The following is a 144,179-nucleotide window of genomic DNA, read 5'->3' on the forward strand; positions in this document are numbered from 1 at the left end:
TATTTGTTGTTTCCCTTTTTATAGTTACCTCCTTGAAGTATGTATACTCCATTTGTCGTCTATCCTTCCCTCCTATCACCATGTGTTACTTTGTATCGTGGAATGTACGAGGTCTCGGTCACCCTGTCAAGCATCAAAAGGTATTGTCTCACTTGTCTAAACTTAATTCGCATGTTGTTTTTCTCCAGGAAATACATTGTTCTGATGTTGAATCTCTTAAGTTGAATCGGCAATGGGTGGGGCAAGTAGTATTCTTTCCTGCTGTTAGTAAAAAAGGGGGGTTGCTATTTTATTTCATAAAGCGTTAAATGTTCAAATTATTTCATCCCAGAATGGTGATGAAGGGCGCTGGGCATTGGCTAAGGTTGTTATCCAAAATAAAACATTGGTTTTACTAAACATTTACGGCCCCGTTCGTCCAGATCCCAAATTTTGGAAAGATATTAAAGTTCTGATATCGTCCATTGATTGTCCAGACTTTGTTATTGCAGGTGATTTTAACCAATGGTTAGACCCTTTTTCAGATAGATTATCCTCCAGTAAGTTTCAACCTGATAAATCTAATAAGAGTTTTCAATCTGCCATTGCCTCTCATCCTTTATTCGATTCATGGAAAATGTGCAATCCTGACTTGCTTGATTATACTTTTTTTTCTAATGTACACCATACCCGCTCAAGAATTGATTACATTATGGTCAGTAAATCTCTACTTCCCTCTATTCAGAATTCTGTGATTGGTTCCATATTCATATCTGACCACGCTCCTGTTTATACTTCCCTAGACCTCTCCCTTATCTCTTCTAAATTTAGTCTTTGGAAATTTAATTCATTTCTCTTATCTGATACTGTTTTTATGAAAGAAATCGAGGGTTTTTTTACAGAATTTTTTAACATTAATGACCCTTCGGACACCTCTGTCCCTAATAATTGGGATGCATTTAAGGCCGCACTCAGGGCCTTTACTATTTCTTATGTCTCTAGGAAAAAGAAACTAAATAGGAGGAAATATGAGGACCAACTTCAGAAAATTAAAAGGATTGAACATTTTTACTTTTCCTCCAAATCCCCCTCTGCACTTCAGGACTTAATCCAAGCTAAAACGGACCTAAATAAAATTATCACCAATGAAGCTTGTAACACCCTTATTAAAATCAAATCCAAATTTCATGGTGGTCAAAATAAAGCGGGAAACATGTTGGCAAATTATTTAAAAATCAAGTCAGAACGTAAAACTATAGGCCCTATCTTCAATGATTCTATCAATAAACTTGTCTCGTTGGATGAAGATATTGCTGAAGTGTTTCATAATTTTTACCAATGCTTGTACACTGACGATACTCACCCCTCTGAGATAAACTTAACCTCCTTTTTTGCCGCCCTCCCCCTCCTCCTTCCCTTACAGATGAATTTGCGCTATTGGAGAAGGATATTTCTCTCCAGGAAATTACTCGGGCCATTAATTCCCTTAAAAAAACAAAAGCGCCAGGCCCTGATGGACTGCCTGATGAGTTTTATTCTGCTTTTCATGCCTTTTTTGCTCCAAAACTCCTACAATTGTTTAATTCCTTTATTGCAGATGCTAAGGCTTCTGGGTCCTTTCTAGATGCGCTAATTATAATAATCCCTAAACCTGAAAAGGTCATTCACAATGTAAAAATTTCCTCCCGATTTCATTAATTAATTCTGACTGCAAAATTTTTGCTAAAATTCTGGCTTTACGTCTTAACTCCGTTATTCCCCGTCTAGTTAAAACAGACGAAGTGGGGTTTGTGAAGGTTAGGCTTGCTGCTGACAATGCTCGCATGTTTTCCAATGTTATTGCTCATAGTAAAAATATTAAGGTTCCAATGGCAGCTTTGTCCTTAGAGGCGGAAAAAGCGTTTGACCGCATTAATTGGCAGTTCATGTTCCGCACCCTCCAATGGTTTGGTTTTGGTCCCTCTTTCATTTCTCTGGTCAAACTCCTTTATTCCTCTCCCCGGGCCAGCATTTTTGTTAATAGTCAGTTTTCTAAGCTCTTCTCTCTATTTAGGGGTACACGGCAAGGTTGTCCTCTTTCTCCTTTATTATTTATTTTATGTCTTGAACCTTTTTTAGAACGCATTCGTTCTAATCCCAAGATTGTTGGCTTCAAGCTCCCCTCTACTGAGATTAAATTGTCTGCGTATGCGGATGATGTACTGGTTTATATGGCTGACCCTACTTCTTCCCTTCCACACTTTTTGGATGAGGTGCGGATGTATGCTTCTATATCGGGACATAAGCTCAATTTATCCAAAACAGAAGTTCTGCCCCTAAATGCGGTCTGTTATCACTATATGTTTAGTGATAAGGAATTTGCATGGTGTCCCTCCAAAATTAAATGCCTTGGTATTTGGTTCTCAACATCCTTAGTTAATACACTTAAACTTACTTTTGATTCCCTCTTAAAGAAACTCCAACCCCTCCTTCAGATTCGGTCCCCCTTATTCCTTTCCTGGTGGGGTAGATTGGATACGATTAAAATGATGATTACTCCCCATGGGCCAGATGTAGGTAGCCAAATACCGGTCGGTAACGGCCGAAAATACCGATTTTCGGCCGTTACCGACCGGCATTGAGTATTCGGTATGTAGGTGATAGGAAAGAGGGTGAATCGGTAAATTTACCGAATCGGTAAAATTACCGATCGGTAAAATACCGATTATGAAAAAGTACCGATCGGTAATATTACCGATCGGTAAATTTACCGATCGGTCTAGTTACCGATCGGTAAACTTACCGATCGGTAAAGTTACCGATCGGTATAGTTACCGATCGGTAAATTTAACGAATCGGTAAATTAGAATAGGTAAAATTTAACTTTGAGATGTAGGGAGGCTCTGAAATACCGATTTTGCCTCAAAATCGGTATTTAAGAGTCGGTATTTACCATGGATTCAAATCAGGTGGTAACCAGGTGCAGCCTATAAAAAAGGACCCAAAATGCAATTCAGTTTGCACAATGGCAGCATTTTACGTAATAGCAAGACGGCTACGGCTACGGGAGGAAGGAGAGAGGGAATGGCTGAGACAGGAGCAGGTCTACAGGCAGAGGGTGACCCTGTTCATGCTCACAGAGGAGGAGATACTTCAAAGGTACAGGTTGGCTCCAGACACCATCATGGAGCTCATCAGGAACCTCAAACCACTGTTGGAGCACCCCACCCCAAGGGCACATGCAATCCCAACACATGTACAGGTGCTGTGCAGCCTCCACCTGCTGGCGTCAGGGAGCTACCAGAGCGTGGTTGCTGTGGCGGGAGGGGTGACCCAGAGTAGCCTCTCAAGGTTTTTTCACAGATTCCTTGACGCCATGTTGCATAGGATGGATCATTACATTTCTTTTCCATCCACCCATGCTGAACTTGTGCAAACACAATCTGAGTTTTACCAGATGGCAAGATTTCCCCATATCATCGGATGCATTGATGGCACGCACATCCCCATTTGTCCCCCTGCTGCCACAGAATACATGTACCGCAATAGGAAGTCAAGCCACACCATCAACGTCTAGGTGATTTGCAACGCAAAGTATGTCATCACAGACCTTGTCGCAAAATTCCCTGGAAGTACCCATGACTCCTATATATTTCAGAACAGCGGCATCTATGCACGTCTGTCAGCAGGGGAATTTGGCGAAGGATACCTCCTAGGTAAGACAGAGTCTGCGACCCCTTCCACACCTATTGCAGTGAGAATTACAAGTATGCATGTGAGTAATGTATTCCCATTTCCCTTTTAGGAGACAGTGCATATGCCCTACGTTCATTTATCCTGACTCCCTACCTCAACCCCTCCACACCCAGCCAAAGGAGGTATAACCGGGCCCACAAAAGTACACGCAATGTGGTAGAACGGACCTTTGGCATATGGAAAAGCCGATTTAGATGCCTTCACAAAAGTGGAGGCGCAAGGCAGTATACCCCCACCACCTGCTGCAAGATCATAGCTGCCTGTGCCATGTTGCACAACTTGGCTGTGAGGAAGGGCACAGAGGTTGAATTGTCTGACTATGAGGATCATGATGACGACAATGCAGTGCCTGAGAGACAACTTGCTGGAGTCACAACACCAAGTGATGGGAGATACAGGCGTGAGGAAATAACAAGCAACTATTTCTGAGTAAGTAATGAGACACAGACAGGTTGTGTATGGAACTAAAGTATTTATATGTTTCCACAAACTTAAAGCACTCAAGTGCAACTAATGAAGTAAAACAAATGTGGGGACAACATGTCCTGGCAAAGTCACTTTCGCGCCCGCTTCCCAGAGCCACTGGGATTTTCCTCACTACCTTCCTCCTGGCCTGCAGGCTCAGCTGGGCGCCTGCGGCTCCTACGAGGTGGCAAGACAGCACTTCCCAAGCTGCTGCGGCTACTGGTGTCCTCTCCTTCAGGCACATCCAGGGCAGGATTTTGAGCTGTTTGTGAGATCATCATTGCCTCTAGGGCACTGGTTATTCTGGCCATGCCCCTGGTGACCTCGGCCGTGTTCTGGGTCGGTCAGGCTTTCCTGCATATTATTGCCTCTGCGGCATAGCTGGGCTGTGGCAGTGGCGAGGCGATTAATGGCCCTATTGGTTGCTCGGGCGTCCCTGCGCCTTGTGTGCTCTATGTTGTTCATTTCAGTGCACAGCTGCGTGATTGCAGAAGTAATTCCTGCAGCTAGGTTATCATTGGATTTGACAATGTCCCTGTTGGTCTTTGCGATGTCAATAAGGCTCTTACCCATTTCTCCTATTGTTTGATGTAGGGCACGGATTTGGCGGTGGCAGGCCTGTAGCGATTTGCCCTGCATGCGCTGGATGCGCACCATGCTTCCCTCCAGCCCACGGAAGACAGTGCCATCTCCAGAGCCACCTGCAGTGCTGGGCATGCGGCGACGTCTGCGCATGGTGTCAGGATCTGTGTTGGGCTGCAGTGCAGCTTGAGCCCTAGGTGCAGTGTCCTCATCCTCAGCTTCTGTTGTGTCCATAATTGTCAGTGGGGCCACGAGTCGCCTCCTGGCTGGTGGGGTTTTAGGTGCAGCCTGTAGCATTGATGGTGATGTTTCAGGAGAGAATTGCAATGCTGGGGATTGGGAAAGGTGTGGGGAGTGTGGACACTCGAGGGTCAGGACTGTCTCCTCTTCCTGTGTGATGGCAGTTGTATCCTCCTCATCCTGCGATGCATGGACATGGCTTGGCCCTGCCTCCTCACTCTCCTCCCTCGCTGCTGCTGTCCCTGTTGTCGGTGTGCCTTGACTGGCTGATGGTGCCCCTAGGTGTAAATAAGCGTATGTCAAATGAGTGCTACTGTGTCACAGTGACTTAAAATAAATCTTTACACATTTAACTTTCATTAATCTGCATTACTTTCACTGCCTTGCTGATGTCTGTTAAGTTATACATGGTCTAATATTTGCTGACTACATTTCCCATAATGCATTGCTCCTGTACAGTGCTAGCAGTACTGGACTGGGGTTGGCCTGTGCACAAAGGGTTAAGGGATGCTGCTCGGTATGGGGTGTTGTGCTGCGCATGCTTCTTACCTTTTGCTTTGGCTCTGGCAGAGCTGTCCACTTCTCCCAGTCCCACCACACTCTCAGGCTCGATGGTAGACGCCACCAACTCCTCCAGGTCAGTCAGGGGGGGTGCTGGATTCCTGCCTCCCCCTGTGAGTCCAGCCTGTTTGTGCAGCTCAGCCATCTTTTTCTTAGTGTGGCTCCTGAGGTCATAGAACCTTTTCTTCAGTTCTTCCATGCTCCTGGTGGTGACTCCAACAGCATTCACCCTTTCTACAATGTGCAGCCAGAGCTTTCGTTTTGCTGACTCTGCTAGTGTAAGGGACAGCTTTCCAAAAAGTTGGGTGTGCACTCTCACCACCTCCTCAATTAGTACCTGCAACTCCATGTTGCTAAACTTTATTTTTCTTTTTCTCTCAGCCTTCTGGCTCTCTGTGCTGCTTGCCATTCTTTCTGTGTTTCACTCCAAAAACTCTCTCCCTGCTGCTCTGTCTGTTTGCTCAGCTCTGCCTGCCTCCAGAACTTTCTAATGAGTTGCAGTTGGCTGGGCAGGCACTTCCTGGTAGGAAGGGGGAGGGTGGTTGCACCTGATTGGCTGTTGTGTTAAGTTTCACTTTTGATTTCTGCACGTTTTTGTAAATACCGATCGGTATTTACCGATCGGTATGTACCGATCGGTATTTACCGATCGGTATTTCCAATGCATTCCTATGGGCCAAAAGGCCCATAGGAATGCATTGGTAATGCTGATCGGTAAATACCGATCAGTAAATACTGATAGGTAAATACCGATCGGTATTTTCCGATCGTCCGATACCGACTTTTACCGATTCGGTAAAATATACCGATTTTTTACCTACATATCATTTACCGATTTTTAAATACCGAATCGGTAAAATTCGGTATTTAAGAATCGGTAAAATCACATTACCTACATCTGGCCCCATGTCCTCTATACTGTCTCTATGCTCCATTTCAAAATCCCCAATTCATATTTTTCCCGCATCAACTCTATTTGTACAACATTTTTGTGGAATGACAAACACCCTCGTATAGCTATACATAAACTGACCTGTCCTAAAAATGAGGGTGGTGTTCGTTTCTCCAACTTTAAATCTTATCACTCCGCCTTCTTGATTAAACAGTCCTTTTCTTTAGCCTATGATTTCCTAGATAATCCTGTGCCTAAATGGTTTCTCCTAGAACGCTCTCTCTTAAAAGGTTTTTCATTCCAACATATTGTATTCATGACAAACTGCTCTTTTTTGACTAAATTCCCTATTTTAAAATACACACAGACACTGCTTCATAATGTATTCTCTTCTAACCTCTCTCCTCTCCAATGTTTCTTATCCTCCGTTGTGTGGTATAACAAATTCCTTAAATACAAAGGCAAATCGTTTTACTTCAAATATTGGAAAGAGAAGGATATTTTGTTTGTTCATCAGTTTTTTTAAATTAACTCTTTTATCCCTTTCCATGTGCTGCAAAATGTATATCACCTGCCTTCATCGTCTCTTAATGAATATACTATTATAACGTCTGCCATTCAATCACACTTATCCTCTTTCGTTGCCTGATGCCTCTCCCGTTTACACTGCTACCACTCAACTTTACCCGTTATTCTCAACTCAACAGCCTAAGGCTGCTCTTGTTTATACAATTTTGTTGTCAAATGTTACGGATCGCCTTAAATCAAATACAGAGACTGCTTGGGAAAATGATCTTGCTATCCCTCTTCCTGTCTCGTTGTGGTATCGTTTATGGTCCAAAATGTTTAAAGTATTACTTTGGATTCGTATTACTCAATCTTTGTTTTTCATTTATCATAGAGTTGTTATTACTCCTGTTAGTATTCATAAGTTTTCCCCAACTGCCTCTCCGCTATGTTGGTCATGCTCTAAAGAACTAGGTACTCTAAAACATCAGTTATATGAGTGCTCTTCTGTTTTGTCTTTTTGGAATGATGTTTGGAATATTTGCATGCCAATGTTTCACTTTTCCACCGCATTATCACTATTGAATGTTTTTCTAGGTTCATTATCAACTGATATTGATATTGTATCTTCTTCTGCCAGACTGTTGGACCTGTTTATTGCTCTTGCATTTAAAGTTATTTTATCGTGTTGGAAGGATAACTCTAAACTTTCTGTACATACTTGGTGGAATTTCATTTGTGATGAACATAGGATCGCTATTGCTTCCTCCTCTTCTATTCCCCTAAAAAATAAATCTGATCTCCTTTGGCTCCCCTTTACTATGTATATTTCTTCCAACTCCCCTAGTTGACTGCTTTAAATTTATTCTCACATGTATACCCGTATTGCTTCTCACTCTTCCCTTTATTCCTTCTTTCCTTCTTTCCTCTGCTCTTCTTTCTTCTCTTTTCCTCCTGTTTCTCTTCCCTCCTCTCTTTCTCCTTTTCTATACTTATTTCTCTATTATTACATATGTTTTCGGCTCCATGTTCTTTTATGATGTCTACCATTAGCTATGACATATGTATGGTTTTCTCTGTAAAAAGCATCAATAAAAATTTCTTAAACAAAAAAAAAAATGTGTGAGGAATGAGGCGAAAGCTACTTTAGCTTGTCTTTGACTTTGCTTGGTGACTTACTCCAGTAATCATGCAGAGCAAAGACTCTGTGGTTACTGTAGTATATGCTGCCAGTATTGTGTAAGTGAAAGCATGACTTGTCGCACTTTTTTCAGTGGGGAATGATGACAAACTGTACAACCATGTCCATCTCATGCTGCCATCATCTAAAAGACAAGGTAAATAATACCTGGGAAATGATTTAGGCAGTTGTACAAAAGTACTTTTTCCACAGCACCTTTATGTTACATTCCAACTTTAATTATCATTATGTAGTTAAAGAAAGATTCGCATTCAATTTCTACACCAATTGAAAATCACATTTTGAACTGTAGAGAACCCTTCATATTCAACCAACAGTATAAGCAGACAAGAGTGTTTTTAAAAAGGATCTGGTCACAATATTATGGTTTTACATTTCTAAAAAAGGAATCAGTATGAAGCAAAACACATTGAAAACAGTAATTAAGCTGGCGACGCTAACATCTGTTAAATGAATACAACAATGTTTAGGATGTACAACGTTTTATTGCCACTTCATAAAATGCTTTTGCACTGATTCAGAAAGGTCAACCTTTTCAATGGGGCTAAGAACAGAAAGCGTCCTTTAACTTTTTTGGACCGTATTTACATCACCACTTGTTCCATGACTTGTGAATCGGCAGATACCCTTCATAGCAGTGTGATGCACCAGCAGTCACTATTTGGGCAGAGCAGTACTGACTCAAAGAGATTATGAGACAGAGACAGAACATCCAAGAACCCTTTTCACTTCTGAAAAAAACTGTACCTTCTATAATTGTGGGCTGCTAGTGATTACGAAGGCAGTCACACAATGTCAGCACTGTTTAGAAGGGAAATAACGTGAGATCACTATCTGGATGGACCATAACATTTGCTGTATTTAAAATCAATAGCAGATGCTCTCTCAAGACACGGAGAGCACGATGAAATTGATGACTGTTCCTAATATCTTATTGGTCGCATCACAATAATGTGGCATAATCAAAGCATTGTTAAGGCAGGTAAAAGCCAGAGAATAAAAGATCAATGGACAACAGTGGTTACCAAAAAATTAATCTTAGTTTCTGTGGAGACATTGTGAACCAGAGTCCCTAAGTGTCATTTAATTTCCCAAATTGTTCTCCAGGGTCCTGACCTACAAATTATTATTGAGTGTCTGAGTTGGAACAAGTGGAGGATTGGCATTGTCTACTATGCTCCTCTTGACGATTACATCTTAACCTTAAATCCTGGCTATTTTTTCTTGTTTTCATAGAGTACAAGGTATACATCGGCTATTATGGTTGTACAGTATCCAATTAATCATTTGGGATACAACCATTCCTGAATCAGGGATTATCAGCAACATGGTGTGGTCTGCAACCAATGTTGTGCATAACAACCTCAAAAAATCCGATAATAAAGAGACCAAGATGAGGGATACTGGTTACGGGCAATGAGGAACTTGAGGGAAGGGAGGGAGGGAGAGGTAAAAGGGGAGAAGAGTTGGTATACTGTACTATAATAAACAATCAAAAACCATAAGTAAAAGTTCTTCAAGTAATACGCACACGTAGTAGGTTCTCAGTAGAGGTTTATTGAAAGGACCTCATCCATCAGCAGCTGATCAGCAACTGCCAGATGAGACACTTAACCAAATACATTCCAAGTTCTATGTTCTATAGAACTTTCATCGCATAGATGTAATGAAGGAAGACACCACAATAAAGTCCCTATGAGAATGACATCAATGATCAATAGACATTCACTCTGCAGGTTTCAGAACAAAAAAAAAATCAATGTGCAACCCGATTTACCTTCCTGCCAAGATAGAGCTTTCCCTAAGACTCCTTTCCCATGCCTTAAGGAATACTCCCCATACATTAGTATATGCAGTTAAATGGTTATTAAGAATGTGCGTAAGCATTTCATGGATAAAAAGCCTATAGTGCTCTATCAGCCATTGTGCATATGGAGTTCTTGGGTCTCCTCCAGTGTCATAATATACACATGTTTGCTGTAGCCAGGGCAGTGGCTACTCATCATTGGTTGCGTGAGGTGCTATTTGGAATTGAAACAACATAATGGAGGATGGCCAAATGGGGTCAGGGGGTTATATAAGTAATGAATGAATACAAGTCTATAGGATATGGTGGCAGGCAGGCCTGATGAATTCAATACTGGGGTGAGAGAGGCAGCAGTAGCGCAAAAACTGAAGATAAGAGAGTGCAGAGAGTGATGACTACAGGGATAAACGTGTGTCTGTCTCATCGTAACCAAAAGTGGAGAATAAGTATACAGATATTATGAAGAATGTTGGGTAAAAAGAAATTATATACACAATGAGTAAAAGTCTAAAGGATATGGTGGCGGGTGGGCCTGATATCATCAAGTACCAGGGGGGGAGAGATAGTGGGCTGATGCCATCTCTCAGTTGTATCACAAGGGGAAGAGTCAGTGGTCATCAACGGGAGTCGCGCCCACAAGGGGTCACAGGATGACAGCTGGTGAGCTGGCGCTGGCTGGGGTGGCGAGAATGTAGAGCATAAATGTTGACATATGCAAACGTCATCAGAAGCAACCCAGGAGGAGGGAGAGCAGAAGAGAGAGATATGAAGTAGGAAAAGACATGAACAGAACATCAGCGAACCGCGGAAGGGCGTAAGAGGGCCCAAAGTGCTAGCTATGGTAGGCTAGCCTAGAGTTAGGGTTGGTCCATCGGTGTTTTGTTGCGACGTGTAAGGATATTTATCTAAGAAAATAATGAAACTCATGGTCAGTGTTATGTCCCCGCTTCACCACATCTAGTCTGCATATCCACTTGGCCTCTGTCCTCCTGAGTGTCAGTTCCCTGTTTCCATCCCGGTTGCTAGGTGGAATGTGATCAATACCAAAGAAACTGAATTTGATGGGCCCCGTATGTGTTGAGCGGTAGAGGTAGTGATGAAGATTTGTTGTGTTTTTGTATTGTTGTGTTTTTCCACTGCTTTAAAAAGTTGAAGAGTTAAAGCAGCTGTCCTGTATCAACTTAGAGGTAAAGGGTTGTCTGTCACTGAAATTTTAAAGGGATGTTGCTTTTGGCTGGAAACGTATAAGCATTTTTTTGACACATACATTTAATTATATAGTATAACTGACAGAAAAAAAGTATTATATCTTTAGCAAAATAGTAAGACAATCAAAACATAACAGTATCCAACACAACAAAGCAAGAAAAAGAGAATACAACACAACAACCACAGTACAGAATAATAACAATACAAAGCAATAATTAGCGGAAAAGCATGGCATCACAAAAAACACCACAAATCTAAATGAATTACCTCAAATTTGCACATCTATTTTTTTCACATAGTATCACTTTGATACATCTATTTTTATAATACAGTGTTAAAAGACTTTTCAACTAGAGATACCTTACCAACAAAAACATGAAATTGCACCAGTCAAAAAGGTTTTGCCATCTGGCCCAAGATGTGTGTCAGAGTAAGAGTGATACCTTAAATAGTAAGAAAGGGGTCTTTATCGTTAGAAGATATCAAACCCTTTCAATAGCAGCTTGCTGTAGTGTTGCAAAATTCTTATGTGACAGACTCACCACACATTTTAGTCAATTGCGTTTAAGAAGAGAAGTGTAGCATAAAACTAGACAGGGACGTTTCTTTGCAGGGGTTCATTTGGGGATAGATGTTAAACATGCCTCACTGAATTGGTGATTCAAAGCTTGATTCACAAAGGTAAACTGGTAGTAAAATACTTTTGTGAATAGCAAACAATCGTTAACTTACACAAAATAGTAAATTTATCTTTGTGAATCTGGCCCATAGTAAGTACACAGAGTGCAATATGCAATTTGTTAACATTGTTAAATGTGTGGCAGGGGCTTGACTCACAAGAGGCAAAATCTAAAGTGGATCGTGATGCCCCCGTACCACAACAATGGCAATACAAACAAACAGTTATTGACCATTCTCCCTTGTCCCCTTGTTTGGTAAAATCCGGAAGTCACTGATAAATGGTGAATTAATTAAACATCCGGAAAAAAATAAAGTGCTAGATCCCTCTCAGTCGGGGTTTCGAGCTTGTCATAGTACCGACACAGCTCTACTAGAAGTGGTGGATAGCATTAGAATCTCTCAGGACAATCGAAGATCGGCCATTTTGATCCTTTTAGATCTGTTGGCCGCCTTTGAAACCATCTCCCATTCCATCCTTTTGGACCACCTGAGAGAGGCGGGTGTCGGAGGCCCCGCACTGGCTTGGTTCAGGTGTTAACTGAGTGACGGAACTTCTAGAGTTCAAATCAGTGCTTTGACTTCCAAGAATCAATCAATCAACAGGGGCTTCCCCCAAAGGATGTATTTTGAACCCTATGCTCCTTAATGTATATGTTCCCCCCTGGCTAAATTTATCAAGGATCACAGCTTCAACACACTGTTGTACGCCGATGATACGCAGTTGTTAATTACTCTTGGACCCGATGTTGCCAATGCTAAACATAGATTTGAGCAATGCATGCTGGATATAAACAACTGGATGTTAACCAACAACCTCCAGCTAAAGGCATATAAAACAGAAGTTGTTCTCTTTGGCAATGCACAGATGTTGTGGACAAATGATTGGTGGCCTCCTACCTTAGGTACCTGTCCCCTTCTGAAAGTAACAGCCCGTATCCATGGCGTAATGATCGACAATCAACTTTCCATGTGTGGCCATGTCAATCAAGTAACACGTACCTGTTACGGCTAATGCATGCCCTCCATAAAATGTTTAAATGGGTGCCACTGCCTTCCCGTCTGCCATTGATTCAGGGTCTAATTATCAGTCACCTGGACTATGGGAACGCTCTATCGGCATCCTTAAATGAAGAACTCCTAAATAAGCTCCAGGTTCTGCAGAATACAGCAGCTAGATTGGTTTTGAACCTTCCCGCTCGATCTCCTTCTGCACCTAGCCTAAGGATATTCCATTGGCTGCCAATCAAGAAGCGGATAAACTTCAAAATCTGCGGTCTTGTTCATAAAACTCTAAATGGACAGGGTCCCCATTACTTCGTAAATAAATTGAAAAAGTATCAGCCAACAAGGTCTCTCGGCTCTGCTAATAAACATCTATTAACAATCCCGAAGGTTTGCACAATTAAGTATGTCAGCAGATCATTCTCAAAACTAGCCTCCACTCTCTGCAACTCTCTGCTATTGCACCTGCGAATCGAGATAGAGCATAAGAAGTTTCTTAAGTCCCTTAGGACCTGTCTATTTTAAATTTTCCTCCTTTCTAGCCATCCTTCTTGTCTGTTCCTGAGTCTCAGCAAAGCGCTATGAGACCCTAGGGTGATATATGCTTTCAACAAGAACCAGTACACAGACATAGATATAAATAGCTATTATATTCTGCTCCTTGGCAATTATGATTTACATCATGGCATTTATTTTCTGTACTTTTTTTAAGGAAAAGGATTGCACCAATGTCAGGTTGCAAGGGGTTACAGTTGCATTCTAAGATAAAATCACAATGAAGAGTTCCTATGACTTTTAATAAAGTTTTTCCCATGTGTAAAGTAATATGTGTGGCAGTAAAACATGCGTGTATTTCCAAAGCCAATTTACTTAACGGTGGTAATAAACATTAATTTTCCCTTTGCCCGACAGTAATAATCGTGTGAGTATGTGTTAATCAACTCGCTCTAAATAACGCGTGTTACTGGGCCACATTTATTTTCACTGCCATGGTAGAAATTATATTATTAACTCGAGGAATGACATTTGTTATATATAAAAAAAAAATCTCTTTGTACACTATAAAAATATTTAGGGAAACTTAGGGGCATATTATCAAGAAACAGCGTTAATATTATCGCCGGTTTAGCGGCAGAAAACTGCAGATAAAGCAGTGATAATGGGCTTGATAATACGCCCTTGTGAATTCCCATAGAAGCCCATTGTTATATCCTACATAATTATTTAACATGTATTCCAGCCTTGCTGCCACACCAGAGTGTGTCTTGGTAATAGAATGTTGGTCTGCCTGTGATGCGTGGAATGCCTGGGTGACTGAGTGGGGTGAATGTGGCAGTTGGGAGATGGGCTGAGCAGCTAGGGAGGCTGCTCCTGGTGGGGCTGGTACCACACTAGGCTGTCTGGAGTCATCTAATATGTAACCTGATCTGAAGACTCAATAAACAAGTCTTGAACATACTATCTGGCTCCTGGTATCTTTCCACAAAGGACACTACATTATTTTGGCGACGAGGACAATCTTGAACCCCACAGGCTCTTGGTACAGCTAAGCAACAAAGAAACAAAGAAACTAAGGAAGTAACAGAGCAACCAAGAGATCCTACTAGCATCTTCAAGGAAAAAGATGGTATTTCCAGGCAAGCCAGCGCCAGCCCCACCAGTGTCCTTCCTTTGGACGGCCCCAACGAGCAGTGTCACCACCAACTGACACTTCAGCCTGGGAATACATCTGCAACTGTGAGCTGGTGGTGTAGCGCAACTAAAACCGATTTTGGGTGATCCAGCCACAGCGGTGAACAGTGAGTTGGGGGAGTAGTTGAACTACAACCTCAACTGGAGTTCCAGCCACTTGGTAAAGTACAAGAATGACTGTGAGTTGGATGGGTCGCGTCGCTACAACCAGGTGTTGGTGGACCAGCTACATCACATTAATGTGTGAAGAGTGCCTTTTAAATAAAGTGACTGTAATAAGCTCAAGGCATTTTGATGATGTAGGAACTTACAATGTACAGTGGCTACACATAGGAGGAATACTCTTGTGGTTTGTAATTGGCAAAACCAGCAAATTAAAGTGCCTATTAAACCACAGGTTTTCACTTTGTTTTACGGGGTCTTCTGTAACTACAGGAAAAGGCATTGTCTCTAAATTTAGCAGTCACCACCGTCTGCATTAACTGTCTGCGCTTATGGAAAACGTCTATTGATGAAGTCTGACCTTTTAGACTGTGTTTGTTTTGTTTTTGAAGTTTAAGGAGCGAGTTGTGTGTGACCTACGACATGTGATAGACATTGTGGAGAGAAATCGATGCTCGGGGAGCGATGGCACCGTTAATTTATTTCATCAGTCTTCTGGTGTTCGTTTTGCATTTCTACTTTTTAGAGTCCAGTATGGAGCAGAGTTGCTGTCTACATTCCTTCTTCTTGCCAACCACGGTGTTCGTGTCACGTTTCAATAAAGTTTACTGCAAAATGAATTGTGAGTTGAGAACTACGCAGTGTCTTCGTGACTTTTCCATCTTCTGCAATCATTTTTTTTGGTAATGCTATATCCTACATAATTATTTAACATGTATTCCAGCCTTGCTGCCACTAGTTGCTCAGCCAGAGTGTGTCTTGGTAATAGAATGTTGGTGTGCCTGTGATGCGTGGAATGCCTGAGTGACTGAGTTGGGTGAATGTGGCAGTGGCAGTTAGGAGATGGGCTGAGCAGCTAGGGAGGCTGCTCCTGGTGGGGCTGGTACCACACTAGGCTTGCTGGAGTCATCTTATATGTAACCTGATCTGAAGACTCAATAAACAAGTCTTGAACATACTACCTGGCTCCTGGTATCTTTCCACAAAGGACACTACACCCATGTTCTGGTGTGAACATGGGCTTCTACGGGAATTCTCTACGGTGTATTATCAAGCCCATTATCGCGGCTTTAACGGCAGTTTTCTGCTGCTAAAGCGGCGATAATGTAAACACCGTGCTTGATAATATGCCCCTTAGGTTTTTGCCTCCTTTACGATCAACTGCACGCGCTTCGCCTGTTTCTGATATAAGGCTGACACGTGCATTTCTGACACAGAAACTTTCACTGGTAAATATGGCAACAAATGTTGCAAAAATAGGGTTTCGCAACTTTTTTTGAACTCTCAAAATGAAGTATTAGCTAAGGAACACAGCAGTAGTTAAAACGAATCAGCAGATGTCAAATTATATGGTTTATATTTCTGAAAATCATTTCGATCTTTGTCATATTTGTATCCTGCAAATCAAAACTTCTAAATAGAGAAGCAAATGAGGCAAATGAAATTACACAATAATTAGGTTGCACACCAGCCACCAAAACACATAAAATAACCAGAAAAAAAACACAACTCTAGGAATACAAAGATTGCTTCAAAGTTCTCTTTATTAAAAACGGTGTAACAAATAATAACATTCAAAAACATGTCAATTGCGTCTTGATTAAAACTGTTTTAAATGTACTAATTGAATTTCATAAGAGTTACTTTGAATGCTTTATCTATGCACTTCTCCTGGTATTGTACAGGCGTCCGTCTTCAAGACGATGGCCATACTATCAGCATATTTATTTCACCAGTTGCAACAGCAGATTTCTATTAAAAAGCATGCACATTATAGCATCGGAAAAAAAACCTCTTTCAGAACCCGTGCCCTAAAAATCAATAAACTGACCTGTTGTAAAGTTGAGCAGTTTCATTATGCAGTAATGAACCAGAGTGCAAATGCTGGCAACCGCTGTTGCTTCGGGATTTAGCAGCTACTCAAATGCTAGGACATAAATTAAGCACATTATTCCACAGAAATTGGCAGTCATGGTTTATTTTCTTTTTTTGTATTTTTCTTTAAGACCATTTTAGATTTGATCCCTTGCACAGGACAGATTCAATTTTCTTCAGTGGTGGGCAAATAAATGTTCTTCACAGGCTGTAGACACATTTTCTTAAAATGATGAACCTCTGTGTTTTTTTTCTAAATTTGAAGCTGTAATCGTATGAGGTCGGCTAAGGTCGCTTTAATGATGCCCTAGCAGACTGTATGCCAGCAGAATAAACCTGTTGTGATTATTAGTCTAGAGACAATGTAAAATCATATCTGATTCTCCTCTTATCATGAGTACTTTCCGAAGTTTCCCAACTGAAAAACCTTTGCTACATATGCATCCTCTACACCATACTCTTGGCTCATATTTTATGCTTCCAAAACGTGAGAAAATGTGGTGCTCTCTTACTCTCTACCTGCTACCACTCCTTCCAAAAGCTAGCCTATTTTAATAGTTTTTCCCATAGGATACATTAAATACAACCCCTTTATTCCAATATATAATTGATATGTATATATCTGTAGGAAAGTGTCCTTTTTGTATGGTCACCCCCTCACATTCTTTTCCAAAGCTGATGGTTATGACTCTGAAAGTGCACTGGAGCCTGCGGCCTAGGCCTCGGTGCCACTGCTCTCTCTCCCTAAACCTGATATGTCTGAATTGGTAACCCCAATTGACAAGGACTTTAAACCCCTTATAAGTTCCTAGTATATGGTATCAGTGGTAAACAGAGCATGGGTTTTAAAGGGATCACTAGGGTCTGAAGCACTGTTTTTCCACCCTGCGTGAACCAAGTTAACTACTGAGAGCAGACCTGTAATTGCAGACTGCAAGAGCAGTGCAAACTGCTCAAACGCCACTTTTATCTCACAATGTGTGGCAAAGTCCAGGCACTATTTTTAACAAATGCCAGTCACCCCTAGGGACGGCCTTATAAGCATGGAGGCAGGGTGCATTATAATAAACGTGTGGACATTTGAGTTCAAGCTTAAATGTCCCTATAGTGGATTTTACCATTAGGGGAAATTATTATTGATAGACAGTCCATGGGCTGGCCCCCAAGCAAACCTAAGGATGGCAACTCTACTTTGGTACTGCCTAAATATGTTGTGTTTGGTATGAAACAACATTGCCCATTCACCGTGACTTGATGTGGCATGCGCCCAGGTGGCTACCATAGAGAAAAGGCCTTGACAGAAAGGAGATCACACCTCCCTCTTTCACAGGATGGCTAATGAAGTGTCACATGAAGGTGGTGAGCTTTAAAGGCTACACAGCCTGGATATGCATCCATGCTACCTTCCAAAGGAGGAAACAGCCCCCCCAAGCCCCAGGCACATTTGCGCCTGGGCAGGCAGGAAAATTATGTATTTAGGAGTTGTACACCCTGGTCTGTACAGCTGATGAAGGCTTCTGCCATTTTTAAACATGGTAGAATAGAGGGTTCTGGGCAGAAAATGTGACCCACACCCCCGGATGTGGTCACTTCAGGGGCAGATTAGCCGCTGGGAATAACAGCCCATTGGCCACTTGCACCCTCATCCCTAAAGCCCCTAAATCTAGGAATAAGGGCCACACCTGACACCAAAACATGCATTCTAATCTTACTTGCAAGAAGGACAAAAGAAGAGACCCGTGTCTGTAACAACAGTGACAACAGGAGCTGCACAAACCAAAGGTGTGATACGTTGCACTTGTGACAACCTTCATGGAACTGCATAACCAAAGCATGTCCTGGACCAAAGCTCGGTTCCTGAAGACAGATGGGCCCATTTGAGAGCTAAAGGAATCACCAGAACCCCCTGGACTAGTGGCCCCAGTCCCCTGCAATCACAGGTACAACAAATGTACAAGAACCAAAGAATCGTGTCCACCCTCCGAGAGATCATCCTGAAGTCGATGGTCCAGTGCACTGTGGGCAATGTAGTCCTGACCTCCACGAAGGTTTCAGACACCTATTGTGTTCCTCCAGACCTCAGAACATTTACATATGTGCTTATCACTGCTGAGACTTGCTGGTCACCAGTCCGGCAATCACCCCGTTTGCTCGATGCTGCACCTCAAGGGATCTGCACAAAATCTTCATCCAACATCAGCAGTTACTTTGTTGCTGACTTTTTGCACACTGTTCCCCACCAGCACTATGTAGGTGGTGAAACCAGCCCTACTGAAGCTCCTGCTTCAGCACCAAGTACAGTCAGGACAACTCTGCACCCAGGCTTTTTAAGCCAGGTAAAAACAAACAGACTATTGTGACTTGGTCTTCAGACTCGTATCACCTCTACCCTACTTAGACTCCATGCAGCTCGACCTGCAAGTGACTGTTTGTCACTAGCGCTTTTTATCCTAGACAGACTAGATAATGTTTTGCAGTACTGTTTTGCACTGATTTAATTTTGCTTCTAAAATGCATAACTCTGGTTATGCTTATCTGATGAACTTTGTTTTGGTGTCTAAGTTTATAAAAAATCTGCTTTAGTTTTATAAATTGGTGTCAGATTTCTTTCGAGTCGTGTCAATTACTTATCATCCATGTTGGCACTCTGAAATGCTTAACAAATGTTCGTCTAATAAATCCTGACTGCTCTTTACCACTCTACTAGAACTGAGCTAAGCATTTATTATTGTGGTTCCAAGGACAATCTTTGGGATATTGTTAGAGTATTACATGGGGAGGCCCAACCAGCATCAACACAGAATACTCTACTATCTACTAGTGACATGATTCCATAAAGCATTTGTGACAATTGAAAGGTTTGTTATGTCAGACATACATGCATCTGTTTCTGGAAGATGGATGGTGTACGGCGAAGTGTACTGCTTATGTAGTTATAGATAGGACCTAGTTACCATAGGAAAATGGCAACATTCTATTCCCAATAACTTTGGAGCCGATTGACGAATCTTTGCGAAAGTTTCAAAACAAATTCTTTATTGAGATCATCTCCTATGTTGAAAGTTTGGGGGTGATTCGTCAAGGGGGGCCAAGAAAAAAGGGGGTCCCAAAATGTGTTTTTTCAATGTTAATTTCCATAGGAAACTTTAGACAAGGCTATAGGTCGAACGGGTGAACGGAATTATCCCAAAGTAGGCAGGGAGAAGGGTCTTGTCTAGAAAGCACACTTGAGTTTAATTGGTGTAAATCCATTCAGTAGCTTTTGAGAAATATCAAAATTTACAGATATAGATATTTGGGAATTCTGCCATCTGATTGGTCGAAGCGTTACGAACACAAGCTTGCTGTGAGTGCTGCGAGCGGTTGCAACTAGGAAGTGTTGGATGCCATTTTTTGATTCCATTGTAGCGAGTAGGGGGAAAAAAGTTTTAAAGAGGAGGGTAGGAGTACTGTAACCTTTGTGGGGTGTTTAGGGTGAGCTACAGAGGGGGTGCGAAGCGAAGTATTCCCCCTACCGGTGTAAAAGTGCTGGGCTACGGAAATTAAGTGAGGTATTGCCTAGTGTGTGATGTTGCTAAGGTGAGCTGGTGCGAAACTCGGGGATTAAAGCGTTAGCCCAAACTGTGTGTCTTATGCTGTGAAGTCATGTGCCCTGGCCGCCGCAGTACAGTTGTGGAAGTGGTGTTTGCATGTGTTTATATCTATTAGTATGAACTACTGACCCGAACTGGTGTGAAAGTCCTGTGGTATGTAAAATATTTGAGGTATTGACTAGAGTCTCATGGAACTAGGAAGTGTTGGCCGCCATTTTGTTATTTTGTTGAAGCAAGTACGAGAAAAAACAGGCGAAAAATGTAGGAAATAGGAGGGTAGGGGCACTGTAACCTCTGTGGGGTGTTTAGGGTGTGGTATACAGGGGGTGCGAAGCGAACTACTCATATCTACTGGGCTGAAAGTGCTGGGCTACGGAAATTAAGTGAGGTATTGGGTTGAATGTGATGCTGCTAAGGTGAGCTGGTGCAGGATTCGGGGATTAAAGCGCGAGCTTAAATTGTGTGTCTTTTGGTATGGTAAGTCATGTGCCGTGGCCACTGCACTACACCTGTGGAGGTAGTGTAAGCATGTGTTTATACCTACTAGGATGAACTACTGACCCATACTGGTCTGAAAGTCTTGTGGTACGGAAAATATGTGAGGTATTGTCTAGAGTCTCTTGGTGGTAAGCTGAGCTGCTGCCGGACTCGGGATGAACGGTACAAAAGGGGGTGGTGATGGACGGAGCATCTGAGCCAATCAAACACTCACACCCAGTCAAAAGATCTGGGTTTGATCCATCACCGTTCTTTAGCCCACTCTGCCACCCCAGTTCAGACATGGCTATATGCAAATCAGTCTGACCCTGTGCCTCATGGGAACAGTCCAGCCGAACTGCCAAGCCATGCCTTCCCTGGACCGGAAACAAGCTTCCGAGGACCGGTTTCTGGCATTACAGCCGTCTTCAGCCCGGCTTGCTTGAATCCAGTGGCAAAGTGAGCAAGGGACTCACATCTGAGCATACCCTGCCACACTTATGGCGGCCAAAAGCGGTACAAAAGGGGGTGGTGATGGACGGAGCATCTGAGCCAATCAAACACTCACACCCAGTCAAAAGATCTGGGTTTGATCCATCACCGTTCTTTAGCCCACTCTGCCACCCCAGTTCAGACATGGCTATATGCAAATCAGTCTGACCCTGTGCCTCATGGGAACAGTCCAGCCGAACTGCCAAGCCATGCCTTCCCTGGACCGGAAACAAGCTTCCGAGGACCGGTTTCTGGCATTACAGCCGTCTTCAGCCCGGCTTGCTTGAATCCAGTGGCAAAGTGAGCAAGGGACTCACATCTGAGCATACCCTGCCACACTTATGGCGGCCAAAAGCGGTACAAAAGGGGGTGGTGATGGACGGAGCATCTGAGCCAATCAAACACTCACACCCAGTCAAAAGATCTGGGTTTGATCCATCACCGTTCTTTAGCCCACTCTGCCACCCCAGTTCAGACATGGCTATATGCAAATCAGTCTGACCCTGTGCCTCATGGGAACAGTCCAGCCCGAACTGCCAAGCCATGCCTTCCCTGGACCGGAAACAAGCTTCCGAGGACCGGTTTCTGGCATTACAGCCGTCTTCAGCCCGGCTTGCTTGAATCCAGTGGAAAAGTGAGCAAGGGACTCACGTCTGAGCATACCCTGCCACACTTATGGCGGCCAAAAGCGGTACAAAAGGGGGTGGTAATGGACGGAGCATCTGAGCCAATCAAACACTCACACCCAGTCAAAGGATCTGGGTTTGATCCATCACCGTTCTTTAGCCCACTCTGCCACCCCAGTTCAGACATGGCTATATGCAAATCAGTCTGACCCTGTGCCTCATGGGAACAGTCCCGCCCTAACTGCCAACAAAAATCTATCCGTTCAGGACAGGAATATTTTGAAATCTTTGCAAGACAACCCAGCTATTATGATCCAGAAAGCAGATAAAGGTGGAGCTATTGTTGTGATGAACAAAAAATTCTACATTGACAAAGTAGAAGAACATGTTGCAGACAGATTAACGTATTTACCACTGGATAAAGATCCCATTAATGACCTCAAAACAACTTTGAATATCATTCTGGAAAAGTCATTGGAATTAGGACATATCACTTCAACAACGAAACAATTTCTAACAGCAGATCATCCGAGAAGACCACGATTGTATATGCTTCCAAAAATACATAAGCGTCTCAACAATCCTCCCATGAGACCAATAGTAACGGGGTGCGGTACCATCTTTGAACCACTCGGAATCTACATTGACAAATTTCTACAACCTTTCGTCCAAAAATGGCCCTCATATGTCAAAGATACCACGGACTTTCTTCTAAAAATACAAACAGTAAAAACAGACAACCAAATGCTACTATGTACCATCGATGTAAAATCATTGTATACATCCATCCCCCATCAGGGCGGACTAGAAGCTGTAGAATGGGCCTTGTTGAGTCAACCTTCAATCAGAGCTGATAAAGTGTTCATCCTGGAAATTCTTCATTATTGTCTGTATCACAGTTATTTCCAATGGGAAGAACGATTCTTTCTACAACAACAAGGAACCTCCATGGGATTTGCCGGGGCTCCGGCATATGCCAACACATTTATGGCTAAATTTGAGGCAGACCATATATACACTGATGAGGACTGGAAAAAGCATGCAGTATTGTACTGTAGATTTATAGATGACATTTTTGTCATCTGGAACGCTGAGAAAGCTTTATTGGAAAATAAATTGACCCAACTAAATCAATTCAATGAACACATACAGTTCACGTCAAACATCAGTGAACAGAGAATTTCCTTTCTAGATGTGGCAATTAGTCTGGAGAATTCAGAAATACACACAGAAGTGTTCCGTAAAGAGACTGATGTAAATAATGCACTGTTGTATCAAAGTTTCCACCCGCAGAATCTGAAAAACAACTTACCCCTCTCTCAAATTATGAGGATTAAAAGGATTTGTTCCAAAGATTTAGACTTGGAGAAACATTTAGATATACAACAGAACAAATATGAACAGAGAGGTTATCCGAAAGAAATCCTGGATAAAACAAGAGAACGAGTGAAAACGTATGACAGAACTAATTTGTTACACCAAAAAATGAAACAGAAATTGGAAAGACATGTATTTGTTTCGAAATTTTCCACTAGTTCCCAAAAGATAAAGAACATAGTGAATAGACATTGGGCACTTCTACAAAATGAAGCTGATTTTAACGGAATATTCGAACAAAAGCCAATGTTTGCCTATACAAGGTCTAAAAATCTCAAAGAACTTTTGGCACCTAAATTCAAACAGAAACAAAACTCTTCTTTCAAAGGAATGAAGAGATGTGGTAATTGTGTTCATTGTAATAATGTTATTACAGGCACATCTATACATCATCCACAAACAGGCAAAACTATACCATTATTTTTCAATGCTGATTGTAACTCCAATGTTCTGATCTACTACATAAAGTGCCCATGCGGGAAACTCTATGTGGGTAAAACGGAGCGTAAAATCAAAGTCAGGATTTCGGAACATAAAAGCACAATTAGAAATCAATCTATGAAGAGCCCACTAGCAGCACACTGGCAGGAGGCTAAACACAGCATAGCCCAACTGCAGTTTTCAGTCTTAGAAAAAGTTAAGAAGTTTGAGGGCACAGATCTCACCAGATCTCTGCTACAGAGAGAAATTTTTTGGATTAAAAGGTTGGGGACCCAAGATCCCAAAGGGTTAAATGAAAAAAATGATTTTTCATGTTTTCTGTAAATTCATGTAATTTAATGCGCCATGTATTTTTGAATGTACTGATGGTTGATCGAAAATAATGTATATACAGTCTTCCCCTAGCATTTTCTCACTGCATGTGTCACATTTTAAGTTCACCACATTTTATTTTATTTTATTCCATCATTTTCCATGCGCCGTGCACTCACGAGTGCTTTTAAGTTTAATGCACCTTAGAGGTAGAAGCGGATTGGTTGAAACAGTAACACGTGGTTACTGGTGAGGAGATAGACCAGGAAGTGAAGCTGCGTTCAGTGCGAGCGGGCCGTTCTAGTTGTTTTCGTGACGTCCGAGGTAGTTTAGCGTTTTGATTGGGAGTTACGTAGTTGACGTGAAGATTAGTACGTCAGTCATTTGCGGTGCACCTAAACGCTTGGCAACCGCCACGAGTAATGTTACAGAGGAACAGCGTTATCATCCAGGTACGTAGTTTGCTGAAGCGGTCTTTGAGGGTTCCTTTTAAAGAATAGCTTAAGATTGTCCAGGAATCCTGATCATGGTCTTTTTTTGTTGTAGAATTAGTTGCGGATACATGCCTGCACGAGGGTGAGTTAAGTTGCCACGCTGACGTGGTCTTTGTTATTAGTGTGTAGCTTTCGATATAGGGATTGAGAGTTCATGGTATATTTCCCTATTGCACAGGTTTTTCGTCCAGCATTAAGAAGTAGAGGGTAAGCCTTACTTTTATCACCCACACGGTGAGATGGTGGTGGTGCACTAAGCAAGAATTTTTATTTTAATTTTCATTTAGTTGTGGTCCCAAAATGTAACGCTGTTTTCATATTTGTTCAGATTTCAGGCCCCGGAGGAAGAGCCTCACAGGGCTCGAAATGCATCGGGCATCTCAAATGTATAATGAAATGATGATATGTTGTGTTGTGTACGCTGTATACTTCTAAGTTCAAAGAGAACAGAAATGTAAAAAATTATGAATGTTTTGTTCAATGTACTGAATTGACAAGTTATGTTGACACAATTGAAATTTCACCTTGATATGGTTTAAACTTTGAAAAATAAACTCAATAGAGATTCGCAACAGTGCACAGTGGTCGGGTGTAATTCACTCGAGATAGGTTACCAGTTCCAACCACATTTCACTGTTACATTTTGAGAATAATCCTGCTATATTCCCAAAAACAATATGACGTTGCAAATCTTTTAAGGTTGTGGTCCCAAGGGCTGAAAGGATGGCTCTACATTTATTTGGTTCACTATCTTTTTTTTTCCGACACATCCTCATTCAAATAAGGGCCCACCGTTTCTGTTTTTATTATAGAATATAAACTAAGTGAGCTATAAATATGGGAGTTTAAAGATTCATTAGAGTTCCCTATTACTAATGTTGCCGATTGATTGCAAACCACGCTGTTACTCTCTATTAATAGGTCTCCTTTTGTAGTATCCTCCTGGTCCAGTCATTCATTATCATCTAGCCCTGAAAGAGCATTAAATCTATTGTAAGTGGGTATGGGCTGCAATGGCCATTGAACAGTAGAGGTATTTCCCCATTTCATAGGGGGGTAGTTATTTCTTCATATTTGTCAGGAACTAGATCTTGGTACGTAGACTGTACAGTTTCTGACTTGGTGTAAATCAGTTAAGTAGTTTTGAAAAAATTAAGGTTTAAAAATGTATATATGGACGGTTTGGTTTGAAGAACTTTAGCAAATTGCCCCAGGTGATGGGTTCCCTGGGGCCGAAATCTGACTGCGGAGGGGGTCAAGTGCCCCCTTCCCCTTCTAAATGGAGTGGAGGTAGTCCTTCTAAATGGTGTGGAAATAGGGGACCCAGGGCAGAAATCAGCCCGGGGAGGGGTGTTGCATTCCTTCCTCCCTCTGAAAAGTGTGCTGTATGCCCCTGTCCCCATAAGATTGACAGTGGGCCATGGGGGGTGGGGTCCCAGGGCCTTGCAAGGCTTGAGATGGGGGCCACATGCCCTCACCTCTTTCTTCTGATAAGTGGCTCTGGGATGGGGTGTTCAAGGCTAAGCCCTATTCAACCCTCCTCTGTGCATGGTCAAAGGCCATGTGAAGCATGGGATTGGCTTAAGCGGGGGTGCTGGCTGCAGGGTCCAGCTGCAGGCCAGACACTGCAACCAATCCTGCCACACAAGACCAAAATGAGGCGTGGAGCATAATGAATACAAGTCAACTGTCACTTGCACATAGAGTTACTCTGGAACGCAAACATTTATTTTGTGTACAATACCTCTACACAGCTATGATGCATTACGAGGACATGCGTTTTGTAAACACACTCATTCGCTAGATACTGGCTGTACAAAATTAGGTTGAGAAGTACTATGACGGTTACCCAACACCGTGTGAAATATAAAACAAACTAACATACTCATTGGATGGTGTCATCAGTGATCTCATGGATGATGTAATTTGAGATGTAATCAGTGATGTCATAGAACATGTCATGAGTGACGTCATGTGAGGTCATAAGCACTGCAGGGCACTGCATGATAGGTGTGCAAGTTATAGTTTGCTCTGCTAACTATAACGGGTACATTTCTGTGCTTTATTTAGTTCAAAATGTTAATGTTATCACTGAAAACGTTAACTCTTATTTATTTCAGTTAATAAAATATGTACATGCAGACACACACTCACACCCCTATGCAACCTTTCATGCAGCCACTCAAAGACCCACACAACTTCTCACATACCCATTGTCCAACTTAAAAAAAAATCATATTATTTCAATTCATTTTGGCATTTCTAAACTCAATAAATGGTTAGCAGACAGATAAACACCATTAAACAAGGAATAATTTCATGTTTAGAAGAGGAACATCAAACTTCAGGGTGCAAAATCATTCTAGTCAGTGCTTTTCACTGTGTGCTTATAGTGGACATGCATATTTTATAAATTGCTGCTGTTCAATAGTATTTCTAGCCCTGGTGGGCATACTATTTTGACTCATTATACGGCACAGCGGTAGACTCACATTTGTTGCATTGCACTCATAGTGCCACTGACTTTGGTTGTAACACATTACATTTCCAATTACATTGCCAAGGCAATATTACATAGGAGTGCTGATCCTTATTTCATTATTTTTCTTCCTAAACTTAACATTTGAAAAACACATTTGTGCACAAACTAAGCCAAATTAAACAATCTCAGAAACTTAAAAACATCATGGCATGTAATTACGCTATTAATGAAAGTAAGTGGGCTAAAGCATTACTGGGTAGATGCATCAAAGTTTTTTTTTGCGATTCCTTATTTGCGAAAAATAAGGAATCGCAAATACAGAATCGCAAAAGTCAATGCATCAATTTATTCGCAATTTTTTAGCGATTTGGTAATATTCGCAAATTTTACCGAATCGCAGTGAAATTGCGAATTCTTAATTGCGAATTTGCATTTTGCGATATCGCAATTAGCGTTTTTACACACATGATGAATTTCATTACATCAACTGCCTGAAAGCCAGTACAGCAATTAGGCACAGCTGCTCCCTTTTTTTTAAGGTGAAGTTTGGCAGTTTGCTCTGTGTGCTTTCCCAGGAGGTTGCTGCTGCTGCTGTGTGCCTGAGAAACCTTTTGAAAAATGGAAAATGAGAATCCTGTTGAAGAGGGGCCAGCCAGGAAAAGGAAAATTAAGTTTTCTGATCAAGAGTTGGAAATTTTAATTCAGGAGGTGACTGCAAGACAGGAACAGCTTTTTGGTAAGCTGTCTCTCAAGGTTCCTGAAGCTGTAAAAAGAAACCTATGGATTGCCATACAAGCAAAGGTTAACGCTATAGGAGTGGCACATCGTGACATAAATAATTTACAAAAAAGATGGTATGACCTGCGCAGTCGTGCAAAAGAGAAGCTAGCAAACAGGATTAAATCTTCTAAGAAAACTGGAGGTGGAACACCCAGGGATGGTAAACATCGTTTACCACGAAGTTTTTACAACGCGGTACCTTTAGCATGCATCCCTTACAACGCAAGTTGTTACCACGACTTGCGCTGGAGGGCGCTAAAGGATTAAAAATAGTAAATTTACTATCCCAACACCTTCCCTAGGGTCCACGGGGACTGGTGTTAGAATAGTAAATTATACTATTCGAAATCCGCGCCCCCAACACAAGTCGTGGTAACGACTTGCGTTGTAAGGGATGCGTGGTAAAGGGATGCGTTGTGACGGTACGCGTTGTACCGTCATACATCCCCCAGGGATCGACCCAACACCCCCCTGGAAGACATGGTGGAAGGCACACTGTTGACTGAGGCTGTTATTGGTGTCATAGACATTGATACTTCTGAGGTTCCAAGTCCATCTGAAGGTAAGAGAACTGTACATGCCGTTGATTGTCTGAATGGACATCAAAAATTGAATGAGTCTTGAGAAAGTAGTTGGAATACAAGGTTTTCATTTATCTTGTGTTTGATATCTTACCTGTGTGTCACCCACAACAGTTAATAAATGTTTGGGAACTTTAAACCGTGCATTATGGGAGTTGTAGTTTTTTAAAGTCCATCATGTACACAAACCTTCAAATTGCAATTTATTACTATAAAGAACTTTTAAGGATGAGACTGGGATCATGTAAATGTGTAGAAAACAACCTTTTATTAATTACGTTTAGGAAAGTGCAAACTTTTAATAACTACATGTTTGCATTTCTTCAATCATAGAGGCACTGCAGGAAATAATTGAGCAGGATTTGAGGGATTTCATTAACCAAGAAGTTAAAGAAAATGAAGAGGGAAATGCCCCTAGCACATCAGCATCAATTTAACAAACAGGGGAAAGACAGAGAGTGCGACAACTGCTCCAAACTGATTCAGAAACAGAGCAGAATGACAATGTTGTTGAAAGGCAACCTCAAAGCACTACCACAGTCACAAATAGCAGGATGAGTAGGCGAAGGAGACTTCAGCAGTTTTCTTTGTGCAGAGGTAATGTGACTGAAAGTGGAGATTTTGGAGAGGGTCCCATCACTGGCAATCTTGTTGAAGACAAAATACTCAAGATACAGCGCCTGAAAGGGAAAGATATTAGAGTAATTAAAGGGAAACTTGGACATATCAGCAAGCAAATGGGTTCCTTCACAAGTAGTATGAATAAAATGATAAATGTAATGAAGACAGGGCATGAAACATCTTCATTGACGCTTGACCGCATTACCAACTGGTTGGAGACCATGTGCACATTGATGCAAAAACATCAAAATATAAGTGGCAAAAGGCAGGTACGACTTCTGAACAACATGCAGGCTCATAACAGGCAAATGGCTCGCCTTTCCAATTGTACAAGTGCCCTCTGCAAGCAGACCCTTTCAACCCAGGTACTCTTGATGAAAACATTTGAACATATTCAAAAGGGAATGGGGACTAATTATGATCCCTCTGGAAATTCACATTCTAATGATTCCCAAGAAAAACACCTACCAATGGGGGAGAGTGGTGCCAGCAGTGCTGTGAGTGGCACAATGGAGCTTTGCTTAAGTGGCACACAGCGCAGTAATAGAAAGCAGATTGATGCAAGTAATATGGAGATGCACAGTGAAAACAATGCAGGAAAGGCATTAGGAGTGCGTGGCCGTAAGAAATGACATGTCTGTGATGCCTCTTGATTTGTATTAATAATGTCAAAGTTACCTATGGGGCAATGTTTATCAGTTCAACATTTCTAATTTAAAGTTCAGTTTCAAGTTTGCAAAACAATCAAAGTCAATGAATGTAATGCATTTATACAGAGTATGTTTCCTACCTCATTCAGAAGTAATGCTGTGTGATCTCTGCCCTTCTCCTTCTCACCTCTGCTGCCTCTGGTCCATGTGCTCTTGCTTGTGGTTGAGGAGGCTGATTGTCTTGTTGAGGTAAAACATCTTCTTCTTCAAGTTCTATGCCTCTCTCTGTTGCTAGATTGTGTAGCATTGCACATGCTGCCACTATTTTGCAGCAAATGTCTGGTCGATATTGTAATGCTCCCCCAGTCTTATGAAGTATTCGAAAGCGTGATTTCATCACCCCAAAGGTCCTTTCTATCACATTCCTGGTAGTTATGTGAGCCTGGTTGTAATGCTGCTCTTTCCTGGAAGTTGGATTTAGGTATGGAGTTAAAATATAAGACCTTACTGCATAGGCACTATCTCCTGTAACACAATAAAATGCACAGATAAAAAGTGTGGAGTTAAAAGTAAAATCTCTATCAATTTTGAAAAAAATATTTACCAAGCAGATATCCATCACCAAACTGACCAGCAAGCAGTCTAGCATGAATGGCACTGTGTCTAAAAATGTAGGAGTCATGGGCACTTCCAGGGTAACTAGCAACTATGTCTGTGATGATGGTTTTGGATTTACAAATTGCTTGGATGTTAAGGGAATGGAAGCATGTTCTGTTGCGAAAGATATACTCATTTTCAGAGGGTGGGCAAATGGGAACATGTGTGCCATCTACACAGCCAATCACATGTGGAAATTGAGCCATGTTGTAGAAATCTAGTTTGGTTTTCATCAACTCCTGTTGAGTGTTTGGAAATTTAATATGATACCTTATTCTTTGTAACATGGCATTTAGAAAGGCATTAAAAAATCTTGAAAGTGAACTCTGGGAGACACCACCAGCAATGGCTATTACTCCCTGAAATGACCCAGAAGCAAGGAGGTGCAGTGAACACAATACCTGCACATGGGTTGGTATTGCTTGTGTCCTGTGTGTTTGCCCTTGCAAAATTGGGTCCAATTCCTGAATTAAGTCTAAAATTAAGTTAGCATTCAACCTATACTTAGCAAAGATCTCTGCCTCAGTCTGCCCTAGTAAGGTAATACGCACTCTGAAGATTCTCTCTTGTATGAGCCTTCTCCTCCATCCTGCAGCTACTCTCAACCTCTGCCTGCGAGCCAAAAAGAAAAGTGCAGCCATCCTGAAATGCAAAATCAAGGTCTATGAGGTCCTTATATGCAGCACTGATGATTGTCAGCTGTAGTGAAAAAAAATTTGTTAAATTAGCACCAGGTTCAACTTCTTCTAATTTTAAGAATTCTAATTTGCGATTTCTTAAAAAATCGCAAATTGCGACTTTTCATGCATTGCATTTTTTCGCAATTTAATTGCGAATCGCAAATTTAGCGATTTTTTTCCGAATTCGCAAAATATATTGCGTTTCCTTAAAAAGCGAAAATACCTTTAAATTTGATGCATCCAAAACCATGAATTGCATTCGCAAACGGCCGATTTTTGGTATTCGCACCATTTGCGAATGCAATTCTGTTTGATGCATCTAGGCATACATTTCTCGGATTGTTTACGAGATCTCTGGAAGGCCTCATGATCATAAAACAGCTTTATATAGCTTGTTGGCAGAAGTGTTAAAAGGGTCTAATTGGCAGAAGATAGAACACTGCTGTCTGGGAGGGTGCATGGAGGGAGTACTCTGCAAAGTTCCCATAAGGCAGTGCCTTAACCTTACCTAGGTGCAGGATTCACCAAAGAAACTTAAGAAAAATATGTACGGCACCCATTTGGCATCCTTACATCTCTGCTCAACTTACCACAATGGAAACATCTGCAAGGCAACCTTTAGTTGCCGTTTGTGTGGGGCAGCAAAAGAGGATTTGATTCACCTGCTGTGCTTATGTAGAGAACACAGGTTACTGCTACAGCCCTGTTTTTGTAATGCCAAAGTTTAAGAACTTGTAGGCAAGCAGTGAAAGCATACTTTTTTGGGTGAAGATGTTCTGTTATCCTGCTGCCTTGCAAGGTTCCTGAGCATTGCTGAAAAGAAACCTAACACCAGTAACAGTAGATTGACAATCAATAAATAATCATATATATTTCTCTTGGCCCAAATATTGAAACCACAGTAGGCTAAAACAACTTAATATACATCACCTACTGGTTGTCACTAGTAGGTTGATACATAGATTTTTTTTTTTTTTACTTTCCTATAACTTTGACACCATTTGACACAATTTCCCCAAAAAGTGTCAAGTTGGGTTGTGTTGTGCATGGAAAGTTTCAGGGTGCTCAGTTAAGCAGGGGCTAAGAAAAGGGGGGGGTTTAGAAAAAGTTTGCTTACTATTTTAATTCTCATAAAGTTTTTAGACATGCCTGCAGCGCGAACTCCTGAACAGAATTACACCAAATTTGATAGAATGGTAAATTTTGTTCCAAAGATCATGCTTTTTGTTGTTTGGTATGAATCCGTTCTGTAGTTTTTTGAGATATTAAAAGAAAATCAAATTTGCACATATGGGTGGAGCCTTAGCACAGATCTCATGGTGGGAGCTGGTTGACTGCCAACACTTCAACCACAAAGGATTGGCAGCCATCCCGGGACTGACATACCTGATAGCACCCCATTGAAATGCATTGTAGTGAATGACAGGCTAAGTGATAACAGATTTAGTTACAATATAAATCATTTGTTGATGGTACCATACTTATTTAAGGGATTGTGCTGTGTTCTAAGGTGATTTTACCCTGTGAAATAGTGTTATGCTGGGAGCTCTTGAATCATGTTTGAGAGAAAACTCTTTTCTCTTGATTTTCCCATAGAGGTTATGGAAAGTGCTCCGGAAGCTAAAGTGAGATCATATTTTCTGTAAATTCACAATATCTTTCTCATCCATATGAAAAGGAAGTCTGACATTCTCAGTAAATCATGTAATTCCAACATCAGCAGCCTGTCAGTTGATTCTCTTGTGTTCTACTGCAGTCTCCCAGCGTGTTTTAAAGAACAACTTGAGTGCTAACAGTGTTACTTATAAAAAAAGTATGGCACACCTGAAGCCATGTTGATTGAATCAAACTGATAAAAATGAAAAAGTTTAATTTAGAAAGGAACAAAATGAGGCTATTCAGTTTGTATAGAAATTATGGTTTGTGCTGTAGGAAGAAAAATTAGGTTCTCAAATACCTTCCTTTTCTATTTCATTCTGACATGCAGACTGAAAACATCCACTTTCAACAACATCAACATACTGCCAGTTAACTCTCTGGCGATCAGCAGCTTTACTAAGTGCTCTAATGAGCAACTAGTTTTCGAAATTTATGCCAAATGTGTGCCACATCTGAACATCATCTTGATGGAATCATAGTGGCAAACTGAAAGCATTTTTTCTGAGGATACTTCAGTAAATGAGGAATTTAGGGAGCTTCATAACAAATAACTCTCCGAAGATGGCCACCAGTGAAAAAAGAGTCCACTTATAGAACAAATATGACCCAAATGTAGTCCAAGTATAGCTCAATGGCAGAAAGGTGCGAAACTTAGTTTTCTTGTTTTTTGCAGTTTTATATAGAGCCACTTGACCTGAAGAGTCCTTTACATAAACATTAGTTACATTACGTAAGGACAAATTCATTTTGGCTTTAGGCATGGGAATAGTAAGTGATTTACTCAGAATCACAGGATGTTGAACAGATGCCAAAACTCAAACAAGGTGCCCCAGTTGTGCTGGTACTTCGTGAGGCTGGCATCCCGCACATGAGTGACTTGTTCCCTGAGGGCACATACATCACAGGGGAGTATTTATCTTATATACGCAACCCTACACTTCTATTCCAGTTCACTTGCTATCGGTTGAGACGGGCGATTAAAGAACACTACACTAGTTTCCCGGAAGAACGAGAGGCACTGTCGGCCTTACAGCTGATAATCACAGCCTCAACGAGGAAAAAGCTTGTCACCAAACTGTATAAAGCCGTACAGAAAGACACACCGCATAGCACTGATACCAGTCTGGTTCGGTGGAACAGTGAGTTAGACCCCCACCTCACAGAGCAGGACTGGACACAAATATGCTCCGTAACAGGGCGCTTAACTTCCAATAGTAACCTTTGCATAATACACCTTAAATTTCTACATCAAACATACCACACACCCCGCAAGCTGTGGAGGATACGTCTCAGGGCCACTGGTGGGTGTAAACGATTTGGCGTTGAAAAGGCTGGATTTATACATCTAGCGTGGCACTGCAGGCCGGTCCTCAACTACTGGGAAAAGGTGCTATCTCTTCTCACGGACATGACAGGTTTAACCTTACAGAATACCCCTTCGCTGTGCCTCCTGGGACACGCTCCTCAGCTTAAAGGTATGGTGGGGACATTTGTGCAGCTGGCCTTGCTCTTGGCGAAGAGAGGCACACTATTCACATGGGATAGTCGAAAGTGTCCCAAAGTGGACAGCTGGTTGAAAGACATGGTGTACTGCAGGGACCAATTGGAGACATATGCTGAGGAACTCCCGACTTCATCCCGGCCTAAGGACATTTGGGCCCTTCTGCGGGAGTATTTACTAACTTGCAGTGAAGTAGACTCTGAAGGTGAATAGTAGATACGGACTGTGAGGGTGGGGGTGTTTATGATGCCAGGATGCTGTTATTATGTCATAGTCTGTTTGCGCTTGGAGGTATTACAAACTGTGGCATATTAATTCACTTCATATTATGTATGGTGCGCTAATTCACACATGAATCAATGTGACCTCTGGCTTTGTTATGTTGAAGTTCATTGAATGATACTCTATTGTCATATGTAGAAATGATACAAATATGCTATGATTATGTTGTATGCTCAATGAAAAGTTGACAAATAAAAAAAAAAAGGTTTCCCAGTTGCAAAGTCTGCAGCTCTGGCCAACACACCGCATCCTTTCCCTAAAGGGTAACATATAATCAAGTGATCAACTGTATGAAGAAATCATAAAGATAGAAAATTATTTAAAAGTACTTTGTCGCTAATTGAGAACTCAAAAAATATGCCCTCATTTCAGTTTTTTAGAGGACTAACCATAATTTCTATGGGAATAAGATCCTCTCATGGAGGATGGTGCAGAGGCAACAGGTTGACCATGCTGGCCAGGCAGGAGGTGAGAAAAAGGACAAGGGGCCCTACTCACTAAGGATCCAGGGTAGGTAAATTATTGACAGAAACAGTGGTTCCCATGGAATAATAAAGCCATATATTAATAATATGATGCACAATCACAATGAAAGGGTTAGGCTGATGTTAGAGGAAGAAGTAAAAACCACATAAACTAATGGTGCAATTTGATCCAATCGTTTTTTATATTTGTTCACAAATAAAATTATTTACAGTAAGAAAGAAATAGTGCGTAGTGTCCCTAGTGAAAAACAGGAACCTAAAAAATCAGTGACATAGTTGTGACATTTTTTACTAGGTTTACAAAGTGTTTATAAAAGTCAACCTTTAGGAAATCTATACACAGTGTACATCAACTATATACAATGATATGTGCTGTGAATGGTTCTCTTTCTTGTTTTGTCGATAGCGTTTCGCCCCTTTGTGAAGTCTAGGGTCTCATCAGGACCTGGAAATGTAGGGACATCTGATGGGTAGACTGCGCAGCTGTGTGAAGAGTGTGGGCCTACAGTGGGTGACAGTAAATATGAAAAGATACTCACAAGGGACCCAGCCAGGTACCCATGTGAGGGTGAAGGCTGGCAATCAATGGGTAGCACAAGGCTGATTAATGAAGCAGTGACACGTGTGTGGGCTGGTGTGGTAGGGTACTCTGATTCTAGATGATGTGAACAGGCTTCGCTGCCGCATTGACCTGTGGATCACGAGTGTTCACACAATGTGAGCAGGATGAGGTCCGAAATCGTATTGCGGTATTAAGCGCAAGTTTGCAGTCACAGCATTAGTCTATGTACATGGATAATCAATCAATCCTTGATAAACGTAGAGGGGCATATTATCAAGAACGGCATTAAAATGATCGTGGGTTTAGCGGCAGAAAACTGCCGCTAAAGCAGCGATAATGGGATTGATAATATGCTCTGGAGAATTACAATAGAACCCCATGTCCACACCAGAACATGGACTTTTATTGGAATTCTCAAGGGCATATTATCAAGCCCATTATCGCCGCTTTAGTGGCAGTTTTCTGCTGCTAAAGCAGTGATCATTTTTAACGCTGTTCTTGATAATATGCCCCATATTCGTGTCAGTTCGAACTGGGCGTGAGGATCCACTGTGCGGGAAGCACAACAGCGTGTGTCCAACAGCACAACAGACCATGGAGGGCAGGGAAAAGGGGGCAGGGGAAAAAAGCCAATCATGTAGTACAGACAAAAGAGGCTGTGGCAATATAAGGGCCATTGAGGGCAGATGTAAGAGTCTGTGACCATACATGCCAAAAGAACCGATTCAGGCAGGAGATTCCCAATGTTTTTCAGTCCATAAAGGCTTTATGTTCTCTGTCTCCTGCAAAAAATCTCCTCTTTCCAAGTTCAAAATGTTGGCAGGTAAGGTACATTGGACCACAGAGTGATGGAAGAATGGGGCTGGGACATGGATTCGGATAACAGAGGACAGGAGGGAGATGGACAGGTGCACCAAACTAACCTTACAGGGTAGGCGTCAGTGGTTTCAGCAACACAATATACCACACGTGGCAAGTGGGATGGCACTGCAGCACAATGGACCATGGTATGCAATGAGGGGGTGCAGGGTCATGAAGATGGACAACAGAGTGCAGATGGGAAAGAGGAAAGGGCAGCAAGCTGACCATACCGGAAAGACAGGGGGGACAGTTCCAGCATAACGGACCATAAAGGTCAGGAGCGAGGGGACAGGGGCATGACAATGGACCAGAAATTGTATGAGCGAGGGCATAGGGGCCAGCACATGAAAAACAGAGGGCAGCAAGCAAGGAACCAAGGTAAGAGCAGCAAGCTGACCATGGAATGCAGGCGGTATGAGCACCGGAAGCACAACACACCATGGAGGGCATCAGTGAGTCTAAAAAGACATACACACTTACAATGGAGGGAAGGTGGGAGGAGGTCAGGGGCAACAAGCTGACCAAAAAGGGCAGGTGGGAGGGTCTGTAGCAGCCCAGAAGACCATGCAGGGTTAGTGGTAGCACAATAGCCATGGTCGGCAAGAGGGAGAGTGCAGGGACAAGTACAAAGGACCATGGATGACAGAAGGGAGGGGTAGGGGATGGACACAGGCAACAGAGGGAAGTGGAAGGGGCTTAACAACATACCACACAGGGCAGGCAGGAGGAGCAGTTTCAGCACAAAAGGGCATGGAGGACAGAAGGAAGTAGCAAGCAAAGGGACAATGGGGGACAGGGGGAGGGAATAGGTACATGGAACTTGAACAGGCAGGGCGGAGATGGCAGGGACAGGCAGCATCCTTCTGACCATGCTAGGCTGGTGGGAGGGAAAGTGGTAGCTCAACAGAACATTCAGAGTAGATAGAATGAGCAGTGGCAGGTCCAGGGAATATGATGAGCAAAATGGAGGGTGAAGGGGCATGCACACAGACAATGGAGGGCAGGGGGGAGGAGAGTAGGGGCAGCAAGCTCAGCACAGCATAGAATTGGGCAACGGAGGGCAGGAGGTGTGGGAAGGAACAACAAGTTAAATGGAGTGCAGAGGCACCACATCAGACCATGCAGGGTCTTAGGGAGGGGGCTGGTGCATGGACTCATACAACAGAGGATAAGTAGGTCTATCAGGCAGCAAGCTACTTAGGGCAGGTGGGAAGGGCAGTGGCAGAACAATTACCATATATGGCTGAAACAAGGAAGCTGGGTCAATGACTTGAGCAATGGATGATAGGGAGGAGGGGACAGGAGCAGCAAACTTGGAAGAGGGCTGCCCGATGGCAGGCCAGGCTTAGTGTTTGACCACCTGACCACACTCTGCTTTGCGATGGGCATCTTACTTAACCTGAAAAGAACCTTGAAATTCACTGGAAAAAACAACATTTACAGGGACATCATAATTAGGAAATAGAATTTTTTAACTGAAAAAAACAAAGGCTACAGGGATGTTATAGTTAGGCCCACCCGCAATGCACTGCCTATGACCTCACATGTTACATTACTCATGACATGATCAGTGACATCACTCATGACATCACTGATGACATCTCAAATAATATCACTGACAACATCATCCAGTGAGTGTGATTGGTTTCCTAATGGTATGCTAATGTACTACAAACGGTATGTTACTATATGTGTAATAATTAACCCTGGGCGAAGCACTATGCTACGCTTCTGTAGTTTGCGAAGTTTGTGCAACTTCGCACTACGCGAGCTGCACGTAGCACAGTGCGAACACGCATAGCGTAGTGCAGCGGTCATTTTTTGCTTGTTCGCGGTCCTCAACGTCATGTTCGCAACCGCGAGCAAGCAAAATAACATCCCGGCGAGACTCTGAACGGGGGGTGGTCAGGTTTCTCATTGCGAGTGGTCGTGCATGCTTGCAACCGGTCGCGATGAGAAACTCCCAGTTCGCGTTGAGAAAGCTGCCGCTCCAGTAGAAATCTACTCGAGCGGCAGAAAACTACAGCTCGCACTGTACAAGATGCCGTTTTTAATGATTGCACAGTGCCGGATGCATGTTCGTACTGTGCAATCATTGAAAATGCATCTTGCACAGTGCGAACATGCTACTACGCAGCTCGCGTAGTGCTACGTGAAGTCCGCGTAGTGCGAAGTGCACTTCGCGTAGCTTCGCGTAGCGCTACTTTGCGAACTACGCCCACCCTTAGTACTAATGAGTAATACCATTTCTAAGATATATTATGTGAGTGACTATGTGACTGTGTATATCAGTGTGTGAGTGGATATCTGAGTGGCTGTATAAGTATTTGTTTGGGAATGTGAGTGGCTGTATGGGTGAATAAGTCTGTTTGTGAGAACCTATTTGGGCGAATAAGTGTGTCAGAGCATACCGGTATGGGTGTGGAAGTGGCTTTGTGACTGGCTGCATTAGTGAGTGGCTCAATGGGTGAGTGTGTTGGTGTATGAGTGTCTGTATGGGTGAGTGAGTGGCTGAGTGAGTGGCCGTAAGGGTCTGTGAATGGATATGTAAGTGGCTGTGTGTGTGAAAAAGTACCTGTGTGAGTGGCTACATGGGGGTTTTAAAAAAGTAACTGAGGTTTTTAATAGCCCGCCCATAGTGCCTACTAGGCCAAAGGTTGTCCGAATAAAATGGGCCGGTTTAGATCCGAAAAAAGTCCAGCCTGTTGTCATCAAATACTGTTAAAGTGAAATACAAGTATGTTTAAGGGATGAGGTTGACCCCCCGATTGATTCTTGCTAATTTTATTAAGATCAACAACGCAATTGAAGGCCTTTTGACAAAACCAGCTCGAGGAAACAAAAAACCAAAGGTTAGCTGGTTTGATACTAATTGTACTACGACTGTAGGCCACCTGAAACAAGCCCCAAGGGGGGAACCGCGTAATCCTAACACCATTAAGGACCTACGTGCAGCTTATGCTTTAGCTATTAAAATTAGCTGCTGAAACAAAAAACAGTAAATTGTTCTGGGATACGGTCAATAGTCCTTTTCTAAAAGATGTACGTATCTCAGAACTTAACTCCCAGATTAATTGTAACAGTTGGGTGGAGCATTATTCAAATATTTTTAATCTCACTGTTAGAGAGGACTTTCCGACTGCCAATCCCTTAATGGAATGGCCAATTATGCTGTTGTCAATTAAGGTTGAGAAGGTCATCGAGGCTATAACTAGCAGCAAGGGGGAAAGGCACCGGGACCCGATGGGGTCCCGATTTACATTTATAAAAATTGAATGGCCTTATGGTCTCCACTTTTAACTAGAGTTTTTAATACCGCCGCTGAGACCCAATTCCCCCTATCATGGGGTCAGTCAACTATAATACCTATTTTTAAGAAGGGGGATAAAACCGATGCCCGCAATTATCGCCCGATTTCCCTCTTGGACTCCTCTATAAAAATTATGAGCCGGGTCATGCTCTCACGATTGGAAGCCTGGGTAACCGAGAAGTCGATCCTTACAAATGTACAATATGGTTTTAGAAAAGGAGTTGGCACATTAAAGCAGTGTGTCAACCTGGATCTATTGATCGGTAAATATACCATAGCTAAGGAGGGTAATTTATACCTATGTTTTGCCGACCTTAGTAGTGCATTCGACCTGGTAGACCACTCTATCCTATGGCCTTTATTGCTGGAAATGGGCGCACCTAGAGAGATAATATATTTCCTGGCAAGATTATATGAGGAATTATCCAGTAAGGTGCAGTAAGGATCTTCAGGCGAATATACCCCTCCCTTTAAAGTTAAAAGAGGCATCCGCCAGGGCTTCGTCCTAGCTCCATTACTTGTTTCATTATTTATTGACAAGGTGGACGCAGCCCTAACACCAATAGCGGCGGACGCCCCGAGAGTGGATGGTAATCATATCCCAATTCTTTTATATGCAGACGATGCGGTTTTACTTTCCCGTACCCCCATTGGGTTACAGCGTCTTATTGATAATTTTATTGTTTTTATTGAAAAAAGGAAGCTTTTAATTAACAAATCTAAAACCTTTGTAATGGCCTGTGGTAGAAACCCGATTAGATCCAAATCCTATTTTATAGAAGGTTCTAAGGTTGAAACGGTTAAAACTTTCCGCTACCTAGGTATTACTTTTGCAGGGAGTGGGTCCTGGGTACAGGAACAGGACAACGTCTGCGCAAAGATGTTGAGAAATATCAATGGCATATTCAGATTTTCTATTAAACTGGGCAGTCGCCGCATTAAAGATATTATGACAATTTATGAGACCCGATGTGTTATAGCCGCACTATACGGTGCTGGGGCCATTGTCATGGCAATTTATTGTTACAAACTGAAAATTCCTTTTTAAAACGCTTGTTATGTGCCCCACGATCGACCTCTATGGAAATTATTCACCGCGAAGTGGGCATTAAGTACATCTCAGATCTGGCTTCATTGCGCCCTCTTTTACTTTTGAAATCCATATGGTCAAAGGAAGAGACAATGTTTACACAATCAGTAATACAGGACTGCCATAAAATGGAGAATTGCTTAAGAATCCCCTGGCCTAATTATATCTCCCACTGGTTTAAAGTTCTGATTAACTGTGTCATTCAACAAGATCCTGAATATGTGGATTTTATTGAGAGAGAGAGAGAGAGAGAGAGAGAGAAACTTGTTTATTTAGACCTTGGTCTTTTAAACAGTACAAAACATACACGATCAGGATCGAAAGAAGTACGAACAGATAAAATTCTACAACAACTTAAATAGATAAAATTCACTGCATGTTATTGGAAAGTTAAAAGAGGGTGGTGCCCTCAGAGATGCAACATACAATGCACCCTATTTTTACAGAAATCTCATAATCGCTAAAAGGATAAAATTGAAAATTTACATTTATAAAACTTTAAACTGCCTTAATAAATCAGTGCCCCTCCTTCAAAGTCTCCCTTCCAAATTCTTTTAAACCCTTCAAAAATGTACCCAATCCGATTGCAATTTCTAACGTGGGCATTTCGGTAAGTAGGCAGATGGCCTGGGCACGTGAGGTTATCTTATGTGATAGGAATATAGGACGTAAGAACAATTTCCTTATATCATGTACAAATAAGCAATCAAGTAAAATATGCAGCATATCCTGGCTTAGGCCACGGCCACAGTTACAATTACCTTCTGGGCCAATCAGAGCAGACTTTAGTTTTCCATCAATCTTCCAAGGGTTAACCCCAACCCGAGTTCTAAGAATTTCATATCTCAGAACTTGGTTGGGCAGTATGTCCAAATACGGGAACCAGCCATCATTAACCCATGACTTTTTTACCCACTGGACTGATTTTTTCTCTGACATATAAACTAGGTCCTGCGCCTTGGAGAGTGACTGGCCTTGTTCCCTAAGAGATTTCTTAGTAAAATCAGCTATCAAGGCGTCCTGGGAGAATTTCACATTAAGTCGCCCTGTTACATTCTGGAGAGTTTTACTCACATCCTTTGCCCAGGCAAGGTTACTTATTTGGATCTCATCTCTACACCATTGTGAGACCTTAAGTGTCACTCCTGGGTCTTGGCGCTTCCAGAATCTTACCAGGGCCATTTGGGATTGTACAGTCCATGAGGTTAGCCCTAGCTCCATTCTTATTGCTTGAACCATAGTGCAGTTCGGTAAGGACAATAGCGTTTTTAAAATTTTTCCCTCTTCCTGGTCCCACTCATGTTTACCGCTCAAGTATAACACTTCAGCCCCATACAATACTTGGGGGGGGATCATTGCTCCAAAAGCCTTTAACATTGGTTTGTGAGTCATGTCACCATATTCTTTGTTAAACCTTTTCAACCCACATGTGGATGAAAATGCTTTGGCTCTTTGAGCCTCTAAATGAGTGCGCCATTTTAGCGCACTATCAAACCAGAGGCCTAAATATCTATATTCCTTGACTGCCTCTAGTTTGTCATTACCCAAAAACCAGTTAAAGTTCTTCTTACTCCTTCCAAAACATAAAACCTTAGTTTTTTCCATATTTACAGTCAGAAATTTCCTATCACAATAGCTTTTAAAAACATTTAGTTTCCTTTGAAGTCCTAGTTCTGTTTGGTCCAAGATGACTAGGTCATCAGCATATAGGAGACAAGGCACTTTATGCCCGCTCATTCTAGGGCTTGCGCTTCTTTCTACTTCAAGTGTCACAGGGAGATCTGCCAGAAAGATTGAAAATAACAGGGGTGCCAAAACGCACCCCTGTCTAAGGCCATTCCCTACCAATATCTTATGAGTTAGTGACCCATGCGAATCTCTAATAACCTGGGCCCAGTTCCCTCTGTGCAGATCTCTCAAGATCATCAATCGGCCATCCGGAATTCCATATCCTGACAGATCCTCCCAGAGTTTATTACGGTCCACTGAGTCAAACGCGGCCCGAAAATCAACGAAGCAGCAATGCAACTTCCCATTTTGTTCTATTGATTTCCGGGCCAAGGCCCATAGGGCAAAGCAGTGGTCTATTGTGGAATGGCCTTCTTTGAACCCGCCTTGTTCTACTGGAATAATTGCTCTCTCTTCTGCCCAAGTCTTTAACCTGCCTAATATTATTTTAGCAAATATTTTTTCACCAATATCAAGTAGGTTAATAAGTCTATAGTTCCTTGGTGCATTGATGTCCCCTTTTTTGTGGATTGGTCGAATTATCGCACCCTTCCAATTGCTTGGAAGTATCCCTGATTCTAGGATTACTAAGAACATTTGGGAGAAGAATTTAGCCCACCAAGATGTCCGTGACTTAATTATCAGGGCAGGCAAGTTATCTGGTCCTGAGGCTCTTGTTAAATTTAGGGTTTTTATTGTGTTAAGTACGTTTTCTTCTGAGAAGTCTGGTTTTAGGTCATCTACTAGACCTCTCCAGTCCCCTTGTACTTCCTCTTCGGTTTCTCTCCCCGGAGGGTATAGTTCTTTCAAATAATCCTCCCAGACGCCCTCAGCTACCACACAATTCATTGAAGCAAGGAAGAGACAATGTTTACACAATCAGTAATACAGGACTGCCATAAAATGGAGAATTGCTTAAGAATTCCCTGGCCTAATTATATCTCCCACTGGTTTAAAGTTCTGATTAACTGTGTCATTCAACAAGATCCTGAATATGTGGATTTTATTGCTAGAGGGGAGATTAAAATATCCTTGTTAGCCCACAAAATAGCGCATTGTTCCCGTTCCCTTTTGACCAAATCAACTTATATCTTTTACATGCAATTGGATCTTAAAGAAGGGTTCCAAAGTTACTTGTCTGTTGTAACAAGAGCATCACACCGCCATGTGCTAACACGTTTAAGGTTGGGTACTATACATCACCTTGTCAATTTTCCTGTTATGAAACAAGGTTCTACCCAACCCTGCCTATGTGATGGAGTTTCTCGTCAAAGTTGTTGCCATATGTTATTACTCTGTAACTTGTATTCTAATTTTCGAAAAATCTATTTAAAACCGTTTTTTTAAGTCTTAATATTAGATCTATTAAAGACGCAATGAATTTGCTTTTAAAACTAGAGGATCCAGGATTATGTTTCTATACAGCAACATTCCTCTTGAGAGCGATTCATATCAGGAAATCAATGATCTTTGACACTTGATTGTATGATCCATAGGGCTTCCTATGTAATTTCTGCACTTGCACTTTTTTGGGATATGGACCATTTATGTTCATACTAATCCAGGGGGAGTATATGAATCATGTACCTAGGCAGTAATATTCCTCTTGTAAGAGATTCATACTAGGAAATTAACGCTCTTTGATATTTGAATGTATGATTAATAGGGCTTTTCAAGTAATTTGCTCACACGCACTTTATGGATATGGCCTACTTATGTTTGCATTAATCTAGGGGGAGTATATGAATTATGTATTGGTGTCTATTACATAGTTTTTTTTCTATGCTTAAGATTTTTCTCGATCAATATTTTACTATTTTATGTATGGGCAATGCTTTTTATTATTACTGTGTATCTGTTGTGAATTATGATTTATGTTTGCCTTCGCTTATATGGTTGATTCATTTAACCGAATAAAAGCTTTCAAATCGAATATGGGTGAGTGACTGTATGTGTAATTAGCTGTATGAGGGACTTAGTGGCTGTTTGAGTGGGTGTTCGTTAATTGATTGGTTGAGTGAGTGGCTGCATTGAAGAGTGAGTGCTTATGTGAGTTGCTATATGGGTGAGTGAATATACATGTGAGTGCTTGTGTGGGTGTATGAGTGGGTGTGTGGGTAGCTGTATGTGTTTTGGTGAGTGGGTGGGTAAGTTACTGTAAGGGTGAGTGAGTGGGTGTCTGAATTAGGGGTGGGTGGAATTTGCATAATCGCGTTACGCAACTCTTCACGAAAATGTCAAAAATCAAGTGGAAATATCGCAAAGACGCGGAAGTTCTTTAGCCGCCTGTTCGCGATATTTTCTGTGTGATCGCGTTGGAAATGGCTCGCCAACTTGTCCATGTGGTCGCCTATGGGATGCATATTTCCTGTTCCGGGTCACGCATTGCATGCTCGTGCCCGTTAGCGATATGTATTTCCTGTTCGTGAACGCTTTTACGTGTTCGCACCGCTTTTTGCGTGTTAGGGGGAAAATATTGCGCGAACTTGCCCATGCGGTCGCAATGGGCGCGGCCATCTTGTTTTTCACTCTATTGCTATGGTTCTGGGGCCTGCTTTTGAATCCTCCATCTATCTTTTCAACCCTTTGTTTCTAGAAACTTTTTTTTGATCTTTCTTATTTATTATCTCTCAGACTATTTTCCTGATTCTATATTTTTTGTTTTTGTCTACTTTTTGTGTGTTTTAAGTACTTTTTTGCTGTTTTTCTATTGGCTGCTCTTTTCATTTCTTTAACTTACTTTTTTAATTTTAACCTTTTCTTTCCTGCCCCGCCTACCCCAGAACCATGTTCAAAGGGCAAAGGGCTCAACGCCGGAGCCGTAGCCGCGAACACCTTCCTTGCGGAAGGCGGCGCCCACAAGTGGTGCAGGCACGGGCCTTATTTGGGGAGGTGGAGTTGGCTGCACTGGTTTTCTTTGTTCAGCGCCACCTCCCCTTAACCATGGCAGCAGGTGGCAGGCCTGGGTCCGGGTACGGGCTCCAGGAGTGTCGGCAGCGGTGAGGGAAGGTATGCTGGGCAGTGTTTCGCTGCTCTGGTGTCCGCCGCACCGAGAACCAATTGACGCACCGGTGGTCCGATATCCTGGACCGGGAGCAGGACCTGCTGGACCTGCTAGGAGTGGAGGTCCCGGGTCTTGGTGAGTAACTATTTAATTATTACTAATTTGTGTCTGTTCTTCTGCTCTGTGTTATATATTGCGAATATTTTTTTTTTTCAACCAGCTAGAATGCTGCTGCTACCATTACTGGTAAATGACATTTAAAAGTCTTCTGTGATTGTTATGACACAGATGCTCTTCTGCGCTACTAATCTTACTTGTTTGCAACTTTGCGTTTGAGCTCGCTTAGCGTGATTATGTCAGAGTTTATTTTAGAGAAATTAAGTTACGTAATGCTATAGTGACTGTAGTCCTTACTTTGTCCTGTCACTAAGAGATATGGGTGGATTGATACTTAGGTTTAGTTACTTATTGGAATGAGTTTGTAGTTTTTTAGTGGTTTGCTTGATGCCCCCTCTGTTACGTCACATGCTGCTAGTGCTTACCCCAGTCCTTACTAGAACTTTTTTAGTTTGTTCAATGAGTGGCGATAGGCTTAGCACTAGCAGAACATCAGCACAATTTGGTGTATGCAAAAATGTAGTCATGTGTCCTACATTTGACCATTTATGCATTTTTGAGGACTAAAAGAAGTGGAAATGCATACTTAATGTACAATTGTCATACCTAGAATAGGCGGGCTAGGTCAGGTGGTACGTACTACTTAGGTTTAGTTAGTATTCTGGAATCAGAATGGAAGACTGGATTAGTGTTGATAAATAGTAAGTAGACGATCCGCGAATCCCCTAGTACTACTTGTTGACCAGATGAGATAGTTCAATTTATTTATTGCAATTGTTGTTTACATAAATGTTTTTTTGACCGTCCTTTAAAAATATTTTATTTGTTTCACACCAAATTCAATGTTTGTCTCTTTCTTATATCTTTCATGTTCAGCACCCAGGGGCAAGCAGACAGGGTCTCATTCGGCGGGAGGAGCAGAACAACAGGAGGACAACAACGAGGGCTCTTCTGCTGACCCTAGTAAGTCTTCTTGTTTTTAATATTAATAATTCTTATTCCCGAACTTTTACTGCACCATATTTTTCCAAACTATTGTTCCATTTCCTAATGCTATTTTTTACCAACAATTATCCTTTGATCTGGACTATCTGTTTCTAAATTCTTGTTATCCCTGTCTCTAACTGCCTCTGCTATGATGACTCTCTGTACTATTACTATTAGCCTGTCTGTAGCTAAGCTTGCCCAGTTGGCCACTCTTTATTTAAAAGGTTTTAAATAAAACTCAGATTGCCCAGTAGCTCCAGCCATTGAGTCCAGTCGTTTGGGTTGTCCTCTAGTACTACTTCTATTCTTATTGATCTTGAGTCTTTGTTAATCTTGAGGCTTTTCAACAATTCCCACCAACAAATGCCCAACCAGATTTTACTATTTTGATTGGATAGGACATACTACTACTGTTGTAGGAATTTTGCACATACAGAACTATGCACAAGAAAATAAGATGTTGGTGATGGTAGGTTGGACCTTCCTCACACCTCAATCAGAAGTTCAGAACCCACCACAATCCCCTGCTCGACTAGATATAGTAGTGTCTCATCATAACTATTAGCTCTCCGAACCCCTCCAAGATATCCAACAAGCAGACAACCCAGAACATAACACTCCCGGCCTCTCAGTCATGGAAGCAATGCACATGCACACCCATCCTTTTGCTCGCTCACTCATGTAAGTCCACACCAAATACCACCGAGTCTATGTAAGTTCAAAGGTTTTATTTTCAATTAACAAGCTCTGTACGTTGTTCTATAATGCAGCACCAACATGAAAATGCATAACATTAAAACAATAAACATTGTTACACTTAGTTACAGTTACAACTACAAGTCCATAGAAATAAATGGGAAATGATGATAACTGAACAGTGGTAGAAGCACCATCATCTCCTTGGTAGGAATATAGTTTATATAAAATTATAAATGAAGATCTCTGAGCGAATTCTGGGGACCCCTCACCTTAGAAGGACCTAGTACTGGTAGTTGTTACATCATAAGCTCTGCAAAGCTCTGTTTCGTAGAAGGGAATCTTCCATCTGTAATGAGAAAAATGGTGCGCTTTACTACATTGCAAGCCGTGCCAAAAAGTGTAGCATTTTTATGGATAAGCAATATGGACTAACACCAGAACTCCATAATGTGGCTTGTTAATCTTTTGGTTGACCTGGTACGCAGTGCTTAGAAAGTATGGGCGAAATTTGTGAATTCGCGGTACGCAAATTTGTGCGAAAGCAAATTCGCATTCTGCATATTACGAGAATTTTTGCAAATTTGCCGATTTTTTTTGGGGCGTGTTCGCAGGGCGCTTTACGTGTTCGCTGTACTCTTGCAGCGCACCGACCGCGAAGTTACCCATGCGGTCGTACATGGGTGCGGCCATCTTGTTTGTGTTGCGTATTTCCGTTTCCGGTTGCTAGTTGCATTCTCGCATTGTGCGCGGGACGCGATTACGTGGTCGCAGGCGTTTTTGCGTGCTCACGGGGGAAATATCACGCAAACTTACCCACACGGTCCTCAATGGGCGCAGCCATCTTGTTTTTCATTCATTGCTATGGTTCTGGGGATGCTTTTTCAATCCTCCCCTAATCTTTGCAATCCTTTGTTTCTTTGATCTTTTTTTTAATATTTTTTACTCATTATCTGTCTCTCTCTTTTTCTACATCTATATTTTGTGTTTTTTTTTACTTTTGGTTACTTTAAACTACTTTTTTTAACATTTTCATTTTTATTTTATATTAAGTATTGCAAAAAATACAGGACATTTGGCATTTAAATGATAGAGATCATGAATGTGAAAGTTGATTACTATACCAGATTGACAATAAATCTCATAAACTAATTTTTTTAACTTTTTTCTTTTATTTACTTTTTCCCTATTCTTTCCTATTTTTTATTTAACTTTCCTATCCAGGACCATGGCGAAGGGAGCCGGGAAGAGCAAGGGGAAGGGTCCAGCACCCCGTACACAGCTTCCTTGCGGGCGATTAAGGGGGGAGGATGTAGTGGCCAGGGAGATTTTCAGAGCGGTGGAGGTGGCCGCACTTACATTTTATGTTCAGCGCCACCTCCCAAAGACCGTGGCAGCAGGGGGCAGGCCCGGTTCAGGGTATAGCCTCCGGCAGCGTCGCCAGCTGTGGGATAAGGTGTGCCGGGCCATGCGTAGGGAGTCGGGGGTCCGGTAAGTGATGCACCACTGGGCTGACCTCCTCGACCGGGAGCAGGACCTGCTCCACTTGCTAGGCGTGGAGATCCCTGGCCTTGGTGAGTAGCTATTCAATACCTACTTTGTTTTCTTCTGCGTTATATTGCTAATATTTGTTTTTCCCGAAGAGCAAGAATGCTGCCGATTCGATTACATTGCAGGTAAATTAATGTTTAAATAGCTTCTGTGATTGCAGGTGCTCGCCTGCTCAGTGGTGTTGCTACTATGCTTACTTGTTTGCAACTTTGTGCTCATTTGAGCAGAACTGTGTGATGCTAGAGAGACTAGAGAGTAGAGACTCAAGTCTAGTCCTTCCATTGTACTCCTGCTGCCACTAAGAAGAGATAGTGGTGGATTGATAGGTGAGTATAATACTTGTTATTTAGTAGTAGGACATTTTTTAGTGGTCTGCAATCATGATGACGGACCTTGTCTTCGCGTGCTGCTGAGTGCTGGCAGTCGTAGTAGAACCTTTTTGTTGTTGGTTTAGTTAGTGATTTACATAACTTTTCAAGTAGACGGTCTGCGAATCCAGCAATACTGTACTATCTATCCTAGTTGACCAGATCAGATAGGTCAATCACTACATGTAGTGCAATTGTTGGTAATTTGTTTCCCCGAGATACTTTTAGATTGTGGTCAAAGAAATCAAATATTTCAAAAAAACAATCATCCATGTTTGTGTTTATTTCATGATCATCAGCACCTCCCAGGGGCAAGAAGACTACTGAGACTCCGGCGGAACAAAGTGGGCAGGAACGGTCCTCTGCAGGCTTTTCTGCTGGCCCCAGTAAGTTGTTCTGTTGTTAATATAATTATACTTCCCTAACTTTTACAGCTCCTATTCAATCCAAACTGTTTCCTAATTCTATTTTTAACAAAATAGTCTTTGATCTTCTTGTAGACTGTTTCTACATTCTTATCCTGCCTCTCTACCATCACTCTCTGTGCTAGTACTATTTACTAATATTATGAGTCGATCTGTGTAGGTAGCTAAGCTTGCCCAGTCGGCAAACGGTGTTAAACAAAACTCTGATCCAGAAATAGCTCTAGAGGCACTGAGTGCAGTCCTCTGGGTTGCCCTTGCTGTCTATTCCAGTCTTCTTAATGTTAGTGCTTTGACAATTTCCAACAACAAAATGTCAATGTCCACCAAGAATAAGCTAGTAGTTGGCTTTTTGATTTGATAGTAGCACATACCATACCGTTAGTGTTTCAGGGACTATTCTGCACATACAGGAGTATGGACAAGAGAAATAGGACATTGTTGATGATAGGTGCAGTTCGACTTTCCACATACCTCAGTCAGAACAAAAGTAACTGCGGGACTCGGGAGCCCTCACCTTGTTGGAACTTCAAGTCCTCCTGGTGGTGATGAGGAGTGGGTGGTCCTGTCTGTAATTAGAGAAATGTTGCACGTTAAAAAGCAAGCATTCATCAGTTGTGCCAAAAAGTGTTGCATGTTATGGCTAAGCATATAAGTTAACACCCTCCCCAAAACCGTGATTTTGTTTTTGTCCCAATAATTAAAAATTGTTTAAGTGTTATAACTTAACATTTTCTCTTCCATTACGAGACGAAATAGGAGTGGTGTACTAAATATATGACGTGGTTTTTTTCTAGGCGTCATCACAACATCGGATGCGGCACTTCCCACCACCAGTGCCGGGGCCAGCAGCATGGAGGGGCCCACTCCAGGAGCGGATGCGGTGGCGCCACAAGTGCCATCAGGAGGAGCTGAGGGGTATGGCTCAGTAGCGGCGGACGGTGGTAAGTTATTATACTCCTTACTTATTGACATTTTAGAGTAGGCTTGCAAAGGGGTGTCTGATGTACTGTACAGTAGACAGTACACTAGTAGAAGTACACTGTACTGTTATGAACAGTTACTAATTTAGAACTACATTTTTGCCAATCACGGAGAAGACAGTCACCCTTGACTTAGCCATAGCATTAGCGGCGGTATTTCTTGAGTAAGCAATGGCCCCCTCTATATCAATTCAACTCAGCCGTGAAACTTTTATCGTGAAGCCAAGTCAGATCAGATGAACTTGAGGGATGTGATGAACTAAAAGGGAAAGAAGGGTGTAAGGGCAGTCCTAGTTCTCCTGGATCTGTCGGCGGCCTTCGACACGATCTCGCATGAGATACTGATCAACCGTTTAGCTACGGTGGGCATAGGGGGCACAGCCTTGGCATGGATGGAAAATCTCCTTGCGGACAGGAAACAGATTACTGTCCTCGGACAGTATCTATCAGCAAAAAAAACAAACCCAACAGGTGTACCCCAAGGATCAAGGCTAAGCCCGGTGCTGTTTAACCTATATATGACACCTTTAGTTGAGCTAATAACATCATTTAACATCAATACAGTATCATACGCAGATGATACTCAGCTCATCTTAGTTTTAGACTGCAAGTCGACAAGAGCGGAGGAGAATCTTGGAAAGTGCCTCATTGCAACCTTTAACTGGATGAAGACTAACCATCTGAAATGCAACACGGGCAAGACTGAAATTCTCCCTGTGGGTCCCAAAAATCTGTTTTCCCCCCAGCTGTGGTGGCCCCCAAATGAGGAAATTCCGCCAAAAACAGTACTATCCGCACGCAACCTGGGAGTCAGATTTGATGAAAAACTCTGTTTTAAACAGCAAGTGGCTGCAGTGGCAGGATCCTGTTTCAACATCATACGTGGTCTTCGAAAGTTTTTTAACTTTATCCCATTAGAAGCAAAGAAGACAGTTGCAGTGGCACTAATTTCATCACGCTTGGACTACTGCAACAGCATATATGCAGGAGTGAATAGATCTACCCTGCATAGGCTGCAGGTTGTCCAAAATGCTGCTGCACGCCTGGTGCTTAATCTTCCTAGGAGATCTTCTGCTTCTGCTGCCTTAAAACAGTTACACTGGCTCCCCATACATAAGCGAGTGCTCTTTAAGATACTGGTAATTACTTTTAGAGCGTACCACAAAAAAGGGCCTAAATATCTGCTCCCACGGTTCAAGCCATACATACCAGGTCGGAACCTGAGGTCATCAGACATGTGTCTTCTAACAGTCCCCAGATTTAGACTAGCCACCAAAGGAGGAAGATCCCTGGCCGTCCTTGGTACTAAAGCCTGGAATAAACTCCCACAAAGCCTACGGCAAATCCCCTCTGAAATCGAATTCAGGAAATCTTTGAAAACCTGGATTTTTAATTTACCAGACACGGTTAGCAAACAGCTAGTCTAGGCTTTAAATATCCCTCAGGTACTATGAAATTGATGTGAGTAGTGTTTCCGGACCACCATTCTAGGCTACGGACTACAGCGCCAAGATGCTCCTTGGAGCGATAGTATGCGCTCTATAAAAACTATCTTACAATTACAATTACAATTACATAAGGAAGAACGAGCGAGTCGTAACATTTATGACTGTGAAGAATGATACGTGTTTTTGAATGCATGCAGAGGTGGCTGATAGGAAGGAATCAGATGCATGGCTGCTTGAAGCAAGGATGGTTGGACAGTTTCAGCTGTGTCAATCATGGGTGAACAATCGCTGTTGTTCACTCAATCTATCACAACAAAGGACCTAAAGTCGTCCATCATATAAGCAAAGATCATGTGATTGGCTGGATACATGATCAGAAATTAATAATCTTCATTTTCCTTTTGTAGTACTGAAGACCCGGGGGGGGGGGCAGTGCGAAATATAAATTACATTGAGCAGTAGCCATTGATGTAACCGAGTATGGCCAGTGCCACCCTTATAGAAAATTAAGAGCTTTCCAATCCCCACCTGCATGTACTGCTTAAAGTAATGCGAGTCTGCGTCATCATCATGGCTTGTGTCTGTTTTTCTTGGGTGCAAGCTGACTGAGCTGGCATTATGCCGGCTACCACAAGTTCACGTACAAGTAATTTCTTTTGCAAAACTAGAGAAAAAAAGAAGAAGACTGGTGTACTCTCTGACTCTCTGACTATGTAGTGAGTCCATAGTGCTGCTAGTAGAATTCCTGAAACTCCCACTAATGTTACTGGCCTACAAAGACGGCGGAAAGATACATGCCAAAATGTTATACTGTGCTTGCAAGTGGCTAGAGTTACTGTGAGACAACTTTCTGTTGAATTATTTGTGTTATTGTTAAAGATTATTGGTTACAGTATTTTTCTTTCTTTTCGTATAGATGCTCCACAAAAGCTCACCCAAAAGGAGATGGCTGTCCGGTCCAGGGCGCGCAAGCTGGAGGCCATTTGTGCTGAATATCACCGGCTGTGGGCTCGGAACAGGAGGAAGAGGCGGCAACAGCTGCATCCTCCTCCAGTGCCCCCGGGTTCACCAGCCAGCAGCCTCCAGCATGGTGCCTTAGTCCGACAGCCTCCCGCCGCCACCGCTCAGCTGCAAGAACACCAGCAGCTGCCCCCCCAGAGCCTGGATGGCACGCCTGTGCCGGCTACGCCGCCGAGTGGACTACCTGGAGCGCACGGTGGAGAAGCAGCAGCACCAGCTCAGGGACCTCCGCAGAGAGCTGCGGGACCACCTGTCCACAGGACACCGCCGGAAGTGACTGTGTCCCTTGCCCCTTTTTTCAAAGACTGTTGGGGGGTGGGAATGGGGAGTTGGGGATTCTATTTCTGAGGGGGTTTTTGCGGGACATTTGAAATGGACAATTTTTTGGGTTAGGTATGGGGGTGGTTTGAGTCTATGGACAACTTTATTTTTGTTAGGGAAAAATATATATTTATTTATTTTGCATACTTCAACATAGTGTACGCGTTCATATTATTTTGTGGGGAGGTGGGCGGGGGTTACTGCATGTTTGGTTTCCTCCATCTTACCAGCATGAATAATCTAAAACGTCCAAAAATGTACAAAAGTGCCACTAACAGAGTTAGTGAATTCAATTGGCCTACTAGTACTTTACTAGTACTACTGTCAGTCTCTCCTCTCCTCGAGGCCTAGCCCAATTTTTTACCTCCCCAAAATGCTTATCTTACCTGTGATTCGTGTTTGAGAATAGAGCTAGGCACAGCGCTGGCTGCATGGCAAATGGCGATTACGGTTGCCCATCCATCCAGGACAGAAATTCCATTGTGGTGGCGGCAGTAGGAGTGGTACCGGTGGTAGTAGTAGTGGTACCACACTAGCAGTAGCAGCATATGAAAATCAAAGGAAAAAAATGAGACATTGAGTGGCCTGAGAGGAGTATTAGAAGGAACAGCATATTTGTAGCATTAGCAATGCTGAAGATAAGTATGGCGAAAAATAATTTGCATGTATGATTATGGCTAAAACAAGAACAGTGACACAGCAGCGTAACAAGTCTTGACATGTAGGAGGATGATGTTGACGATGGATCCTATCGATGGTGGGCATGAAAATCAGAATTGATTTTAAAATAGTAACTCATTGGTGTTTTTTTAAGCAGAATTACAATATCCTAGGATTCATCTAGATGCCTTACAATTGTTTTGAGAAGGTTGCTTGCACCTTATCCTCCCCAGCAAGTGTGTGGAATTATTGCTGTCATTTAGTCACACCTCAATGAAAACCACACAGCCCGGGGAAAGAGGGTTAGGGTTTGAAAATTGGATGGGAATGGGGTTTTTTTGGGAAGGTTTTGTGGAGAGAGGAAATAAAACACAGCATGGACAAACAACAAATGAAGAAAAACAAATCTTTATATACGAAGATATCCATAAATCTTTTAAGGGACATAAAGGAAGTGCATGCATGAATTTGTTTGCTAAATGGATGGTTCAGTTACTGAAAAGTAGTACTAACTACAACTTACTAAGTAGTACTAAACTATTAGACAGTACAGGGCTGCTGTAATTACGCAATTTCACCCAGAGAGAATGACTTAGTAGTACATTACATTAGTTTTAAAAATAGCAAAGAAAGTTATGAAATAGCTGTAGGGATGAATTTGAAGCAGAGAGTCGCACTCATAGAAGTTCACAACAATAAGTTATTTAAAAGATAAGGAGATGTGAATAGGATACTGGAACTGTGTGTTGTTGTTGTCCTGTTCAATTTGGGAAGTTGCATGCATCCAGCCATTCCTCTTCTTCGCGGTACTCCTCCATTCCCTCTGATGCTCCGTCGATCAATCTTGGTTGACCAGACACACTCTCCCCTGCCTGCCTGGCGGATGCAGAATTGCGGATTGATGTTGTTCCCATGGCACAAGGTAAAAGCCGACCTGCAATTGTTGATGGAAAAACAGGAAGAGATATTAAAACAGCACTGTGAAAAAATATAAGGTACGGTGTGTAGTGCAAAAATAACACTTTCAGAGGCGACAGTATTACATACAGGCATAATTTCTAAAGTGCGTATTCTGAGTCTCCTTTTCAAGGATAGTAATTGCACACAGCAGGCCAGGGCCATGCAGACGGTCAAGGCAGGCACCACTGAGTGAACCACCCTGATGATGTAGCATACCACTTTGACACAGACAGACAAAGCATGTCTAATTTTATGCAGCAAGCCACATAGCAGAATTTTACATTAACTGCTGTCTGGACTCTGGCATACACTACACTGGCTCGACCACTCCCATACCACGACTAGACAGACATGTAGGTCTGCTGTGGTTGTTGTTGACTTGTTTTCCTGTTGTTTGCCACTCACGAAACGGCCATTTTTCTTCCATAAACCGACAATGATGATGATCCATCCATCCCAGTGAGTGACTGTGTAAAGAATAAAGATAATATGTAACTGTAATCATCAAGACTGATCATCATCATGGTATGTTATTTGCAAACTCAATGTTGTCTACACACTGAGTCCAAGGACATTTTCCATACTGAAAAATGCAACGTAGTGGCTGGACCCTGCAGTAGAAGTACAATTTTTATTAAACAAGGTAACAGAGTACACTTGAGTTACATTTAGTGTGTAAAAGATTAAATAACAATAACAGAACACAGATAGGATTCACTTCATGCACAACAAACAAACAACAATTGCTTTCATCCGAGCCAGACAGCCAGTGTTGTCCACCACTGCATGCCATCTCATCATTCATTACCTGTTCCACTTGTCATCATCTTATTTAGGTGAAGGGCCACAGGGCAGCCTCTCGTGCCAATTTCAGAAGGTTCAGTCAGCATAGTGAGTCATTCCAGTCCCACTTCTTTTGAGGGGACTCGTGTACGGACTGAAGCGTCAGTTTCTAGATTCTGTGTAATCCGGCCATCTGCCTTGAGGGAAATGGATAGGGGGAGTCTGGAGGAGGAGGATAGAGGAGCATGACTGAGTTGTGAACTTCAGGAATGCAGACAGCGGCACCTTCAATATGGAAAATAAGACGAAGACAGTGCTGCTGATGGATTTGTTGTGATTTAAGTTTTGTTGTGCTAAAAGTTGCAAATCAAAGAAAGACACACAGAAATAAAAGTCAAAAAGGACGAAAACAAAAAGTACGTTTTTCAAGCCTCGTTGTCAGGGAAGTAGAGCTCGTCCTCAAACTCTGTGAATTGAACATGGAGTAGGTCAGCTAACCAGACACAAAATTAGACCTTCCCAGCAGTGCTCCCAGACCCCTAAACCCACTCCCAAAAATCTAGAACACCCCAAATAGCTTCCCAAAAACACGCAATACAGCTACCTTGCAGGCCGCCAATGCAAGCCAAAGGCAAAAATTCTTCTCAGAAACAGGGCCTAATTCCTCTTTCCCCTCAACCTACGACCAAACTGCTATTTTGACACAAAATGAGACTATCCCAGCAGTGCTCCCAGACCCCTAAACTCACTCCCAAAAATCTAGAACACCCCCAAATACCTTGCAGGCCGCCAATGTAAGGCAATGGCAAAAATGTATCTCAGAAACAGGGCCTAATTCCTCTTTCCCCTCAACCTACGACCAAACTGCTATTTTGACATAAAATTGGACCTTCCCAGCAGTGCTCCCAGACCCCTAAACCCACTCCCAAAAATCTAGAACACCCCCAAACAGCTTCCCAAAAGCATGCAATACAGCTACCTTGCAGGCCGCCAATGTAAGCCAATGGCAAAAATGCACCTCAGAAACAGGGCTTAATTCCTCTTTCCCCTCAACCTACGACCAAACTGCTATTTTGACACAAAATTAGACTTTCCCAGCAGTGCTCCCAGACCCCTAAACCCACTCCCAAAAATGTAGAACACCCCCAAATAGCTTCCCAAAAACATTCAATACAGCTACCTGGCAGGCCTGCAAATGTAAGCCAATGGCAAAAATGCACCTCAGATACAGGGCCTAATTCCCCTTTTCCCTCAACCTACGACCAAACTGCTATTTTTACACAAAATTAGACCTTCCCAGCAGTGCTCCCAGACCCCTAAACCCACTCCCAAAAATCTAGAACACCCCCAAATAGCTTCCCAAAAACACGCATTACAGCTACCTTGCAGGCTGCCGATGTAAGCCAGTGGCAAAAATGCACCTTAGAAACAGGACCTAATTCCTCTTTCCCCTCAACCTCCGACCAAACTGCTATTTTGACACAAAATTAGATCTTCTCAGCAATGCTCCCAGACCCCTAAACCCACTCCTAAAAATCTAGAACACACCCAAATAGCTTCCCAAAAACACGCAATACAGCTACCTTGCAGACCGCAATGTAAGCCAATGGCAAAAATGCACCTCAGAAACAGGGCCTAATTCCCCTTTCCCCTCAACCTACGACCAAACTGCTATTTTTACACAAAATTAGACCTTCCCAGCAGTGCTCCCAGACCCCTAAACCCACTCCCAAAAATCTAGATCACCCCCAAATAGCTTCCCAAAAACATGCAATACAGCTACCTTGCAGGCCGCCAATGTAAGCCAATGGCAAAAATGCACCTCAGAAACAGGGCCTGATTCCCCTTTCCCGTCAACCTATTGCTCAGAGTCAGGTGTACAATGCATGCCATTCATTTTCATTACCTGTTCCTTCTCATCTTAAGTTAAGGGGCCGTCTCTCTCACCATCATCATCATGGTGCTGTTGTCCTACTCAGTGTGCAGTGTACAGATTGAGTTCCTTTCCTATATTCAAAAGCAACGTATCAGGCTTCAGTAGAAGTTCAAATTTCTTATTAAAAATATCTGCAAGAAGGGGAAAATTGCCTTGAGTCACTTTTAGTGTGTAGAATGATGATTATTACAAATAGTGCACAATGAAATAACTTCATGCACAACAAACAGCAACAAAATCACTCTGTCTGTGTCCAATGCATGGCATCATTCATTACCTGTTCCATCTCATTTTCAGTTAATGGGCAGTCTCTCTCGGCTCAGAAAGGAGGATAGCTATAGTAGTCATCATCATGTTCCACTTCTTTTGGAGGGACTAGGAAATATTTTATTTTGTCTTCTATTTTGCATCATCCAATCATCATCTGTCTTGAGGGCTATGGGTTTAGGGAGATTCAGGAGGATGGAGCGGAGGAGCAGAATTCGGAGGACTGTACTGTGAAATGCAGACAGCTGAAACTAGTATATTGAAATAAAAAGAGTAGAAGATGGAGGTGATGGATTTGTTGTGATTCAAAGTTTGTAACCGGAAAGACAGACACACAAATAAAGGAAAATAAGGGAGGAAGACAGTAAGTGCAAGCCGAATTGTCAGGGAAGTATAGCTCGTCCTCAAACTCTGGGGGTTCAACCAGAAGTAGGTAATAATCATGTAACACACTACTTCCCTCACCTGAGCCGCTGTCCTCATCTTCCTCCCTTGATTCATATATTGTGTAATTCGGTGGTATGAAGTGCTGATTCCTTTTGATCATTGTTAACCTCTCCACGTTTTTGGGCGAGAGACTGGTCCTTCTCACTGTTACAATGGAACCAGCAGCACTGAAAACATGTTCGGAGGAGACACTTGCAACAGGGCAAGCCAGATAGCTTATCGCCAGCCTGCTGAGCAGTAGCCATTGGGCCCTTTTCCCATACCAATACCGCAATGGGTTTTGATCAATGTACACCTCTGTTGGGTCGTCCAAATAGGCCTGGACCATCAGCTCAATGTTCAGGGGTGCTAAACTTTTTTCGGGCTCTTTTCTCTGTTCATCAGTACTGCGTTTACCAATGCCTAAATGTAAATACCAATCCTGTAACGATGCTACTGGGCCTAATGTTCCAGTTATTGCTGTTGTCGATAGTGATGGTGAGTGTTCTGAGCCAAACGCACTGCCCAGAGCCTCCAAAGTTGCACTTGATGCCGGATGCCCTGCTGCAGTACTTGTTGTGGGTTGATCTGGCGGGCTTTTAATTAGCAGCCGTTCATTTTCCAACTTACTCGCTGCCTCAGCTATCCAAATTTTGTAGCGGGCAACATACATCTCTGAAAAAGGAATTAATGTCTTCAGTGCCAATTTTGCAAGCGGATCCAGAATTGTGGCAGAAATGTAATGTTCTTGTGACAAAATCTTATTTTCCACCCTTGTATTGTCAGCTAAGTGATGGGCTAAGCTCTCCACCAATTCATAGGCTTCTTTTTTTTCCTCTATACCTTTGTATGATTCAGCTGATGCTCTAGCATTTGCAATAATGGGTTAGCTTGGCCCATAGTACAGTCCTCCTTGCTGACTTCACGTGTGAAGACCTCAAAAGGACAAAGCAGGTTGAATTTGAATTGAATTTAAAATTATTTATATAGCGCACGTTCACCAGCGGTTTCATGGCGCTACAACTTACAGATATCAGGGCGAAAGTGGCAGAACTAATTTAAGAGAGATCGGGGGTGCTAATATACTAATTAAAAGATTTAGTAAGCAGATGAGCTTTGAGCTGTTTCCGAAATTGCGGATAGAGAGTTAAGGCTCTAAGCTCTGGAGGGAGGGAGTTCCAAATGAATGGAGCAAGGGTCGCAAACTTCGATCCTCCCCATTTCTTCCTCCGAAACCGCGGGACTGTGAGAAGGGCTTTAGTAGATGAGCGCAGTTCCCTAGTAGGTACATAAGGGATGATCTCAGATGAGATAAAAGCCGGTGCCGTGCCCAGTCGTGCTTGGAAGGTAATAGTAGCAAGCTTGAACTTGACACGTTCACGTACTGGGAGCCAATGTAGAGACTTGAGGAGGGGAGTGACATGGTGGAATTTTGGCAATTTAAACACCAGCCGTGCCGCCTGGTTCTGGATCTGCTGCAGCCGCCTTAAGCTATATGCAGGTATACTTGCATATACGGCGTTGCCATAATCCAGGCGGGAAATGACCATTGCCAAGGTGATCAGTTTCAGGGCGTCAAAAGAAAAGAAACGGGACACCTTGCGTATAGTACGCAGTGAAAGAAAAGAAGAAGACACCACAGAACTAACCTGGGAGTGAAGGGTGAGCTGGGAATTGAGTTTAATGCCTAATGTTTTTACTGAGGTGGAGGGGACAGGTGGAGAACCTAAGGAAAGGGGCCAAAACAAAGAAGACCAGGGACTGGATGAACCACCTGTCAACACCAGCTCGGTCTTGTCTGGGTTGAGTTTCAAATGGTTGTGGTTCATCCAGTCCCGGATATGAATCATAACTGATTGGAAATTAAGAACAGAAGCAGGGGAAGAGGAGAGGTTGAAGACAAGTTGGAGGTCATCCGCGTAATTAAATACAATGACCTCCATTTGCTGCAGTGAAAAAATAAGAGGGGCGATGTAAAGGTTAAACAAAAGGGGTGAAAGGGAAGAGCCTTGGGGGACCCCGCACTGAACTTTCCGGAAGTCCGCAGAGAAATCACCCAGGCGAACCGCCTGGGTGCGGTCCCTCAGGAAGGAGGACAACCATACCAGGGCGGTACCCCCGATCCCCGCCGCCTTGACACGGGATAGTAAGATGGTATGATCAACCGTGTCAAAGGTGGCTGAGAGATCGAGGAGGACCAAGGCCTGAGTCTGGTTGGTGTCCATTCCCTCCCTGAGGTTATCAAGGATCGATGTGCGGGGCGGAAGCCGGCCTGGCGGGGGGCTAAAACCCCATACGTCTCCACAAAAGAGCTCAAGGCGCAGGTGACATGGCGCTCGAGCACTTTTGCCAAAAATGGTAGGAGCGAGATGGGGCGAAAGTTGGCGGGGACTGAAGGGTCTGCGCCCGGCTTCTTCAGAATGGGAACAATAACTGCTGTATTAAGTGAGATGGGTACGACACCCTGAGTAAGAGAGCTATTGAGGAGATGAAGGGGAGGGTCTGGGCAAGTGATAAAAATGTGACGAAGGATGTGAGCAGGGCAAGGGTCTAGGGGGGAGCCGGATTTAACAAGGGAGATTATCGAGGCCAGGGATTCCTTAGTCAAGGGAGGGATGGCACCGAGTTGTCCCTTGGGGGGAGGACATTGAGGATCTACAAAAGTAGGGGAAGGAAGAGGAATGTTGGCTTTAATAGTGGCGATATTCTGAATAAAAAAGTTGTTTAGGGAGTGACAGAGTTCCTGGGAGGGGGTGGGCTTCAGGGTAGTTCTGTCAGAGAATGCCAGGTTGTGCACAATCGAGAAAATTTCCCTCGATTAGTTCTCAGCTGCGAGAACTTTAGAGGAGAAATAGGCTGTTTTAGCCGCCAAAATAGCCTTTTTATATTGAGTCAAGATGTTAATGAACTCCAATCCGAGTGAGGGGCAATAGTTTCTCCTCCAGGCACGCTCCGCTCGGCGTACCGGTAGTTTAGTGGTCTTGAGATCTTCATTGAACCGTGAATCGTTGTCGCCTCTCTCCTCTTCTCTTCGCCCTGTCCCTTGAGCCACTGGCAGCCTGGATACGACAAGACGTTTACTTGAAAGGCATAGTCTGTACGAAAGGGTGGGAGGACAAAATATCCCTATACGCCGACGACATCCTCTTGTACCTATGTAGACCGCGCAGGTCGATAATGGCAGCCCTTGATATATTCGCAAGCTTCGGTCGCAACTCTGGCTTCCGGGTTAACTGGAGCAAATCATATCTCTACGTCCTGCGTGGTGACCCTCTGAGGCTCCCTGACACCTGTCCTATCACGGTGGCAGAGGACGGGTTCAAGTACTTGGGAGTGTACATAACCACGAACAAGGCCCTGCTATATGATCTAAACCTCAAACCGCCGTTAAGTCGGCTCCAAAGGGAAGCCAAATCCTGGCAGCACCTACCACTGTCTCTACTGGGCCGGGCAGCACTATTTAAGATGCTAGCGCTGCCACGCTTCCTCTACGCGCTACAAAATTATCCAGAGTTAGTCCCTAACAGATACTTTGCAGCAATTGAGGCGGCACAGCGCGACCTCCTCTGGGCCGGGTCACCCCGAATCGCGCTGACCAAATTGACGCTGGGGTGGTATGATGGCGGTATAGCCCTCCCAGACATTCACAAGTATTACAGGGCAGCCCACCTTTCAGCAGTCAACCAGGGTACATATGGCGATGGGAATGATCCCGCCTACGGTATGGACAGATGGTTGCTTCCCGGGGGGAACTACGAGATAGCACTCTACTCTAAACGGGGTGCACGCCAACTCACTGGACCTACACTACACTCGGTACAGGTATGGCACGCTGCCCAGAAGAAGCTCGGATGGTCAGGAGTCCTTACTATGGCCACGCCACTTTGGGCCTCTGAAAAACTGGGCAACCTTGGACGTACTAAGGGCTTCCGCAACTAGGACCTGATCGGAATCTCCCAAATCAAGGATATCTGGGGCCCCAATGGGATTCACGCGTTCGCCCACCTACGGGACACATACGAGTTGGCGCAAACTATCGATATTTACAGGTGAGACACTCCCTACAGGCAAATATCCCACCAGAGACTAAACTACCACAATCCTCCCCACTCGAGGATAGGGTACTTGATAGGCACATGACAGAACACGCCATATCACTCACATACAAAAAACTGATCAATCACCCCCTTGACATGCTCCTACCCCTTAGAGAGAAATGGGTTGCTGACGGGCTTGTGATAGATGACGAGGAATGGCTGTATGACTTGGTCTCACCACGTGAGGTCGCGATATCGGCCCGCCTGCGACTAATCCAACTGAAGGTACTCCATAGAGTATATATCTCTTGTACAAGGTTACACCTAATGGGAGGGCTGATACTGTACTCTGCAGGAGGGGATGCGGTGGCAAGGGTACCTTCTTTCATGTGTTGTGGGGATGCCCTAAGATTCAGCGGTATTGGAGAAGGGTAGTGCAGTGTATGCAGGAGGTATGGGAGGTGGAGATTCGCCCAGAGGCCAAGAGGTGTGTTCTCAATATCTGGGAGCCAACGGACCTGCCACCGAAGGGGAGGCTCTGGGTTACGCTCGGACAAATGGTGGCAAAAAGAAACATCGCCAGTCTCTGGGGTAGTCCTGACCCACCTAAACTAACAGAATGGCATAGCGATATGGACTGGTGTATGCTACAGGAAAAGACTGTGTATGTGGTGAGAGGTTGTCCCCGAAAATGAGTGGAAGTATGGTCCAACTGGAACGATTTCAGGGGGGGCATCTGCGAGCCTCCATCCATCATGCAGGCGCGCACAGAGGATATGTAGGGATCCTAATGACCTTGTGGTTCCAGGTGCTTTAGAGTTGGGAAATAACATTGCATCGCCTGTACAGAGGTGAACTTATCGTGCTAAACGTGATGACCGTGTTGGTTGGGGGAGGGGGGTTTGTTCGATTGTTGGGGTTCATTTTACGATATTCTTGAAACATGCTCTCATGTCTATGGCTATCAAAACAGGAAAATCAGACCTTCACTATCCTTCTCCACACAGTGAGACACCTACACTTTACCACGCCGCCGTGCCCCCGGGATGACAGCAATGGGCTGTGTAATATCTGAAGCAATGCATGTGTTACGTACTGCGTGGCCAGCCCGAGGGGTTGTAGGCTGGAAGCTGTGTATCGTGGAAGATCACAATAAAGGTCTTTAAAAAAAAAAAAAAAAAGGACAAAGCATTTCAGTCAGGCATTTAATTCAATTTCAATTCATCTTTATTTCGATACAACTGTATCATGAAAGGTACATACATAGAGTGCAATTCATAAAAGACATTTTCCGTATTGATACAACTTTGTGTAAATATAATTTAAGGCAATAAATACTTAAAAAGGCACGTAGCAAAGCTAAAATCTGTAAATTTACAAACAATTAGGCAGTAGAAAATTAGCCAGTAAACTATCCCAAACCCCACGATAGACGTAAACAAACAGCATTGTTTCCAGTTCATGCATGTGTCTGAATATAAATTATATTGTCTTAACATATTCTAAAACTTCTCGCCTGCCTTTAACCTAATGAAGTGCACTGCTAACAAAAATCTGCTTATAGCAAAAACAATGATTTGGCAGGTATCTGTTTTTAGTATCCTTTCTGCCTCTCTGTACGATCTCACACCTATGTTTGTACACAAAGGTTTAATCCATCCTTTTCTTGCAATCACGTAGGCCGGGCAACAAAAGAGAACGTGTCCAATATCTTCCCTTACTCCCCCAAACCCAAGGTACATGATTCATTACTGTCCTTTGTCCATCTTGCCACACTTGATTTTAGCATTAATATACCGTATCTGTACTTCAAGTTAAGAGTTTTTGCCAGGGGGGGATTTACCTCATTTAAAAAGGGTTCAAAACTTGGGCTGGCTTTGAACAAGAGAAATTCGCTAGTCAGTGATCCGTTTACTCTATCATTCGGTCTGTATTGCTCCATATAGCCCCAAAAGGATACTTTTAAAATCTTCCTTGAGCTTAGAGTCAGTGCAAATAGATTATTCCAAAAGTGTGCTAAGCCGATCTTCTTCAACCATGTACTGACATGGTTGAACCATGTAATACGGTTACAGACATCTAGGTCCTTTATCTCTATAAGAGCTGCCCTATAGTCCAGTAACTCGAGCGTTGTCCAAATCCTGACCCAGAACATCATAGGCCTGATAATTACATGGTAATCAGTGCGCTTCACATTGAGGTCCAGCATCAATGGTGTTAGCGGAGTGCGAATTGGTAGCTTTAACAAAGCCCTATAGAATTTATTTTCATTCACCTCAAATGCCTTGTTGCATGCTGGGCCCCACAGTTCAGCGCCGTATTTGGCAGCTGATTGGGCTTTAAAACGAAATACCTCAAGCGCAGGAAGGACCGCTTTGTTATGACTATTACCATGTTTTTTTAGGATCTGGAGTATGTTTTGTATAAGCAAGAGCTTGCTCTTTTCGATGTAAGTTTTTTACGACATTTTTGAGTCAAGTGAAACTCCCAAATATGTAAAGTTCTGAACATATTCTATTCTTTGCCCGTTTAAAACCATATTTTCTTTAAAAGACCTATGGGAATTTATTGCCATATACTTGGTCTCGTTGATCTCGAGACCTTTATTGCTGCAGTAAATTTGAAAGGTGTTGAGTAAACTTTGCAGACCCTTTGGTGTTTGTGATACAAGAATAGTATCGTCCGCAAATAGCGGAGCAGGAATTGTCTCACCCCCCTGTTTGGGTGCATCATTGCTACAATCTTTTAAAAAACATGGGATGTCATTTACAAAAAGGGAAAACAAAGTTGGTGCTAATACACATCCTTGGTGGACTCCCCTCTTTATTGGAATTGGACTGGTTAGTTCGCCATCTGGACCCCACCTGACCTTTGCATATTTATTTTGGTGTAATTTAATTATTTGCTCCAGGAGGTTTGCTGGTAGTCCCAGTTTGTTAAGTGATTCCCATAGCAGGTGTCTCGGGATGCGGTAAATCGACGAATGCCACATATAAGTGGCCCTTCCTTAAGTTGACATATTTCCAGCACATTCAAGAGAATCTGAACACCTGGTCTATAGTGCTGGTTTTGGTTCTAAAGCCTGCCTGAAATTTGGTTAAAATCTCCTCTTCATCAATCCAGTAAATGATGCAATTTAAAATGTGCCTTGCATATATTTTTTGTAATATATCAATTAAACTTATCGGGCGGTAGTTCGCAGGACTGCTCCTTTCGCCCTTTTTAAAAATACAAATGATTTATGCGCCCCTTCATGTTTCTGGTATTTCTGCTCCAGCAGCTACAGAGTTGCATAAGTAGTTAATGTAAGGGCCCTAAACACTAGTGTTGTGTTTATACAGATCTCCCGGGATCTTGTCTAGTCCAGGGGCTTTCCTGGCTTTGACTGAATTAATAGCCATGATAGTTTCTTGTAAGCTAAATTCTAAATTACCTTCACTCTGACCTAATGGTGATACACCATTTTCAAAGTTACCTAAATCCGGAGCCAAATACAATCTAGTAAAATGATGTATCCAAGTTGTTTCATCTAAATAAACTTCCCTGCAGCCCTTTTCTTTTCTGATTCCATTGGCAACAATATTCCAGAAAGTCCTATGGTCCCTGTTTTTCACTGCTTCTAGCATACCTGTCCATAAGTCTTCATCCCACGTTGATTTGGCAATCTCTAATGCTTTCTTGTATTTGGACCTGGCTTCCCTAGCTATCAATCCATCTTTGTGCTTGATTGCTGGAGAACCGCAGCCTTAAGGCCAAGCAGCGCAGGGTACGCCTGAAATCCCCGGGATTCACCTGCCTTGTGAGAAACAGAGACACGGACTCTTCGTCTGGCGTAGAAGATAGTATTTATTTGCTGCAACTAATACAGTGGTCTTAGAAGTCGTTGATAAAACGAGGTTCAAAATAGACTGCCACTTAACTCCGTGGCGCACAGGTTTATATACGGTACAATACAATGCAAAATGCAATCACACAAAAACATGAGACATAGGCAAACGTTATAAACAATGCTTTAAGTCTAAAGCAACTCAAGTTTCCGGTTGTGTTTGTCACTCGACCCCTTAAGCAAATTACAAATGAATCCACACAATTCGATTTACGAGTAGAGAAAACACAGCTGTATGTTTTAGAAGGACAGTCATGAAACAGGAGAATGCATGAGACTTGTAGCGAAGGACAGCAGATAAGATAACTTAAAGGAAAGAATGGTGTGAACCAACAAACAGTCCGGACGGGGATTAATCAGCTCAGACAGGAATTAGTGTACTCGGCATGACCCTGACACTTGTTAGTAAACATAGGCAAGGAAGCCACCTAACATGTGAATGCAGAAACGACAAAAACATCGCGTTTGCTGCGCTGCCTGAGTGAGGGCAACATAAGATGGCGGCGTCTACAAAATGGAGGCTGAGCACGAACGAATTTGTAATTTACAGAACCTCATTGCGTGTATTAATTCGGTTTTAGCACTACGACAATCTTTGTTATACCAGGGTTTTCCCATCGATTTTTGGCTTCCATCTTCTTTCCCTTTTTTAACTTTCTGTGATATCATTGGGACAATTGCCTCAAAATAGCTTTTATGTAATTCTAGAAATTTGTCCCTGTCCTCGTGGTCAGAGATATATGGACCAAATGTGTCCACCAGAGTATCATAGATGTATGCCAACTTCTCGCCATGCTCCAGCATGTGGGCCCATTTAACTGAGCGGCAATTGTTGCTCACTATAACATTATCAGTTTGGTTAAATGGCGTACTTCTATTAACCGATGGACTGAGCATCAACCCGTCGTCTAAGACAAGTACAAGCGGGCGATGGTCACTTTCCACCCTCGGTTTGATTGAGAAGTCAACGGCATATTGCCATAAATCGTGGGATAGCATTATATAATCTATTTTGCTTTGAGTGGAGCCTCTACAAAAAGTGGGATGCTTTCCCACATCTGAATATAGGCGGCCATTACATGCCCTTAGGCCGTGTGTCACTGTTAATCTCAGTATTTGCAAAGCTAGAGCAGCGCATGGAACCCATTTAGTACTAGATAAAGCAGGAATTTTATTGGTCAGATCTTTAACTTCTAAAATCTTTTCGAGCTCATTAATGGGTTCAAAATTACAGTTGAGATCTCCACAGATTACTATGCCTGTACCTGGATCTAATAAGTTTAAAATAGAGTCCAACTTCTCAATTTTTTTTGACTCCTTTGACCCTGGCCCCGGTCGATTATAAACATTATAAATGTGCAAGACCCTATTGTCCTTTGTCACTATTTGTATACCTAGGATATCAGGAGAGTCCATGACTAATTGTGTTATGCTAATATTGAGGCTGACCCTTACCCAAGTTACTAGGCCACTAGAGGGTCTTCTTCTTATTGACGGTACAGCAGGTGTGTAAAAACTTTTATAACCCACTTCATGTAAGGTCTTAGTTGACCAGGTTTCCTGCAGTGTACATATATCACTTGTTTCAATGAAACTATTCCACTCTGGGTCCCTGGTGTTCCTTTTTAATCCCGCTATATTCCACGAGATGATTTTCAGATCTACTCGTTCTTTATTAGTTTGGACTCCAATGGGGTCTTCAGTATTAATTTGATCAGTATCATTTAATAATAAGGATACGTATCCATTTTCACAACTGGTTACGTCCCCTCCTTTCACCTCACCCAAGGTCCCTAATGGTTCTTTGCCTATCGTAATCACATCCCTAATATTGATTGTGGGTGCGCCTAACCCTTGTAGTCAATCTACTTCTTCAAGCAGGGTTAATTCCTGGAATCTGTTAGAAGTTTCTGGGACTGTAAATTTGTTTAATTGTTTATTCACTCCCTGTTGTAGAGGTTTTAGAAGTATCCTAGTGGTAAAGCGTATATATATGTTTGTTTTCCAAGTTAGAGTTGCTTCATGAGCCTGCAAGAGGAAGCGGACTACTTGGTGGTGTCTAAAATTTATGACGATACAATCTCCCTGTATATCTTTCTGGGAGCTCCCCACCCAACCTACCCTGCATACCATCAACATTTCATTAGCTTTGCTAGGGTTACATTTTTTATGTTTAGATAGCCAGTCTACAGCTTTGTTTCTTAGATTTTGCCAGGATTCTTTTTGGTCCCTCCTTAGTACCAGGACACCAGCTAAAACTATAACATATGGGCAAGTAGCAGGGGGCAAATTCAAGATGTCTGAATTGGGGATCAGATCTGTCTCATTCAGGCTATATATCACTTCCCTATTGGTGTGGGGTTCTGGGTTGGGTGTAGTACTAACATGATTAACATAATTAACAGGAGCCCTCTTCCTACGATCACATACCCCTGCAAGTACTTCTCCATTCCTTGCTTGAGCTCTATCTAAGCATCCTGCATCTTTTTGGTGCGGGATTCTTTCCGCACATTCACTTGCCGTATTAACCCTTGTAAGGGCTTTCAAATCGACAATTAGTTTTTCCCCTTCTGCAATTATTCCATTGCCTTCTTGTATGTTCTTGCTTAAGAGGTGAACTGTGTCATTTAATCAGGCAATCTCAGTGTTCATGGCCCTTAACTTGGTGTCCCTACAATCATTTATTTGTGTCTGGATTGAAGCCAGGGCAGTTAGGAAAATATCAGCCACTGTTTTTTCCATGGCACCTATTACCTCATTGTCCCTTCTTTCACAGGTTTGGTCGATATTATCAGTTTGTACCCCTATTGTTCCTGAATTGTTATCATTTTTCCTTATTTCATTTGAATGCCCATTGCAAGAGTTCCCTTTCACTCCTGCTTTTCCTATTTTAAACTGGTTTTCTTCCCCCTCTGTGATTTTTCACTTTTTCCTCACTTGATGAACCCACTGTCCCCGCCGTTTTATGTACTCTTAGTCTGGTTGCAATCCCTGGGCTTGGCTGTACATTTTCCCCAGGCTGTTCTATTGTATCTATTACTGGGTTATTCAAAGATGAGTTCAAATTACCATCTTCTTGTTGTCTTTCTATTCCTATATTTGGGCCCTGAGTAATTGCTGGGGAATAGCCTCCTGTTATAACATGTGTGGGTAATTTGGAAGGGTCTAGCGAGAGTCTTCTTTGTGCAATTTCTATTTCATGTGTTAAAACAAGTTCTGCTTGTGTGATAAAATCATCTAAAGTCCCAGCTGTACCCTTCCTTTTACTCGTCATTATATTGGACATAGCTGAAGTGAATATGCAGACTAGCAAGGGAGAGTTGCACGACTATTAGTGCTATAATTGTCAAACAATTCTACTCCAAACCAGACTATATATTGTATGGCTTATGTTATGTATGTATGTATGTGTCTTGTAAAGCGCACTGCTGCCCTGAGGCGTCGTGGCGCTGTAGACCGCTGGGGAACCCGTCCTGGCTATCCCTGTGAGATGGTCCCTACTGGGTATCTCCAAGGTGAAACCAGGCATCCCCTGCGAATGTGGGGGGCCGTTGTAGAGATGAGGCAAGCTAATGCCCAGAGTTGCCGAGTGTGATCCCTGGTTAGAGTAGGCACCGAGGCGAGAATTATCAAGTCCGCTGACCCTGGTCCACGACCCTGCCGCGTCGGGAATTGAACCCTGGTCCCGGGCCGTTCTCTGCTTCCGGGTCTGCCGCCTCTAACCAATGACCCACACCACTCCACAGAGAAATCTTATACATTTATCAAGCACGAAAGTCAGTGGCTATAATAATCATTGTCAAAGAGTTTCAATCGTCCTGGATATAATTCAAGACTACCTTGTGCTGGGCAAGGAAGTCAAGAGGGGGAGCCCAGCCCGGCCTCCTCGGACCTCGGACGGCCGCAGACGGCCCCGCCCTTGTCCCGGGCTTCTCCCGGCGCCCGCCCGCGCGCGTCCCGCACAGTGGGTACCGCGAGTTGTTAAGTAGCGCCTTGTGACAATCCAGAGCGGGTGAGGGCTGTCATGGGGCTCCTGGGAGTTGGAGTCCTTCGGGAGCGGCAAGGAAGCTGGCTGCAATCTTTCACGAAGCGGGACCCGCGCAGCGGGTCCCGCGAGTTGTTAAGTAGCGCCTTGTGACAATCCAGAGCAGGTGAGGGCTGTCCTGGAGCTCCTGAGAGTTGGAGTCCTTCGGGAGCGGCAAGGAAGCTGGCTGCAATCTTTCGCGAAGCGGGACTCACGCAGCGGGTACCGCGAGTTGTTAAGTAGCGCCATGTGACAATCCAGAGCAGGTGAGGGCTGTCCTGGGGCTCCTGGGAGTTGGAGTCCTTCGGGAGCGGTAAGGAAGCTGGCTGCAATCTTTCGCGAAGCGGGACCCACGCAGCGGGTACCGCGAGTTGTTAAGTAGCGCCATGTAACAATCCAGAGCAGGTGAGGGCTGTCCTGGGGCTCCTGGGAGTTGGAGTCCTTCGGGAGCAGCAAGGAAGCTGGCTGCAATCTTTCGCGAAGTGGGACCCGCGCAGCGGGTACCGCGATTTGTTAAGTAGCGCCTTGTGACAATCCAGAGCAGGTGAGGGCTGTCCTGGGGCTCCTGGGAGTTGGAGTCCTTCGGGAGCCGCAAGGAAGCTGGCTGCAATCTTTTGCGAAGCGGGACCTGTGCAGAGGGTACCGCGAGTTGTTAAGTAGCGCCTTGTGACAATCCAGAGCAGGTGAGGGCTGTGCTGGGGCTCCTGGGAGTTGGAGTCCTTCGGGAGCGGCAAGGAAGCCGGCTGCAATCTTTCACGAAGTGGGACCCGCGCAGCGGGTACCGCGAGTTGTTAAGTAGCACCTTGTGACAATCCAGAGCAGGTGAGGGCTGTCCTGGGGCTCCTGGGAGTTGGAGTCCTTCGGAAGCGGCAAGGACGCTGGCTGCAATCTTTCGCAAACCGGGACCCCTCATGGGCATTTAACTAGGCACCATTGGTCCATCTTCGCATGACATATTCATTGAGTGGCCTGTACTGCTCAAACAGACGATCAAGCATGTAATAAGTTGAGTTCCAATGTGTTGCCACCTCCTGGATGAGTGCTTTGACTTGCATTCTATAGTCATGTTGAATGATCCTCAGCTGCTTCCAAGCTTTAAAAGAATGGCTGAAATGAGTGCATATTCTTCGGCAGGTGGTCAGTAAGTTGCTGACTATGGGTTCTTTTTTCAGAAAGTCTTGAACTATAATGTTTATGCTGTGCGCCAAACACGGAACCCTGAAATAGGAACCAAGCTCCATGGCTTTAGGTACATTACTGCCATTATCTGTGGAAACAAAACCAATACTAAGCCCTCATGGGCGTAGCCATTCAAAAACCTTGCTGTGAAACTCTTCCAAAATGTTTACAGCAGTATGAGATTTCTCCATGGCGAACATGGCTACAGTTGCATGTTTCTGAGTAGCTTTAAAAAATCTCAGCTGTGTCAACAGCACCTTCTTCAGATAGCTTATCTCTAACCCCCATAAAAGAGACCCAGTGTGCAGTGATGCACATGTAATCTGTGGCTTGGCAACTGGTCCACATGTCTGTTGTCAGGTGGATATTGTGAACAGCACTCTGCTGCAAAGCTTGTCCATCCAATTCCAGCACATCATGATGTAGTGCCGGAACAGCAATTCTTGCGAAATAGGACCGGCTGGAACCTTCCATTCAGGGCAGATGGCTGACACAAATTCAAGGAAACCCACCCCTTCCACAAATGAAAAAGGGAGAAGGTCCAGCACTAACATTTTAGCCAGATTCGCATTGTACAACAGTGCCGTTGGGTGGTTGCATTGCAACTGCCCCTCTAACCTAAGCATGCTCTCAATGGTAGGCTGGATTACTTTACTTTGGGGTGCTGTTGTTTACATTAACCCACTTAGGCTCAATGACGCACGTTGTTTCATTGCAGTACTCGGTTGCCTTGGTGTGTCAGCCTGACTCTGAGTATGGCTCTTACTGCGGTGCCACTGAGATGTTGCTGAGGAGGATTTGGAAAGTACCACTACAGTACTGGGGACAGGGCTATAAATGCCTCCCTCTTCTTCACCTTCCACCGCAATAATATCGTCCCCTGATTCTTCATGCCTGACATCAATGGGTTGAGTTTTTTTACTTTGTTGTAAGTGAAGTAGGTGATCCTCCCACACGATACTGTGGTGTATGTTTAGATGACTTGTTTGGCCTCTGGTACCATAGTTTGTAACAAGCTTACCTCGCCGAACACTTTGTCGACAAATTGAGCATATAGCAACGTTCTCCTCCTTAGTGCTAACCAAAAAGAAGTCCCAAACTTGGGAGGAGAACTTTCTGGCGCTTCTGGATGTGCCACTTTCAATACCAGATGAACTGGAGGGTGTGCATCGAATGTGACTCTGTGCAGCTACACTGCGACTTCTACCACTACTTACTGAGATGGTTGAGCTGGATGTAGGTCCCTGCCGGCCTTTGAAAATATGGCAGCTGGAGATCGTGGTGGTGTAAACTGTGTTGGTGGTATCTGTGCTACATCCCGCTCAGCAGCTGCCTTTTTGGATAGGGTGATAATGTTGATCTCTATCCCCTTTGGGGCGGGACTGATATGAGTGATGACCGGCTCGTCATCTGCAACATCATCCCCCTCTTGTACATCTACCTCCATAACTTTAAGTCTTTCTGGAACCTTTCTTTTCACTAGCATTGTCTTGTAGCATGCATCACTCTCAGACTGAGCTGGTGTTTTTCAAGTGGCATCAAGATCATCAGAAGCGGGGCTTGAAGAAGAAGGTGATGGACTAAGCCTCCTTTTCCTTGCTGGTGGTCTGGAAGACAATAGATCTTCCAAAACAGTGGTTTGCTCCACTTTGTCTGCAGGAAGCTCGATTTTGCCTGAAATGCCTGAGCAACAACTTTTATTGTGGGCTGTTCTTGCGGCTGCAGCTGTTCTCGCGGCTGCTGCTGTTCTTGCGGCTGCTGCTGTTCTTGCGGCTGCTGCTGTTCTTGCGACTGCTGCTGTTACTGCAGCTGGTGCTGTTGTTGTTGCGGCTGCTGCTGTTGTTGTTGCGGTTCCTGCTGCACACTTATCTGCTGAGTTTCCGCCTGCATTGATTGTCTACTACTTTGTGATAATGACATTTCAACATTGCTGCTAGTTAGTAGACTGGCTACCTCTGCGACACTCAAGGGCTTGAGCCTAGGTTGGTGGGGTTGGACCACTGGTGCAGAGGTGCTGCTTCCAGCTTGGTTCCCGAATAACGCTGCTGCATGTGTAATTTTTTTGGTCCCCAAAAAAACATTGGTTGGCACACCAGTCGTGGTTAGTGGCACTTTTTATGTTCCTTCTTCTCACCTGCAACTTTCTTGGTACTGGACCTGGCACCTTTCTTTGGGGCCATCTTCTTCAGATGTCAGGCAGGATGCAGGTGCACAAGTTGTGGTCACACGTGGACGTGATGCGCAACAGGACTTCTGACTGTCAGTACAACGGGTGATGATGATGATGATGACACATCAGTGAAATGTTGCATTTGTTGTTGTGGTTCAATTACTACTGTACTAGTACAAACAAACAAACAAACAAGCAAAAGATATAGTCTAGCCATTTCTGAGACTTTGTCAACAAGGGCTATGGTATACTACTGTGTACACACTATACTCTCAGGAAGGGTAGGAAAGAGAATAATAACCACCAGAATACAAATGTAATGGAAGTGGGGTACACCCTGTTTGGCATTAAATTTTTTGAGCATCACATCATTCATGGAGCTGCTGCTGGCAAAGGGGATGGATGGATGGAAGCAGTAAGCCAATCCGAAAACCATGCAGGCCTATATGGCAAAAGCAGTACACTAATAACTCCCAGCACAAAAGGCCACCAGCCACATGGACACTCACAAATCACAAGCAACAAGCAGGAGGCCTGGGAAACACCATGATCTGACAAAAGGCCTATAAAAGCCAGGCAAAGGATGCATGCTAAAGCACACTGCTTTGTCTTTTTAATGCAATAAAATGCAAAAATGAAAATACACCGGCCAAAAAAAGGTCTGCAGGGTGCATGCATTGCACACCAACACGCCAGACACACACAACAATGGCATTTCTTTAAGACACCCAACAACAGCACCCCCTCAAAAAAAAACATTTCCCAAATCAATCCAATGCCATCCTTGCCCTAAATGATGCTTGAAAATCAAATACATTCAAAACACACCAAAGGAACACTTGCTTCATCATGCACCCACCCATGACTAGCTCTGGGCCTTGTGACTAATAATACCCACAACAATTTAAAAAAAAGGAATTATAAGTACGAAAATTAAATTGTAGTTGCAACAACTGCAATGCACCCAATCAAACAGACACAACACCAACTTACTTGTAAAATATCAAATTCAAAAATCCTCTATTCCAATTATAATGATGCAGCAGACACAAAGAGTGATCCTTCCAGCTCAAAATCCAAAAGCAGAATGAACAGGAGATAGACAAAGCACTGGGAGGAGCCTGCTGGACAGGAACAGGAAGTTGGAGATTCTGTGGCACCTCCTCCCTCTCCCCCCATTTTAAAACAGGACTCCTTGCACAAAAGAGGACAGCCAAATGTCAATCTGAGGAGTTTTTTTCATCCAAATCATCATTTACAGAAGATTTAATGCTGCTAGAGATGATATTCTTCTCCAGATTGAATTTTTTTTGTGTTCGAGTTCTCGAGCTTCACCACACTTCCGCCGGATGCCAATGGCGCGTCTAAAATAACTTGTTCGCGTTCTCACGCTCCCTGTCATGTTGGATATGACGTGTTCGCGTCCTCGCGCTCTCGCTCACGGTGGAGAATGACGTGTTCGAGATCTCAAACTTTCGCGGTGCCTGATAGCGAGACGAATGACGTGATCGCGGGCGCGAACTCTCGCGAGATAGCACAAACGGCTACCAACATCTCATGGAGCACGCGAACGGATCGGAAAACTCGATGGTGAACGCAGGGATCCCGGTAAGGCGATCGCACGTGCGAGAACGTATTCTCAAAGCAGGAGCATGAAAAAAATCTCCACTACGCTGCGGATCGTGGAAATTTTGACATTTTCGCACTCTCAGCGGAACGCAAAAATGTCAAATTATCGCAATTTCAGCAAGCAGAACGGAATTTGACACCCACCCCTAGTCTGAATGCCTATATGAGTGAGCATATGGGTGTGTAAGTGGCTGTATAGGAAAGTGAGTGGCTGTTTGAGTGGGTGTTTGAATAATTGAGTTGGGGTGTGAGTGATTATTTTGGGAAGTAAGTATCTGTATGAATGTATGTAAGGGTGAGTGAACAGATCTGGGAGTGCATGTCTGGATGTGTGAATGGGTATATAAGAAGCTGTATGGGTGAGTGAGTGTGTGTATGAGTGCCTGTATGGGTGAAGAAGTGGGTGTGTGATTGTTGATTAAGTTATAGATTAACACTGAGGCCCACTTGATTGGGTTTTGTATTCAGGATTGTCTGGCCCTAGATGGTGTAGCCTGTATTCAATGTATTACATTACTGAAACAAACTTTTAAGGCCATCGGTCAAAAAGAGCTGTTTGATAACTCTTTTCAAATTTCTAGTGAAAGTAAGGAGGAAGAGGTTAAAAATAAGTTCTTATTTATCGCACAGACATAAGACGTAGGAAAGCACAGTCCATGGTTTCACTGAAAAGATACGTTGAGATCTCATCCACAGAATATTTGGAACCATATCTTCTATGGGTCCTGGATTCCATCCACCATAGCTACCTTACCCTTTTTAAACAATACATGACACATTATAACATAGCTTTTCCTCGACAAAGTGGCTGGTAGCACATTTCACCTCTAGGTAACTGTGATAACGTTTCCATACAACGCACAAACCACTTTAAAATGTTTTGCTCCCTGTATACTGATTTAAGGCGTGATATTCTCATTCCTGTTTTAAAGTATTCTAAACTGAGAATGCACAAATAGGGCTTGACCGTCCTACAGATACTTTCTACCGCAGAGATGTGCTATGATATTAAACTTTATCAGGAAGGCTTTTGAACTGAGAAAAATATATGAAATGTATCTCAGCTGATGTTCCCCCTTTTTACGTTTTATGGAATCATGGTTTTAGATAATACCAGGAAATGTATTACTTGGTGTAATATGAAACTCACGTGCTTTTTATTAAATTTTGATTGACTTTAAATGCTAATTATTTAGGAATTTTTATGTATGTATATTTATTGACTTCTGTGGCCTAATGGCCAAATAAAGGGATGTCTGATCTGGGTGTGTGAATAGCTATATGGGTGATTGTGTGGCTGTGTGAGTGGCTGTATCGGTGAGTGACTGGTTATACATATATATATTCATTGAAGTAAGTAAAGGTTACAGGGACATTTTTGGTTAGTCACTCCTAAAAAACTAGTGAAATTCAGCAGTTATGGTTAGCTGAGCAAACTATAACGTATACCCCAAAATGCACTCCCTATGACCTCACATATTACATCACTCATAGCATAGTCAGTGACATCACTGATTACATCAGCAATCATGGTCTGTGGAAAGGACTTACCGGAGGTAACAGGAGGGTTTTTGATCCTCAAGGACCCTCAGCATCCAAGGGGACTTAATCCCACAACAAGTCGTTTGCCAGGAGCAATGTTTGCAGAGTGCTTGACAAAGGAGGCAGGCCTCGGATAACCTCTCAGCAATCCTGTTTATGGGACTTACTGGAGGTAACAGGAGGGGGTTTTAACACACAAGGAATCTCAGCATCCAAGGAGACTTCATGCCCCAACCAGTAGCATGCCAGGAAGTGAATTTGCAGAGTGGTGGTGAAGGGGGCAGGGCCTCCAACCAGCTCTCAGCAATCCCACTGTGTTGGACTTACTGGTAGTAAAAGAAGTGGTTCTTGGCCCCAATGATATTCAGCATCCAAGTGGACTTTATCCCCCAACCAGTAGTGCACAAGGAGGTGTGTTTGCAAAGTGCTGGACAAACGGGGCAGGGCCTCGGACAAACTCCCAGTAATCCCACTGTGTTGGACTGTGAGGGACATACTGGTGGTAACATGAGGGGTTCTTGGCACACAAGGACCCTCAACATCCAAGGGGACTTCATCCCCCAATGAATAGTGCACCAGAAGGAGTGTTTGCAGAGTGATGGAGAAAGAAGGTGGGGGTTCTAATGAGCTGCATAGGATTTGTGGTTCAATGGGAGACAGGGCTGTGCTGAGCACCACAGGGGATCTGAGGATTCCTGTATGTGGAAAAAAACATTAAAAGGCAATTTATTGCCCTTAATGAGTCTTTTTGGGGCCCCTCTAACACATCTAGGGGGTCAGGGGCCCTATACCATTAGCCCTTTATTTACTTGTACAGACATATTCAGCCCCGGGGACATTTCTCGATGCATTAAGCGTCCCAGTTAGGTCACAGCTAGCCAATGAGGACCCTGCTGTTGCACATGGATCGATTGATCCTCTGCTGGTGGAGACATGGAGGAACTGCATCCCCAGATATTCAAATTTTTATTTACAGTTAATATCTCTAGAACCAGATTTATACCAAATAACAAAAAGCCTGCTTTGTGCACCAAGAGATAGCTTTACGCCAAAGCTGGTGTAATTTCGGCCAGCAGTTTGTGCTGTAGTGGTGTTCATAATCCCTACAGAAATTAACAATGGGGAAAATGCGTTTTGGGACCCCGCCTTTTTCTCAGCCTCCACTTCACAAATCACCCAATAATTTTCAGACAGCAGCTGAAATAAGCATTGAATGTATTTGGAAAATGTTGTGAAGATTCGTCATCCAGCGCGAAAGATATAGCCAATTCAAAAAATATTTTTCTATGGAATCATGGCCCTAACCATAACCACCTGCAGGTATATATAGATACCTGCCATCGCTCTCAGAGGACAGATACAAAGCCTACTCTGAGCAAAGATGCTTCAGACCTTCTCCTGGACAGGATGGCATTCCTTGGTGGAAAGCTTCAAAGGTGATGCCACCTTTGAAACTCAAAACAGGAACCTCCAGATATGGGGGAAGTCAAGCCCCCTTTCCTGCCCTACTTAGGATTATGGTTGCAATCAAAACCTCTATTTCTTTGAGTCTTAATGATTGCATCCAAAGAATATCCACCTTAGTTAATAGTTTGGAACCACCTTCACCTCTCTTGGTAGGTTCGATACAAGAAGGATGATGCTGGTACCCATTGTTTCAATCACTATTTCTGACATTCCATTATCCTTCTCCTCCCCAAAAAATGTTCAACAAATGTATTCCATACTCTCCTCTTTATTATGGAACAAGAAAAATACATGCATATCTTTAATAAAACTGAAATGCTCTAAATCCGACAATGCATACATTTCCCTGATTTATATAAGTATCACTAAGCTTTCATTTTAAAACAATATATATGTTGGATTTCGGAACTTTCAAATCATCATTGTCTAAGGACAGACTTGGAGAAATGCTTTCACATTGCGTTAGCTTTTCGTGAATGTGAATATTTGACTTTAAAAAAAAAAAACTCAATGTCTCTCAACCCCCATTTTAAAACATCTTTGTTGACTGTTAGAACCACTCTTATCATACACTTCCAGTGATACTGTTCCTTTTGTAAAATCTAAAAAATGGCATAAGTCTTCATTATTAAATAAGATTAAGCCCTTTTACTGGAAAGCTTGGAGGAAAACTGGTTTGAAATGGATCCATCAACACATTTCTGATGTTTTTGCAAGCCCAAAACCTTTTTATTTTTTTCCACACTCTTTAGGCCATTAATTTTAATTATTACAAACAATCATTACTGTTGTTAATAACCACATTCAATCACTAACCTAACATTCTGTGCAGCCCCCCTATAAACTGAGTACCCTTCTCTGCACATCTCTCAAAGTTTCGACTAGCTATCACTTCTTACAAACCCATCCAATGATAGACTCAAGTTGGCACAGGAACAAGATTTAGGTATATTCTGGCCTAAATCCACATGGTGACAGATTTAGACTAAAATACGGAAAACATCACGTGATGCCAATACAACACAAACATTGTTTTACAAACTCAGCAGACTTTTCTTTCCCCCTTCTACACTAAGACCATAATAGCTTGACCTCCTCAATAATTGTTGATCATGTCACTCACCACATGCAGATCTATTACATTTATTATTTACCTGTCCATTAGTGCATGCTTTCTGGATACAGGTTTGGAACAAGTTATTCTGATTTTCCTTTTTATCAGTTCCATTTTCCTTTATGAATATCTTTCTAGTTAGTTTGTCTTGTAATTGGAGAGATGTTTTACCTGAAACAAGTATCATAGATTTTTTATCAGTGGCCTTCCAACAAATAATGAAGAATCAGAAGGTGTTTACTCAAATAACCCTTTAAGCCCGGTGATACTCAATTTGTTACAATCACAAACTCAACCTTGCTTATGTTTAACCACATTAGCTTCCATTTAAACATACTGCCTTATGGCTCCTGTTACCACTTTTTTGGATCAACAGGCCAGATCCTCTTTTCAATGCCAAGCCCCACTGAAGAACTATGTCAACCTCCTTGATTTTCTTATTCTCTTTCCACAGGAAATATGTATCTTCACGTTATGGTTTAATCACTTACATATATAAATGTTACCTCATATTATCATCAGATTATACTTCGTTTGGACCTGGTATATTACTCTTCCCATATCACTCCCCATACATGTTTCCACTTCCTCCTCCCTCCCTTCAGCTATATTTTGCATTTTTTGATTTGATTGTATTATCTTGTTGCAAGTTATTTATATCTAATAAACTTCCTATAAGCCCTCCATATCTGTTCATGGAACATAGGCGGCCTATCCAATATAGCATGTGATAATGATGTAATACAATGTTGGCAAGCCTTTGATATCCTACTATTCCGGTAAGTGGACTGGAGAAACGTGAATCTTTTTTACTATTGATTGATTACCTGAAACTCTGTTCCTTGCAACTGTTTATGTAGCTTCCAAACTGAATCTTAATTTCACCCATCTGAAATTAGACGTTCCATTGATGTTGGTGGTACTCTTATAAAACTGGTCTTTGATGCACTTAAGCCTTCCTTTATATGACTTCAAAATATACATACATACAACCATAAATCTCAGCAAAGCTGTGTATTTAAAAAAAAGAAAGAAAAGCATTCAAAGCAAATATTTTAGATTCATACCAGTTTATTTGTGGTGACTGGAATATAAATTAAATGACTGTCTCAAAATGATATAGTTGTTCTAGGGAACTATCAATGATTCATGCCCTCCCAACATAAGACCACTAAGAATATAGACACCCATGGAAAATCTTTTCTTGCAATAAGTAATTATATTGACTCAATTTCTAAGTCAATATTAGATTATTTTTTAGCAAGTCTGACAATGTTCAAGTAGATAGCAGGCTTTAAAATTGTTACAGGTACAGAGAATGATCATTTCCCACAAATAATTAACTTTTATCTATGTATGAATCTAAATCTGATGGAAAACAGTATATTTTGCTCCAGCCTCATTCATTGACCTTAAAAAGGCTAAAGTGAACCAGCTCAAACATCGAAGCCAACTGTTAACTATATCCCTTGGTTCTTAGTACTCACGGGAGGAGTGTGATGGCTTTCTGATATCACCTTGCTATGTTTTGCAGTGGACCGAAACCTACGAAACTTCAAGCGTTCCTCAATTAACAATATCAATCGCAAGTGAACATGTCTTGAAGACATGTACTAAACATCAAGTTAACATCTTTATAAATGACAAAATTCATTACTTAATTAGACACCGAGAACCAAATATGATCTGATATTGTTTACCACACATTATTTAAAATACATTTGCAGTGCTTCTACTGTTGTCATAAGCCACATACCTGGATCCCAGAGGATTTCAATTGGGTGGCAACACTACTTTCCGAATCCTCCAGAGACTTGCCCTCAGTATACAGGAGGATACACTGCTCCGGTGGCAAATCCCAGGGGGAAGGAGGTTTGGATGGAGAGAGCATGTGGGATCAAAGACGATGCGGCTCATCTAATTAACAGTATAACTGCAGCATGCATTCACACCAGTCTGCCGAATGGTACCGGCAGATATGGTATCTATAAAGAAACAAATAACAGGGCTATAGTCAGGTTTTAACTCTATTTCTTAGGGTATCACCTCGCGTAAGCTTTTCATTTCTTGAGAAACCTTTAGTTTTGTTTTTATTTAGTTTGTCCGTTGAGGCACCTTAATCAAAGTTCTCAAAACTGTAGTGTGACAGGATAAGAGATATAGACCCACTCAGTTTGCTGGGATACTTAAATTATTTTAACTTCTCCAACTGAACCACAGTCAATCACTTATAGTGTAACAAAAATAGAAAGTCACTCTTTGCTGTTCTTGGTCTATCCACTCACAACCAATCCTTGTCTTTGGCATCAGCACCCTCGGTAAAAAATAAATACATGTCCATTAATAGCCAAGATCTCTGTCTCTAAATATTCTTCACCATACTAACTCCTTTGTGAAGGAATGATCAGTTTGTGACTGTCAAAAAAAACAATCATCTTTCAGAGGATTTTACAGGTGACACTTAGTTACACCACTTAGTGCCCTAAACAAAACACCATGCAAGTCTACTCAATTTGGTGGGTAAAAGTGACACACATCGTGCTAATTCAGAAACAAGGCAGTGTCCTTATTTTTTTTTTGCTTAAACAGCGTTCGGTCCCAAAGAGAGCACCAAATACCACAAAGACATAGCATCATATATCACAGGCCACACTCGCAGCATACACACTCACAAAGTACACTTGACTAAAACTGTGACCCCAATCTGGAGTAACGGCAGCCTCATCCAGCTTTCTGTTCCTCAGGTGTTCATGCTGATGCATATTGGTCTCCCCATTTCTTCCACCATCTTCTCCTCTGCTCTCCGAGCTTTGTTCACACGTCGCTCAAGTCTTTAACTTCCGACACCACGCCTGCCATCATTTCTTCCTATGCTGTTCTCCAGCATCGTCCAACCTCTTGCGACCCAGTTTGTTCTTCCCCAGTCCTTTTTCACTGCCTGAATGTGACCCAAGTCCCGAGTCCAACCAATCAAGAGCATGGAATGTCAGAAGACCAGGGTCACGTACAAGCAATACACTACTGTGTATACGCTCAGTGCCCCATGGGCAGCCTATTCAATTCGGCATGTCCAAACTGCCACTGTACTCCCCATCCAGGCATGGAGGATCCGGCCATGAAGACACAGCCACACAGTAAATAAAATCAGCAGCAGCACTTTCCTGATAAATGCTGATTCTGGAAGGTGAAGGGTTGCATTGCTAATAACCACCAGAAAATACGAGCATTAGAATCCTTATGTCTGGAGAACCAAATCAACTGAGCATGAGCCGTAAATAAAACAAAGGAGCACCCCAATAAATAATATTGACATGACTCCATTTAATAGCCAAAGACTCCTTTTCAATAGTAGGAGAATGGGACTCACGAGCAACAGTTTTGTGCTAAGAAACAACACAAGATGCAACAACCCTGCATCATTTGGTTGACAAAACAACACCCAATACAATGTCAGAAGCATCAGTTTGTAAAACAAACAGTTAAGTAAAATCCAGGCAAGCCAACACTGGTTCCCCACATAAGACATCCTTCAGATGGTCAAACCTCCTTTGATAACTGGGTAACCACTCCACCAAGTGGGCAGGGAATTGTTTTGTTAACAAGTGTGTCAGAGGGGCTGCTAACTCCAAAAAATGGGGAACAAAATGGCGGTAATAACCAACCAATGCTCTCACCCCTTCCTTAGTAACCGGCTGAGGTGAGTCTCTGATTGCTTGGACTTTATCAACCTGAAGACAGATCATCACCTCCTCTATATGGTATACCAGGTAACGTATTGAATTTGTGGCCAAAACACATTTCTCTGGATTAGCCATCAAACTTCCTTAGACTGATCAAAATAGCCTCCAAATGTTAGAAATGTTGATCCCAGTTTGACTGAACACAACCTGTTTACCGGTGATGTTACTTTAAAATCAAATCCATCAATCGCTGGAACATGGCAAGTTTTCCATGTAAACCAAAGGGCAAAACCTTACACTGATAAAACGCCTAAGGGGTAGAAAATACTATATTTGCCCTTGCTGCAGGTGTGAGTGGAATCTGTCAATAGCCTTTAGTAAGGTCCAAGCTGGACATGTATGGTGCTGTGCCTAGGTTTTCAATCATTCCATCTACTCATGGCATAGGATAAGTATCAAACTGAGACACCATATTCAATTGTCTGAAATAGATGCATTAGGTTTAGGAACTAAAACAACTGGAGAGCACCACGCACTACAAGAGGGTTCAATGATTTAATCTCTTAACCTCTCCTCAACTTTATTCTCGACTACTTGTCTCCTCGTTTCTGGTAATCGATAAGGACGAGGCCATATTGGCTTTGCACTCCCAGTCTTGATATTATAATACATCAACTGCGTTTTTTCTGGATATATGGAAAACACATCACCATTTCTCCCTACCAAATCAGGTAGTATTTGTTGTTGTGAGGGTGAAAGATTAGACCCCAATGTAACCACCTCTTGATCCTCCGGTCTCTCTTTACAAAACAAAGAGATCCCCAGAGGTTTTGAATCAGTCAATAGTAAGGTAGTATTGTTTTTTCCACCCAATTTTTTAAATAGATTATTATGCTAAATCTGTCCAAGCCGGTCCAAATGAGGCACCTCCACCCTGTGTCTTACTGGGGTAAACTTAGCTAACACAGTATGAGGACCCTGCCATTCGGTCAATACTTTGTTGTCAGATGGAAGGAGTAGCAAAATCATCTCTCCAACATCTAACTCCCTTAGTTTGGTGTTGTAGTTGGAACAATTTCTCTGTCTTTTCTGAGCCTTCTCCATAATTGTTGTACTTCCTCCCACAAAGTAACAACTGTGTGTCTTAACGTAGATGGATAGTCGAGGAGATCCACTACGTCATCTTCCTCTCTTCCCACTGCTCAGCAGCCATGTTCAATAAGGTACAGGATTTTCACCCAAAAACTTGCTCAAAAGGGCAATAACCGACAGAGGCAAATAGGACAAGGGAGGTGTCTATCCCAATCCCTACCTGTCTTGGTCACCACTTTTTTTTAACATGGTCTTAAAGGTACAATTATACAATTCCACAAGACCATCTGTTTCAGGGTGATATACTAAGGTCCATATTTGTTTGACTCACCATATATTACAAATTTGGGCCATTATCCATGACATAAAAGAGGTTTCCTGATCCATCAAAGCTCATTAGGAAATCCAACTCGAAAAAGATCATTGCTTGAGCCACACGGTCATTGTCATGCTGGTTAAGGGTAGGGCCTAGGGGTATCTAGTTGCATAGACAACTATTGTCAGGATATAATGATACCCTTGTGTTGACATACCAAAGGCCCTTCCAAATCCATACCAACTCTGTAGAAAAGAACCTTAATAATAGGTAGAGGCTGCCGGGGGGAGGGGTTGATACTTGGGGTTTGTTTATTCGTTGGCACCTTCCAAGCGCAGCACAAAACCGTCTAACATCAGAAAAAAAAACAGCCAATAAAAACATTTTAACAACTATTTCTCTCTTAATCTTGTCCATAATGCCACCCACCCACTGTCATAAGTCAAATGCAACACCTGTTTACTAAAGGGCAAAGGCACCGGCAATTGTGTGACAGTTTCATTTGTTTGTTCTTTCAATACAACAAACCCTTGGAAACACGAAAATAGGGTCCTACCTGCTCATCCTTCTCATCCGTTACTTGAGCACATGCACAAACTAAATTAGGATTATCTTTTTGGGATGCACTAAAACTGAGAGGTACAGTCACCTCCCTATCTGTAAAAAAGAAGTAGAAATAGACAGAACATTAGCCAAGCAGTTTAGGATGACCCATCTGGTCTGTGAGCATCTCTCATGGTGAAACATTCTAGACTTCTAGACTTATACCTGCCAGCTATTAAATCCTCATACACAAAAGGGGGCTTTTCGAACCAAAATAGTTCCTGACTCTCTTTTAAACACCAGTTAAGACGAGATTACATTTAACATAGTCAGTATCTAAGACCATCTCCTCCACTAACTGCGTTCTTCCTCCCACCCAAAGTCTCTCCTCATGCCCATCCCACTCAAACTCCACCAAAGGCAGTGATAGGGCTTACCATCTCCATGTACACAGGTAATGACAAGAGTCTCTCTAGACAACCACTGCCCTTTCTTCACTGTCAGAACAACCAAAATCAATCAAGTCCTTTGTGGGAACCTGGTTGACCTGTGTCCTTTGAGGACAGTTTGTTACAACATGTCCCCATTCCCCACAGTGATAACGTGGGGTCCCTGCCCTGCCTCTCTACTGGGAAAACGGGACTGTTGTCTGACATCTGTAGTAGATCAGGGACCAGCCATGAGTGATGGAAACTGCCAATGTAGTGAGACAGGAGTGGGCATTCTTGGGTGAGATACCCTTAATTCAGAAGGTCGGATTTGAGGGACCCTAAAATTAGTAGCCTTATGAAAAGCACAAGCCAGATCAATGACTGTGCTATGAGTAACATTCAGATGTTGCTTAATCCAAGCCAAAGTAGTACTTGGAAGGGCGTTCAAATATTGCTTTAGGTACACTTTATCCAGGACCTTTCCCATTGTTAACAAGGTCGACTGTAGCCACCGATTTCCCAAGGCCTGTACTCAATAGACTAAAGCCCTAAGGTTATCGAGGGAATTCCACTTTTCTTTGTGAAACTTTGACTGGTAATATTCACTGCTGTAACCCAACCGTTCCAGATTTAGCCTCTTAATCTTGGGATAAGGAGTGAGACCAGATGCGTTCGCAGCCTGATATGAAATCTGTAATTCCCCTGACAACAGGGGTGAAATATACTGACTCCACAGTTCTGGCGGGAAATTAGTGGATAAAAGCCTGGATTCTCCCCTGGTTGAAACTTCTGTAAGACTGAACTTGGAACATTAGGATGGACCCTAGTGTTAGCAATAGTATCTGCTAACCTCTGAATGGCCGTATCTTTTACCTCTTGGTTGTTGGCCAGGACACTCGCCTGTGTCTGAAGGGCGACATGCAAGTTCTCACGATCCTTCTGTGCTGTGGTTGCTTGTTCCTCAACCACAAATTGTAAATGACACTGCCCTTTGGCCAGTTCTTTAATCATATCATAATGAGTCTTGTCCTGTCCAGGATCCAAAATCCCACTTCTGACCCACTTTTACAAGACAAGAGATATAGGACCCACTCAGTTTGCTGGGTTTCTTTATTTTTTTTTCTCCAAATGAACCACAGTCAATCGCTTATAAACTAACAAAAATAGACAGTCACTCCTTGCAGGTCTTAGGGTCTTTTAATCCGTCCACTCACACCCAATCCTTCTCTTTAGTGTCAGCACCCTGTAGGAAACATAAATACAAGGCCTTCAATAACCAGACTCCCTGTCTATAAATATCCTTTACCAAATTAGCACCTTTGTGGAAGGAATGATCAGTTTGTGACTGTCAAGAAAAATTCTTCTGTAAGAGGATTTAAGAGGAGACACTTGGTCCAACCACTTAGTGCCCAAAACAAAACACCATGCAAGTCCACTCAATTAGGTGGGTGAAAGTGACACACGTCATGCTGTTTCCAAAGCAACAGTGTCTTTATTTTGTTGCTCAAATAGCATTCTGTCCCAAGTAGAGCACCAACTCCCACAAAGACATTGCATCAAATATCACAAGCCACATTTCCAGTATGTGCATGCTTGCTAAGTACACTTCCCTGAAGCCGTGACCCCAAAGTGGAGTCAGAGCAGCCTCGACCAGCACACCGTCCCTTAGGTGTTCTTGCCGATGCCCATGGGCCTCCGTATTTCTTCCACTATCCGCTCCTCCGCTGTCCGAATTTGGGCCCACATTGTCAGGTCTTCCACTTCCAAAACTGCATCTGCTGCTCTTTCCCTGTCTGTCTGTCCTCCAGTGTGGTCCAACCTCTCAAAACCCAGTTCCTCCTACCCCAAAGCCATCAGTCCTTTTCACTGCCTGAACGTGACCCTGGTCCCGAGTCCAGCAAATCAAGAACATTGACTCTCAGAACATCCGGATCATGTACAATCAAAACACTAGTATGTATATGCTCATTGACCCCTAGGCGGTATCTGCACTTGGATATGTCCAAATTGCCACATGTAGTGAGTATGATTTCAGCATCAAATTCACAAGCAAATTTGGACAGGGTTAGCTTCACCCAAGTTCTCTAAGGCAGAGCTCTGCCAACAGTATGTACAAGTTGAACAAAAATACTGGTTACTTTTGTTTGCAGCACAATGTTGTGAATGAGCTCAGTGCATAGTAAAATCAAGTGTGTTGAGGCATCTTTCCTTTTCGACTTGTTCTCTGTTTTCCAACCAGTAGCGAGACTAATGTGGGATGCTCTTTGTGGTGAGGTCGAAGAAGGAGCTGGCAGGATAGTGCCTTGGAAGCCGGGAAACAGGTCAGTGGCAGGTGGAGTGGGCAAGTGAGGGGGGAGGAATTTGGACGGTCTTTAAATAAGACTGCTTTAGAACATTGATAAAGGTCAAATTATAACAAGGAACAGGTGCAGACAATTAACTCAATGAGGTTGCCTTCGAGAAGGTGCTTTGGAATTGTCACAAAGGTCACATTCTAATTGCTTATAACAAGTAACAGGTGCAGATGATTCATCAGATGATGCTGTCTTCTAGAAGGTAAAACAAAAACAATGGTTCTGTTGGGAGTTACGTATACTTAGTTTCTAATGTACTCAATACGTTTCAAGGAAATTAAATTAAGCATAGAATGAGGCAATCACACTAACACACAACAATAAACAAAGTTCAGAGGATGAGTTCCTTTTTACTCTTTAGATTAATCAGAAAAATATATATAGCTGTCCAAAAACAATAGAACAAGTGGACTGTGAAGCAATTAGTGACTTATTGTGTTAAGTGACATGGTGATGTACAAATATAACACATACACTCCTTTGATACTAGGCTGTCATATCATAATGGAAGCACAACTTGGAGCTCTCCCCTCCACTATTAGTCTCAGATCCCGCAATAGCTGATTCTGAATTCTCAAAGTGGATTGGAGAGACACTGGATATAACTTTGCCGAAAAAAGCTACCTGCAAACCTCGAGGCAAAATCACCTCGCCCTGGTTCACCACGGAAGTACGCCTCTTAAAAAACCTCTGTAAAAAAACTGAAAGAGAGTGGAGGAAAAACTTCGACCCCATCAAGAAGCTAGAATACAAACATATGATCCTTAAAGACAAAAAGGCCCTTAAAGTTGCACAGTCCACTTTTTTTGAAGAAAAAATTAGGCTATCTGCCAACTCATCAAGGGAGACTTTTCAAATTGCATAAAAACTCTTGAAAGCCCCTGATCCTCCCTCCCCTGTGGAACCTTCGGTCAGTAGGTGCAACGAATTAGCCGCATTTTTTGACTCCTATATTAAAAAGATTCTCAACTCCCTTCCCCTGTATACACCTGACAAATCTATCCCTCATAACTCGCCTGGATTGGCATCCCAGGCCTCGGAGCCCCAGCTGACTCGGTTTGCTCCCACGACATTAGATACGCTATCCCCAATACTACAATCAATCAAAAGTGGATCTCCACTGCACCCTGCACCTTTTAACATTCTAAAATCAGTTATCCCAACCATCCTGCCCCACTTGGCGAATCTGATTAATACCTCGCTCTCTCATGGCATCGTCCCGCCGAGCTGGAAAAAGGCAATCATCAAAGCCCTGATCAAGAAACCATACTTAGATCCCTTGGAGCTAAATAATTTTCTGCCGATCTCCCTACTGCCAGGCATCAGTAAGGTGGCAGAAAAATATGTCAATCAGCAACTATCCGACTACCTTGAAGTCAATGGCCTTCTCAAACCCTCACAGACGGGCTTTAGGCCAGGCCAGAGCATGGAGACCGCGATGGTGGCGGTGGTCGAAGAGGCCAGAAAGATCATTGACTCAGGAGGATCAGAGGCAGTGATCCTCCTGGACCTCAGTGCGGCCTTCGACACCGTCAACCATTCCATACTGGTCCACAGGCTTAAGGACCTGGGTATCTCAGGGTCTGCTTTGTCCTGGCTGGAGTCCTTCCTGAACGACCGTTCCTTCCAGGTGGCGGATAATAATTTCATCTCTAAGCTAACATCTATACACTGTGGGGTTCCTCAGGGCTCATCCCTGAGCCCGACCCTTTTTTACGTGTACATGTCCCCCCTTGAGAAGATCGTCACTCCATTTGGGATCAAGCTATTAACCTATGCGGATGACACCCAGCTGGTGGTATCCCTTAGTCAGCATGACCATCCCTCCACCAATCTCTATACCTGTCTTGGAGAAATAACCAAATGGATGGATAGGTCCCACCTTAAGCTCAACAGCGAAAAGACGGAGATTATGGTCCTGGGCAACCAGTCATACTCCCGCCCCGAGTCCCTTTGGCCTCCCTGTATGGGTACACCCCCAATTCCTAAAAATGAAATTAAGAGCTTGGGGATCTGGCTAGATGATGGTCTCAACTTCTCCACCCATGCCAGGAAAACGGCCGGAGCCTGCTATGGCCTCCTACGGACTTCTAGAAAAATTCTCCCTTTACTCCCTGCACAATCTAAAAAATTACTGATTCAAGGCCTTGTGATGTCCCGTTTGGACTATGTCAATGCCCTATATCTAGGGGCCCCCAACAAGGTGCTAGCAAAACTCCAGGTTGCGAAAAACACCGCCGCCCGTCTCCTCACGGGTACACACAGCCGTTGCTTAGCCAAACCAGCCCTTAAGTCATTACATTGGCTGCCTATCCAAGAAAGGGTGCATTTTAAAGCTCTCTGCACCACCCATAAAATCCTGCACAGAAAGGCCCCACCCATTCTAAAGGACCTCATTGTCCCCCACAAAACTAACAGAACTCTCCGCTCTTCACACTTACACTTGGCGTCAATACCAAGGATTAGGAAGGCCCGCTCTGGAGGCCGACTATTTTCATACAATGCCGCCAAGCTGTGGAACACACTGCCCCTAGACATCCGGGCTCAGCCCAATCTCCTTCCATTTCGCAAATTACTTAAAACCTGGCTGTTTCCCTAATTCACTCCTCCCTCAATCTCCTCTGCTCTCTCACTAGCGCTGGGACGCTCACGGGCAGCCTGCGCTCTACAAATCTGTAAAATAAATAAATAAATAAATATTCTTTCCTGTCCTGATGAAGACCCGCTATAGATGTTTACGAATCTGCACTACATCTTAGGGTTGAAACTCTGACGTTGTAATTCACCTTGTCCACCCAATTCCACAACTAGAATAAGGAAATACTATATTCTGCTGTGGTTTATGTACCTAATGTTGAACACTTGTGTAAAATTCGGTCCATCTGTGTAAATATGTGTAAGGGCTAAGGCTAGATCCTTGTTTTTTGTGTTTAAGTCGTTACACAACACATTATGTGACTCTTCATTGGCCCGCCTCACAATTTGCATGGCCTGCCTCACAATTACATCATTAAGTTCCGGGCCTTTGTACTTCTTAGGGCTAATGGAATTTAGCACTCTTTTGATTGAAATTTGCACTTACTGCTGCTACTCAACTGCTCTTTGCACTAACACTGGGATATATTTTAGATTTGTAACCAATGCTCCTAAGGGAAAATGAATTGTTAGTTATAAATGTGTTAGTCTCTTCCTTGGAATTTCTTTTGGTGTATAATTTTCTGGTGCTACATAAAGCACTTTATCTAAAATTGGATCCAGTATGAAGCTGTTATTGCATGGTAGTTCAATATTTACGAGTTGCTTATGTATTTAACGATTGTATTGTACCTTGTTGTTCTGTCATAATAATGAATATTCTTACCTACCTTTAGCTCATTGGTTGCCATTGCTTGCATTCATCTGCCAATCGACATTTTATTTTGCTGTGTAAGGTAGAACTCAGAACTGGTTATGAAGGATCTCGGTATCTTTATGATGAACTAACTTGTATTTAAACTGCTGCTGCTATATAGTTATAGTTTCTGTTCCACAATGAATTTTAAAATCATTTGAAGTGATTTTGATGTAATTTCAATATATCGTCTGTCTTTGTATTCTATCATATCTATGCTTATTGTGCAATAATTGTGTGTATATTTTATGTGGACCTCATTGGAGATCCAAATTCTTAATAAATATATTGAATTGAATTGACTCTTCATTGTCTCCACTTCTTAAAGTCAATCACATGTAAATTAATCTCAACTCTCTTCTGTGGATCTGAAATACTGGGAAGCGTGTTAGCAAGGTTCTAGACACTTTACAAGCAAACATATCCACGCAGTTCTCCGAGCTTCAATCAAATCCATCCCAAGGTCAAGTTATTCTGAAGTTTGTCCTTTTTAATGATTAAATAGGTCGATGGTGAACATTCATCAAAATCTGCTAAAAACTGCGGAATACACCAAAAACTTTTTTGAGCTTCAAAATCTGGGCCGAAATCAGGAGGCCAATACATTTAAATTAATGGCAAGGTCATCTGTGTTCATGTGTTGCATTCCTCGAACTCAGATTTACCAGTCCCACCATCATCATTCAAAAGAACGGTTAAACACACTAAACAAATCTATAAATAATATTTCGTTCCTACATGATACAAATCTACTAGTTGGTATGGCCCATATATTGAGGATGAAACATACATACTAGAATTTCGCAAAATAAAAATACTTAGATTAGAGCTATTTTGTCTACATCAAATTAAAATAAATCTTCTACAGAATGGACTCCTTTCCAACAAAGGATCCATGTCCGCCTTGCAAAGAGACTTGGCCTACTTTCCAATTCCACTTCCCCCACTTCCTACTGTCAGTCACAAGTGAACATGTTCTTAGACTTTAACATATATGACATCAGTATAATTCATAACACCCATTACATATTTTATAAACAAAGAAATTCATATGCTCTAACAATTTTTGTTCACCACAATCTTTAAATCTAACTTTGAAATGTGTCTACTGTAATTACTAATTAGTAACAATATTATATAATTATCCAGTCATAGGACTTTCACAAATTCCTTAATTAACAATATTATTAAAGTATAACTCTTGTGATTTATGGAGGTTGTTGAAATGTGCACTCCATGTATCATTGGTTCATGGACCTTGCCATGGAATGCTATAATAGATGGTGTGGAGAGGAAAGACGGTTGAGACTCTAGGGGCCTCACTTATGGCATTTTATCATAGCACAGCAAGGCCCCTTGCATTACTGCCCTAGGTCAAAGGGAAAGGACAATAATGCACCATTTTAAGCAATATGGGGCAGCATCAGATTCCATGGGTGCTACATGGGAAAACCCACTGCAACACCTATGGAACATCTCCCGGGCACACAGTAAGGTGATGCAGTGAACTGCACTGTGTCACCTTAATCATGATTTATGAGGCCACTTAAAGCATCGCAGGGTCGCTTTACTTGGCCTCATAAATCTTTATGAGAGCCCTGCATCACTCACTACCCCTTTACATGGTCAAACGTGATGCAGGGCTCTCATTAATAAGCTGCTGTGCCTAATTTATGAGCAATTGGCTTAGGGAAGCACTACAGATCTGCTTGCTGCGCTTCCCCATGCCAAAGGACAGGAATGCAGTGTATTTGTGAAATACAGTGCATTCATCTTCTTTCCCACTGCACTGGTGCACAATTTGTAGCCAAGCGTCAGCATAGGCACCCTTGCACCGTAGTGCAAGGGTGCCTCTGTTGCAGGCAGGATTATTTTCGTGCAGGAAGGGGCACCTTCTTGCACAAAAACAGTCCAGAGAGGCGTTTTCCTCTTTCTATGTATGCAGCACAAATGTAAAAAGGAAAAGGTAAGGAGAAATATAAATACTTCCCCTGGTTACGCTTGCTCTGAGGAGGAGTAATGTTTCGGTGCTACCCCAGCTTTACGTGATTAGGTAAATCTGGGACAGTGTCAAAATCCATGGGTGTTGCGTGGAAAAATCAAATGCAAGATCCATGTCTAACTCCATATCTAGGAGTTTATTCAAAGCCATGTAGAGTGGCTTTTTGTCACCTCATAGATATGATTAAAAAACTTACATTACCGGAGTGTCAAAAACGTACTGCTCTGTGGCACAAGCCTCTAATGAATAAGCCCCTCTGTCTTCTCTGCACAGCATATGCACTTTGATGAAGTCAAATTAAATTGTACCTGGAAATTAATTGCAGCTTGGACTTCCAGAAATGGTAAACTGGAAATGCGTCAAAATCTATGGGTGTTGCATGGGAGCACCCCTACAATGCCAATGGAAGACCTCCCTGGTTCAGAGTAATGCAACACAGCGATTTGTGCTGCATTGCGTTACTCCAAATGGATTGATGCATTGCATTTCAAGGGTTGCATCACTTTTACAACACACAACCCTTGATAAATGTGGCCCTCAGTATTTATCCACACAAAAAAAATAAGTAACGACAAAAGAAAATAAAAAAAATAAATAACCAAACTATAGACTTTGTCAATCCTTGTCTCATTAGCGCCTGGCATACTCTTCAACCAGTGGTTTAAGCCGAAGAGCACAACCTTCTCTTAATCCATAAAGTACACAAAATATCTGTGCGTTTGACTCAGCTATTCACTTTGCTCCTTATTCTAGGAAACCGAAGAGCAAAAGCAGTCCGGATTTTGTTATAAGAAAGAGCTCTTTTAGGAAGCCAAATCACTATTTAATGGTAATTTTAGAAAGAGGAATGGTGCTCAGTTCACAGGGTAGGATTTGCATGTAAATAACCGTTTTAAAGACAAATTAATTATTATCAGAAATTCAATTAAAACCCTTAAAGACGCAGCGTAGTGTGTAAATTGAATTTCGGTTTGTCGGTATTATTCTATATAGAAACAGTCATTAAAACACTAATTTAAGTTTCTGAATTACGTAAGGAATGGATTGCATTATCTCAAAGGACAAAGATGAGAGAAACCTGCCTGGACTGTGAATTTGAAGGAATTAATCAAATAACCTTTTATGCAGTATACCAGAATTGCTGTTGTTTCTTAGAATTCTGACTGGCTGCAGTGGAACGCCATTGGACACATCTCCCAAGGTCAATGAGTGTGTCAACACACAGAGCACACACCATTTTAGCTGTGCCGATGCTTACATTTTAGCTTTGACCCGAATCAAAATGAAGCATCCTCAGAGAGGACGAATAATGACCACTGCGGCGATCACCAGGCTTCCAATGTAACTGGTACTCCAAACAATATGCTCATGCACAACTAGCATACTTCAATTGGCTGCTGTTGTGGCTAAGGAAAATGATGAAGAGGAATGAGATGAGGGGCCCGAGGTGACCCTCAACCTACCATCTGTGATCAGTAGCCATGCAGACCCACAACCTAATTTCAGGCAACAACCTCGGTAGGCAATGATCATTATGTTTCTACCTCCCCAGGCTTTTGATCCAAAGCTGTAACTGGCCTTTCCGGCAGAACAAAGTCATTAATAATTCCTGGGACTGAAACAAACCTGCAAGGAGCAAACAGCTGCTTTTCTGAAAATGCATTTGAACCATCTCGTTATTGTTTACACAACTTTTGGTCTATCATTAGAGTAGGAAAATAGATGGAAATGTTGTTTTTATTCAAGAATAAATGCAATTTTAAGGGGAAAAAAACGAGCTATAAAACGATTGCCTGGAACAGGGTGCAGTAGAGGTTAGATAGATAACATTATTTTTCACCCATTGAGTGTAAGGCTAAAATGGCGTAATCTGTGTCATCAATAAAGTGTGTGTTTACGTTTGATGTTTCAGTTTATCTTCCCCCTAACAAAGGACAAAGTGTTAGGCCCTATTCACTTGTTTTCCATTGTAACTGAAAGTGCTAATACAAATATATGTGTACGTGTGGGTGAATATGTATCTATACCTCACTGTATAGTAACTGCTTGTATGCATTTTTAAGTACCTAGGACCCCATTACCAGGTCCTGTAAGTTAGCTGTGTGATATTATAGTGCCGGTCTTACTGATGGGTATTACAATAATGGGATTCCAGTGGATCCCATACTGGAATAGGGACTAACATGAGGATATCAGTGCTATGGGTCCGATTTTTACTTGATATTCCCAAATTTCTGGCAGAATTGTAGTGGCAAATACCAATGTTTGTCGTTGTGGATTTGCCTCTGGAGTCACATGCTGCAGGGTGCAATACCGCAGTGGGTAATTGTTGTATCTAAGCAATGATGTCATTATTCCATGGTTGCTGTGCTCACTGGATTCCAGAATGTGGAATCCAGGGAGCAGACCAGATGATGCACAGATACTGAAGGAGTTGGACCTTGTATGCCTCTGGGGTTGTTGTATTGAATAAACTACAATCTTTTTCTGAATCACTGTACTCCAAGTCATTTCAGTAATAACTTGGGATATCTAATGTGGATTCAGGTGAAAACTCTTGAAAGTGGGGGAATCATTAATATGACAATTTTTAAAATGCGATTCAATGAGTGTTTTTCCAAAAATGTTAGTGCATAAGCATTTTGCATTTTCTTTGTACTAAAGACACATAAGCCTCAATAATGTCCTTCCCCAAAGAATCGCTCATGTAAAGTCATTTATAAGCATTCCATAATAGATTCAGAGGGGGTGTTTTTATCAATTGCTACATATGACCTGTTTATGACACGTTTAAGTCTCTCCTGCTCCCAACTATTAGTGAGTTTCAGAAAGTGCACCCCAAAGAGTATAGTTACACAAAGTATTCTTGTGTGCTCAAACACGTAACAAGGTAGGTCCCCCCATGAACACAGATGTAGTGAAACTCCAGCAAGACACATAGGGGCATATGTATCAATATCCCATTTTGCGAATCTCAAATTGCGATAATTTGCGATTCGCAATTTCAGATTCGCAAAACGGGCTGTATCTAAAAAAATCGCTAAAGTTTTGCGATTTCATAAATATCGCAAAAAATTCTCAGAATTTTGTTTTGCGATTCCTTAATAGCGAAATTCGCAAATTAAGAAATCACAAAACCAGGAATCTGCAATACAGGTGCAGCGTGATGACATCACAACCAGGAAGTGGGAGTGATTAGCTGCACCTGTTTTGCCTGAGCCACAGTGAGAGGCAGTTTGGAGTGTGTTTGGAGGCTGCAAAGGACATCAAGAACCCCAATAGAGTCTCAGAGGCCACAGGAGGGAAAGGAGGGTGAGAAGAGGAAAAGGAAGCACACATTTTCAAAGAAAGAGCAGGAGGTCCTCATAGAGGAGATGGTCAAGCAGCCATGAGCTCCTGTCTGGTAATAAAGCCCTGAAAGTACCAGAGGCAAGAAAAAGGAAGATATGGCTGCAAATACAGTATAAGGTGAATGCTGTGGGTTTGACCAATCGTACCATCGAAGAACTGCGCTAGAGGCGGTACGATATGCGCCAAAGGTCCATGGAAAGGGTGGCAGCCAACTTGAAGGAGTCACAGAAAACCGGGGGAGGAACATCCACAGCAGGACAGTCAACACCCCATGAAGAGCTGCCTGAGAGTGTAAGTGGTGTGGCTGATATTGATAGCTCTGACCCTGCATCCAGCAGTCAAGGTAAGATGCATGGCAAATATTTTTTTTCACACCTCCCCATAGCATGCACACTGTGTAGAATGTGTAACAGAAAAACAACACTTGTCACTCCGGTTCATTCCTTACAACACACACAGCAATGCATCATGGGAGTTGTAGTTGGATGTATGTTAGTTTGTGAATGAGACATAGGAAATAATGCATAAAATATGGGTTGCAGTTAAGGCACAATGACAGTGTCAGGAGTCAGACAACTTTAAAGTTGTAAACTTTATTGAGTCCAAATTTAGACAAAACACAAACTCATATGTCCCCCTTTACCTCCACAGCACAATCCAGGGCACCTGAGGACAATGCAGAGGGAGAAGACATCCCAAATAATTTGGAGCATTCCGATGATGGGAACACAAGTGATGACTCTCATACCACATCCATTATGCGCAGGAAGCGCAGATATGTGCCCACACTGGCTCCATTGGAGGACAACTTGGACACCACAGGGGAGGCAAGTGAGGATAGAGAGGAAAGGCAGGGAGTGTCTGACAGTCGTGGACATGAAAGACCACAAAAAAGTGTTGAAGCACATGAAGCACGAAGGTCAAGGCCGAGGAGCAGCACTGGCAGTGAACAGGATTAAACTATTTTTGCTGGACTTGAGCAGGACATGCAAGTTCAGTGCCTGCAACAGAAAGCATTACATTTGATTAACAGGCAGCTGAGCACCCTGAACAAAAATCAGCGGAACATGGGAGAGGGCATCATGGCCATGGCAGGTGCCATACAAAACCTATGCGTCACACTGGAACATAATGAAAATGCCATGGACAGGGCTGCCCAACGTGCCAATGCAAGACTGCACAATTATACAAAGGCGGTGAACCACCTCTGCACCACCACCAGCAACTTTACAAGGCGCAGAATTACTATGCAGCTGCAAATGACACACTGCTGCCAGGACATTGCGAGAGGGCTGGAACAAGTAACAAACGCAGTGGAACAAATGCAAACTGCAAACTCTGCAGGCAGCACACTCATGGTCTCTAGGGAGAGCTAAGAGACCTCCAGTAGGAGCAGCATCACTCCTACATTACCTGATGCACGATGTTTGCTGTGGCAGATATGGTGCTTCAGCTAGGCAGACAACGGAGGGCACTCGGGCAAAACACCGCCCTGCACCAAACCGCCAACCGAGGAAGTGAACTAAACATTGAAACTTTTGTGAAAAGGGGTGAAGCAACCCACCTAAACATATTGTTGCACATTATTGATCAGTACCTTCACTGTGTACAAAATATGTGCTGGGAACTGCTAAAAATCTTGAGTGTGAAGTGTGAATAAACACATCACATGTAACAAAAAGCATTTTGGCCCAGCACCTTTATTTCTTACCTAAACGTAGTTTTGTGTGATCTCAGACCTTCTCTGACATCCAGCAGCTGCCCTGACTCCTGCTGCTCCCCGGCCGGGTGGGGGGGTTGTGGGCAATCATCATCCGATGTGTCTGTGTCGCTCACATCAATTGCTGTGCCTTTCCTCATTGCGATGTTGTGAAGCATTGTGCAGCTTGTCATGATTTTACAGCTTGTCTCTGGGCTGTATTGCAGTGCCCCTCCCATTTTTTGTAGGCATCTGAATCGTCTCTCTTCAGTATTGATCTGTGTGCCTGTTATACCTCCTCTCCCTTGCATTTGCTGGATCCAGATACGGTGTGAGGATGAAGTCTCGCACTGCGTAGGCACTTTCACCTGCATGGATACAAATAATAGGTTAGTCAATGTTCCCCCCCCCCAAAAGAAGTAGTGAATGGATGCAAATTTTGCAAACGGTGAAAATCGCAAATTGAGAAATCGCTAGAAAATTTGCAGAATTCATGGTATCGCAACGTAAGTAATCGCAAGTTTTGCGATTTCCTATTTTGAGATGCGATTGTGCATCATACATCTCTCATAGCGAGTTTTTTGTCGCAAATGCTGTTTTTTGCGATTCGCAGCATTTGCGACTCAAATTTCGATTGATATATATGCCCCATAGTGAGCTAAGTAGTTTATATCATACAACCTGAGTATTTCACTATCCGAAGGTTCTACATGACATCACACAGTCGATGCCAATACATACAATACAACACATCCCTCAGCAGTTCAATTTGTACAACACATCATCCCTCCATATACATGAACAATGTATATTTGAATTATACGTATCTATCCAAAACAACTCCAAAATTAACAACTAACAAATATGTAAATATTCAGACATAACCATACTTAATGTTTTGCTATCTATTCGCAAATATAATCCTTAAGCCACTTGGCTTTATTTATACATCTATCATTTTACCACTGCCTAGTTCTAGATCCTTCTGGTATTTCTTCACACACCTGGTTGTCTGCTTCCCTTATAGTTTGTTCACAAGTGGAGGATGAAATGCCCTAAGGGTCGACCCTCTCCCTGTCTCTCAGTTCCCTCTGCCCATTTTCTTGTAACAATTATTCTCTGTTAATGCTTGGAGTCGCATTATGTTTACACCAATCCTTCCCCCACACAGAGATGCAACTTAAATGCCATATTTTACCATCACTTAGTAGACGAGAATTACAAAATACTTTCTCCTCCCTCAATAGTTTAGAAAATGTGCTTTCTCATTTGATAACCAATCTAGGTTTATTTACTTTTACACAATCTCCTAATGCCATTTTTTATACATGCTTATCATCAAAATATTCCTTTAATGCTTTCTGTGCAGCAATCATTTTTTCCTTAACTGCAATGGGTGACCAATTAACTCTCCTATTTTCTGTCATCCAACCGAAATTGTGCTTAGATATCTCCTTCCTACCCCTCAATAACTTGAACAGGCTGGGTTCACACAGGATTATTCTGTATGCCCATACCATGCACATGACTTCTGTTTGTGAGTCCACTTTAGCACTTACAGCCAGCTGACTGAATGGTACCTTTTATAACTCTATTGAATCTTTCAACAACCCCATTTTTTTTTTAATCAATGGGGCACATCCGAAAGGAACTGTGGACCTTTGTCACAAAGTATACACTTAGGTAACCCTTCCCTAAAAAAAAACCTTAATAAATACATTTATCAACTGTGCACAATTCTGCTCTCGAAACAATTTTCACTTTGGGTCATTTTTAAAAATGATCAATGAAACTAAAATGCATTTTTGTGTGTCATCCTCATCCCTTATCGGACCAATTATATCTATCCTAATTGTTTCCAAAGGCATACTTGTAGCACTTTCAGGGCATAATGTTGGTCTTTGAGTAGCTCTGGTCTTGTCCACCTCATCATACAGCACACATTCGCGCACTAACACATAAAAGTGATTATCTATTCCATGCCACCAACAGAAGTGTTTTACCCTAATTTTTGTTTTTGTGATCTGAAGGTGACTGTCATAGCACATCATCCATGATCCTTCTCTTAGGCTACTAGGTGGAATCAATCTGCCATTCCTCATGACCATCCTTTATTTTTAGATGGCAAAAAACCTGACATTTGTTTCTTTACCGAAACATGGTTCCATTGTCAGGCTTCATCGGACGTAGCAACCGCTTTCCCCCCGGAATACCATTTAATTAGGTTGAACAGGGAAGTGAGCAGAGGCGGAGGCATAGCAATTGTAGCGAAAGCCCCCAGAGAGATTAAGTTGTTGGAGTCTTTCTCCAATTCAATTGCTGAAATTATGATTGTCAATATTAAAATCTCCAGTACTGAAACATGGCGAGGTGCCTTAGTTTACAGACCCCCTGGTCCTAAATCCAAATTTGTCAACCATCATTTAGAACTAATAGTTTCTCATGTGTTAGCAGCCAAAAATTTTATTTTGCTCGGGGATTTCAACTACCATGCTGAACTATTGTTGGACCCCGAAACAAACCATTTAATTGGAACAATGGAAACCTTAGGTTTAACCCAAAGGGTAATTGGTCCGATGCATCGAGCTGGTCACACACTAGTTTTGATCTTCACTAATTCATCCAAAATGAGTAATGAGACTCCGCTCCCCATGATATGGACAGACCATTATCTTTTAAAGTTCAGTCTCCCTAGACATGGCCTGGTTAACTCAGCAAGTAATAAAAGAGTACGGATACGACCATGGCACAAATTGACCCCTGAAGCTTTTCTAACCCATTTTAAACCTCATCAAACAGATCAGGTGATCTCAGTGGAACAAATGTTAGAACTTAGAAACTTCTATTCTAAAAGCCTTGGATGAGGTTATTCCCAAGACGAATGTTAACGTGAAAACCATTGCATCACCATGGTTCACCGCTGCTCTAAAAATTGATAGGCAATCTAGTCGAGCAGCCGAATGTCAATGGCGAAAAACTAAAACGGAGGAGGACCAAAAGAACTATAAATTATTGCATTTACTTCATGTAAAAAATATCAAATTGCCTAAAAAGACTTCTTTAACCCAGCGGATAAATAATGCGGCCCATTCAAGTAAGGAACTATATACAATATTAAAAGAATTTACTTCGCCTCGAGCTGAACAGTTTTGTTTCGTCCCCACCCAAGAATGGGTTGACTCTATGTCCGTATTCTTTGACAGTAAAATCAAATCAATTCATTCTTCCTTCCTGAACATTGACCCATGTCAACACCATAAAAATAATAATTTACTGGTGAAACCTCTCCTGGCTGAACTTAAGGACACCCCATGTTTAACCGAATTTGACCCCATAACTGTTACTGAAGTACTCGAGGATCTAAGCAAAATAAAATCAGGCTCCCCAATGGACCCTTTCCCTCCCCGCTTTTGTACCAAAATCACGCCACTACTGGCTAACTCTCTTATGACAATCTTTAACACCTCACTAGAGCAAGCTATTGTACCGAACAATTGGAAACATGCACAAGTCAATCCAATTAAAAAAAAAACTCAAATGACCCCACCCAACCGGTTCATTATCGGCCTATTTCCCTACTGCCTTATTTTGGGAAAGGATTGGAATATTTGGTTAAAAAGCAGCTTACTGCCTTTATAGAGTCACATGGGATTCTGGACCCCTCACAATCCGGTTTCCGTGCCGCTCATGGTACAGACTTATGGGTGAAAGAGAGTGGCTCAGCACACCCTGTGGAATACTGGTAATCTTTAGTTGTCACTAAATTGGCAATCTTAGCGTGCTTCTGAATGTGAGGGATCGTGCCACCTCCCTACCAAGTGCTAAAAGTATATTTGTGAGGCCAAGGAAAACCCTGGTCTACCAGATGCACAGCTTGTAGGCTGTATGCCTTTTCAAAAATTATTATTATCTTTTACAAAATCATGTGAGTTGAATGTATAGTCACATTTTATTTAAAGTTCAAAATTAATCATACTAGTAAATTAACATAATCAAAACATTATTTGAAATGCATTGTTTTGCAAACAAGTATTGCTTATACTTCAAAGTGAAAAAACGTGTTTGAAATCAATTCAATGATAGACACATATTATGCTTTACATTACTAAACAAACTAAACATTGTTAAACTATTGTGCGTTTGACCCAATGCATTTCGGGTTCAAGCTGAACCCTTCTTCAGGGGGTGCACAGTTCAAAAATATATACAATGCAAGTCTTGAGATGATGCAGTTTCAATTTCGAAGTTTCTACGGGACCTAGAAAAACAGCAACACATGAACATGTCTCGAATATTTACATTGATAACAATATCACCAGAGGAAACAAAACGGGCTAGAGAGCCACGGGAGAAATACCTTCACACGTGTGTAAAGACAACAAACACACCAGTGAAATAGTGCTACCAATAATACCGCAAAAGCCCTACATAGAACTGCAGAATAAGACAGGATAAGCAACCTCTGCCAAAATATCGGTGGTTAAGTATTCAAACAAAAAAGGTGCCACTCACCCTGTGTGATAAAATGTAGCCAAGTGCCTAAATAATTACTCACAATGTCTAAATAAACGCTGAAAGCCTAGTTCACCTCGAACCATTCCTCGAGGTGCAAACTTTCCACACTGTACCCGAATTCCCTGTTAGAAATGACAATAATGTCAGACCCTCAAATTGCAAAGGCTTAGCGTTAGGTTGCAATATACGCTATACCACTCTTACCAGCTTAAGTCTCAGTTTGTCATGCTTCCAACGTCCCATACGACGGGGAGCCTGTGGATAAACACCGGAATCTATAAATAACTATTCAGACATCAGCACTGAATGGATAAATGCGAACTCTAACCCGTAGCCAGTTACCTGCTTAAGATATCTGCAGTCGGACGCCACCTCAATCTCCAACACTCTCGCCTCGAGCCCGCCCTCACAATCATGTGGTATGGAACTCCCCACGACTTAACCTCGTAATCAAAGTCGAAGACAGACTAAGGCTCGTATGCCTGTAACCCAACCGAGAAACATCGTAGAAACAACAGAGGATGGAAAACTCCAACTTGACCATCTAGTCCGCCCATACCAATAAAACACTCTATGCTAAAATTGAATAAAAATGAGAATGAAAAATAAAAATGAGAATGAAAAATAAAAATAAATGTAAAAGTAAAATGAGATTGAAACTGAATTGAGGTCGAATCAATTCAAAATAAAAAATAATAAATAATAATAAAAAATAAAAAATAAAAAATAAAACTAGCCATCTACTAAGTGATAGAATCCTAGGGTTTGTGCTTCCAGAATTATGTAAGGTGCCCATATTCCACACTGAGTACTTACAACAAGATCATCCAAAGCTCAAATGTGTCCCTATTTGTGCAATAAGTGTGTAGTGTCATGCTAGTTACCAAAAATGTGTGTTTGGAGAGAATGCACCCGTGTGAAGGAAACTCCAGTGCGCCCCCGTACAATCTATGTAATCATGGTTCCTCATTATAAAAAACATAGTAACTCATAATGATCGTTAAGGCCACCCGGGATCACTGTCCCCAAGGTCTTAATCCAAACTGTTTCTCGCCTAGCTAAAACAGTTTGGGTGTCCAACCCTGGGATTGCTGTAATACGTTCCAAGACTGTATATCTTAATTGGGGAATAGTGTGTTTTGCTTCTACCCAATGCCTGGCCAATGTGGAGTGAGTATTTTGATTTCTTATGCAACTTTTGTGCTCCACTATACGTGTTTTGATTTTCCTGCTAGTGCGGCCCACATATACTAGTCCACAAGGACATTTGATCACATATATCACTCCCTCTGTGGTGCAATCTGCATTATGCCTGAGTTTAATGCTCTGTCCTGTATGAGGGTGCATGAATTGATTTCCTGTGATAACGTTGCCACACTGTCCGCAGTTGTAACACTTCATCATGCCTTTTTCTCGGACTCTATTCGTTTGTTTCATGGGTTTTAACCATTCTTGTAAGTTTTTTGCCCTCGTGTACGCAAACAGAGGGGTGCCATGAAACACTTCTGTGAAGTCTGGTTCATTTTCAATGATTTCCCATCGTTTCCTAATGATGGATTTGATCTGCGATGTTTGGATCGAGTTTTTGATGACAAGCACCTCTCTTTTTTGTGGCATCTTGACTCTCGGTATCAAAAGTTCATCTCTTGTTTTTTGAGAAATTGTATGAACTGCATTTTTCAAGATGTCTTCTGAGTAACCACGCTCTTCATACAGTTTTACTTGTTTGTCTATCTCCTCTTTGCATTGTGCGCCATCCGACGTTATTCTCTTGATGCGCATCATCTGTGAAATGGGAAGATGCTTCTTTAAACTGTATGGATGTGCACTATTGGTAGCACTATTTCACTGGTGTGTTTGTTGTCTTTACACACGTGTGAAGGTATTTCACCCGTGGCTCTCTAGCCCGTTTTGTTTCCTCTGGTGATATTGTTATCAATGTAAATATTCGAGACATGTTCATGTGTTGCTGTTTTTCTAGGTCCCGTAGAAACTTCGAAATTGAAACTGCATCATCTCAAGACTTGCATTGTATATATTTTTGAACTGTGCATCCCCTGAAGAAGGGTTCAGCTTGAACCCGAAATGCATTGGGTCAAACGCACAATAGTTTAACAATGTTTAGTTTGTTTAGTAATGTAAAGCATAATATGTGTCTATCATTGAATTGATTTCAAACACGTTTTTTCACTTTGAAGTGTAAGCAATACTTGTTTGCAAAACAATGCATTTCAAATAATGTTTTGATTATGTTAATTTACTAGTATGATTAATTTTGAACTTTAAATAAAATGTGACCATACATTCAACTCACTGGATTTTGTAAAAGATAATAATAATTTTTGAAAAGGCATACAGCCTACAAGCTGTGCATCTGGTAGCTCATGGTACAGAGACAGCAGTCATCGAGATTGTAGACAATATCAGGCTCACGTTGGACAGAGGTGAATCAGCAATTCTCATCCTTCTGGACTTATCCGCAGCATTCAATACCATCTACCACAACATCTTGAAACATCGATTGTGGGAGATGGGTATCAGAGGAAATTCCCTTGACTGGCTTGAAAACTACCTTACTGACTGCTTCACCACTGTTCAAGTTGATACTCTGGTTTCAAGTAGTCGTCCAGTCATCATGGGGGTACCTCAAGGATCAATCCTAAGCCCCTTGCTGTTCAATTTGTATCTAACTCTGTTGGCTAATATTATCAAGCCATACGGTTTTGAAACCGTATCGTATGCTGACGACACTCAATTGCTTTTCACATGTGGCACAGATTATTATGGTACCTGTTCTCGTTTCAAAAACTGCATGATTGATATAAGCAATTGGATGAGTACTAACAAACTCCAATTGAACGGCAGTAAAACTGATATCATCTTGTTTTGAAAGGCAGAAGAATTTTGGTCACAAGATTGGTGGCTACCCACTGAAGCCAGGAAACCTCTGGTGCAGGGCTTGGTCATTAGCTGTCTTGATTACGGCAATGCCCTGTTTGCAGCACTCAATGAGGATTTGCTTTCCAAGCTGCAGACCCTTCAGAACGCTGCGGCCAGACTGATTCTGGACCTTCCTCATAGAGCATCCTCTGCCCCCTGTCTGAAAAAACTCCACTGGCTTCCCGTTAGTCGGAGAAGCCGTTTTAAGATTTTGAGTCTGACACACAATATTCTATACAATACCGGTCCTAAATATCTTTTAAAGAAACTCAACTGGTACGTACCCAAAAGACCTTTAAGGTCCAGCAATAAATCATTTTTGGTCCAGCCAATGCATCCGTACTTCCCGTAACGGCCGTCGCTCCTTTTCCTATCTTGCCCCTTTGCTCTGGAATAAATTACCTCCCCATCTTCTATCCATTACTGAACACAAACTCTTCCGCAAATACCTCAAAACATGGCTTTTCCCAAATAACCTCTGCTGTTTCAGGAGCAGGCTCCTGACGTCGTCAACTGTTTTTTGCTGCAAGCGCCTTGAGACCTCACGATGATAAGTGCGCACTATAAAAACATTTGACTTGACTTGACGACTTCTGACATTATGAGCTCATGTCCCAAACATTTCTCAAATCCTTTTTCAACATCTTTTTCTCAGGCCAACCTTCTATTATATGCTTCTCTACTCCTTTTTAAAAACACATCTTCATCTTGCACCATAATCAAATCGTTTTTGTCAATCCTGCATTCTCCTCATGTGCATCCTCAACACACTCTTCATTCCGTTCTGACACAGACACATCCTTCAGATGAAAAGGGAATCGGAACAAGAATTCTGCTGTTCTATTCTTTACCAATAGACACACAGTATTGTGTAGCTATACCTCAATAATCTTAGCAGAAACCAGGCCAATCTTGGAAATGCATTCACCATTCCCTTTGTAGTTAATACCTCAGTAAAATGTCTATAGTCACTACATAATGTTGTACATCTGCTCCATATGTATTACTTGAAATGCTCCATGCTCCATAGATAGGAAAGTCCTTTCCATTCTATAACAGAGTATTTTGCCTCAGAAGGAGAGAGTGCTCATGATGTAAAGGCTATAACAACCTCTTTACCCTGAGAATTGATTTGGTTAGCAGTGGCCCAAACCCTTGCCATTTGCATATGTAGTAACAGCACTTCTGAGCTTGGCAGATATTATGATAGCTTTAAACCAGTTTCCCTGCCCTGAATGTGCAGAAGAAAAGACTTATTTTAAATTATTTTACCTCTCGTTACATTTGTAGCTGCCCCATATTATTGTGGAATCATTTCATAAAATAAACATATGTTCTTGATTGCTTGTTGATCGGCTCATGTGTATAGTCTATACGTTTTACACTTTACCATAGTGCTTTGTGTGTAACCCAGCTTAGCACCTCACTAATATGGTGCCATCTCTTTTGTTCACTGTTTTCCATTAGGTAATAGGTAATCTTTGAGCCCACATAGGGGACGCAAGTGTTAAGCACCTGTAACTGACTATTTCAATTAGTTTGCCAATATCCTCATCCAGTCCTCTCTTGAGTTCAAACCACTATCCACCGTATACAGATAGCACATATACCATTGTTCCCTTTTCTTTCTTTTGTTGTCCAAGTCACCTCCTCTTCTATTTATGCTAATTTTTTCGTAATAGGGTACCATTTCATCATAAATGTGTATTTGTTCGAAGTTGCTCACCTACAAACAAGCCAGACTGGGGGCACAAGTGGCCCCCATGCTGGTCCCCTTAATTTGTTTGTACAATTCATCTTGAAAGAAAAAGATATTCTTTTTAAGAACCATACTGACACACGCCATACTAAAATCAGTATTGGCCCCATTTAATTCCTCTTGTTCAAAGATAGATGAAACCACACAAATTGTATCATCCTGAGGAATGTTGGTGTACAGGGCTTCAATGTCCAGGGTGACCCAAAACTGGGTCACCCTGTTGAATCCCTGACCTTCAGAAATAGAAATGGGGTGTGCTGTGTCCTTTAGTAAGACCTCTGTTTGTGTACTAATGGTTTTAAAAAGAAATCCACGAATTTACTAGTGGTTCCAACATTGACCCTAGACTGCTAACCATTGGGCACATGGGAGGATTAAATATATTTTTATGTATCTTTGGCAAACCATAAATTGCAGGAAGGATAGGATGCATATTCAATAGAAACGTATACTCATTCTCACATATCCATCCTGCGTCTCTCCCCTGCATTAAAAGATCTGTTACCTCCTTTTTAAGGTCGTTAATTGCTGAAAAACATATTCATTTATAGTGGTCCTCAAAGTTAAGAAGGTCTCTCATTCTGCCTTCATAATCTGTGGAGTCAAAGACCACCACTCCACCGCCTTTGTCAGCAGGCTTAATTGTAGGCTGATCATTTTCATTTTAGCAATTTTAAAGCTCTCTTCTGGCCTATTGGGAGATTGTTGTTATAACCAGAATCCTTATCCCTTCTTGGTCTTCCCCATAATCAAGATATCTTCCTAAAGGATCATGACTGTTTTCTTTATCTTCGAATAACTTCTGCATCAATCATTGAACCAATGTGGCTGCAGATGCCAGTTCAAACTTAACCGCAAACAAAATGAAAGCATGCAAATTATACATCAAATGCTGTTAACCTTCTACTATCAGGATGCAGGGGTACCTGGTGATATGAAGCAGTCAGATCAATCGGGCTAAACCACTGAACACCTTTTGTCATGGATAACATTGTTAAATCTAGGTATGGGAAACCGATCCACCTGAATGTTTTTATTTAGGTCTCTAAGGTCGACACATAAGTTTAGCTTCCATTGGCTATTTTGCTATCACTGATGGGCCCATCCAGTCAGACGCTACTTTAGGTTCAAATATGCCTGTTGCATAATCTCTGGGCTTGTCCCAAAATTCAGAACTATTGGGTGGTGGATGTCACGGGTCTTCAGGTCCCAGTGGAGGTGAAATGGCACCTACTTGGAAGGACGGGGAGGAGACATGGCCCAGGCCCAAGAAAATATGGCTTATGATGGCCTCTGGAGTGACAAAGATGAACATCACAAGGTCATGGGGTGCTGCAGATTCCCCTAGGGTTCGGGACTGAGAGCATGATCTGGACTGGCGCCAGCAGGTGGAGAAAGTAGGCAGGGGGGTGACTCTGTGGGTTATTATTACCAAAGACTTGTGGCCTACTAATGTATTGATTTTCTCCCACGACAGCCAATGTATTGTACCTCTGTCTCTGCACTGTTTGTAATGGTATACTAAGCAATTGTTTAATAAAAAGAATTCCAAACAAAACCAAAATATACCTGCTGACTGTAATTTTTCTAATTCACACATTACCAGAGGAAGATTCCTTGCCTAATGGATGCATGGTACAGTGGCCTTCATTAACACAATCCTGTGTTGAAACCCCTTTAAGTTTCCAATCATACCAGAGAACTCCTTAGGGAATGAATCGAAAACCAATGACTCTGTCTCCTTCTCACGTTGTACAGTCATTACAGGCTAATCACTATGTGGATCTAAAACCATAACTAAATCTCCAATATCTCTCCACTCCAACACAGATGGTCCTTCTTTTCAGACATACAATTGACATTCTGCCTGCTTATTCTTAAATTTAAGTAACACTTTTCTAAATCCCATCATATCTAAACTCTACCCCATAAATCTTGTTGGTGAAATATCAGGAGCTTCAAGAAATGTTCCCAGTATAGGCACACATTTTCCAGACATGACACTATAATTTACAATTGTATAGGGTAAACCAGAGTCAGCTACTATTTCCAATTTATTTTTTCCCACTCTTCTTCCATGCAATCTGTAGTGTTTGTTTTCCTGTTGTCTTCACTTCCGGGGTCAGCTCAGCTACAATGTTCACTTCTTGATCTTCCTGTTCCTCACTAATGCTCAGAAGGCATATATGCATATCGCCCCCATCAGGGACTTCAGAAGCTCCATCCTCCAAATTCTGTACCATATTATCTTTCCTTCTTCTACACAATTTATAGAAATGGCCAAAAAATCCGCATCCTGAACATTTTTGTTTACAAGTGAGACTTTTTTTATCATTGACAAAATGGGCACTATTACAATATATGTAAAACATCCTTTCTTTTCTTTTATATTCTTATTTTTAGTTCCCTGGTAACTTTTTTTCCAACTTGTCTAGACTCCCTTTTTAGGCCTTTTTTGATTTGTATTGATCTTCTGAGCAGTAGTCATCCTTGCCAACCAAATATATCTCCTTTTCTTTGTATTTGTCTTCATGTTCAACAATTACTTTCATCGCACATCTTGCCGTTAATTCTAACAATACCTATCCCTTCTTTAAAGGGGATTCTCCTTTAACCAAAAAAAAATCTTTTATACTCATATTGGCTACATGCATGACAATCTGGTTTCTTATAAGTTTTTCGTGTAGTACTCCAAATCAACTTGCCATAGCAAGAGTTTTCAAAGATGCTGTAAAATCTTCCATGGACTATTCCTTGACCTGATTCTGATGGAAGAATGTGTATTTATCTATTTCTACACATACTGTGGGTTACAAATGTGTATCTCAACCTTCTATTGCATTAGTAAACATATTTCCTTCAACCTGCGCTCAAGCTTTCTTTGCTATATGGTTACAACATTTAAAACCCCTGGACCTAAACAATTTCTGGGGTAAAATCTTCATCATTTTCAAAGGAGGAAATATAATGAATAAAATAATCCTTCCATTCCTCCCATTTAATGGAAGGCTCTATAGATGTACCAATAAATGACTTTGGGGGTGACACATTTCCTTTATTTAAACCTGCTATAATGACAAGGTCTGCAACAATCTTCCCAGTAAAAATTCATACTAAATTGGGATACGGTGTGCAGGTCACAGTGTGAACCCTGCACAACAAATATAATGTTTAATTCAACCTGTGCTGGAGCAAAATATGAACAATTGTCTTCCAATTTAAGGTGTGCAGAACCCCGTACAATGTCTGCAACACTATTCTATTGCCCAATGTTAAATGGCCCTGATTCTCCTTTGTAGTGTCAATTTTATTAGGGCTACCTCATATGTATTGCACATATAGTTTTGAAGGCCAATAGGACATATCATACTTAATTGCCCAATGCAAGATGGCTGTTCATTTAGCTTTAGTAATGCATCACAAACCCCAGGCGAAGGAGGCAGAATTTACATGACAACCCTTCCCCATCTTTATTTCACTACTGCAATGAAGCTGAAGTGGGGTTCAACACACTTCAGAGGACAAGGAGGCACGGCTGGCAGCACTAACAGCCTAAGGAAGCATGGGGGCATTCTTAACCGAAGGAGATTGGAAAAGAGGAAAAAGCGACCTGCTTCCAATCACAAGACACAACTGAGGAATGGGGGCCTCAGTCTATAACTCACAGCTGTGCAACAGCAGCACAGGAAAGGCAGTTTCCTACAGTAGAATTGATTACTGACGCAGAAAGCTGAATCAACATGAACCGTGACTGCACCTGAAAGAAAGAAACATCTGATCTTGGTTTCGTCGTAATTCAGCTTCTGCGCGCTGGTCCTCGCACCAGCTCTACTCATCGTCAAATTCTATAGTGAAACTCCAACAAGACACGTAGGGGCCCATTAGGATCGCAGGCGGATCGCCACTGCCCACATGGTGGTGGCGATCCGCCCGAGATCTGTCCCCGCCTGCCACTCATTTCCCCCGCAATATTACTATGGCCGGGGTGGCCGCGGCGGACGGAAAGACCGTCCGCAGCTTTTCCGTCCGGTCAACAAGTCGACCGGGCGGAAAAGAGTTTAATATGGTGGCAGTGTTTGTTAGACACCGCCAGCCATATTGCTATGGGGGCGGAAAGATGCCTTTCTATGGCGGCATTGTCACCATGGAAAGGCATGCAAAAATTGCTTGCCGGGGCCCGTTGCGGGCCCCCAGGGACTTTGGGGGTAGAGGGTGCACATGGGGGGTACCTATGGAACTCCCCTGCAGTTCTACGTACAACATGGCAGGCACGCGCAGTGCCTGCCATGTTGTGCATGGAAGTGCACAACATGCCTTCCTGGCATTGTGGTGGGCTGTGCTGAGTGCACCGCCCACCACAATGTCAGGAATGCAGGATGCGCCCACCACTGTGGTGGGCGCATCCAAATGGCCCCCACGGGTCCCATTTCACGATAGGATGGGGGGCGGACAAAGTCCGCCCACCATGCTAATGCCCCCCGTAGTGAGGTAAGTGGTTTATTTTGTACAACCTGTCACGGTACAGCAAATGAATATTTCACAAACTTCAAATCTCCTTCATCAACTGCCTTGGAACATCAACAATATTCCGTTCACTATCTGATGTTTCTACATGACATCACACAGTCCATGACAATACATACAATACATTACAACAACAGACAGTGCCAGATTGTGTGCCCATTTCATCCTGCCTCCTGAGAAAAATAATTCAGTTTTGAAAGAACTCGCCTGTTGGTGTCAGGGCAATGGTCAACTAGAGACTGTGCTATCTACAGCCACCAATCAGCTTCTCTGAAAGTTCAACCTTTATTATTTGTTTACATGGAGATTTGCTTTAGAATTGACTCATGTAAGCCTTTGAGCAGGCAACTCCTTTTAATAATAATTTTGTGAGTCAGTAGTATTACCATTGAGATGTTTGTGACTGTAAGAATAATGGATCAACATTTATAACCCTTATTTTCATTATGAGGTCTGTCCATGGCACCGACACTAGTAGCCTGTTAGCTATTATTGCAAGCTCAGCTGTTGTTGAGAAATCTCTTTTGCAGGGCTCATTGCATGAAATGATCTATGAAGCCATGTAGTACAATGCTAATGGACAGCAAGCCTGAGCAACCACCAAAACATGCATAGGTGTGTAAGTCTGTTCGTAGTGGTTGAGAGCACAAATGTGTTCTCTTGGAGCAATCAGAGTAGTGTTATATTCTTCAATTTCAGAGTGGTCTTCCCCCAAACATTTTGCCTCTCCTCTCCCATTTTGCTGAACCTAATTTTGTGGGCTGTAGGATTTGCTGCACTTTACAACTCCTAACCGGTGCTAAAATGCTTGTAGTCCATACCCTAAATCATAGTTAAATTGACTCATGCCTAATTCACATACTTAATTGATTTATAAGTATCGTCTAGAGAGGTATACCGTATAGCCAGGGACTGCAAATTGAATGCTACCAGTGGGCCTACAGCATCGATTATGCTGCACACTTTAGTGAAGCTTTAAAATATTTCCCAGGTATGGCAATGCGGACTTAAAGCAGTTTTAAACTGTCATGTCACCGTGGCAATTAAACCCTCTTGCCAAGCCTTAAACTTACCTTTTAATACACATGTCGCCCCTAAGGTAGGCACTAGGTAGTTCATAGGGCAAGGAGCTGTGTATTCAGTGGACATATACTTTTAAGTTTTACATGTCCTGGTAGTGAATAAATACTAAATTTGTGTTTCACTACTATGAGGCCTATCCCTCCTATAGGATAACATTGGGGATTCCTTATTACATTTAATAAGCTGTCCTTCCAATTGGGACCTGGTGGCTATGCCATGTTTGGTGTCTATGATATTGTAATTATAAACTCTTTGAAAATGCTTCTTTTAGATAGTTGGCATTTCCTTCTCCTTAGACCTTTGTGCCTGTAGCCTGTCTTGGGCCACATGACTGGGTGTAGCTGACAATTGGACTTTAGAAACTCCTTCCAAAACAGGCACACAATAATGGGATTAGGTTTACCTGAATGGACTATCTACTGGCAGGATGGGTGAGCTGAGCACAGCCCCACTTACAATTGAATAGCCTGTGCTCTGCCTTCATACAAGGGGTCTAATGACCTTGCACTCTCACTTCAGTCAGCTTAGAGTCAGGACAGTGGAGGCAGGGAATGGAATGAAATTCAAAGCCACTGTCTAGAAGCTTCTCCCACCTTCCAAAACCACGGTATATAATTAGGAATTCATACACCAACTCTTCAGAACACTTCTGGATCTGTGAATAGTGAATACTCATCCAGGAAGAAGGATCGCTGTGCTGATACACCGCCAGCCATATTGCTATGGGGGCGGAAACATGCCTTTCCATGGCGGCATTGTCACCATGGAAAGGCATGCGAAAATTGCTTGCCGGGGCCCGTTGCGGGCCCCCATGGACTTTGGGGGTAGAAGGTGCACATGGGGGGTACCTATGGAACTCCCCTGCAGTTCTACGCACAGCATGGCAGGCACCGCGCAGTGCCTGCCATGTTGTGCATGGAAGTGCACAACATGCCTTCCTGGCATTGTGGTGGGCTGTGCTGAGTGCACCGCCCACCACAATGTCAGGAATGCAGGATGCGCCCACCACTGTGGTGGGCGCATCATAATGGCCCCCACGGGTCCCATTTCACGATAGGATGGCGGGCGGACAAAGTCCGGCCACCATGCTAATGCCCCCCGTAGTGAGGTAAGTGGTTTATTTTGTACAACCTGTCACGGTACAGCAAATGAATATTTCACAAACTTCAAATCTCCTTCATCAACTGCCTTGGAACATCAACAATATTCCGTTCACTATCTGATGTTTCTACATGACATCACACAGTCCATGACAATACATACAATACATTACAACAACAGACAGTGCCAGATTGTGTGCCCATTTCATCCTGCCTCCTGAGAAAAAAAATTCAGTTTTGAAAGAACTCGCCTGTTGGTGTCAGGGCAATGGTCAACTAGAGACTGTGCTATCTACAGCCACCAATCAGCTTCTCTGAAAGTTCAACCTTTATTATTTGTTTACATGGAGATTTGCTTTAGAATTGACTCATGTTAGCCTTTGAGCAGGCAACTCCTTTTAATAATAATTTTGTGAGTCAGTAGTATTACCATTGAGATGTTTGTTACTGTAAGAATAATGGATCAACATTTATAACCCTTATTTTCATTATGAGGTCTTTCCATGGCACCGACACTAGTAGCCTGTTAGCTATTATTGCAAGCTCATCTGTTGTTGAGAAATCTCTTTTGCAGGGCTCATTGCATGAAATGATCTATGAAGCCAGGTAGTACAATGCTAATGGACAGCAAGCCTGAGCAACCACCAAAACATGCACAGGTGTGTAAGTCTGTTCGTAGTGGTTGAGAGCACAAATGTGTTCTCTTGGAGCAATCAGAGTAGTGTTATATTCTTCAATTTCAGAGTGGTCTTCCCCCAAACATTTTGCCTCTCCTCTCCAATTTTGCTGAACCTAATTTTGTGGGCTGTAGGATTTGCTGCACTTTACAACTCCTAACCAGTGCTAAAATGCTTGTAGTCCATACCCTAAATCATAGTTAAATTGACTCATGCCTAATTCACATACTTAATTGATTTATAAGTATCGTCTAGAGAGGTATACCGTATAGCCAGGGACTGCAAATTGAATGCTACCAGTGGGCCTACAGCATCGACTATGCTGCACACTTTAGTGAAGCTTTAAAATATTTCCCAGGTATGGCAATGCGGACTTAAAGCAGTTTTAAACTGTAATGTCACCTTGGCAATTAAACCCCCTTGCCAAGCCTTAAACTTACCTTTTAATACACATGTCGCCCCTAAGGTAGGCACTAGGTAGTTCATAGGGCAAGGAGCTGTGTATTTAAAAGGCTGGACATATACTTTTAAGTTTTACATGTCCTGGTAGTGAATAAATACTAAATTTGTGTTTCACTACTATGAGGCCTATCCCTCCTATAGGATAACATTGGGGATTCCTTATTACATTTAATAAGCTGTCCTTCCAATTGGGAGCTGGTGTCTATACCATGTTTGGTGTCTATGAAATTGTAATTATAAACTCTTTGAAAATGCTTCTTTTAGATAGTTGGCATTTCCTTCTCCTTAGACCTTTGTGCCTGTAGCCTGTCTTGGGCCACATGACTGGGTGTAGCTGACAATTGGACTTTAGAAACTCCTTCCAAAACAGGCACACAATAATGGGATTAGGTTTACCTGAATGGACTATCTACTGGCAGGATGGGTGAGCTGAGCACAGCCTCACTTACAATTGAATAGCCTGTGCTCTGCCTTCATACAAGGGGTCTAATGACCTTGCACTCTCACTTCAGTCAGCTTGGAGTCAGGACAGTGGAGGCAGGGAATGGAATGAAATTCAAAGCCACTGTCTAGAAGCTTCTCCCACCTTCCAAAACCAGGGTATATAATTAGGAATTCATACACCAACTCTTCAGAACACTTCTGGATTTTTGAATAGTGAATACTCATCCAGGAAGAAGGATCGCTGTGCTGATACAAGGACGGCTGTCCTAAAGATGACCTGCTGCATGTTGCCCTCTTGCCTGGGGAAGAAGAACTGGACCTGCAACTTAATTTTCAATCCAGGACCTCTAAATGACTGCAAGGACTAGCACACTGGGCTCCTGATCTTATCCTCTGGGACATAAAAAGCACCTGAACCAGCTCCTGGACCCAGCTGCAGCAAGTCACTGACCCCAGGTGGTGCCTTTTACGTCCTGGACCCTTGGTGTGGCTCCTGGGGTCTTAAATCAAGATTTCGGGCTGTTTGCGACCCCAAACATGTTTGTTTGCATTGAGACCACGCAGCTTGTACTGGTAACAAGAGCAAGCCGCTGGCAGCCCATCTCTTTGCACCGCAGCATCGACCTTTCACGGGAGACCACCAGAGCCAAGCACCAGCCTAACCCTCCACCACACCCAGTCTGCTCTTTGTGCTGCGCCAACAACCGCCTGTGACGCTTTCCTTGCTCCCAGTGGCTCTCTTCAATGTTAACAGGATTCCTGGCACAAAACTTGAGACGGTAAACCTTTAGCGGGACTAATCTGGGACTGTATTCGACTTATGCTCCATCACGGTAGGCTTGTACTTTTGACGTTGACTCGATTCAGCGTGACCAGATACGGCAGTTGGCGCTTTATTCTATCAAGAGCAATTTTTCACTTTATTCTTTAAACATTCATAACTTTGGTTCTGCAGATTGGATGCTTGTCATTGTGGTCATGTTTTATTTATTAATTCACCTCTATTTTTCTAACATGGTATGGGCTCTTTTTGTGGGGTATTGTTTTTCTGTTTGAAGTTTTGCAGAAATAATGTACACACTGCCTCTAAGTTAAGCCTAACTGCACTGTGTCAAGCTACCAGGGTGCTGATCACTGGTTAATTTTGGTTTGCTTGTGCCTTCCCCTTACACGGATTGTGGATGCTGCTTCACCAGGCCTCACACCCCAGTCATCCAGTAATCCAAATTCTCACAAGCAGTATATCGGCTGACACTTTCTGAATTTCTAGTTTGTTTGATAAATATTCAGAATATAATTTTTAAAGTAAAAGAACAAGTGAAGTCAGCAAACAGCTCATGTGGTTTCATCCAAAATATAAGTAGCAGTACTTAATTTGTGAAATAATAAGTGCCTTTTTCATCCTCATTCAAACATACCCTGTCCCCCCACATGGCACTCTTTCAGGTTATTTTTCATCACTGCTTTCTTCCTTTGGCGGTGTCTCTTCTTCCTCCTTTCTTCCCTTTTGTGCTTTTCTCACTTTTGCTCTGGGTCAAAGTCTGACAAGGACAATTAGGTGTTTGGTCTCTTAAAACCCATGCTGATGGAACCACCTCCAACCACCAGCTCAAGTTAAGCACTCTGCAGCTGTAGGAATATTGAATATGATTCAACAAAGGATTTATTAAAATAGAATTCTGGGGAAGTAAAAGTTTGACTTCTTCTGTCATGTGTGCTTTGCTCTGACAAGGGGTCGCCAACAGGTAGATCAGAAACTACTCGTACCTCACCAGTACCCTCTAAGTAACTCCCTGGAGTGCAGCCCAGCACAGAATGTAATTCAGAGTGTCTTCCATATCAAAGAAGGCAAGTATACTAATATCCCTATCCTTGTAGTGACCTGCTGAAAACCCAACAGCAGACACAGAAACACACACAGTGACAGCCTGCAGTACTTACAACATGCCCACCTGTTTCATGAATGTCATTTAGCAGTCACATTTGTGATCCTTATATTGCTCCTTGGCACCCCTGGCACTGCCTTTGCGATCCCTGGTCAAGTACACAGGGGTGCCTCGCATTATCAGAGTCAGGCTCTAATCTCGTTTTCTACTCATTGTTATGACATTAATAGTGAATAATAATTTACTTTTTAATACTAGTGTAATAAAAAGTGAAGCAGCAAGATCTGGACCTACACTGACATGTCAGATAAGAAAAATACAATGGTTTTAATGTATGTTGTATGCATGCATGTGAATGATAGCGAGTTTGGGAGAGAGAGCATGTATATGTATGAGCATGCATGTTTGCATATGGGATCGCGGATGTGTGTGTGTGTGTCAAAATGATTGAGTAAGTAGAAGTGAGTCAGAGTAAGAGTTAATGAGACACTGTGAATGAGTTATTCAGGGTGAGAGTGAGTGCACAAGAGTAGGTGAAAATGAATAAGGGCAAGCCAGTACTAATGATAAACTGAGTCTAAATAAGTGAATTTAAGTGAGCATGTGTTGCAATGCTTGCTTGCGGTGTGGCGCCGTGGCCAGGGTGACTGACTCCGGAATCTGGGGATCACGGTTCGATCCCCAGGGCCGGCGGCAGATTAGCCCAGCACCATGTTACTCTGGGCAATAGCTTGCCTAATCTTCCCGACGGCCCCCAGCGCCTAGAGACCCAAATGGGTGATGGTTTGCGCTTTACAAATGTGGATTATTATTTATTATTAGTATTATTATTAATGCTTGCAGATCTGCTGTTGGACCTTGCATGCTTCTTGGTTTATAGAAGCCCGCTTGACAAAATGTTGTCACTGGAATACTCGAGGCAAGACTTGCATATGGGATACCCTCAGAAAAATGCTCCTACTGGCAATCTGTAGGTAAATTTTGCCATGGAGCACCCATGACAAAATGCCAGCGCTGGCCTCCTGAAAATTCTTGCCGTATGGGAAGACAATTGTTGCAAGGCCAATGGGCCAGCCATGACAAAATGTGGTCCTTGTCATTTTAGACATAACGTTTGGCACTGGCATATTGAATTCAATGTTTGGGTAATCAGGGTCACCATGGCAAAATGCTGGTCCTACCAATGGAAGTCATTTTTTACTTAAGGGCACACCCATAGGATTTTATAAAAACATAATTGGTTGAACTCATGTGACTGTCAGATTTCAGGAGCTTGGCACACCATTGATGGACCTGAATATTTAGTGAGTGTTTTTAGAGCCTTAGGCTTTTTAGCAAATATATGTGAATAATGTGCACTAAAATGCACTAGTAAAGCCCATTTTTTTAAAACTTTTCTCAGAGAAGAAAAAACCTCACCCTTTGTTCTCACCTATGTAATGTTAATTATTGTGATGTCATCAGGATTAAGGTTATAAGACTTCAATTCTTGGGACAACGCATGGTCAAAGATCGTATGCTGTCACTTCCTGTGACATCATTAAGGTCAAATGGTATATGATGTCACTTCCTCTAACCCTGCCATTTTGGTGAATTGATGTCCATCCCCATCTCCAATCTTAATATAGCAATGTCACATGGAGAATGGTCACTTTGCAAGCGCTACTCCATCAGCCATCCACTGCTTGTGTAAACCGGACATAAAAAACAGTGCTAGCAATAGCTAGAGTGGAGTTTCTAGAGTTTGGACTCCATAGAGGAAGTATGTGATAACAATGGGGTACATCACAAACAGAATTTTGAAGTACATTTAGTAGTACTAAGATAGCAGCTGAGTCCGGGTCGCTGGGCTCACAGTCCGATCCCCGGCGCTGGCGCCAGCTCAGCTCAGGTCAGCATCACATGACTCTGGGCACTACCTCACTTAATCTCCCCCAATGGCTCCCCAGTGCCTGGATACCCTTAGGGGTGATAAGTCACACTGTACAAATCAGGAATTATTCACACACCTACGAGTGTTAATCACAAACTCCATCTCTCCTATAATTTGTATGGGAAGATCATTACACATCTACATTTCTGACTTAGTAATAAATGTCGCAGGGACAGAGAGAGTGCCTAAGAAAAGTTACATATTTGCTTCTACTTGGGAAGGGGTTAAGGGAGTAATAAGAAGGGATTTAGGGAGGGATATGCACAAACTCACAGAAGGGTAAGCCTATTGCAATGCCCAAACTGCACTGCAGCCAAAAAAGGACCCAAAATAGTGGTAAATTACTCCAGCTCCGATCTGGAGTAAGAGCATCACCACACATGGCCAACCACTGGTACTGCAACACCCTTCCATTGAAAAAATAGAGGTAGGGATTAAAATATAACCCCACATGAAATAATGTTAATGGCTCTCAGCAAAAGAAGTGGCTCGTAATAAGGAAGGTATTGTGGAAGCTACTAAGTCACGACTAGAGTACAAAGAACTAAAGAAGAGAAATAAAGAAACCAATCTGATATGAATATATAGTTTGGAAGAGATGGAGCTATGTGCCATTGTTGCCCCAAAGGACCACAGACCAAAATTTAGATGAGTCATTGGCGAGCGGGCTGTTTTTCTGATTCTGTCTATCCTGAACCTGATCCTAATTATATTTCTATTTATAAAAGGACCCTATAGACTAACTTGTTCTAAGGCGTCATAAGACCTGCGCTAAGAGATGCCTTCTGGGGCAATGTGTGCTTAACGAATGTGGGGGCATATTATCTAGGAACGGAGTTGAAATTATTTCCATTTTAGCGTCAGGAAACTGCCCCTAGAATGGCGATAATGGGCTTGATATTATGCCCTTGAGAATTCCCATAGAAGCCTATGTTCACACCAGAACATGGACTTCTATGGAAAATCACAAGGGCATATTATCAATCCTATTATCGCCGCTTTAGCAGCAGTTTCCTGCCGCTAAAGCGGCGATACTTTTAACACCGTTTCTTGATAATATGCCCCAATGTACTCAGTCTGTCAGGGCCAGAATTCTAGAATGGCATTTGTAGATGAGTCTACCTGTTTAAAATGCTCTGATTCACGCTAGCAGCACTCCATATATTGATCTGAACAACAACCTATACTCCTCGCACTTCACCCTCTTTAACGTTCAGAATGTGACAAGATAACATCTGTTTTCACATTTTCACATTTTGTTAATGTAAAGTTCTTGTTTTAATAAAATGTCAAGCGTTTTTCTTTAACAAAGGGCACCTTTCTACCATCTTCAATGTTTTAAACCCCTCCTCATTTGACTCAGTGCATGAATTTCACAACCGAGTATTCATGTACCATGAAAGTAGAATTTGTGAATGATAATGATTAAGAAAGGATCAATATTGTTAAGTCGATTGATTAGCCAGGTCCTCTTTTAGTGATAGAGTTTCATTTATTGTTGTTAATTGGATAGCGAAAGTAGTAATATTTATATGGCATTATTGAAAATACCAAAGGAAAATGTATCACATTTTGATTTAACGCAGCACAGCAAACAATGTATCTGTATTCCACCAGAGAAAAAAAAGGCACAATTGCTGCTGCAAGGCCAGGGTATGTGTGTTCTGTCATAGTTTTTGTAACGTAAAGGTACCATCCAGGATAAAATAATATTCTGTGACAAAAGGTAACACTTTTCACACTTTGTATGATTTCTGTGCAGTGCAACTAATTGCAAAGTGGAAAAACGTGTATAGTCTTTTTAACCTTGATCCACCATTACACCTGCCTTGGGGAGGTGTAATTCATAATCCCAAATCCCTGGCTGCAAATATTAGTAAATAGCGATGTGAATCAAAACTCGTTGATGGTTACACTGGAAATATTCATGTCCCAAACATGGAATGCCCCCTGCAAGTATACGTTGCATTATTGAGGTAACTTTCCAGTGCAAATCATGATTTGTGTCGTAAAGTAAATTTCAACACAAGACGTTGCGCCTGGTGTGCATCACCTGGCACAAAGTGTTAGTACAGCGTCCTTAAAGATTGCTTATTTATAATATCCCGTAAAGAAACACGTTTGTGTCGGTAATTGATTTCTATGTTTACTTTGTTCATTGAATATTATTTGTCACATTTAATATAGATACATTGAACTGTTTAGGCACTCAGCCCAAAGTAAGACTGCAATTGTTGATAAACAATCCTGTGTTAGGCATAAGCATCATTATTAATGCCAACTTTTTAATTGATGTTTCAAAGCTGTTTACAAGAAGACATTTAATAATAATGGGACCTACCATCTCCCGAGAACGTGGAAAATGAATATTTGACAGTCATCACAGAATACATTATGTATATTTCATTCTATAGAACATATTTGTACATACATTCTTCTGACAGACATTTTCTTTCAAAGGAGCTGAGCCCTGAGGAAAATGAGTAAAGAAAATACCTTTGCATAACAATCAAAGCAATCCTCTCAAATAGAAAATCATAATGTGCATTATTGTAATCAAGCCTATATTGTAGAAGTATCAGGCATAAACGGTGCAGTATACTGTCACGGAAAATTTGGCCTTTCAACCATTTCCAAAGCTTATATGTTAATCAAAGCAATTTCTTAGAAAAAAATGTTCTCAAGCTTCAATTCGAAACAAAGGTAGCAATGCACATGATTGCATAACCTTACAATTGATTTAATTGAGCAGGTAAAAATAGTCATATATAAAGCATGGTAAAACCTTCTCCTCTTTTAGTATTGGCGTTTTAGCTCTAGCTCGATCCACGTTAAAACAAGAAATGTAACTAGATCACAAATACAGGACATTGTAAAGCCAGGAAAGATATATTGTTGGTAAGATATATATAGGGATTTGACAAAGGGGAAGAGGAAGATGGGGGTGCAGGAAAGGTACTCAGTTTAAGGTCAACAGCTGCATGGGACAGATTCCCACACATGGATATTCCTGACTATGCAAACCTTTGCTGGCAAATACTGTTCTTAAGAACCTAGCCACTCCAACACCATTGCATGGCTAAAACAGGTGTCACACAAAGCACTGCCATGGATCCTATTCATTGTGACCCCCTCAAAGTGTTTCCTAGCACCTTCAGGAATTACTAGCTCATTATCTTGGTCAACCTCCCAGCTAAGGCAAATTGAGGGTTTCTTGAGTAATCTTCCCCTAAAGCTACTCTTGTTGCCCATTTTGAGTGCCCGCTAGTGCTAACCTTCTTCTTGGGCCAACAGAATATCCACTTTGGTGCCCTGATCGCAGGCAGCGAAAGCACCTCCACCTCTCAAAGGATTTATTTCCCACTGGGTTCTCACTACCTTGCTATGTTGGAGCAGACTATGATTCGTTCCTCTTTTCCAAAGTTTAGGGACCTAAGAAGTTGTCTCTTTTAGATGTGTTGCTAATCTCTTTTTCTTGGTGCAGGCCGATCTCTCTGTTTTTGGAATCACCTTATGGTACTTTTTAGCTTAATGCACATGCACAGTTCTGCTGTATTACAAAGTTGCTTGGGATCAGTGAGCTTAGAATCCATGAACTGCAGGTCCAACTAGGAAAGACATTCAGTCAAGATGTAATCTTTCATTATCAAATTATTTAGCCCATCACAAGTACTCACTTTATAGCCCTTCACCCAGCTGTCCAGTGCTTTTTAATGAGGTATCTGCGAAATCTATCCATGTTTGATGTATCTGTTTCTGTGTACTCCAAACATCTTCCTGTACTCTTCTGGCATGAGACCAAATCTCTACACTTGGGCATGTATCATGTGGGTTTATGCGTCATCTAACTCAACCCCTACATTTAGCAGTGTATTCCTCCCTTCTCCCAGTGCAGGTCCCAAACCCCACAACCATGCTCCCCATGCTGTCCAGACTACACATTCTTAATGTCCTTTCATAGTAGGTGAGCCACATGTGTAGGTTATTATCCACTGATGGAGCAAGGTTTCATACATACAGAAACTTGCTTGGATTCAATCATCTCGAAATAGCATGTAACAAATTAACCAACATGTTTTGTGAAATAATAAACTGCATTACACAACATTTCTAGTATCAATGGGAAGCTTGTCAATGTGTTTTTACTAACAGTAACCTGAGTGTCTTAGTAGGGCCGCCAAAAACGCGGGAACCCTTATGTGCACGTGTCTGCCACATCTACGTGGTGTGACATATCTCTGCTTTTGGTCGGAATTTCTTGCAGCTGCGCACTAGTGGCAAAGATGGCCACTTCAAACCCCACATGCTAATGCCTATTCTGTGCTTCAACTAAACCTTGTGTGTTCTGCTAAACTATTAATGCTATAGTTAAAATAAAGTAATGAGGTTAGAGTAGAAATAAGTGGTATACAGAGCATTCATTTATTTTTGTATTCTAATATGTCTCACTTTGACTTTATTATCAGCTCGTATTTGGGCCTGAAGGGGGACACAAACTCCATTTTGAAAGCTTTTGATCATGCGCAGTCAAGCACAAAGATCCTTGAAGTCCATGTCATTGAATGGCTGCCAAAACCTGTCTTACCCAAGATGTTCCTGGGAACCTGACCATCTGACCCCATGAAACAAAGAAATATTGTCTGCATTTATACATTGTATACAAATTAAAATAATATTGCTGGGTGCTATAAAAAATAATGGGGAAGTAAATTATGGGCGGGAACTTGATCAATTTAAGTCAATGAAAATTACCTCATACTGGCATGGTTTGATGACCTTTCCTCATCTTTCTGACCAATAAAATTGAAGGGAATACACATATTCGAAATATTTGGGGGTGGTACATGCCCTGGAAATGGTATTACTAAGGTGGGCTTACTTAGATAGATTGTTCGACTTGTCACAGACCTGTCACTGACCCAACGTATGCTGAAGGAGAATTGAGAGCAGATTGTTGGCTGAGCAGCGTGTCAGAAGAATCAGGGGTTTTGCTGAGGGGGAAGTATCGATTACCCAGTCGGGGTCCGAGTAGCCACAGAGAGGGGTGCGAAGCTGGCGTTGCACTTAGTGGAGGATACCTGTCCTGACTTGCACCTGTCCTGTTCTGTTGGCTCCTGATAAGTCAGGAGCCCTTCTCTTATCCCAGCTTGTGGCCAGGGTTGGTCCTCGCAGCATTCTAGGTAAATATAAATCTGTGTGGGATGTCCTTGTACCGTTTCCATTTCTCACCCATCCCAGGTACCAATGCCTAAAAATGTGTCTTTAAAATCTTGTAGAATTATTGCTTTAATAATTAATTGCTTACTAGAAAAATCTGTGGTGTTTCTGATGTGGCTTTTGACTCATAGAATATTGCATAGATAAAGTGTTCTAACTCCCTTTGATCCTCAGTTTAGGACTTAGAGCACAAGTGACAATGATTGGTTAATTATGGTGTACATGTATAAGTCCTAAAAGGTGAATAAAATTCTGATAGGCAGGAAAGTTAATGAAAGCTGGATTACCGGTTTAAAGTGTGAATTTTTATGGGCCCAGTTAATTATGGTAAACTGAGCTGGAAATCGCGAGCAACATCAGTATTTTTTTGGTAGCAGAGGATGGTTAGGATTAGCTAAGATAGATAGTTAATTGCATATTGATTTTGTATTGATTCAGGTTTTAACCAACACCCGTTTGTATTGTAATTCGTTGTCTGGAATTTCCCGAGGATATTGAATAGCGGGTGGTAAATGGAAGCCACACTGCAGTGAGGTTACTGGCCTGATGAAGTAAGTGCAGATAGTTAGGCAAAACTTGAAGCACTAGTCAGGGATTATTTTTCTTGTATAAAAGTGAGAATAAGTGATAGCAAAAAGGTTCGCTGGTGAAACTTTTTGCTTATATCACCTAGAAAGGGTAAGTCTGAAGAAGTAACAGTTTCTTTGATGCTTGAGTGAAGAGTAAGCGGAAGAAGCTTTACTCGTAGTGCGTGAAGGGTAAACTGAAGGGTTTTACTCGCTGAATGTAGCCAATCAGATTCAGTAGCGAATGTTTCTATGTTGTATATTAATGAAATGTGCATTTAAAAATTGAAAGAATTTGAGTTGTCATATTACCCTGCAAAGGAGTGGTCAGTCGGGGGTGCTGCACTGAAGTCACAGAGAGCTGCGCTGGGATTGGGTAAAGCAGCGGGTGTGTAGCTGAGGTAACATTTGTAAAGGAGGGGTGAGTGCAGAGCGTGAGAACTCATCTAACGGAAAACCGCGCAACGATTGGTTGAATTGTTTTAAAAAGTAAATGTTGATTGGTTGTTGAAAAATAAGAGAAGCGCTGTATTGGAAAAGCAGTTAAGTGAAGTATACAATTGATTAAAACTGCAATCATTGAAATTTTAGAACAGCGGTAAATATATGTGGCATCTAGATCTGGCATTTATAGGAAATTGCCCTGATAGAAAATACTTAGGTTTTGCCCAAGAACAGAGTATTAGAGGAAGACCATATCTAATGTACGGAGAAAAGAAAAACATTTATTTTTTGCAAAAAGTTAAGAATTATTTTAAAAAGGATAAACCCATTAAGACAAGAGAAGGAATTATTATTCCACTACCGAAAACGCCCGCCTCATACATGATGATAGAAAGAGGCTACCACACTAGTACACAAAAGATGATGGCATATTGGCATTTCCAGAATATGGTACATTCAATGGTAGAATTTTGCATAATTTACAAACTCGCATGAAAGAATTTGATCAAAGACCAAGATTAACGCAATATGAAGCATTAGAAGAGTCGGAGACTGAGGCTTTTATGCGAGAGACCCAGAAGTTACAGGAATTTTAGTAAATGTTATCCTAAGTTTACCAAAGAGACAAGAGGTAAACAGATGAAACAATGGAGACAGTCTATGCTAGTGGAAGGATTATATCCTGTACTAACCACAGAAGAACCATCAGGAAGTAAAAGTACAGAGAAAATGAAACATTTACTGACTAGTGGTGGTGATTAAGATGATGATTATTTTGAGTATTTATTATTGAAAAATCCACCGCCTTATCAGGAAGAAACAAATAGAGTTACCCCTAGTGCTCCGTTCTTCAAACCACCCTTAGTTCCGCAGATTGTACATGAAACTAGTATAGAAAAAGTGCTACAAGAAAAGGAAAGGGAAGCAATAAATAAACAGAGAAATTACTTAATTCAGAAAATAACACAACTGAATACCAGTCCTGGAGCCCTGACGATACCAGTAACTATAGATCTCGTAGTTCCCTTATATTAAGATAAGCAACCTAATCCTAAAACTCCTGTTCTAACTACACCAGTTGTACATCCCAGAAAAGAAAACATAATAGTTGATGAACAAGCAAGTGAGTGTGAGTCAGTAATATCATTAATGGATTTGCCCATAAGAGAGCCAACGAATTACTTACTTAGCAAGGTTACCCCTGGGCGCTCGAGAGAAGTACATATTGAAACATTGACTGGTACAAGAAGTGCTAATTTAGTAACCCCAGAAAAAATAGAAAGATGGACTCGAGAAATAGAGAAGCCAAAGTCTCAGCCAAAGGTATTGGGCATTTTCAAATTAAGGGACCGATTAGGATTGCGGTTTTCTTGCATCCTCCGGGCCGGCGGAAGACACCGCCGGCCCGGAGGATGCCAATTAGGATGGCGGTGGGTCTCAAAATCGCTCGGCAGCTTTTCCGACGCGGTCGCCTTCCGACCGCGGCGGAAAAGCTCTAACATGGCTGCGGTGTCTATGAGACACCGCCAGCCATATTAGGATGGCGGAAAACAGATGCCTTTCTGCGGCGGATTCTCCGCCGTTGAAAGGCATACGGTGAATTCTTTGGGGGCCTGTTGCGGGCCCCCAGGGTAAGTGAAGGGGGTGGGGGGTGTACGTGGGGGGTACCTATGGTACCCCCCTGCATTTGCGTGCACGAAGTGGCAGGCACCGCGCGGTGCCTGCCGCTTTGTGCATGCAAATGCTAAGCATGCATATTTAACCTTGCGGCGGGTGCTGCTTCAAGCAGCACCCGCCGCAATGTTAAATATTGAGGGTGTGACCGCCAGGCTGGCGGTCACATCCTAATTGCACTGGAGGGACCGCCGCTGACCCTGCGGACGGTCCCTCCTCCTCTCGGAATTGGAAGAAATGATAGCTGGAAATATAGGATTAGAGAGATTAAACACATTTAGTGAAGAAGAGTTGTTATTCATATGTAGAAGCATTACTCAAAATCCGAAAATATTCCATGAAAAATGAATGGATTTGTCCTTGGATATGGGAATTCACATAGGCAAATCTAAAGTATTGCAGAAACCTCACAGAGCTGAATTTTCTGTCAAAGTTTTAGAAAACATGAATGTGGCAGTACGAAAATTGCAGATAAAAGAATTATTGTTGTTGTTACAGAAATGGGGAGATTTAGACAGATGGAAAGCTAGATGGACAAAGAAAAGGGAAGAAGCACAGGCAAATCGAACTGCATCAGTATTTAATGAAAGAAACAGAAACATTTGGAAGTTTGTGTCCAATGAGAGAAGTTCCAGGAGGAGGTTATGTATACGTCCTGTGGTCTCGGCAGGATATTTTATCATTTACATATGACTTCCCAAAGCTTAGAGAGAAACCAGTAGAATGGTGTAGGCAAGCCAACAGGTTTGTGAAAGTTTCAAAAGTACTATTAGAAGATTTAGATGGTTTATTTGACTTAGTTGTGCCTGTAGATTTATGGACAGAATGCAAAATTATGGTAGATTGGCAAAATGATGAGTACCCTAGAGATGCAAAGACAGGAGCCCCATCAGATTAGGTAATGAAGAAAAATAATCAGGTAATAACTTCCTTTAAGGGAAAAGGACTTCCAAAAGAAACAGATTGGACAAAAATAGACAGAACAACCCAAAATAAGGATGAATCCGTGCATGCATATTATGAGCGTCTTTTGCAAGTGTTCAAACAGTATAGTGGGTTGGAAAATATTGACACCAAGGACATGACACATTTTATTTTTCATTTTGTTTCCGGCCTAAAACCCGAAATATCTCAAATGATTAAAGAACATACATGATGTTGGCAGGCAAAGCCTATCAATGAGATTCTCAAGTATGCAAAATACTGTGAGGATGAAATCGATAATAGGCAAAAGAAATTAGAAGAAAAGGTAATGTGGGCACAGGTAAAATTAGCAGAACAGCAGGACCTCCAGTTAAGTTAGCAGGCAAATAATCAAGGAAGAGAAGTTCAAGGAGAAAATAGTGGAGGCAAACCTAGAAATATAATGAGTAAAGAAGAGGCAAAGAAAAGTGTTCCCTGTCACATGTGAGGAAAATAGGGGCATTGGAAGAACGAGTGTAAATTAATACAGAATATAATGTTCAAAATCAAAATGTAAATCCACAGACGCAGAATGAGGTTTCAATGAGACCACAGCAACAGGTAATACAAAATCAGTTACCACCTGCCCCTATGCCAGATTTTGTGAGTCAAGTCAAACACAGTGTGGATACCGGATTTCAGGAGGGAAGGGGTAAGAAAAATAAGGTAACACCACAGTTTCTTTTGCAGGCCACATTTTTTGAAGAAAATCGTTTCTGACGGTGCCTGAGAGGGGGAAAGAGGAGTGCGTACTTGGCGAATCCTTACCGGTTAATCAGTCAGGTCCTTATGTAGAAGGCAAGGTTGAGGAAAATGACATCACCTTCTTGTTGGACACTGGTGCTACCCGTTCTACTGTGAGAACAGCAGACATCCCAAACCTAACCGTCTCGGGAGAAGCGATCCAAGTAGTGGTCATTTCTAATAAACAGATTAGGACCCCTATCACAAAACCTATGGAGGTATGCATTGGCAACTACAAGGAAATGCACAAATTTGTTGTGTGCGATTCCGGTCCTGTAAATCTGCTAGTAAGGGTTTTACTGTGCAAAATGAACTGTACCAATTTTTGCACACCAAATGGAGTTCGAGATTCAGACTCCTGATGAAGATGGAGTATAAAAAAGTATGTTAGCTAAACAGGAGACTGTGTCTAAGAAGATGACCCTAAAAGATTTACCGGAAGAGCTCCACAATACTGTAAATCCTGACGTATGGGATTTTTCAGGAAAAGAAGTATGGTTAATGGCAAATGTTGATCCAGTAAAAGTGACAATACAAGAAGGTACAGTATACCCAAATATACGACAGTACAAAATGAGCCAATAAATAAAAGCTGGTGTTGCAGCAGAAATCGAGCGTTTGTTTGAGCAAGACATTCTAAAAGAAATAATGAGCAGTCCATGTAATTCACCTATAATTGGCATAAATAAACCAAATGGAAAATATAGGATAGTCCAAGACCTGCGAAAAATAAAAAAAATTGTCGTCCCATTTTGCCCAGTAGTACAGAATGCAGCAGTAATTCTGTACCAGATTCCATGGGCTGCAGGATGGTTCACTGTAATTGATTTGTGCCATGCCTTCTTTTCTATCCCATTACATCCAGACAGTAAGTTTTTATTTTCGTTCAAATTTGACGAGCATGTTTACATTTGAAATCGTGTTTCTCAAAGGTACACTGAAAGTCCATCAATCTTTAATCCAATTCTGAAAAAATGCATTGAATCTTTGGTGCTGCCCGGACAATCTGCTCTGGTGCAGTATATTGGTGATCTATTAATCGCGTCCAAGACCCAAAGTGACTGCATTGTAGATACAATTGCATTACTGAATCATTTGGCTGTAGGTGGACATAAAGTGTCATCTGAAAAATTACAATTCTGCACCACAACAGTCAAATATCTGGGACACCAGATAGAAAGAGGGTCACAATAGTGACTTCAGAAAGAATCAAAATAATCAGAAACATGAAATTGCCTCAGACACAGAAAGAAATCAGAATGTTTCTCGGAGTTGTAGGTTACTGTGGGCAGTGGATTGTGGGATTTGAAGTGCTAGCAAAACCACTGATTCAGTTAACAAATAAATGAGCAAGAGATCCAGTTGAATGGGATGATGAAAGCATGAATTCTTTTCTAAAATTACGCAGCTGTCTGTGCGAAGCCCCGGCATTGGGGATGCCTGATTTAAAAAAAAAAGATTTTGCACTGTTCCGTGACATGAGAGGCAATCACGCTCTCTTAGTCCTAACACAGACCCATGACCTAATGCGACGTCCAGTGGCATATTTCTCTTCCACACTTGACCCAGTGGCCTCACCAGGGTGCCTAAAAGCTGTAGCTGCAATTTTTATGAGCCTAGAACAAAGTGAATCTATCATAATGGGACATCCTTTGACAGTGTATGTTCCACATGCAGTCGTGATTCTACTAACTAGAACACTTACTCAGTACCTAACTCCTAGTCAGCTAAGTACTAGCGAATCATTCTAGGTGCAGAAAATGTGACAATAACCCGATGTACTGTTCTGATTCCAGCAACCCTGTTACCTAATTCACAGTACATGATTGTATTGACCTCACTGAATACAGTACTAAACCACGTCCAGACATACAGAAAGAGCCCCTAAAAGATCCCAAACATGAGCTATTTGTAGATGGTTCATGCATGCGTCATGAGGAAGGAGGATTAAGTGCTACTTATGCTGTATGTACATTGGCTGTTATAGTCGAAGCATCCTATCTACCAGGAGACAAGTCTGCACAAGTAGCCAAATTGATTGCTCTAATAAAAGCATGCAAAATTGGGAGAAATTGGAAAGTAACCATTTACACTGATAGTCAGTATGGTTATGGGGCTGTGCATGACTTTGGCCAGCTATGGATGCAAATGTGCACATGGAGTTCATGACTTCTTCAGGAACCCCTATTAAAAATGGACAGTTTGTAAAAGAATTACTTGAAGCAATTCAATTGGCAAAAGAAGTGGCCGTGGTCAAGTGTGCTGCTCACCAATCTGGAACGGACAAAGTGACAGCCGATAATCGATATGCTGACAAGGTGGCCCAACATTGTGCCAAATACAAATTGGCCGTAAGTAAGAAAATTGATGCATTTGGAATCAGCTGCCAACTTATGCTGCTAGGAGTTGTAAATACATGGGGGGAAGTGAGAGATCTACAAAACGAGGCAGAACCCAAAGAAAAAGAAGAATGGGAGAAAATAGGTTGATAGTTTTTTTAAGATGGGAGACCAGTGTTACCTGACTGTATGCTTGCACCCATGGCCAGGATGTATCATGCGAGCACACACATAGGTAGAGATGCAATGATAAGACTGTTTAGACAGGATTGGTTTAGTCCAAGGTTCAGGAATGTAGCAGCGAGTCTTTGCCAGACATGCTTAACTTGTCAACGAATGAACCTTGGTAGAAAAACTGTGGTTTGCCCCAAAAAGATTGGAAAAGCAGAAGGTCCATTAATAAGACTCCAACTTGATTTTATTCAATTACTTGCTTGTCAAGGATTAAAATATGTCCTTGTTATTGTTTGCCTATTTTCCAAATTAGTAGAAGCATACCCGACCAGAAGAAATGACAGCCTAACTGTAGCCAATCTCCTTTTAAGAGAACTCATGCCTAGGTTTGGTTTTCCAGTAACGACTGAATCAGGCCAAGAGTCTTATTTTAATAATGAAATAATTAGATTCATTTGTGAAGCATTCAAAAGTGAGCAAAAGCTGCACTGTGCATACCTCCCAGAGGCTTCTGGAGTGGTAGAACAACTAAATGGCACAATCAACTCAAGATTGGGAAAGATGTGTTAATCTACCCGCTTGGAAAGGCCTGATGCTTTACCTCTTGTCTTGATGGGACTCAGAAGCATACCTGGCAAGAAAACAAGTTGAGTCCCCATGAAATACTCATGGGAAGGGCAATGAGGCAAACATGTGTGCCAGGACACAAGCTGTTAACTATAGCTGATGATTTGGCTTTGGAGTACTGCAAAGAGTTGGCTGACCAAGTGCATTCTATCTCTCACCAGGTTGGGGAAGATGCTGTGGCCAGACATTCGACTCCAGCACATGATTTGAATCCAGGAGATCGGGTAGTGATAAAAGATCGCTCCCGGGAATCTTGCCTCGCACAAGGTGAGGAGAACCACATCAAGTAATATTGGTTACCACCACAGCTGTGAACTGCAAGGGAATTCCAAATTGGATTCATGCCAGCCATACTAAAAGTGTAACTGAACCTGACGAAGTAGAGGCTGAAGGTTGTGCAGCTGTAAGGTCTCAAGTGATAGATCCTGAACTAGCTGAAGAGGAACGACCGAGCACAAGTCAGGATGAATGAATTCCAATAGTCGATATACTTCAAGTAACAGTAAAAACAAGAAGCTAAACATATCTAGATAGTCAGAGGGATAGTGAGGATGCGACAGGATTAGAAGAAGGCACTCAGATTATAGAAATCAAAGTCCATAATAATTCTGAGGAGGACCAGAAAAGGTAAGAGCATTAAACTCAGACTGACAGAACACCCACCAGAATGCCCGAGTCTGAGGAGGGACAGTTGGGCATTAGAGAAAATGCCCAGGCAGAAGACAATCAAGAAATTACAAGATCCGAGCAGGACCAGATTGGTGAAGAAACACATGTTCAGGAAGAAGAGAAAAATCCAGGCTCAACAAAGCAAACTCCTGAACAGGGTCAGACTAGTGTAGAACACATCCAGGCAGAAACGTCAAAGGCAATAAACCCTGGACAAGGTCAGATAGAGAGGATACCTGAAGACAACAACAATCAAAGTGTGCCACAAATTAATGAAAATAAAAGAATAATTGAAGAAAATGAAAGCACAGTGCCATCTAAAAGACTGAGAAAAGGCGATACTTGGCCTGGTTTTGTAAAAAGACTGAAATATCGCCTTGAAACACTAAATGAAGAACCTGAACAAGTAGATGAAATAACCAGTCAAACTGAACCACCAACAAGTATCCTGAGAAGGACACGTCCACGTTTGAAAAGACCAAATAATAAATTCAAGGGTCCTGAATGGACATACGTGATTCTCGAGGATTTTGGGAATCTGGAAATCAGTGATGAAAATGATGAAGAACTAATTGCTGATCAAATTATCGAAGAAGTGAGACCAACTTGAAAAGCTTCACAGTTTGTATTCTGTGTAAAAGTTACAAAGAGGGGCTAAGTCTCCTTAGTCAGAAATGGCTGACAATAGAGTAACTGAAAACATGAAAAGAAATTGTATAAAAACATGTTGTAGGTTTTGCATATGTAGTATATTGATAGTGCTCATAGTATGGCTAGGACTGACAGTAGCAATACCTTACTTGATGGCTGCTAAACAACAGAAGGACACTAGTACACATGGAAAGGTAGCTAACCTGAAGCAGGACAGAATAGATTTAGAAGCACCAGTTGAGACAGATTAACAACACAGTGCAAATAAAAATGAAACAGATTTAAATGTAATTGCTAACCTGTTAGTACGTTATGTAGAAACAATGGAAGTTAGTGGCTACCATGTCTGTATGAAATTACCGACAACAATAGCAGAAGGAGTAACATATCATTATTTACCACTGAAATATTATATTTCATGTAGTATTTTAGCAAGTTTTTTTTATAGAACTGGAAAGTTACAGTATTATTATTCTAATGCAGATGTGATTTTTTCTGAAATTCCTATACACAGAAACATGAACCCTGTCCTTAGCAGTAGAGACTTACCGTTTATGTGCGAATATTTCCTAACAATGAAAACAATAGATATATCTGAAGCACATAAAGACAACCTAACGTGTAGATTACATGAAAAGGAAAAGATATTTTTGAATCTAGTAGAGAAAAAGAGACAGGATTTCCTTAGAAAGGCCTATGAACCGAAACCCCTGATTCCCAAAATGGGCTGAAAGGGAAGAATTTATGGCAACTGGCAAGACTCATACTGCTATGTCTCTGGACTTTGAAAAGAAGGGGACAATCTGTCTCCATAGGTTAAAAACAGAATACAATAATGTGTTCATTTGTTCCAGTGAATGTGAACACAATTTCCTGATGATTGGGGGTTAGGGACTAAAAGGTGGAACTGATCCAGTATTTCGTAGAGTGCATTACATTTGTGGAAACAAAGCTTATTTTAAGCTGCCTGATCATTGGTATGGGAGTTGCTATTTCAGAACAGTATTCCCGAAGGTGTACCATGTAAAAAGAATCACTGGAAGCAATGAAGGAAATAAATGGACTAAAACTACAGAAAAGAGCTAGTTTTTCAGAAATTGTAGGGGATATATTTAGTGCATTGATACCTTCAGTGGGAGTAATTCTGAATACACAAAGAATGTGTAAATTGTCTACAGTGGTTGATCGTTTATCAACTGACACTGTTGGAGGATTTTTATTGATCAATACTGAATTAGTTGCGATAAGATCAATGGTTTTACAAAATCAACTTGCTCTTGATATATATTGGCAAAAGAGGGTGGAGTCTGCAGAATGCTGAAAGGGCAACATTGTTGCACTTACATACCCGATAAGAGTATTGAAATTGAAAGGTATGTCAAAAATGTTACACATTTGGAAGAATAATTGAAACCACTGGAGGTTGATAGTGCATGGAAGAGACTAACTGATGGTCTCTCCTCTGTAGGTAGTTGGTTTTCTAATGTAGGAAAAAGTATTATAGGTCGAATACTGATGCCAATAATGGGAATAGCCCTATTGATTTTAATGATAATGATTTGGTGCAAATGCTGCAGAAACAGAAAGTGGTGTGCAGTAAATGAGAAAAGAAAGAAGCAAAACATTAATTTAATTTAACTTGAAGAAATGAATGGGGATGTTTACAAAAGAGTGAAAGGTTTTCAAAGAGAAAGAGGAAATTCTAAAAAAAATTGAAGAAATTTAATTGGGAAATTGTTAAAGTTGGCATCTGATTTCCGTAATTAGTGATGGTATAGAATGCCATCAAAGAGGGGATTGATGGAGCAAGGTTTCATACGTACAGAAACTTGCTCGGATTCAATCCTCTCAAAATAACATGTAACAAATTAACCAACATGTTTTGTGAAATAATAAACTGCATTACACGACATTTCTAGTATCAAGGGGAAGCTTGTCAATGTGTTTTTACTAACAGTAACTCGAGTGTCTTAATATGGCCACCGAACACGCGGGAACCCTTATGTGCATGCGTCTGCCACATCTACGTGGTGAGGCGTATCTCTGCTTTTGGTGGGAATTTCTTGCAGCTGCGCACTAGTGCCAAAGATGGCCACTTCAAACCTCACATGCTAATGCTTATGCTGTGCTTGAACTAAACCTCATGTGTTCTGCTTAACTATTAATGCTATGATTAAAATGAAGTAATGGGGTTAGAGTAGAAATAAGTGTATACTGTGCATTCATTTATTTTTGTATTCTTATATGTCTCTCTTTGACTTCATTATCAGCTCGTATTTGGGCCTGAAGGGGGACATGTACTCCATTTTGAAAGCTTTTGATCATGCGCAGTTAAGCACAAAGGTCCTGAGTGCTTTCCCATAGTCTTTCTGCCTTCCTTGAATTGAGGCCCATCTTCAGCGTCCTTCTTTGCACATGGACTTTACCTCCACAATAGTATGATTAGTCAGATAGACCGATCCACCTCCACGTTCTCCAAATAAGAATTGTGGTGTAAAAATTGGACACAGAAATTATAAATAATGACACAATACATTTTTGCCTTTAAATAAATGTAAGGCTTTTAATGTTTTGGATCCCACTGTTGTCACAATCTAAGAAAGTGAATTATTAATTTGGGTGAATGGAGATCCACCACAAACAATGGAGTCCCAAACATGTTACGTCCAGTGGTCCAATGAAAGTTTTATGAATTGAAACTTGAGCTCAATTTCTGATGGCTATGTTGCAGAGCAGAACGGCTTAACTCACTGAAAATTTGGAAAGCATTTAGAAGTACTAAAACTATTAAAAAGTTAAAAGACACAACACAATAATAACCCCACTTCAGTTTGTAAAAATAGAGAAAAAGGTTATAAGCAAAAAGACACAAAATTACAAAAACCCAAAAGGGTAACAAGATATATGATGTTTTAAATATTTAAATAGAATAAGCTCCAAGAAAAGTAAAGAGTGCAAAGAAAGTCAATGGTCATGGTAAAGTAGGACGAAGGTGCAATTTCAGGCTGGCTGCAATAGAGCCCATATAGCACTCAGTAGGAGGGACAGGGAGCACATTTAGAAAAAGCTAGGTCCAGTGCAGTTACAACCAAGGACTAACATGTAATCACTGTGTGGTAACTGTTCCTAAAGTACAGATCCATAACCGATTTGGTTATGATTACAGAAGGAAAAAAAGAAAAAAAAACGAAGTCTCTATACGAAGTTCCCCACGGATGGGGGTGGGGGGAATTTCTCCTTTCGGAATTAGTGCCCTCACACACCCTTGCAAGTGTCATGCTTCATCATCGGGCATTGCTCCTCGTGCCATCTGTACTTTAGGAACAGTACCACACAGTGATTACATGCAATGGAGCCCAGTCACGGTGGATACACCAAATGTATAAACCCTGGTGAAACTCAAAATGATTCTCACTTCAGATATGTAACCTAAATATCGAAACCAGAATATCAATGACACAGAATATCAAGGACAAAATATTAAATCTAAAATATTGACAGGTAAGTAGGTTATAATAATAGTATACCAAGTTCCATATATATGTACATATATGATATGTATATATATAAATTCACTGAAAAAAACAAAGGTTTCAGGCCTGATATAGTTAGGAATTAGCATTCAAACCATTGAAATTCCTCTGATATAGTTAGGTGTACTCACTATATCTCGCGCGCCCGCAATCCACTGCTGATAATGTCACATATTACATCATTCATGACATGGTCAATGACATCACTGTTAGCCTATAGCAGGAAATTCCTTTAGCAGGCGAGTAGTGCTATTGTCACTTTTTCTTACTCAGTGGTGGATCCTGGATCCAGCAATGGTGCATCTCCTGTAAACAGTTGAAAGAATGCGTTTAAGTCATACAAGCGATTTTTAAGGAATATTTTTAGCTTGTGAAAATAGACACTTGGAAACTTTTCTGGTGAAAACCAGACAATGGATTCCTATGGAAGGAAATACAAGTTACTTGTAAGTATGGTTAGAATTACATTTCCGGGTCAGTACTGGGCTCAAAGATGCAGCACTGAGGACACTCCTGATAACAGTTGAGTAAATCAGAATTCGTTGTTCGGCTGATTTTAGGTGAATATTTTAAAGTTCCAAAACTCCACACTTAGAAGAATTTCCAAGTGAAACCAGTCAATGTTAGCCTATGGAAGGAAATTCAAGTTACAGGTAAGTATGGTTAGAATTACTTTTCAGGATCAGTACTGGGCTCAAAGATGCAGCCCTGAGGTCTCTTCTGATAACAGGTGAGTAAATCGGAATTAGTTGTTCCGCTGATTTTAGGTGAATATTTTAAAGTTCAAAATTCCACACTTTAAAGAATTTCAAAGTGAAACCAGTCAATACTACCCTATGGAAGGAAAGTAGTGTTATCGTTACTTTTTCTTACTCAGTGGTGTATCCTGGATCCAGCACTGATGCATCTCCTGTAAACAGTTGAAAGAATGTGTTTAAGTAATACAGGCGATGTTTTAGGAATATTTGTAGTTTGTGAAAATAGAAACTTTTCTGCTGAAAACCAGACAATGGATTCTATGGAAGGAAATACAAGTTACTGGTAAGTATGGTTAGAATTAATTTTCAGGGTTAGTGCTGGGCTAAAAGAAGCAGCACTGAGGTCACTCCTGATAACAGGTGAGTAAATCGGAATTCGTAGTTCAGTTGATTTTAGAGGAATGTTTGTACAATGGTGAAGGAAGGGGGCAAGGCCTGAGGTGCAAACACGCCCTGTGGTGCGTTTTAAGTTGCGTGATTAAGTGCCCTTGAATCCTGAGGTAGCCTGGGGGCCAACTAGCCCACCAGGTACCTCCAGTATGCGCCAGGAGGCTGCGTTTCAGAGAGGTGTTGAGAGGCCATGCCCTTTTTTACAGCACTCTGCAACGCAGCTCCGTGGTGCTTACTGGAGGTAGCTGGTGGGCTAGTTGGCCCCCAGGGACCCTCAGTATTGACAAGGAATTAATTCCCCAACTTAAACCGCACCACAGGGCGTGTTTGCACACATGTGAACTCAGGCCCCGCCTCCTCCCTTCACCACTGTGCAAAAATGCCCAGTGGCGCGTTTTAAGTTGGGGGATTAACTCCCGTTGAATACTGAGGGTCCCTGGGGTGCCATTAGCCCATTAGCTACCTCCAGTAAGCGCCAAAGAGCTGCATTGGAGAGAGGTGTAAAAAGGGGCGTGGCCTCAGCACACCACTCTGCAACGCAGCTCCCTGGCGTATACTGAAGGTACCTCGTGGGCTAGTTGGCCCCTAGGGAACTTCTGGATTGAAGAGGAATTAATTCCCCAACTTAAAATGCCCCACAGGGTGTGTTTGCACACATATCACCTTAGGCCGTACCCCCTACCTTCAGCACTGTGCAAACGCGCCCCGTGGCATGTTTTAAGTTGGGGGATTAAGTCCCCTTGAATCATGTTGTCCCCTGGCGGCCAACTAGCCCACCAGGTACCTCCACTAAGCACCAGGGAGCTACGTTGCAGAGAGGTGTAAAAAGGGGCGTGGCCTCAGAAAACCTCTCTGCAACGCAGGCCCCTGGCACATACTGGAGGTTCCTGGTGGGCTAATTGGCCCCCAGGGACTCCCAGTATTCAAGGGGAATTTGTTGCCCCTCTGCAAACGTGCCAGGGTGGCGCGTTTGCAGAGTGATGCTGGTAGGGAGCGTGGCCTCCGACCCGATCCTGTTTTTTTATTTCATTTTTTTAAGCAGGGGGGCTGTGTTGCCTCCCTTCGTTTTCTAATTTATTTGCCCTGGGGACCTCATCCCCAGGGCATGCCCTCAATTATTCATTTAAAAAAATTCAGGGAGGGGGCCTCCCGAGGCCAAAATTTGCCCTGGGGACCCCATCCCCAGGGGCTGGCCCTCTTTGTTGGGGACTGTAAAGGTATTTAAAAATATTATTCTATTTTCTATTGTATCATAATTGTGCTTACTTTTTTCCTTTAGCGTGGAGTACTTTGTCCTTTCACTAAATGTATAATTCTTCAAAGAATCCTTGAAAGAAAAATGCACAAGTTTTCAAAATATTTTTATTGAGTCTTTTATATTCATCACATGGGTGAAATGCAAAATCTTTTTTTCATTCATTGGTATCACGCCTTGGACCACATTTTTTAAATTTGATCATAAGCACTCATTTCTAAAGTTTACATTATATAAGTGTTGCCCCATCATCATTTGTTTAATGTTAGGCCTTTTTTTACTTACAGATAAAGTAGTATAGAAGTTCTATGACAAACATTCCCTCACTACTTCATCATTCTTTTTTTATGTACATTTCATTTCATTATCACATTTTACAATCATTTTAAAAAAAAGAAAGCATTAACATTAACATTTGAGGGCACAATTATATTATTTTTTTTAAAAGTGCTTGCAAAGATAATCCTCCTGTTTTTCATGAGTGAAAATTGGTTAAAGCATTACTCAATATAAATACTTTTATCCCATTTTCACTGTAGAAGCTAAAGAGTATTTTCCTTTATTGTAAAGTATTTCCTTTTTGTGTCCATAGTGTATTTATTGTTTATTTTTCAATCATTAAGAAATACTTGCATGCTAAAAAAAAAATGATCTTTTGAAAGTCATCCAACTCCACTTGAAGAATCATAAAGTTGAATGTAAATTAAAATATACATTAACAATTTGATCCTTCTGTGGAAATGAAAGATAAAGTGAAGATGATACCATCATTCCTAATCATTACCTTGCACCTAGTAATTCCTTATTAAACCTATATTTCTTGTAATAGTTATTATTATTATATTTCATTTCAACTTAAACATAGAACATTTTATAATCATTTAAATATTTTTGCTTTCTTTTTTGAAAATATCAAACATATACCAATTTACATAATTTACCTCTGTTGGATATTCTTACCTTCCTGCGTCGAAATCCATCCAACTCCTCTGGAGGGCACATAATGTTTTATTTATTTTTAGATATACATTAACAATATGTTCCCTCTGAGGAAATGAAAGATATTCTCAAGATGCTTCCACAGCCCTGAATCATTACCTTGCCCGTATTGATTTTCCGAAATGAAACTAATTATCCCACGGGTGTGGTTTATATATTTTTTGGTAACTTAACAGTCTATGGGATCAATTTATTGCTTCTCCCACTCTTAAGTCACTTTTTTCAGTTGACAGGTGTTCTCATTTTCACTGTTTTAGTGCGTCACGTGTTTATGTAAACGTGCCTCTTTCCATACTTTTTCACTTTCGTATAATTTCTAAAATGCTTTATTTAAACTTGTTTTTCTCATTAAAGCATTTCTATAGGTTACTTTTTTTTAATACAACTATTAACATTCATTCCCCTTCTTTTTTTTGACTTATTATTCTAGTAACTTCCCTTTTTTTGTAAAACTTTTTTTATTATTCTTCATTACCCTAAACCCCTATTTTCCCTGCATCCTGTGCCTGAGATACTCTCTATTAAACTTTGAGTATTCTAATTTATATCCGACTATTAATGTAATCAATTAGGGATGTATAGAGCGCACTGCTCACGTGTGAGGGTTTCCAGGCGCTGGGGGAGTATGTGGGGGGGATTTGTGCAGCTTTGGTCATTCGAAAAGCCAGGTCTTATGGCTCTTCCTGAATGATTTCAGTGTGGGGCTTCATCTGATGCTGAGAGGGAGTTCATTCCAGGCCTTGGCCATGATGTAGGAGAAGGGTGTGCCTCCTGTTCGGTTCTGTGGATACAGAGGATTTCGGCCAAGGCCTGGTCAGTGGAGTGGAGGTTTCTTTTGGGGGTGTAGAAGGAGATTGAAGTACTGGAGTCCGGAGTTGTGGAGGGCTTTATAGGTGTGTGTGAGCAGCTTGAAGGTCACTCTTTTTTCAATGGGGAGCAAGTGGAGTGCTCGTTTATGCTGGGTAATGTGGTCTTGTCGTGGGATGCTGAGGATGAGTGTGGCTGCGGTGTTCTGGACAGTCTGAAGTTTAAGGATTATAGATTTGTTGATTCCGGCATAGAGGGCATTCTCGTAGTCCAGCCTGCTGGTGATGAGTGCTTGGGTGATGGTGTTTCTTGATTCGGGGGTGGGTGTATTTGAAGGTCTTGCTGAGTATGTGGAGAGTGTTGAAGCATGTGGAAGGTGCAGCGTTGGCCTATTGGTCTATCCACTTTAAATCTAAGTTGGGGAGTCTTACTGCTGTGGTAATACCATGTGTGGCACAATGTATGTGATGATTTGAATTTTACTTGATTAGAAGCATTTAATATTGATAAACGTTTTCCTAGCATTCAGCTGATAACTTCACCTGGAATGTTTTGGTAATTTGATAATTGTGCTTGGGGTGGTCATAGTGTAATGTTAATACATACCCCCTGTAGAATCCCTACACTTCACTTCACAAACACCACTACACTACCCTAAACCCTAAAACACTACCCCCAGCATGAATGTCTAAACTACATAAACACCACTGCACTACTTTAAACCCTAAAATACTACCTCCTACAGAAGACGAACCCCACTGCACTATTCTAAACCCTAAAACACTATCCTCAGCGCGACCTTCTACACTACAAAAACACCAGTGTACTACCCAATGCATTAAATCTACCACCAACATGACCCCCTACTCTACACAAAGACCAATGCATGACCTAGGAGAATTCTTTTCACTACTGCTAATTGTTTCTCTTTCAATATATGCTACAATGCACAGCATACTTTGTAGGAGAAAAATGCCTTCACTGATTGTTTTTGTGCAGGAATGTGTGTCTTCTGCACAAAAACAAACTCCACACGACACAGATATTCTTACACCATGGTGCAAGGGTACCTGTATCACCACATGCCTGCAGTTTAAGCAGCAGTGCAGAGGGAAGGACAGACTTCCAACATATTTATGTACATATGTTGCATCTCTGTGCTTCGGAAGTAGCTCAGCACGCTGTAGCTAAAGAGCTTACAGTGTCATGCTACAGCACTTCCTTATAGTTCTGCAGTTATATATTCACCATATATGACAAATACATTCTTTAGTTAATTATACAGTATGTATACATTTATGTAAACATTCACACACTAGCATATACATGTAGCTCTTTCTTTAACCAGAGTAGTTGGTTCTGAAAAAAACCTTTTTTTTTTGTACTTATTTAATTTATTCTGATTTTTAGAACGTTTTTTGTTTTGTTTTAAAAGAAAAAAAGTTAACAGGACAAACAAAACCATGAACTTTGAGGGAATAAAAATTAGCATTGATGGTTATCAATTGCTCTGCAAACTAGGTCTACTCATTCTCCCCATAACAAATTAAACAATTGCACTTCATGCAGTGCTTTCTAACTTTCCCAAATTGGGGACGTATGTCTGGTGGCGATGTTGAAGGTGATGCCCAGAGGTACTTGGTATTGCCGGTGGTGGAGGTACATTTTGGTGCAGTCTTCTACATTCTTCGTGAGCATAGTTGACAGGATGCATGGATTGGAGGTGCTTGCGCATACTAGCAGTGCCACAGGAGTATTTCTTGTTTGGATCTCCTCTGGATGTCATTAGTGATGTCACTGACCATGTCATGAATGATGTAATATGTGACATCATCAGCAGTGGATTGCGGGCGCGAGAGTTACAGTTAGTACAACTAACTATAAGGGAGGCATTTCAATGGTTTTGAATGAGTGAAATGTCCAGCTAAATACAACATCCCCAAAACCTATGTTTTTTTCAGTGAATATATATATATATATGTATATTACCTACTGCCGTTTGCCAGTAGGTAGTTATAGTTAGGAAATAGTTTCCATAGGAAGAACATTTTTTGTGTTGCTTATAACTTTGGCGTCGTTTGATGAATAGTCATGAAATTTCAAAAATTAATTTTTTGTGGATATTATCTCCTATGTTGAAAGCTTGGGGGTGATTCGTCAAGGGGGGGCGAGAAAAAAAGGGGTCCCAAAATGTGTTTTCTCCATGTTAATTTCCATAAGAAACTTTAGACAAGGCTGCAGGTCGAATGGGTGAAAGAAATTACCTCAAATTTGACAGGGAGAAGGGTCTTGGTCTAGAAAGCACGCTTTTGTTTATTTGGTATAAATCCGTTTAGTAGTTGTGGAGAAATATCAAAATGTACACATATCGATATTTGGGAATTCTGCCATCTGATTGGCTGAGGCATTATGAGCACGAGCTTGCTGCTTATTGGTTGCGAGCGCTGGGAGCGGTTGCAACTAGGAAGTGTTGGCCGCCATTTGTGATTCCGTTGAAGCGAGTAAGGGGAAAAAGGGTCAAAAAAAGTAGGAAAGGAGGGTAGGAGGGTAGGAACACTGTAAGCTCTGTGGGAGAGTGCGAAGCGAAGTAGTCACTCCTACCGGTCTGAAAGTGCGGTGTTGCTCAGAGTGACATGGTGCTGAGATGATATGCTGCTACATTCAGGTATGAAAGCGAGAGCCTAAACCGTGACCTCATTGCTGTAAAGTGATGTGCTCTGGTCTTTGTAGCATAAGTGTGCAAGTAGTGTTAGTACGCGTTTATACCATACAGGAAGTGGGAAGCGAACTACTGCCCGCTATCGTGGGTTTATACTATACCGGAAGCGGGAAGCGAAGTACTCACTCCTACCGGTGTGA

This window comes from Lissotriton helveticus, chromosome 2_1 (genome assembly GCF_964261635.1).
Source record: "Lissotriton helveticus chromosome 2_1, aLisHel1.1, whole genome shotgun sequence".
NCBI classification, from domain to species: Eukaryota; Metazoa; Chordata; class Amphibia; order Caudata; family Salamandridae; genus Lissotriton; species Lissotriton helveticus.